Source organism: Sceloporus occidentalis, unplaced genomic scaffold (assembly GCF_023333645.1).
Source record: "Sceloporus occidentalis isolate IW3139 unplaced genomic scaffold, rSceOcc1.0.p SCAF_23, whole genome shotgun sequence".
NCBI classification, from domain to species: domain Eukaryota; kingdom Metazoa; phylum Chordata; class Lepidosauria; order Squamata; family Phrynosomatidae; genus Sceloporus; species Sceloporus occidentalis.
This window is the reverse complement of record NW_028317003.1, coordinates 1586405-1730583: the sequence shown is the minus strand read 5'-3', so window position 1 is coordinate 1730583 and position 144179 is coordinate 1586405. Positions and strand designations below refer to the sequence as shown.

The 144179-nt window shown below is 38.5% G+C and overlaps 1 protein-coding gene across 4 annotated transcripts; it reads right to left on the bottom strand.

Annotated features, from left to right (window-relative positions):
• Positions 1-34016: 34016 nt before the first annotated feature.
• LOC149300676 (transcription activator GLI3-like) lies at positions 34017-130277 on the bottom strand. 4 transcript variants are annotated; one of them, XM_089484775.1, is made up of 17 exons: positions 130154-130277; positions 99034-99276; positions 93219-93245; positions 84009-84014; positions 81809-81914; positions 77455-77456; positions 70930-71121; positions 70285-70437; positions 64033-64234; positions 58969-59185; positions 58402-58515; positions 56256-56396; positions 41306-41455; positions 41013-41177; positions 37905-38195; positions 36342-36669; positions 34017-36247 (listed from the first exon to the last, which is right to left on the bottom strand). In XM_089484775.1, exons 1-17 carry the CDS (start codon positions 130275-130277, stop codon positions 34017-34019), a joined length of 4692 nt encoding a protein of 1563 aa, XP_089340901.1. The 4 variants fall into 4 exon arrangements, with proteins under 4 accessions (XP_089340901.1, XP_089340903.1, XP_089340904.1 ...); XM_089484777.1 differs by lacking the exon at positions 77455-77456 and having other exon boundaries at positions 34017-35240; positions 35277-36247; positions 70930-71135; XM_089484778.1 differs by lacking the exon at positions 77455-77456 and having other exon boundaries at positions 34017-35236; positions 35285-36247; positions 70930-71135.
• Between the last annotated feature and the right edge of the window lie 13902 nt (positions 130278-144179).

Genomic DNA, 144179 nt, shown 5'->3' with positions numbered 1-144179 from the left:
ATCCTACAGTCCAGTATGTGCCCGAATTTGCCACACAGTTTTTCTAATTCACGTGTGACAGGCTAGGTAATATTTAGCTTTTCTGCATAATAACCATTCTTCATTTCTCATGTGTATGTCTCCATTTGCATAGTGTTCATCCATTTCCCGCTGCGAAAGTTTAATAGCCTCTGAAGAGTAGTGTTCTATGTAAGTCCGGAACATTACTTGTTATAAAACAAACACAATACAAACTGTTCTTTTAAATACTGAAAATTAAACTTTTTCTGGGGAATAAGATAATGTTGATGTCCATAGCAATACTTTTGCAATATGTTCAATCAGTATAAATCATACTAACGTTGTAAATTGATTTTAAATGTATGTTTTAACAAAAGTGAGTTTTCTTATAGCATGTGGTGGTAGATGCTAGTGAGAAAGGCTGAGAGCTAAAGAGAAATTAGAGAAAAATTGTGAGGCGAAATAAAAAGAAAGGCGAGTGACAGTGAGAATAGAAGGATATAATGAGATATATATATATATAATGAGATATAATGAGAAACAAGAGCGTTGAGGATAAAGGGTGATGATAATAAGAAAGGGGAGATAGAGTATGTTTGTGTGTCTAAGCGCAAGTATGTGTATGTGTTTTGTCTTGGTATGTTATTGTGTTTTGGGGTATGTGTGTTTGGGGTATGTGTGTTTGGGTATGTTATTGTGTGTGTGTGTGTGTGTGTTTGGCTATGTTATTGCAAGTATTTAAGTGTATGGGTATGTCATTGTGTTTGGGTATGAAAGTGTATGTGTCCCAGTTCCAGTTCATCTCAAAGGTGTTGAATGGGGTGGAGGTCAGGACTCTGTGTGGGTCGGTCAAGTTCTTCCATACCAAACTCATCCAACCATGTCTTTATGGACCTTGCTTTGTACACTGGGGCACAGTCATGCTGGAATAAAAAAAAGTGCCTTCCCAGGTCCTGCAAGTGTCGTAGCAAGTTCTATGTTCAGATTTTCAAGTAAGTATTTACATATATATGTTTGTAAATCTCAATTCTCCCTATACTCCCAAGCAGGAGAGGAGGCATGAGGGGGGGTATACTTGGGGTCTATACCCCCCAAGTGATTATTACCCCCACCCCACAGTGCACAAGTTGAGAGAAGATTCTGCAGATCCCCTTTTTATTCTGTTTATAATTATTTTATTGCATTTATTCAGGGAGATGGGGGACTCACAGATATTAGGTTGAATTACAGGGTAATGAATCTACAAGTTGCTTGCTTTTTTTACAACAAGATTCTCCTGAAGTGGAGCGTATGCGGCTTGAGATTGTTTGAGAAAGGGAATGCAAGTTAACTTTAATGATTCAAATCTGGCCTTTAGTACATCTTGTGCAAGTTAGGTGCTCCAACTGAACATATAAGAAGATTTACTACAATTTAAATACGTATTGTTGTAAGTTTTAAGCTTGTAGAACACCTTAGTATATTCATACACTCTGTATGCCTAAAAAAGAGGGACATTAAGGTCAGAAAGGAGGTTCTTAAAGATTGTCTGTCTCTAACATCAGGACACTTGTATGTTCACAAAACACATATGCCAAATACTCCTCCTCAGTTAATAGCTGTTACACAACAATAATCACACTAAACAGCTGCACAGCCAGTAATGACTGGAATAGGAAAAGGCTTTGAATGATGAATGACATTTTTTTTAGGCATGTATGTACATGAGCTGATTGAAGTTCAGTTTTCCATTTTATGTCAAGGTGGACATAACCCCCTGAATAAAAAACCTATTGAAATGTTATTTTCTATACAAATAAAATTGTGCTGGAACATACGGTTGCCCCCAGTCCTGATTTTACCCTGATATGGGGGAAGATCTCACATCAGTCAGGTTGCCCCTGCGTCCAATACTTTCCCTCCGGGGATGTTCTTGAATGACCCTAGGCACAGACTTATAATCTATTTCCTTGCTGAGAAGAAAACCCCAATTTATTGTACTGCTTTATTGTAAACAAGGCGTGTGAAATAGTCTATATGTATAATAAAAGTATTTATTCTACCCCATTATTACAACATCCCCAAGGGTACACAATATACACCCTTCCAGCTCACTTTAGACTCTTTTTTTTTCATTGAAGCCAATTTGCCACTTGCATTGGAGCTGTAGCCAGACCACAGTGGACTGCTAACACTCTCAAGCATGTATTTACACAGATATTCGCAGCTTCGTGTTAAATCCTCTTGCTTCAGCTGATGCTTTGGCAAGATGTTCTTTGGCGGTAACCCTGTAAGAATATTTCTAACTTTGACAAAAGAACAGCTGAACACTTCACAGATTTTATATGTCTATCCCAACATAATTTTCCCATTCCCTTGTCATGCAGGAAGCAATTGATCAACAGCTTCAGGCAGTGTGCAAAATATGGTATGCACATGTGAGCAAAGTTACAACCTTTTCCAGCAGGTGCTGTGGCCTGACACCAGATCTGTGTTCTAGATTCGATTTGATACATGGTTTCTCTGGGTTAACTTTGAGGGGAAAAAAGGCTTTTTAATGCTTGATTAAGTTTAATTATCTTCTAAATGTACACAGTTGTATCTGCTCCGTCACTAGATTTGTTTTGACATTTGATACCAGACACCCAGGGCTATCCCAAATGTTTTTGTCATGGTGAGAACTTATACCGTGGTTAAATAGATGGAAACGCTGGTTGTTACTCATAAAATATAAAACAAATATTTAGTAATAAGCTATCCAGATGGACAAGGCTTTGCCAGTGTCCTGAAATGGTATTCTCCTCAGATCTTGGACTCCAAGGATTTGTGAAACTTTAAAAAATAACTTTTAGTTTAGATATTTATTGGATGAAAGTGTCGAAAGCAGTGCATGAAAAAATGCCCCAAAGAGGTGACATGAGGAGAAAACCATGTCCCATCTGCTCTTTACGATACAGCAGCTGCATGGATTCACTGTTTTCTGAATACCCCATCTGGCTGTCTCAGTAATAAGCTAGCATTGGTTGCATGTGGCTTTAACAGGGAGTGGTGAATTCTAATATATCATCTAATGTGAACAATAACTCCCATCATGCTCAGTCAGATAAAAGATTGTTGTGAACACTGGCCTTGGGCAAGCATAAGGATCTGAAAAGATCAAGGGTCAAGTTGTGATGGCTACACAACTGGGTCAGAGCATCTCCAAAACTGCAGCTCTTGTGGGGTGTTCCTAGTCTGCAGTGGTGAGTACCTATCAAAAGTATTCCAAGGAAGAAAAAGCGGTAAACTAACGACAGGGTCAGGGGCAGCCAATCAAACAGATGAGCTACTGTAGATCAAATTGCTGAAAAAAGTTAATGCTGGGTCTGATAGAAAGGTGTCAGAACACACAGTGCATCACAGTTTGTTACATATGGTTCCGCGTAGCTGCAGACCAATCATGATGCACATGCTGACCCCTGTCCGCTGCCAAAACTGCCTTCGATGGGCATGTGAGCATTGGAACTGGACCACAAAGTAATGAAAGAAGCTGGCCTGGTCTGATGAATCACATTTTCTTTTACATTACATGAATGGTCTGGTGCGTATGCGTTGCTTACCTGGAGAACACATGGAACCAAAACGCATTCATGGAGGCCCATCCTCGCAACTTACAGTACTTAAAGGATCTGATGCTAACAGATACCACAGCACACCTTCAGAGGTCTAGTGGAGTCCATGCCTCGATGGGTCAGGGCTGTTTTGGTGGCAAAAGGGGGACCTACACAATATTAGGCAGGTGGTAATAATGTTATGGCTGATCGGTGTATGCAACTTAACGTTTTGTGAGTTTCAGGTGAGGGAATGTGAGCTACATGAAACTTGCATATCATTCTCTAAAACCTGCAAAAATATAAAACTCCCTGATGATATATATATATATATATATATATATATTGTCACGGACTGGGTCCAAACAGATGACTGTAATGACCCAGCGCGCCCAAAGATGGAGTTCAGGAGTTCAGTATGCAGTAGCGGAGTCTCAGGACAGGGCCTGGTGCGGGACGACTGCACTCACACGGGTGATGAGCATCTAGGGTTGGGCAGCCACACACCAGCACCCAGATATAGCAGCGGATGTAGTCCAGAACGAAGTTAAATCCTGCAGGCTCCCTGGAACAGGCTCGAGACATTACACAAGACTCATGTGCAGGATGCTGCAGGCTGGGAGTGTGGAAGCTAAGCAGAGGTTATAGAAGAAACATAACAAGCAAGGGATAGGGAGACCAGGCAAGAAACATAATAGGCAAGATATACATGATACAGGGCACTACATGGAACAAGACATGAACAGGACAGGACACCCCTCTACCGGGGATAAGGGACAGACTGATACACAAAAATACAGAAACTAGCCTAGGACTGGTTGATAACTATTGGAGATTCCGTCACATCTAATGGCCATAGTATGCTTAGCCCACCACTACGCCAAAGTACTCCAATGACGGTGGGTCCTAACGCTAATCCCTGCTGACAGAGGTACGAAACAAACTAAACATGTAACCCAAACACATAGCACTGAGACATACCTTTAGACTGCAGACTGAGACAAACAGAACACACGGGAGGGGCACACCTTATAAAGGAAACAAAGCAAAAGCAGAAGCAAGGAATGGGAGATCAGAACAGTGCAAAAGGAAATCCAGGAATGGATTCAAGCAAAACAGGGAAACTGAAACAAGAGTGAGATATGCAGCTCCGCAGCCTGGGTAGGATCATGACATATATATTCATTTATGAAAGAAAAATACATTGAAATAAAATAAATGGTGTACCCAGGACCTCCTATCAACCAAGGAGTGGGCTGACAGGCACCCCTATGTTCTTCGCCCTCTGTACAATGGGATGGATGGTACTAAATCAACCTAAAGAGCCTACTTATACCCCCACCCTCTTTCAAATGCACAGTGGGATAAGACTTAAAATTAAGAAAAATAGACCCCACGCCCCATTTTCTTGTGATTGGGATGGGGAGGAATACAAATAACATTAACCATTTAAAGAGGCATGGACCCCACCTGTGCCTCTTCCATATCCACAGGACAGGATAGAGGTGGTAATGTTCAGATAGATTAATTTTTAAAAAATGGATCGCTGTTACACGGAAGCGTGCAAATACTGTATATTCCTGTGTAGCAATTAGAGGATGTGCTGTATCCTCCATTTACCTAATTTGCCCATTTAAGTAAATTTATATTCCAGTCAATAGATGGATGTGCTTCCAGCCCACATTTAAGTGGGCTGGTGAACAGAGTATCTACCTCACAGGGCCCCTTGGGTTGTGCGAACCCCAGTGCCTTGCATCAGCTGCACCTCCTATTGTTGCCCTCTGCTATTTACTTACCTATGTATATTAGATTATTATCTAAATTGTCTGTCACATGAGCATCTGTGGCAAGGTTGTAGGGGTCTGCTAGGTAGGCACCTTCCCTATTGGTCGCTACACCCCCAGATATCCATATATGGTAGGGAGGGTAGCACCCCTTTTGATTGGTCCCTAACTTAATGGGGAGTGGGCTTCCCCTGACCACACCCCCTGTAACAGACGGTCATTTATGTTATAATTTGTTGTATGCATGTTCTGAGTTATTGCAATTTTTAAATGTGGATAGGGTTTACAGTGTCCATGTTGCAGTGGGGAGGTGTTTGGGGTAGGGCTGAAGGAAATGGTCTTGGATATGCTGGTCATAACAGTCATACTGGTCATAACAGTAATACTGGTCATAACAGTAATACAAGGGAGCCAGCATATTAACAAGAGTTATCAGAGTCCATCCTCATATACAAGGTTGTTTAGCAAACCCCCTGAAAAGGGCATAAGGTCTGTATATTTTCACTTTGTATTAGTAATATGCAAAAGATAGATCATTTATGGATAAGTCATTAATGCATATTATTTGTATTTTGTTAAGCTCTTACGGTAAAGTTTTGGCCATCATTCAGACGGGGTCTGCTACAGTAAGAGCTTCACCTTCGCTGGTTCAAATACCTGCTGTACATGCTTGCTCAAGGTGGCAATAGTTAAGGGACTGCAGCATATTGGAATCAGCATGATGGTCTAAGGAGCTGAGACATTGTAAAATAGTTCACTATGGAGATGGACACTGAATATCAAGAATCTGAAAACCTCAGACAGAAACAAAAGGTAAAAGGGAAAATAATATGAAGGGAGCAGTGAAACTTAAAGATAAAAATATATCTAAACTACAGTGTTATGCACAAGACAGGGAAGACCTCCCTAGACGGTCAGAACGTCCACATATTACTACAGAAAAAATGCTTGCTTACCAGAAAGATGAATGTTGTAAGAAAGAAAAAAGGCTAAATACTGTGTATGAACAATGGAAAATAGATGTTCGTAAAGCGAGACATGAGTTAAAATCAAACATATCTGATAAGCAGCTCAGTGAAATTGCTGATTCTCTGGAAAATAAAATGAACTGTATTATGAAAATCTTTAGTGAAATAAGGGAACATATAACACCTGTGTCTGATTTAAGACGTAAAGTTGATGCATGTGAAGCTGTGACCAATGACATTGTCAAAATTGAAAGATTAACCATGTCAAATGATGAGTTTGATGCAGAAAGGGAAAGGAGCCGTATACGTGAACTTTCAGCTCATAGCTATGTTTGCTCTATGTATGATTCCAATGCTTCACAAGCAAGTGTCAGCAGCTATTCTAAATCTTCTGGTGCAACAAGCAAACGAGCAGATGCTGTGGCAGAGCTTGCTGCAAAAGAGGCTGCATACAAGATGATGCATTCAGAAAGACAACAAAAGGAGAAAATAAGAACTCTAGAAGAGCAACTCAAAATAGAGCTAGAAATTCAAAAGTTTGAATTAGAACGGCTGCAGTTAGAAAAGGACTTAGAAGTTGCACGTGCCAGAGTAAAATCCTATGATGAAGAAATGAAAGGTCAGTTTAACTTGATACAAAATGAACATGAAAGTGAGAGAAATGAAATCTCTCCCACAACACGTCCACAATACAATGTTGCTCAGTCAACAAATCTCAGTGAAGTAGCTCACCTTGCTCAAGCAGTTCAGGACAGCATTGCCATCAACAGGTTACCCACACCTGAACCTACAGTCTTTAACAGAGACCCAATTCAGTTTGTGAACTGGAAAGCCTCATTTATGTCACTTATAGATAGAAAGGGCATCTCTGCAGCTGACAAACTTTATTATTTGAAAAGGTACGTGAGTGGCTCAGCACATAGATGTCTTGAAGGCACCTTTTATCGTAATGATGAGGAATCCTACAAAGATGCTTGGAACAAGCTTAACCAAAGATACGGTCAACCCTTTATCATTCAAAGAGCATTCCGGGAGAAGCTGTCAAAGTGGCCTAGAATACAGTCCAAAGATGCAGAAGGTCTGAGAGCATTTTCAGACTTCTTAAATGCGTGCTTGCAAGCCGTACCTCATGTTAAAGGCCTGGAAATATTAAACGACTGTGAAGAGAACCAAAAGCTGGTACAGAAACTTCCTGACTGGGCAGCCTCCAGGTGGAACCGCCAGGTCACAATATCGCTTTTGGATGGCAAAGAATTTCCAACCTTTAAAGACGTTGTAAAATTCATGTCAACGGAAGCAGAGATTATGTGTAATCCTATTACTTCCTTTCATGCTCTGCATTTACGTGAGTCACAAAAGGAAACCAAAAGAAACAAAGCAATTGTCTTTAAAACGCAAACAGCTTTAAACAATGATAAACAGACAAAAGCAAAGGGACAGTCAAAAACACCATGCATGTTGTGTCAAGATGACAATCATCCACTTTGTAAGTGCCCAGAATTCATGCAAAAGTCTCTGAAAGACAGAAGAGCATATGTCAAAGATAATAAACTTTGTTATGGCTGTATAAACCAGGTCACTGCGCCAAAGAATGTCGTCGCCGCCACACATGTGACGTATGCAAGTTACGTCATCCCACATGTCTTCACGATTACAGCTATGAGACTAACGGAGATAGGAAACAATCACTGTCCATGGTAAGCAATGCGCATGTACAGGATGGTGAAACTACTAATGCCATGTCACTTAACATCACAAGCACAGGTCATTCAGTCATGACATCTATGATAGTACCTGTATGGGTGTCGTCTGTTAAAAATCCATCCAATGAACAGCTTGTCTATGCTTTGTTAGACACTCAGAGTGACTAACAACAGAGAACTTGTTAAAGTCAGACTCAATCATTTACACAAGAAGTTCTGTAAAAATTAAAAATACAAGACAGACTATATTACTTACTTGAAGGAGATCATTGAAAGAGGTGCTGTAGAAACAGTGAATGAGGATGAAAGCCCAGCAGACAATGCTTCTAGAGGAAGAACAATAAATGAGTTACTCTCATCTAACTGGTTCTCTGGTCCCTCATTCTTATGGAAAAAGGAAATACCAACCTCAAATGTTGTATTGGACCTCACAGTAGGAGACCCAGAAGTAAGAAAAATTCAGACATTACAAACAAAGACAACAGAAAGTAAAGATCTTGTAGACCATTTGTCCAAATTTTCATCTTGGTCTAAGGCTGTCAAGGCCATTGCACGCCTTCTGAGACGGATTAAGAAAGATAAAACCCATTCACCTGCATCCGTAAGTGAACAAGATGATGCAAAACGCTTGATTTTGAAGGGTGTGCAGAAGCAAATATATCAGAAAGAAATAGATGTTCTGAGTCAAGGAAAACAACTTCCAGGTCACAATAAACTTCATCACCTGGACTCCTTCTTAGATACAGATGGTATAATCAAGGTGGGAGGGAGATTAAACCACTCGTTGTGCATTCACTCATTCAAGCACCCACTGATTCTTCCTAAAGATCATCATATAACAAGGTTGATAATTGCACACTATCACGAAAGTGTAAAGCATCAAGGAAAAGGTTTCACAATTAATGAAATCAGATCTAGCGGATATTGGATACCTGGAATAAACAGAGCTGTCACATCTTACATTCGCAACTGTGTAACCTGTAGAAGACTGTGATCTCCCCAAAGAACGTGTGGAGCCTTCTCCACCGTTTGTGTATTGCGGTATGGATTGCTTTGGTCCTTTCATAACTAAAGAAGGAAGGAAACAGCACAAAAATCATGCAGGTGGTGTATGGGAGCGTCAAATCAAAACTGTACGGAGTGTTCTTAATGCTACAGTTTCCCTCTCATCAGGCAGACTCAATGATACTTCACTACGCACTTTGTTTTATGAAGCCATGGCTATAGTCAATAGTCGCCCCCTTACAGTGGACAACCTGAATGACCCCAAAAGCTTAGAACCACTTACACCTAACCATCTGATTACCATGAAATCCACCAAAGCCCTGCCACCACCAGGAGAGCTCACAAGAGAAGATGTGTATGGGAAAAAGAGATGGAGACGTGTACAATACCTTACGGAACAATTTTGGAGTAGATGGAAAAAAGAATATCTTCTCAACATCGCTGCTAGGCAGTGTTGGCATACTCCCAAGAGGAATTTTCAAATTGGTGATGTGGTCATGAATGCTGATGATAATTTGCCAAGAAATGAATGGAGACTTGGAAGGATTATAGACACCATAATCAGCCCAGATGGACTAGTAAATACGGCCACAATAGCACTTGGTGATAAAACACTAAGCAAGAAAGAACGGATAAACAAGATCTCAGTAGTAGAGAGACCAGCGCAGAAGTTGATCTTATTATTGGAAGCTATTGAATGATAGAATGTTCAAAAGGACTTCACTATAGTTTATTATAGTTATTAATGTGTTATTAAGTGGAAATTACTCATGTTTGGAAAACATGTATAATTTGGTGGGAGTGTATAATTTGTTGTATGCATGTTCTGAGTTATTGCAAGTTTTAAATGTGGATAGGGTTTACACTGTCCATGTTGCAGTGGGAAGGTGTTTGGGGTAGGACTGAAGGAAATGGTCTTGGATATGCTGGTCATAACAGTCATACTGGTCATAACAGTAATACTGGTCATAACAGTAATACAAGGGAGCCAGCATATTAACAAGAGTTATCAGAGTCCATCCTCATATACAAGGTTGTTTAGCAAACCCCCTGAAAAGGGCATAAGGTCTGTATATTTTCACTTTGTATTAGTAATATGCAAAAGATAGATAATTTATGGATAATTCATTAATGCATATTATTTGTATTTTGTTCAGCTCTTATGGTGAATTTTTGGAGTTAAAGAAAAGTGTACAATAAAGCTTCTTAAAAATCATCAGTAAAGTTTTGGCCATCATTCAGACGGGGACTGCTACACCCCGTGCACTGTGATTGGTTACTCCCAGTTCTAGCTCTCTCCTGATTGGTGCAAGTTAAAGTGTTTAAGCTAATGTATTTATGTATTGTTCTTTTCAAGATAGTCTCAGGTATGAAGTTGGTGTTTGGTGTACAATAAAGGAGATTCTTACTTGTTCAAGCCTAAGACCGTGTCTGTGATTTGGGGACAAGGAACACTTCATGGTGGAGTGTAACTTGGTTACTGGAAGTCTGGAGTATACCGAGGGGACCATAGGAGATCGCTGGAACTATTGACGGCAGAGACCATCCGTCTCTACTGGGTCCGTCACACTGTCCTATCCATAAAGCTACAGCAAATACCTTATTTGTACATACCAACACTGGGTGCCCGATGAGTTTGTTCATCTGTTGTTAGCTCAGTGCCTCTCATCCTTGAGTACTTTGTTATACAGTGCCTACTTGGCCACACCCCAGAGGATCTTGGTACAATTATGTGCCAATTAAGAGTCATTTTCATTTTGTGGTATAAATAAATATACAAGTATACAAAAACAAGACAAAATGAACATAAAACTATGTTTCTGAGCAACATTTGATATGACCCTGGTCATCTTAATGTAATTGCACATGCTCACACGTGCATCTTTATATTATTTCCTATAAGCCTATACAAGCTAGAAAAGGCTTCATGCACCTGTGGTCTCATGGCATCTATCACCTCAACACCCAGTGCTTGAAGTCATGTAATGTACAGCTGGGAATAGGTAATCATAGCTATTCACACTCTTTAAAATAAGTGAAAAAAAAGACTGTTAATCTGTCCTGAGCTTCTAGATGTAGGAAAAACACCACCAGGAGTTTAGCAAAAGCTTATAATTTTTTTGCAGATGTTCTGTTGTGTGATTCATAGCAAGTAGTTATTTTAGGGAGTGTGGGCCTAAATTCTGACAACTTGTACTATTCTGTTCAAGGAATATTTGTGCGACAGAAACATTTTCATGTGTGACAGAAACATTTTCACACATAAGTCATTTTAATAACCTTCTTCTCCATGCCCAACTGGTCAAATATATATGTATGAGCAACATTTGTCAGTTCTGGAGTTTCTGCTAGTTTAATAAGAAGAGATACAAATACACATTTAATGCAACCACTTCTTTGATTATTACAGGAAAGCATATAGCCTGGCATGGACAGTCCGTGTACGAAGCGTGTAATGTGATGGACAGATTCCAGGCGAGCACAGCAGGGGGATATTAACACAAATTGGCCATGCTTGTTAAATTTTGATTTGTATTGGTCAGAGTAAAGTATGTCCTGTAACAAACATTTCGTAATTGCAAGAACTTATAGAGTCCTTGTTAATTGGGTGAGGTGCACAAGTCCGCCAATAAACATGTTTTTCCTGTTGCAATACATAAGAGGACAGTTAAAGTACAAAAGGTCTACCTTGGGTAACAGGCAATAACTTGAAAATGTTCACAATTAATTGTGGTTATTATGGAAAGATGTCCTGTGTTCTAGAGACAGAAATGGTTTATATTTGTATTCTCATCATAAAACTGCCACATAGTCTACAATTAATTTTGGTGAGACAGGAAGATACTGTGCGCAACTAAAAAAGTCAATAAACAGTATGCATTAGCATATTTCACTATTCTTCTTCTGGAATAAGCCGGATAGCACATGCAGGGTGGCTTTGAGGATGCTTGGCATCTAATGTGCTATGTAAAGGATGCGTTATGGTTTGCCAGGAAACACCTGGTGTTGAGGAGCGAGTGGGTTTCAGTCCAAGACTGATGCAGGCTTATCCATAGCTTGCTAAGGGACTACTCTGTTATGGTTAGTTTTGAGGAGAAGTACCAGTCCCACTCCCCTCATGGCCCTCTCACATCTTCAGTTACCCCAACCTCGACCCAAGTTTACACATCAAGACCCACTCTTTTCCCCGGTCGGTTATTGAAATGCCAAACCATATTTGATGTACATTGTTTGGAAATGGAATTGGAATTGGAATTGTACACTGCTGTTACTGTAAATTTGATTTTGTTGTATAATTGGAGGGTTTTTTTTGTATGGTATCTAAATATTATGTTCTAATGTTATTATGTTTTCTTTCTAATACTGTATTAAAATTCTCAAATCAAACATTGGTTTACAACTCCATAGCTTCAGAACTACAAACAGGCCAGGATACTTGTCTGAAAACAATGAATTCACAAAGTTTGGCAGTTTACAGAATTATATGCAATATAAAATAATTGCATACATAAAATATATTTATTTAAGGGACTGGGTTAATGGAAAGTGTTCAAAAGAAAGTGTATGTATGTTACTAAATTTCCCAGTAATTAAAAAGTAAAAAAAAGAAATCCATATAGTTCACACACAGCTGCCAGACAATAAATACCAGATATCAGATATCAAGAGAACTGCAAAATAAAAGGAAGCATAGAGCGGAAATTATAACGTTATCATTTTTTTAATATAGAATATTTCTATGAAGGAAAAAGGACTTATAAAACAATATAAATAAATACAAATCCAAGTGATTATCAGGGTTGTGAAATACTGAATTTAACAGGTGGATCATTTTTTGTTAGTTATAAGATAAGATCCAAGGATCCAATGGCACAAACCACTCCTTCTTTACAGAATATCTAGGTAAATATTACAAAATAAGTTAAAGAACAAATGTATAAACTGTGTTTTCCATTTCATGGGACCAATGCAGCCACAGTCACTTACAAATTGCCACACTAGCCACATGATATGTGGTTTTGGTATATATATATACCAGGAACTGGTGATGTACCGGGATGTCCCTCATAGCGAAAGCCGGCTACAAAATGAGTTCCATTCCAGTTTTCTGTAAAGTTGCTTCTCTGGGAAAAAGGGATCTCTGAAAGAACTGCACCACCAGTGATGACACGACACATAAGTCAGAATGCAAGAAAACACACTTTATTGGGACAGGACATGGAAACAGGAGGGTGAAAACACATATTACAATTAAGCCCCTGAAAGTCAATATTGCAGTCCTAATATTCTTCCTAAAATAGGGGTCCAGCATCTGTTGCCATGTATAACAGCAGCCTAATCTACATTGTATTGCAATTTAAACATTATATAATCCAATTGGATAACAGACTCATACTTAAACAGTGGTGTCTGTCGGCAACTAGGCTGGTAGTTACATGCAGACAGAGTGGGCATAATTTGACAGCACTTTTAGTTGTGCTAGTTTATCTATGGAAGTCTAACCTAGAAACTTCTGAGATCCAGCTACCCTTCCCATGCCGGACCCTGCCAGGACTGCCCACCGACGTCGACGAAATACCCCAACTTAAAGGGAAAATGTGAGGGGAGCGGGGCGTGTCAAGACCAGGTCAGAAGGGCACCCTGCTAATCTATTTTGAACCAGCACAGGAATGTATCGGGTCACATGATGCCACGTGACCCCACGGTGAAACAGAGGCTGCTTGCACAGTGTGTGAGCAGCCAGAGGAAAAGCTGCAGGAGCAGTGAGAGGTAAATGGGGGCGGGAGGTGGGATATATGTATATGTGTTTGTGTGTGTATATATATGAGCATGGATGTGTACTTGTGTGTGTGAGCATGGAATGTGAGAATAGATGTGTAATTGTGTGTATGTGGGAGCATGGATGTGTAATTGTGTATGTGTGAGCATGGATGTGTAATTGTGTGTGTGAGCATGGATGTGTAATAGTGTGTGAGCATGGATGTGTAATTGTGTGGGAGCATGAATGTGTACTTTTATGTGTGTGAGCATGGATGTGTACTGTAATTGTGCATGTGTGAATATGGATTTGTAAGTGGGGTGAGATGGAGTGTGTGTTAGTGAGTATGAGTAAGCGTGTGTAATTTTTTGTTTTTAAAGGTGGGGGGTCATTTTTGGTTTCGGTCAAATGAATGCTGAATTTTTGGTCCAGAATTTTCATTTCGGTGCATCCCTACTATATACTAGGCCAGACACTGAATGTTTAGTATATAGTGATAGGGGTTATGCTGCATTATTGTCAATGACTGTCTGAATGTATAGTGATAGGTGTTATGCTGTACCACCGTCAGTGCGTGCCTTAGTATATAGTGATAGGTGTCATGCTGTACCACCGTCAATGTTTGCTTCAGTATATAATGATAGCAGTTATGCTGTACCACTGCCAATGCTTGCCTCAGTATATAATGATCGTTATGCTGTACCACTGTCAATGTTTGCCTCAGTATTTTATGATAGCAGTTATGCTGTACCACCGTCAGTGTTTGCTTCAATAAATAATGATAGCAGTTATGCTTTACCACCGTCAATGCTTGCCTCAGTATATAATGATAGCAGTTATGCTGTACCACCATCAATGTTTGCCTCAGTATATAATGATAGTTATGCTGTAACACCATCAATGTTTGCCTCAGTATATAATGATAGAAGTTGTGCTGTAACCCCGTCAATGTCTGCCTCAGTATACAGTGATAGGTGTTATGCTGTACCCCAGTCAATGTCTGCCTCAGTATATAATGATAACAGTTATGTTGTACCACCGTCAATGTCTGCCTTAGTATATAATGAAAACAGTTCTGCTGTATCCCTGTCAATGTTTGCCTAAAGATAGAAGCTATGCAGTTTTAAAGTGTGTGTGGGGGGGCGCCACATACAGGATCCGCCCCAGGTGCCATATATAGTATATAGTAATAGGGGTTATGCTGCATTATTGTCAGTGTCTGGCTCAATATATAGTGATAGGTGTTATGCTGTACCACTGTCAATGTGTGCCTCTGTATATAGTGATAGGTGTTATGCCAGGGGCGTCCAACATGCGGCCCGGAACCTCGAGGTGCGGCCCGCGTGAGATCGGCAGCCAGGATCATAAGAGCCCTGCTGCTTACTTGTGGGAGGGTCCATTCTCTGCTCCAGTCCTGCCTCCTCTGTGGGGAGAACGAGGGAGGCCGCGCCCCCTGCTGAAGTCTGTGAGCGGCATCGAGAGCTGTAGAGCAGGTAAGGGGATGGGGTAGGTTGTGTGAATGAGTATGTCTGATTGAGGGAATGAATCTGTGAATGAATGAATTTGTGTGTGTGTGATAGCATGGATGTGTAAGTGCTTGGACCTAGACATGATGGGACTATGATTGCTGTTAGCAATCACACTCCTATCATGCCAAGTCAGCCAGTACATGCTGAAACCTGGCTAGCTGCCCCCCTTGTGTATTGATGCTGCCAGTAGTATGGGGTCTGCACTTACAGCCACCCTGTACCAGCACGTATTGGCTGACTTGGGATGATAGGAGTGTGATTGCTAACAGCAATCTGCTAACAGCAATCACAGTCCCATCATGCCTAGGTTCCAGCATTTACTGGTTGCCTGGGTATAAAAAGAGTGTGTTTGCTGTTAGCAATCACACTGTTATCATGCCAAGGCAGCCTGTACATAATGAAACCTGGCTAGCTGCCCCCCTTGTGTATTGAGGCTGCCAGCAGTATGGGGTCTGCACTCACAGCCACCCTGTACCAGCATGTATTGGCTGACTTGGGATGATAGGAGTGTGATTGCTAACAGCAATCACAGTCTCATCATGCCTAGGTTCCAGCATTCACTGGTTGCCTGGGTATAAAAAGAGTGTGTTTGCTGTTAGCAATCACACTCCTATCATGCCAAGTCATATTGTTGATTTTTTTTGTCCAATTTTGGTGTGTTACTTTTAATAAAGGTGTGGTTACACACTAAAATTGGACAAAAAATACAATGCCCAGCCAACCAGTACATGCTGGAATCTGGGTATGCCTGAGATTGCTGTTAACAATCATAATATATAATTTTTTGTACAATTTTGGTGTGTAACTTTTATTAAAAGTGTGTGTGTGGGGGGGTCATTTTCAGTTTCGGCTAAGTGAACCCTGAATTTTTGGTTTTGGTCCAGAATTTTCATTTTAGTGCATCCCTAAAATAAATAGAACTATTTTATTTTTACTTATCCAGAATCCTGAATTTGTAGGCCCAGAAATCAGTGAGAGAAAAGTAAAGGTTTTGTGTCATTTACTTTATTTTAATCTTAATATCTTATTAAAGGCCATATTTTCACGCAGTGAAAAATGAGTGCGGCCCTCGCACGTATACAATTCTGATGAAGTGGCCCACTGCAGAAAAAACTTGGACGCCCCTGTGTTATGCTGTACCACCGTCAGTGCGTGCCTCAGTATATAGTGATAGGTGTTATGCTGTACCCCAGTCAATGTCTGCCTCACTATATAATGATAACTAGACTTGTGCATTCGTCTTCGGGCGAACATGGAAACGAACACGAAGAGTGCGTTTTCGTGTTCGTTCCGAAGACACGCCGAAGAGAAGACGGCGGCGGTAAAACGTAGGCGAAGACGAAGACACACACCACGAAGATCTTCGTGATTGTTTTCGTCTTCGTCTACCATTCCCCCCCTTCATCTTACCTTGTCTTGGCTTCTTGGCTTCGCGGCATCGCGGCAGTTCCCGGAAGTGGAAATCCGCAGGTTCGCCGTCACGCTACAGGGCAGTGCGAATGAGCCTATTGGTCGCCTACAGGGACCTCCTCTGGCATCAACCAATTGGTTGATGCCAGAGAAAGACCCTGCAGGTGACCAATAGGCTCACTCGCAGGGTCTTTGTAGCCCCTGACAGCGAACCTATGGATTTCCGCTCCCGTTAACCCCTTCGATGCTGCGTTATCTAACACAGCATCGAAGGGGTTAACGGGAGCGGAAATCCATAGGTTAAAGGGCCGTGCTAGCGAACAATAGGCTCACTTGCACGGCCCCTTAACCCTTTAAAAAAAAGTTAACCCCTAACTAATTGAACAGGGAGGGAGACCAGTGGCATCGGCAGTGCCGATGCCACTGGTCTCCCTTCCTGTTCAATTAGTTAAATGTCCGTACGAGCGACTTTATTGGTCGCTCGTACGGACATTTAACCCGGCACAGACTAACTAATTGAACAGGGAGGGAGACCAGTGGCATCGGTCTCCCTCCCTGTTCAATTAGTTAAAGACCAGTGGCATCGGCAGGGCAAGTTGCAGCATTGGGGTTTTAAAACCCCAATGCTGCAACTTACCCTGCCGATGCCACTGGTCTCCCTCCCGTACAGAGTTAAATGTCCGTACGAGCGACTTTATTGGTCGCTCGTACGGACATTTAACCCGGCACAGACTAACTAATTGAACAGGGAGGGAGACCAGTGGCATCGGTCTCCCTCCCTGTTCAATTAGTTAAAGACCAGTGGCATCGGCAGGGCAAGTTGCAGCATTGGGGTTTTAAAACCCCAATGCTGCAACTTACCCTGCCGATGCCACTCATCTCCCTCCCTGTACAGAGTTAAATGTCCGTACGAGCGACTTTATTGTTCGCTCGTACGGACATTTAATTAATTGAACAGGGAGGGAGACCAGTGGGATGTGCCGGGTAAGTTGCAGCATTGGGGTTTTAAAAGTCTGCACGAGCGACCAACAGAGTCGCTCGTGCAGACTTTTAAAACCCCAATGCTGTAACTTACCCGGCACATCCCACTGGTCTCCCTGTTCTATCAGTTAAATGTCCGTACGAGCGACTCTATTGGTCGCTCGTACGGACATTTAACTGATAGAACAGGGAGACCAGTGGGATGTGCCGGGTAAGTTACAGCACCAGGAGCCTAAAAGTCTGTACGAGCGACCAACAGAGTCGCTCGTACAGACTTTTAAAATCCCAATGCTGCAACTTACCCGGCAGATCCCACTGGTCTCCCTGTTCTATCAGTTAATAAATGATAGAACAGGGAGACCAGCGGGATCTGCCGAACAATTACGGCACCTGGAGTATAACAGTCTGTACGAGCGACCCTATTGGTCGCCCGCAGGGGGCTCGTCTGCCATCAACCAATGGCAGACGAGCCCCCTGCTGACGACCAATAGAGTTGCTCATACGGACATTTAAACTCCTGGCGCCAGAGCGGCTTTAACCCCGTTTTAACCCCTTAACCGGGGAAAACGAAGAAAACCCGAGCACGAAGAGTGTCCGCGAATATTCGCCCGAAGAGAAGACAGGACCAGGCGAATATTCGCGGAATACGAAGTTGTTTTTTTTTGCCGAAGACGAGCACGAAGACGAACACGAAGAGCCCCCTGGTGCCCAAGTCTAATGATAACAGTTATGTTGTACCACCGTCAATGTCTGCCTTAGTATATAATGATAACAGTTCTGCTGTACTCTTGTCTATGTTTGTCGCCCCAGGTGCCAAATACTCAAGGTACGCCCCTGTGCACAACAGTTTTTCCCAATTAAAAAAAAAAAATATATTTTTTTTTTATCGTTCATGCGACCCGGGCCTCCGCTCGTGATTCGCTCATAATTTACTTATGTAGTGAGAATTTCACCTTTAAAAAAAAAATTACAGTAAGTAATACTGTTGTGTAACTAATACTACATTATCACACTATAATGTAGTATTATTAACCATGAGCGAGCTGTACCAAAAATATAGAATAACAATTTAAATGTAACATTTGCAGAAGCATATTGTGCGCACAAAATTTTGGCATCTTTAGACCTGAAGGTTACTTTACTTTCCCTTTCAGAAAATATTAGATCGTACATGGAAATGTTAACCCTTTAAAAAAGAGTCACGCTGGCCCTTGGATGTAACCTTACATTAGGGTCAGTTTGCACCACCAGAACTAAATCCCTGATGGTGGACAGGATATTGGGCTGTGAAATGATAACCAGGTCTCCCTTCCGACAGCTGGGCCAAGATGTCAGCTTGAATGTAACAATACTCTAACCAAGTGTAATCATTTTCAAACAGGATTTAACTGCCCCTCCGGGGAGATCATTTCTAGTATCAGATCCTCTTCATGTGGCTGGGACATGCAGGGTCAATACAAGCCCCAATCGGCCCTTCTACCAAAATACTTGACTGACTGATTCCACAATGTGCACTCAGGAAGCATGCGTGCCAAGGAGATCAGCTTCCCCACAATATTGTGTATTGCATCCAGAATTACTGTTCCTAAAGCCATTTACAGTGTATTATTTTCATCACTCCATGTTTATAAGTGCCTGACATGAGTTTACCTGAGTAGATCCCTGCTTTATTAGGAAAGTTGTTTTTGTTCTTAGCACTCCTAGGTTTAATTTTTAGGTTAATATTGTTTGCTTGGATGTAATTCATTGACGATATGATTAGGATCCCATTCCTTTTTTGTCCAGTACTGTGCAGCATTAAAAAAAAAATCCTCAAAATATGCCAAACCTATACATGTGGGGCATCACTGTACCCAGGAATGTTGCTGAGTACGATATGTTACCACACACTTTAGAAGAGATTGGTGATTAAATGGCTGCCTAAAAGGAAACAAATTGGCCCCAGTGAAATACCCTGGATTGTCTTCTTTTTCAGTACATTGCCCATTGTAGAAGTCACACAAAATTTGAAAACAAAATAGTGCTTCAAAAAGTGATGCACACCTTTAATATTTGCCCTATAACTGCCCAAATACATGGGAAAAATCACCAGGACACGTACATAATGTAGCAGCTGTGTGCAATTTATGTACATATGTTTATAAAAATAATGTCCTACATATATGAATAGGGTTTAAAAAGAACTACTTGTCCTAACCCTCCCCCATATATAACTTATGTTGAACAGTAAAAACACAAAAACTACTCTGGTCCTGTGTAAAATAGCCCTGATCCTGAAAGTGTTAAAGAACAATTACTTGGATCTGATTTATTTCTAGCGATCAAACCACTGTATATTTTGTGATGCAACCTGGTAAAAGATTTTTCTTTTCATTTTTTCATTACACACCTAGTTAGCTTTCATTGATTAATAATTAACTACAAACCCCTTTACTCTATATTTTGAGCTACTTTATATTTGGTTTAATGATAACTAAATAAACTGTTTTTATAGCCATTTAATTCAATATGTGATTTTGTGTGCATAATGGGGTGTGATCAACATCACCCCAATATAATCTACATTAACCTCCCTTTATAATTTATATTTATGCCTAAAACCAAATGTGAAGAAAATAAATCAATCTTCTTAAAGAAATTCATAGAAATTCAATAAAGCATGACAAAGTTTGCTTAAATGTTACTTTGCTGCTCTCTACAGGTCCCTTCACTACTTACGGTTTAGGAGAATTCTCTCCTGTGCACTGTACATTTGTTGCATAGCATGTTATAATGTTTATCCTCTGAGAAGAGTGCAAAGTTTACAAAGCACCTTCGGAATTACATCAGGAAAAATGGGGAGACTAGATGGGACGAATAGTTCTTATATGCCGTCAAATTCTATGTAGAGGCGAGTGCACAGGGTGCACAGTGCCCAGGCAGCATGGAGCAGACGGGAGAGAGGCGCCCCAATCGGCCTCTGCAAACATTCTCATGAACGAGCAGCTTCATGAAAAAGGAGGAAAAAGAAAGGTGGCAGATCCCATGAGTGCAATCTGGGTGCTGGGCAAGTCCTATGAATGCAATCCTAGTGCTGCGTCATGTCCTGTGGATGCAATTTGCGCCATGCGGCAAGTCCTACAGTATATGAGAAATCTGAGCAAGTCCTGTGGATGCAATCTAGGTGCTGGGCAAATCCTTTGCATTTAACTCGGGTGCTGAGCAAGTCTTGCTGATACAATCTGGGTGCCGGGCAAGTCCTGTGGATGCAAACTGGGTGCTGGCCAAGTCCTGTGGATGCAATCTGGGTGCCAGGGCTGGCCTTTGGGGTGTGCAACCTGTGATCTATAACTGCTATGTTGGTCAATGAATACTAATGTGCATTTTTCACTTGACCGCACTTTTTATTCTAACTATGTTAACACCATACAAATTAAATTTGTTGATCTGTGATGAATCAGTGTCATATTCTTAATTATGCTTTGTATAGTTTCTTCTACCTGGTTCTTTTATATATTTAAACTGGCCCTTCATAATGTATAATTATTAGACACAGTTTACCTACAACTGCCTACACAGGTGTAAAAACTAGGAAAGTGTCAGGGTACCACAGAATCTGGACGGAGGCAAAAGGGTACTGGTAAAAATATTTATTGAAAAATAAAAAATAACAACAAGAAGCCAAAGAATAAGACAAGCGGGTGGTCATGGATCAAGTCAGGGTCGGGAGCCGTAACGGGTAGTCACACAAGCCGAGGTCAGGAGTCCAGAAATCCATGTAGTTCAAAATCAGGCAGGAGTTTAGAACCAGAATTGGAGTCAGGCAGGCCGGGTCTTACACAGGAAATAAACACAGGTGAAACGCACTTGCGGGTCTAGAACCACAAAAGGACAGAAACTGAACTAGTTAGGTAAATATAGTCACAGCTTGAAGGAAGAGAAGGGGTTAGCTTGGATTCAGAAGTCGCAAGAGGAAGTGGGTGCAGCTTAACAAACAAAAAGCCATGAGGAGGAAGGAAAAAACAGTGCAGGTAAGCCAAAGCCCTGACAGAAAGCTTACACCAATCGCGCATATAATTAAAAAGTGATATTAACATACTGATGTGACATTTGGAGTTATGCTGTACCACTGTCAGTATCTGTCTCAGTATATAGTGATGGAAGTTATGGTGTATTATCATCATTGTCTGCCGTACCACAATCTGTGTCTGTCTTTCTATAATGATGGGAGATACACTGTACCTTCCTCAGTGTCTGGATCACTATATGATGATAGAACTTATACTGTTGTGGTGATGGAAGTTGTGGTATACCACAGTCAGGCTCCATATATATTGGTGGGAGTTATGCTGTACCACCCTGGGTCACTGGGTTTGGAGAAATATTTTATTTGTTTTGATATCATAGATTTCCTTGGTATTTATCTACTTTCCTCAAAATAACCTCTGTAAATATATAGTGGGGAGGCATCATTTTCTGTTCTTGCCTCAGGCACAAGCAGCTAGCTATGGGTTTGCCCCGCTTGCTCACCTGCTTCCTTAAAGTCAGAGTGTCAGATATCACTGACACATTTAGTGTAATGCTGATTGAGGGGCAAAGATGTCACTGGCGACCTGTTTGGGCCCAAAATTGCACTGACAAGCTGTTTGTGGACAAATAGGACACTGACAAACTGTTTGGGACAAAGCTGGGAAGTGAGTGCTTGCCATCAAAAATGGGTGGGGTTAGAGGGGTTATGTTTGTTAAGGGGAGGAGTTAGTAATATTGCCGCACCCACCTGGGGGCATCAAACAATTTTTTGTACTCAAGCATCAGTGACCCTAGGCTCGGCCTTGGTGGTAGTGGCCAAAAGGTCAAGGCCCAAAACCACCCACTTAAAAACTCATATTTGGCATATGGTCTGAGACAAAAGAAAGAAAGATTGACATACAGATGTTTCATTCTTGTTAGAATTCATCAGTGCAAGACAGGAACAGTTCCTATCCATGCAAGTAAATCTGAAAACAGCTGCTACTGACATATTCAATATGCTAATAGAGAGTAAAAAAGAGGCAAAGGCCCTTCACCGTCGAGCCAGCAAATAAATTTCACTTATCGGCTTTGAATTTACAACAGTGCAAAGTTTCCAAAGAATTCTTGCGGGTCTATTCACTAAGAAGTTGAGTGGTCAGTTGGGTTTAAGGCAAACTGAGCAGGCCAGACTTGACTTAACCCCTGGCATGCTGACACTCTGGAAACAACCTTATTCATAAATACAAAGGTTGTTTGTGAGTATGTTTGAGTTGTTGTGTTAAGTAGCAAGCTAGCAAAAATTCTTTAACTTCTATGTTGATGCTGAGTTGTAGTGAAGTTATAAATATGAGATGGAACAGAAAAGAAACTCAGAATTCAAGATGATATGTGAAATGTGAATCCACCATGCTTAAATACAATTAGTAATAATAATAAATGAATTTAAAAACCATATTAACCTAAGGAGATATTGTGTCATTATGGGCTAAAACTAAAAAAACTGGGGGAAGACTTATGAGTGTGCTCCATTTTTCTTGCATGTTAAAAGTAGTCGCAGGACCCATGCACCAGTCCTCTATTTTTCACACATGAAAATGGTCCAGCCAAAAAAAGGTTTAAAAATCACTTTTATAATTTAATAAAATAGTCACAAAAATATTTCTATGAGTAGTAGAGGTGACAGAATTAGTAACATAATACCATAAATTATATGATCTGAGTGGTACCATGTCATGACATCACCTCCAATCTCAATCCTGTTGAAGTTTAAAGTTAAATTAGTAAGTATGGACGCTGATGTCATTGCATTTCAGTTTTTTTTAATGTGATCATCACATATCAAGTTAATCTTCTCAGTTTCAATTTGAAATTTGTGAATTACTTACCTTTCCTGGAGTACTTCATTTACTTTCAAAAGTATTACTACGTTTGATACATATACCTCAACAAAGGCGAATTTAGAAGAATTAGTCACCGAAAACAAGAAAACATCTCTATTAAAATCATTTTAACCAGGATATTTAATATTTTAGGGGTAAGATAATGTTCTATTTTACATTAACTCAAATATTTTTCCTTATATATTTCACTACACAAAATTAACCACTAGAGGGTGGAAATAGCTAAGAATATAGACCCCCTAAAAACAGGCTTCAGACTTTAGTCCAGATAAAGACCCAAAACGATTGCTCAAATGCATGTATCTATTTAGCATATGTCATAATCACAGGAGTAACCAGGCCTGGACTGGCCATCCGGCACACCAGGCAAATCCCTGGTCGGCTGGTGGTCAGTAGAGCCTTGTACTTATCAATACTGCAAGTGGCAAATAGTTTTCTGCAGTGTACAGCTGCTGTCTGGATACATGTGGCTGGACGCTGTAAAAGTATTAAAGCGTAACATGCCTTAACGTGCCAATGCTGCTTAGACATCACCAGTGAAACCTGGGGGTAGCAAATTTTATGTGTCGGCATTGGAAGGATTATTATTTGAGACAAAAGTTATCATGGTCTAAAATATACATGTAAAAAATGTATCAATTCAAGTAGCGTAAACATTATGTTTTCCACCACCATTAACACCAGTTTAGGTTTAAACTGGTCAACAAATCCAGGGCTGTACTGTACTGAACAAAAGAGGTCCTGGTACATTAGGGCACAGCCTGTGGCCGCATGTATCCAGCCTGTGGCCGCTCATAGAAGTGCTTTATTTGCTGCACAAGCATCAGCAGAGGTAAGAGAGCTGTGCCTAATCGAGCATGATATGGTAAAGATGTTTCGATATTAAAACAGAAGGCCATTCCGCAAGATATATATTGTATTTCCAGTGTTTCTGGATTTAACCTGTGACTTTAACCTGTAATATTTTTTTTACCATTTGACAAATAATCAATAAACAAGAAATGTATGCTTATATACTGTATAATGGTTTAATTAAGATCTACCTTTTGTGCTACTTTTTCATTTTTTATTTCATGTTTATTTGGGAAACGGTAGCATTCCTTATCATTTTAAGGATAATATAGGTATAGATACATTTAAATAAACATAAAATTACAAACTAAACAAATTTGCTTTGCCTTTTCATTTTGTTTGTGATATACTGTATGTTGGCAAATCTAGTTAACAAAAAACAGCAGTCAATACCATTTTGCATACTGATCTCAAGGGTTTATTTATTATGGAACCCTATTAGGAAGTTCCTGCGGTTATTTAGGATTTCAACAAAATATAAGAGCGAGGTACACTATATGATCAAAAGTATATGGACACCTAACCATATCACCCATTATGGACATCCCATTTCAAAACCATGGCCATTTATATGGAGTCCCCCCTACCTTTGCAGCTACAACTGCCTCCACTCTTCTGGGAAGGCTCTCTAGAAAATGTCTGTTGGCATTTGCCCATCAACCAAAAGAGAATTTGTGAGGTCAAGTACTTTGTGTTCTAATTTATCCCAAAGTTATCAAATGGAGTTAAGGTCAGGACCACTCAAGAACCTCCACACCAGACTCATCAAACCACGTCAATACAGACCTTGCTTTGTGTAACACAGAGACACGGTTATGCTGGAAAAGGAAAGGGGCTTCCCCAAACTGATTTATCACTCCAGAGAACACGTTTCCACTGCTCCAGAGTCCAGTGGCGGTGTGCTTTACACCACTTTAGCCGACACTTTGAATTTCGCATTGCTATCTTTGGCTTGTGTGCAACTGCTTGATGCACAGTGCTTGTGCTGTGCTTCCAGAGGCAGTTTGGAACTCTGTAGTGAGTGATGTTACAGTGAATATGCGATTTTTACATGAAACACTCTTCAGCGCTCGTCTACCACTTGTCTATGTCATTGTTACTTCTGGATGATTCCACTTCACAATAATTGCACTTATGATGGACCTGGGCAGATCTAGCAGGAAAGAAATTTAATGTACTGATTTGTGGCCAAGGTTTTATCCTCTGACAGTGCCATGTTAAAAGTCACTGAACTCCTCAGTATGCCCTATTCTACTGCCAATGTTTGTCTATGGAGAAGGCATGTTTATTGACTTTATACACCTGCTAGCAATGGAATTGGGTAAAACAACTAAACTCAATAATTAGGAGGGTTGTCCACATACTTTTGATCACAAAGTGTATATAAGTGAATCAATGTTTCAGCAAAGGTGGTAGAGGGTAAAGTAAAAAGCAAGTCCCAATATATATATATATATATATATATATATATATATATATATATATATATATACACACACACACCGTATTTGCTCGATTATAAGACGACCCCCCAAAATCTGAATATTAATTTATGAAAAAAAGAAAAAGCCTGAATATAAGACGACCCTATAGGAAAAAAGTTTTACCAGTAAATGTTAATTCATGTAACCTATGTGAACAATTGTTTGTTAATAAAAGCTAAGATTGAGAAAAATATTTTTATTTTTTTTTATTTCCTTTTTTTTAACCTGCCCCCCAGTTATGCACATCTGCCCCCAGGCTTGCCACTCTGCCCCAGAAATGCCTTATACCCTCTAAATGCCACTGTGCCCCATGATACGCCTTTTAACCCTCTATGTGCCACTCTGCCTCCAGAATTGCGAATCGCGTAGAGCTCTACACACTGCCCGGACTAAGCACTGGGGACTCAGAAGCACCGGTAAATTGGGGGGGGGCATAACACAGGAGAAAGATCCAGGTCCCCTGCATCGCTGCGGGGGATCTGGATCTTAGTCTCATAGTCAGACCTATTTGAGGTCTCATTATAAGATGCTCTGGAAAAAACCTTGTCTTATAATTGGGCAAATACGGTATATATATATATACATATATAATCGCAGATGAGCAACAACACATGACATATTAAACCGTGTCATGGTTTATTCAACGAAAATAAAGACAAAATGGAGAAGCCATGTGTGAAAAATTAAGTACACCGTTACGGCGTCCAAAGGATTTAAGATGCTAAGAAGCAGACAGGTGCTGCTAATCAAATGTCCTTGATTAATTGATCATTAGCAAGGGTGACCACCTCTATAAAGGCCAAAGTTTTAGCAGTTAGCTGGTCTTGAGCATTTAGGTGTGTGTTAACACAATCCAAAGAAGGAAAAACATCAGCAATGATCTCATAGAAGCCATTGTTGCTGCCCATCAATCTGGGAAGGGTTATAAGGCCATTTCCAAACAATTTAAAGTCCATCATTCTACAGCTAAAAAGATTATTCAAAAGTGTAAAACATTCTCCCCAGGAGTGGAAGTCCTAGCAAATTCACCCCATGGTCAGACCATGCAAAGGTCAGAGTAATTGCAAAAAACCCAGGAGTTACATCTCAGACTCTACAGGCCTCAGCATGTTAAATGTTAAGGTTCATGGCAGTACAATAAAAAAAAATTGGTTTGTTTGGAAGGGTTGCTATGAGGAAGCCATAAAATGAACATGGCAGCACAGCTTAGGTTTGCAAAGTTGCATCTGAACAAACTGCACGACTGTCCTCTGGAGATGTTTGGTCATAGTCATGGACAATTATCCCGAGCACACCAGCAAATCTACAACAAAGTGGCTAAAAAGGAAAAGAATCAAGGTGTTGCAATGGCCTTGTGAAAGTTCAGACCTCAACCTGATTGAAATGCTGTGGCGGGACCTTAGTAGAGCTGTGCATGAGCAAATGCACGCAAATCTCAATGATCTGAAGCAATGTTGTAAGGAAGAGTGGGCTAAAAAATTCCTCCACAACGATGTGAGAGACAGAAAATGATTACTTCAAGTTGGTTTTACAAGCTATTGAATCATAAGGTGTACCTAGTTTTTCACATGGCTTCAACATTTTGGCTTGATTTTTGTTGAATAAATCATGAAATGGTTTAATTTACTTAATTGTTAGACCTGCTAAGGAGCAGACGATTATGTCCTGATATGTGAAACCACAGCATTAAAAAAGGGTGTAATTTTTTTTTTCACACGACTGTACACGGGTTGAGTAGCCGGAATGCTTGGGACCAGAAGTATTTCGGATATGGGATGCTTTTGGAAAACTGGTCTGTCTTCTCCCCTGTTTCCACTCCATTGCTCAGGCTTCTCCCTGCAGTCCCAGAGCGCTTCTGGTCCATTGTAAAGGCTTCCCAGATCACTTTGGGTTGAGAAAAGAGAGCAGAAGTACTCTGGGGAAGCCTGAACAACGGAGTAGAAGTGCTCTGGGAACGTGGGCAGATTGGTGGAAGGTTCCTGGCTGGGTGTGATGGTGCGAACCTCTGGTTGGGGTATGCCCTCCCATAAGGTGGTGGTTGGTGTGACTCCAGCATGCCCTGGCAAGTTGCAAAATAAATATGCTATGGCCTTTTCAACCCATCTAGTGCTTTTGTGTATTTATTTATTTGGTTGTTGGGCAAGGCATAGCCTGGGAGTAGAGGCGTGCCATAGCATATTTATTTCGCAACTTGCCAGGGCATCCTGGAGTCACACCAACCACCACCTTATGGGAGGGCATACCCCAACCAGAGGTTCTGTCAGGATCCATTCTCTGCTGCCTGAACCATGGCTGAATTGTACTTCAGGTTAATACATCTGCTACCACTAGTGGCCACCCTCCACCCTCTGGAGTGATCTGAACCTGATTATCAGGTACAGCTGCGCCTTATGAATTGAGTAAAGCCCTGCCTTTAAAAGACCTGCCCTGCCCTTCAGTCAGGGCCTTGGCATTGATGTTAAAGGACTGCCTTTGCTCTGAGCCGCTACCTGTACCTGAGCTTGCTCCTTTGCCTGAACCTGAACCCGTGCCCGTGCCTGAGCCTGAGCCTGAACCCGTGCCTGAGCCTGAACCCGTGCCTGAGCCCGTTCCTGTACCCGTGCCTGAGCCGGTACTCGTGCATGATCCAGTACCCGAGCGTAAGTCCGTACCCGTGCATGAACCTGTACACGTGCCTGGCCCGGTAGTACTCCGTTCCCGTCCGCCCTGCCAGTGGGCCTCCGTTCCCGTCCGCCCTGCCAGTGGGCCTCCGTTCCCGTCCGCCCTGCCAGTGGGCCTCCGTTCCCGTCCGCCCTGCCAGTGGGCCTCCGTTCCCGTCCGCCCTGCCAGTGGGCCTCTGTTCCCGTCCGCCCTGCCAGTGGGCCTCCGTTCCCGTCCGCCCTGCCAGTGGGCCTCCGTTCCCGTCCGCCCTGCCAGTGGGCCTCCCCTGTACCTGTACCTGTGCCTGAACCTGCCTGTGGGCTTACCTGCCAGTGGGCCCGCACCCGAGCCTGCGCCTGCACCTGCACCTGCACCCGAACCTGTGCCTGCACCTGCACCTGCACCCGCACCCGAACCTGTGCCTGCACCTGCACCTGCACCCGAACCTGTGCCTGCACCTGCACCCGAGCCGGTGCCTGCACCTGCACCCGAGCCGGTACCTGCCTCGGCTCCCGTCTCTCTGCCTCAACTCCCGAGCCTGCACCTGCCTCAGCTCCCGTCTCTCTGCCTCAACTCCCGAGCCGGTACCTGCCTCAGCTCCCGTCTCTCTGCCTCAGCTCCCGAGCCTGTACCTGCCTCAGCTCCTGTCTCTCGTCCTATCCAGTCCTGCTACTCTGTCTGTACCTATCTCAGTGTCACCATGCATAAAGGAGTACAGACAGAGTTCCCCATATCCCCTGCACATGGACTCCTACCCGACCTGCTCGCCCTGGTCCTGACAGGTTCGCACCATCACACCCAGCCAGGAACCTTCCACCAATCTGTCAAGTAACAGAAGTCTTCTTTTTTTTTTTTTTACGGCAATAACTAAAATACACATACACCTCTTTACAAGCAGTAAAAAAGCATTGGTGTCCATGTAAAATGCATTTATCGTGAAAATTGGGCAGGAGTGAACCCATAATACAGAAAGACAGATAATTTAACTCCTTAAGGACCAAGACTATTTTACAATGCAGGAACAGAGCAATTTTTTTTTATTTTGTTTAATCGCAAATTATATAGTTTTTTGGTTTTGTAAAAATGTTATGCATATATGTAATACATTACTTTTTATGAACACATTTTTATTTTTTTTTAAAACCCTGTGTTCACAGTTTTACACACACATTATATATATATATATATATATATATATATATATTAATTATACACAACCGGTATAAATGGGAAAAAATATATAAATATTCATTAACTTTCCTTGATTTGGAAAAAAAATATTTGATTAATTTTGTTTAGATTTTATTAAAAAAAAAACATGTTTAATCCCTACATAACCCTTAACCTAACCCTGTCTAATTCTTCACAAACTAACATCTACGACACTAACTACACAATATAAACTAAAATATAAAAAAACAACCCTTAAGGGGCAAGTTTAAAAATATACAACAAATGTAAAAACAATAACCTGGGGCTTAGTAAACAGGAGAACACTATTTCATACTGTTCACTGTCTCTTTCCAGCTCATGATCCCAGTGAGAAGGACAAAAAGGAGGCACAGATGCTTACAAGGCAGTGTGAGAGTGTTTTTAACTAATGAGGTACCAGAAGCTGGGACATTTTTTCCTGACATAACTGGTACGTCATTGGTCATGAATGTTTAAGAGAATTCAAAGAATGGGTATGCTTTTAAATTAGAGGGTGAAAGACTGAGGAGCAGGTCTGCCATCAAAGAGGTACAACCAGTATCTGTGTATGGGCTTTACTTTCCATCCTCATTAACACATTCTATGGACAATAACATTTTTCTGCTTTAAACTAGCCCTACCTCATTCATTATTGGAGTGAAATATACTGAAATAATTCTGATAACCAGATAATTGCGGTAAGTGGGTTCACTAAACAGGCGGGAGATTTAAGTACATTTCAAAAGGAATTACTCAAGTCATTTCCATAGTTAAGAGATTTTTGCGCACTCAAAAAAGCTTCAGCAATATTTTAGATAATCTTTAATTAAAATTCTAATGATTGAGTAATGCATAAAGTATAAACTATAATTCAAAACTTAATGTGACTGCACAAAAATCAAATTAATCATATAAATTGGGTCATCTGGTCCAATGTGCATTGAAAAGTAAAAGGATAGACACGTTATAATTTGAGGGATTAGTAAGTATAATAACAGATAACGAACATATATATTTTTCTATTTATACAAAGATAATGTGTTACTAATGTATCTTGGTATCTGATGTTACCTTTAATTGCAATTGAGAGTAAGGTGAACTGCTTTCTTTTATCCAATTTTTTATTATAATTTTAGTTAAGCTTTGAGCCAATGGATGAGCATATTGGGAGATGTAGTTCTGTATTTTCTAGATGTATCTATTCAGATCTGTGTGTGATTGGTGAAATATGCTATTTCCACCATGATTGATATACAAGCACAATATAATAATCTGTTTCATACACCGGGCTATTCTAAAGAAATACTTACCTAAAACTGGGACACAGCAACACTTGGGTTTTTCTATTGGGATCTCCATCCCATTAATAGCTCCTTGGAGGTCTTCATACATGTAAAAGTAGTGTTAATGAATGGAAAATAACTGTTGATACAAGAGTCAGAGTTGCAAATACTAAATAGCCAGGCCTAGGCAATCCACCTAGGAGGAGTTGGTCTCATGTTAACCTCTAGCCTTTCTTTCCATCTTACAAATAAACTTGGTACGATCTTGTAAGGTGCGTTGGCCCTTTATTTCATAACACACCTGTTTCATTTATTATTATCTTTTATTTATATAGCGCCAACAGTTTACGCAGCGCTTAATACAATACATATATTCAAGGGGTATGACAAGACAAGAATTGACAGACTAAGACAACCCGATTCATTAGGTAGAGAGAGCCATGTGCCATGTGTTTATCTTCAAGGGAGGTGAAACTCTACAGTCAATCTATCTATCTACTAGATTGTTAATTGCTTGACCAGGGCCCCCTGTTGTTCTGTAAGTCAAATTGTTATGTTATATACTACTTCTTATGTCCTGTCTATGCATTGCTCTGCGGAATGATGGAACTATATAAAACAATACATAATAATAATAATTATCAATATATCTATCTATTATGATATATATATAAAGAGAGAGAATTCTATATGGTTCCAAGTGAATTATGTGGTATATATATATATATATATATATATATATATATATATATATATATATATATATATATATATGTATATGGATGGATGTATGTAGAGGTACATTTAAGAACCTTGGATGGTGAGGTGGGCCAGTCCACACCAGATACTACAGTGAGAACCAACAGAGGCTACATTAGCCATCGAGTACACACTGTGTTCCTTCTTTTTAAGGTTTCAACAAGCTGCAGGATGCTGGGGGGAGGGGGTGAGTTATTGATAACTACACCAGACAAGGACGCTGTTACAAGATCAAGCCACGTTGCTATGATGATATAGTTGATTTTTGACATAGCTTTCCAATTAAAGGAATATGTCACCCTTATGGTCCTAACAATGTTTGGGACCAACATGTCCAAAGGGTCCTCCCTTGATTTAAGGGGATGTTTCCAGATTTAGAATTCTGTCTCTGCACACATCCTTTTTCCCCATAAATGCTTGTTAATAAAAGACTGATGTTACTGTGCTGTTAGCTTAAACAGATAGTTATTTTAAAAATAATAATTATATTTTGCTTTATAATAAGTTGGTATGAAATAATCACTTTTGGGCATCACATACCTAGTTCCTATTAAAGCACTTGTGCGTGATATCACAAAGGGGCACAACAAACACATAAAAATAACACAACCATTACCCATAAAATAAAAATACATCAAACAGACCAGAAAATACAAAATAATTTTATTGATGTAAGAATTTTTTTTTTGTCTTTCTTTTTTTGTTACAAAAAAACTAAGTGGTTCTGACAGCAAAAGGTACATTGAATGTGTACATAGTGCCACAGATCCTTTGGGCTGGTCAAAAGCTCAAAACCATCATTCCACAGTTGTAGTGTGTTCGTATGGAGCTTTGACTAACAGGCCTACAACTTCATAGTTCTATCCCTAACATACATGAAGGTATTTACACAATAAAAAAAATGAGTATACTTTTCAGTACAAAAAAGTTGTAAAAAAAAAAAGTGTCAAAATGTTTAATTTACATGGGCATTCTGTCACTTAACAAAAGAAACATTTGTGGATAGAACAAGAGCACACACCTTAAACTCTTGTAACAGTGGTGTGCTAGCTGAATTTGAAACACAAGCAGGTCTACAATTTGGCAATTTATTCTTGGTCCATATTTTAAGATTGAACAGAAAGTAAGGCACATACATTTCAAGAATGTACGACAACGCTGGTGTATATCGGGGCAACATACTGATTTACGTATATATGTCAACAAGCTATGCAGACCAAACTGAAATGACACATTGGCGGTGATGTACCGTAATTTTTTGTTAAGTTTGTCTCAATTAATTGGGAAATGATTTCCACAGTGCTATTCAAAATCATGTACCTTTCATACCTATACACAAATTGTACACCACGATTTTATAAAGAATTATTACAAAAAAGACATAAGTGGATAGTTGCTTTTCTACAATATTTTTTTTTCATTAGGAAACTGGAAGTTTGTGGTCTGTAGGAAGCCTGTTGACCAAAGGGATAAATCTCCATAACGTTTTACTGTGGGTAGTAGCAGCCTCTATACAAGAGCACATTCTTAAAAGTAAGGTTTGCCTATTTATTGCCAGACTGAAATACAAGTTGAAATATAGTTATACATAAAAATGAATACAAAAAAACACATGAAAACCAAGACCTTATACATTTTGTACACATAACATATTTCTGTACCGGACAATGGTTGCACGCAACCCTTAAAAAGTACATGGTGGACACCATAAAGGTCTAAAAACACAGAGGGCTATTTGTGTGTCATAACAGACTGCTACATACTCTATTTCCTCCATAATATCACTAAAACTATGAGTAGGGCAGTAAGAAATTGTCACACTCCATTCCAAAGGAATAATAAAGGAAGACAACTGTGTTCTGATTTTTTGCATTAGAATACATTTACATGACAATGGTCTTTTAATTGATTAAACGGGACATTTAAACATGAGTGAGACCATTTTTTAAAGTTTCAAGCATGCACATATATGACACATATTACACTGAACTTGGAGTAAAAAAAACAAAAAACAAAACATGGATTCTGGGCTGACAATACTGATGCAGCACTAAACATGGAAGACTATTTCTCCCTACAACACTTTAGGGTTTTGAGTCTTTATTCCATAAATGGAATGTACTCTGATTGCATCCCGTGCAGTTGGGATGAAATTGCTAAAATACGTACATAGACAAAAAATTAGTTGCTTTAGTGTTATCCTCCAATCTATTGTATAACAGCAAGGAACTTGCTTTCCTCTGCAAGCGAGGTCAGTAAAGAACTCATGTCCCCAATAGCCATGTTAGTTGTGCTAACAGGCATGGCAGGGAATGTAAGAGACGCTCGAGGAGTGGTAAGCCGTGAAGAGTTACGTGACAGATTCTGAATGATACTTGGACTCAGTGCTCCAGAAATCAAACTGGCATGATCACCATCATCAATAATTGCATCAAAATCAATTTGTACGCCATCTAAACTGCTGCCATCACTGTTATCCACTGTGCTTGTCACCTGATTAGCTCCTGGAGACAGAAGCTCATTAGAATTTGCATTATTAGTTTCCTCTAAAAGACAGTTTGCTTCTGCGACAGAGACAGAGCCTGATTTCGTATTTTGTTCATTATAGATCATTGTTTGGTCATAGAACTGACCTGAAAAAATGTGTGTATTTGCACAGTGTTGTTGAGGCTGACTTTGCATTTCCACTTTGATATTGGTTACTTTATATATTGGCTGGCTGGTATCACATGTCTGTTCTTGTAGATATAACGTGTTGGTTCTTTGCGTGTTTTGTCTGCCAATCAAGCCGAGGTTTGAACAGGACTGGTAATTTCTTCCTGTATTTGGCTGGTGGTTACTCATATGCTGCGGAACTGTAGGGTAAACCTGTGCTGTCTCTGTGTTGAAGGCACTTTGGCCTGAACTTGCCTGGTTGGGTCGATTTACTCCTAGGAAATGCATACCATAGATCATGTGCTCAGTCGCAATTTGTTGCATATATTCCTGGTTCATAACATTTTGATTTTGCATTGGATCAGCTGGATTTGATGAGTGATCACTAAACTGCATGGACGGTACAAAGTTCGGTTGCCCTGTAGTCATTTGCAAATTGCTGCTTGTAAACTTCTCCCGAGATGTTGGACTGCAGGGGTTTCCTGATACAGAGGAACCCAAAGATGACTTGTTTGAAGGATTATTGTTATTATGGTAAAGATTAAGGTTGTTCTGTAACATTTCATTACTATTTTGTGAAAGATGGTGATAACCCCTTTGTTGCGGAGGGCCAGTTTTTGGCATAATCTGCTGCTGAACCATCATATTACTGTACAATCCAAAAGCTCGATTCTGCTGGACAGTATAGCGCTGCCCATATTTTTGTTGAGAAGGTGAATGTTCTGCGCTGCCAGAGGTAACTTCATTCCACTGAATGGGAAGGTCATTTTTATCTCCCTGGTCGAGTTCCAAATTATGGAACATCTGGTTTACTGAATTACTAGTTATTTGGGATGAAGGATCAAAGTTGTTACCATTCCTAAGTGCTACATTATGCTGCAGCTTTTCTGTTGCATTGTTCTGAGGATTTTCAAACAAACTTTGGTTCTGCGAATTAAGGTACTGGACCATGTCATCAGGCAGAAAGTCCTCATCATCCAGATTTCTTTCCGCCTCCATGATCATGGCTTCCAGGGCCACATTCTCACTGATACTAGGAGGACAAGGAGAATACATACTTCGAGTGTAGTTCTGAAGACTTAAATTACGCCTCTCTGTGGGTGGTGCAACATCAAGGGGGTTGATGTTGTTAAGACTGTTGAACCTCTGTACTCTGACATTAGATAGGTTCTCAGACACCATTTTAACAGGGTCACTGGCTCTTCTCAAGCCATTTGCTTGCAGTTCATTTGGCAATAAATGTCTTCTCCCATACGTTCCACCGCCACCATCACTACATCTTCGAGGAACATTAATTGAAGGAAGAGGAGATAACCTGCAGTCTCTTGAATCACCCATCAGTGCTATCCTTGTCCTTAGACTCATCCTTTCCATATTAGGCAGAGGGGTTGGTGGCGGTCCACCAGTGGCAGCAGCATATTTAGCTTTTAACCTGTACTGCTGTGCTGGAGTAAGACTAAGGAGACTCGGCAGCCCATCACACTGACTTGCTTCACTTGAACGCCTTGAAGCGTCTGTGGAAATGGGATCATACGAATCTGCAACACTTATATTCTGAACCCTTCCCTCCACTTGGGAAGCCTCACTGGATCTTCGACTGGAAAAGCAAGGGGAAATTCCAGAAGACCTACGGCTTAAATATGCCGAGCTTATTGTGCTGGTATTACTGTCCCTCCTGTTGTTCAACATGTTCAAGACTGTAATGTCGACGCTTGAAAGCTCATTCCGGTTCGGAAGTAAAGACATTGATCCTCCACAATTAGTGTTGTTATTCAACTGTAAACCTAGGGAAAACGAAATAAAATAAGTATAATTAAAGATCCTTCATGCTCCAAGTTTTCCATAAAACAAATATATGTTACAAATGTTTTGTCTTACCATTTCCAGTGATCGGTGGAAGAGACTGTAGTTTGGCTGGTGGAACTGGGTTCAGTCTTGGAAGCATTCCATTAACCTGTTTGACTCTTTCTACTTTGACTTGTTCTATCCATTTAGTTCCATTCATAAATCTCCTGCCTTGTAAACCAACTCCTGCAGTTGCTGTGGAAATGGTTGAGTCCATGATAGGGGTGTCATCCAGGGCGCTGAGGTCTCCTAAACTGCCTCCACTGTTCAAAGCAAACTCGATCCCACTGTTGGTATAGTGGCTGCTGGGGGACTGTTCGCTGCTGCATGAAGACTTACCACCAGGGCTTGGCTGAGATGTCTGTTTAGAAAGAGAAATGCAGACTTTGTTATTTACACATGTTAAATACTCATTTATTACAATGCAAAACAGGAAGCATAGCATGTGTTTCAATTGATAAATCACTCAAGTGCTCTGCAAGACTTAACAGAATAATTGACAATATTTTGATATTATCAGTATATATATTTACCCTACAAACAGAGATAGACAACTGCCAGAAGCTGGGTAGCCATGACTCGGTAGCTGGAACATGTTTTTCGGCTATGTTATATTGTCTCCTGGTTTCTAGAAATTCCTGTCCTAACTTGATTTTAATTTTACACAAATGTGACCAACTCTGTCTCTAAGCCTGCACTTGTAGACTACATGCAGAAACCACATGCGGTGAAGAAACGAATGCAATAAATCATTGCATCAAAGAATATTAGAACACGCACACATATATTTGTATATAAAATAGACAACTGGCCTAGCTTTTTAATTGGTACTAACTATATATATATATATGTTTTCATGACAAAACAGACAAAATGGGAGATGCTGATGGTAAACACTACTTAAAACATTTAAAAATATGACACAAAATTTGGATTTCTCACCTTATTACCCACTGTCCTTAGGAAGGTTTTGCAAAACAGTTAAGATCACACAAAAAAAGACATTAAATTAGTACAGAGATGCAGTATTCTCAGATGTGCACAATAGTTGAGCAGTTCCGGAAAAATGTAACAACCTCTTCTACTTTGATTTGGAACTGGGTGTAAGAACCACATTTTTATTTGTATGTCAGGTGCTCTACACACACTCTGAAGCAAGCTCAGTGATGGAAAGTTTTCAGTTGCATTATTATACAAGTGCTTGAAATTACCAAGCTCACAAGGAACAGCGCTCAAATCAAAACCTCTGTCAGAGTTTATAGGTCCCTGCAGTGAAATGGAGTGCGTAAGCATAATATGAACATGTGTGCAAGTATTTTGAATAAGATGGTAAATTAAATATCAGAGTATTTTTATGAATTCATATGTTTTGTGTGTAGTTTAAAGCACTCTTCACCCACATGTTATGTGTTACTGATTTAAAACAAGTGGGGGTCAACTAACTGGTTGTGTGTTATATTTGTTAGCCCTTCCAATCACAACCAGGCAGCAGTGGAGGATTGAAGCGGTCAATTAAAAAAATAAAGTTTGCCATATATAACAGAAAAAAGATAACGAGATGTTAAAGTGTTAAATCTAAAGACGTACGCTACATACCATTGGTTTTTCAGTCTTCACAGTTTTCACTTGCAAGCATTCTTCATGCTTTGAGGTAGTGTTACTGAGGTCCTTGTGCTCTCCATGTGTACCATGCATCTGATGGCCAGGAGATCGGGACTGTGAATGGTTTCCTGGTTCCCTTGGTGGGGGTGGCCTCGGGTGAATGTCTCCTCTCTGCTTCTTGGTAACGTGTGCCTCTGGACCATGCACTGTCTTCACATGCTTTCTAAGTGAGCTTGGATCTGTGTAACGCTTAGTACAGCCGGGAATCTTACACACATAGGGTTTCTGTAGAATAGAAATTATATATAAATGGTAATGGAAAAGCTATTATGGTGGACACATTCTAAAGTTTCCTACTGTCATCTTGTATGATAGGAAGCAGCACCAACATACAAATATTCTTAAAGATTTTGGTAGAAGAGTCAGTCAGATCCTAGATGTTGACGCATGATGCTTTAGAAGCTCATTTCTTAAGCTGTGTGACTAAATGTAAAATAATAACACCTACTGGCCAGCCCAGCCTATGTCTCGTGGACAGATTACCGCAGGGCTCGACAAATCCCAGGCGCAAGGTCGCCATGGCGACAGAGAATTTCTTCGGCCACTTCGAGCCCGCCCCCAAGCCTGAGATCACTCCCACGGAGTGATCCTGTAGGCTGAAAACACGGTTTCAGGAAAACCAGCAATCGTGTTTTCAGCTGCCACAGGCAGCTTCAGGGAAGGGGGTTGTGTGTTGATTGGGTCCATGAGAGCGACAGTGCAGCGTTAACCCCTTCAATGCCACAACTGTGTATGACACATTCGTGGCATTGCAGGGGTTAACATTTGTCCCCAAAAGCTTGTGGGGACTAAATATCAGTCAATGCTGTGCTCCAATGGAACATCAGCATTGAAAGAGTTAAAAAAATAATAAAAAAATAATAATAATAAAAATATAAAATAAAACAGCACTGACCTGGAAGTCCAGCTGGGCTGGGCCGGATTGACTTAGGGGCTGATGGAGCTGCAGCTCCAGGCTCCTACCTTAAAATAGGCCCAGTCAGGACCGAACTGACAGGGCCTATGCGGCCTCTATGGCCGCATTAACGCAGGGCATAAGGGGCACCTGCCCCTTAAGCCCGCCGCAACTGCGACCGGGTCCGCCACTCTAAGGGGTTGGGAAGCCCCCACCAGGGCCAGCCTTACGGGTGTGCGGCCGCACAGGGTTTAAATTTAAACATCGGGGTTTTTGTTTTTTTACTTTATTTAACATCCTCCATGTTAAATAAAGTTTTTGTTAACTTTATTTAACATGGAGGATGTTAAATAAAGTTAACCCCCCCCCCCGATGTTTTAATGTAAGCCCTGTGCGGCCGCAGACCCCTAAGGTCGGCCCTGGTGGGGGCTTCCCGGCCCCTTAGAGTGGCGGACCCGGTCGCAGTTGCGGCGGGCTGAAGGCCCCTTATGCCCTGCGTTAATGCGGCCGTAGAGGCCGCATAGGCCCGGTCAGTCCGGTCCTGCTGCGGGCCCGGCCGCAGTTGCTGCTTGCTCCGGCAACAAGGTAAGTAGGGTGAGGGAGGGGGGGTGCAGTGAGAAGGGGCAGAGGGGGGTTAGATAGTGAGAAATGGGGAGAGGGGATAGATAGTGAGGGGGTACATAGTGAAAAGGGGGGACATAGTGAGAAGGGGCAGATAAGATGGGGAGAGGGGGTAGTGTGAATGCGTATGAGAATGAATGAATGAATAAATGTGTGGATGAATTGTGTGAATGCGTATGACAATTAATGAAGTCATGTGTGGATGAATTGCTTGAATGATTTGTGAGACTGCATTAATGAATGTGTTAATGATTTGTGTGAATGAGTAAATGCAAAGATGGTACATGAAGGGTGGGCTTTAACAATAAATAAATAAATAAATAAATATGGGCTGCTCGGGCTTAAATGCCCGGGCCTGTTTTTTGTCCCAGTCCGGGCCTGCTTCCAGGTCAAATGCTGTGAGTTTAGCAAGTGGGCTGATGATGATCAGATCACTCCTGACCAACTGTTAGTTTAAAAAAATCCTGGCTCCTAACTTTTTTAGCTGGCGCCTAGATTTGTCAAGCCCTGGATTACCGGGAGCTTTCCACACAAAGCATGAATATGGGCATAACTATTTCAGCTCTATCCTCTGTCTTACCTAAACTGGAGCAATTACAGTATAAACCTTCAGGTTACCTTTATTCATTAACTTGGCACCATGGCAAACAGGTATCTGTTACCATGTATGCGTCCCACCAGCCAAGACACAAGTCTACAGCATGAAATAATGGCAAATCATTGCTGAAAATCTACACTGAATTATATAGTCTAAAGTTCCCTGTCTATGAACATCTTAACAGCTTCTATGAACCAATCAGTATTCAGTTCCAAAAACTACCAAATAGAGGAAGAGCCACATTCTTTCCATAGCTTTGAGTCAGGATATTCCATAATTAAGAGATTAGCGTGATGAAAAGTTTTGAAGACAGCTGGCAACAATGATACATCTGGCAGCATAATAGGGCAGTTTCAATCAAGCTGGTATGTTAATAGGCATTAACTTATTATTACAAGGGGGTTAATGTAATGTTAAGTCAACAATATGTCAATGTATAAGATACATCAACAATATATCATGGGCTCTTTTAAAAGCAAAATAATTGTGCATTCTATAACATAGTTGGATATGGACAATCAAGTTTTTAAATAACTTCAAAATAGTGATGTGCATTGTTTGCACAAGGTTAAATGTTAAATAATCCCCTTAGTACAATTAAATAGGGCATGGTTAAAAACCTACCACAAAATGAAACAACAAATACAAAGCAAGCGACCCCATGTTTCCACTGCTCCAGTCTTCTAAAGCTGTTTATTTAACACAACAAAGAGAACATACCAATCGACTAACTTCTACACAGCTCCTACATGTGTATAGCCCTGGCTTTATATTTCTTTGGTGGTAAACACAGAAGAAGAACAGTATGATCACACAAAAAGTTCTTACAAATTAAAATAATCAAATTATTAACTTCAATATAAGTATACCATATTTTGGACAGAAGAAATGAGGAAGACAAATTTGTTTAGCCAGGAGTGGTTCTCACCTCATTGGAATGAGTTCTGTTCTGGTGCTTAGCACGGTCGGATGCGTTTGAGAAAGCCTTGTTGCAGCCTTCATGCTCACAGACATATGGTTTCTCTCCAGTGTGAGATCTTAAGTGGGTTTTCAAGTTTTCAAGTCTGGAGTAGGCTTTTGCACAGCCTTCAAACTGAAAGCAGGATGAATGCAGAAGTTATTATCAGGTCCACTTTTTAGTACAACAAAATGCTTATCAGTGTGCAGGTAGTCCGTAGGCTGAGTAAAGCACAAAACATGCTAGGCAGCGGTAAGACTTACAGTGCATTTATGTGGCTTTTCTCCTGTGTGCCGTCTCATGTGAACAACCAACATATACTGGGCCTTGAAGGGTTTCTGCTCCCGTGAACAATCCAGCCATCGACACACAAATTCTTTCTTCTCACCATGGATATGGTCATTGTTTATATGCTACAAATAAATAAATGAGCCACATTAATATTTTAATGGTATAATATGGTATTAGACAAAAATATAGACTTCTACTGCAGAATACATTGATTGCGGCTAAAATAAACATACATGCGCCATTCACATAATAGCTGGATGAGCTGGACTAGAAACCAAACATCTTGGACATAAAAAGTGGAAAAGTGTGACCAAGGATAATGCTGGCTCAAACTTCATCCCTGGTTCGGGATTTTGGCTCTCAGTCAGCATTAACTGGCAAGTGGTTAGAAGGCCAACAGAAATGTAAAATAAAAACAGTGAAAGAAAAACAAATATAATGACCCGTATGGGTCTTAGCATTTCAAATACTGTATTATGGGGAATGGAATCTATGTTGACCAGACACAAACCTTAAAAACTCTAATCAGAAAACTAATATTGACTGTTTTGTTTTCATAAAATGTACACTTTTTTTAGTCCAAAATCGTATGTTACATGACTGCAGTTATTTTCCAAACTCCTCACCTCATTGCCTGTATCTGTGAGTAATGGTTCCCGTTACATTGATGTGGTCACTTTATTATATGTGGCATCTATGTAACCTGATAAGTGCTCTACCGCTATACTGGTGTATGTATAATGGCTAGGTCACTTCTGGCAGTCCACAATGCTACAGGGACCAATCTCAGTAACTATTTCAGCTGCACTAGTTCCGGTGAAATGACAGCAGGATCCCTACATACAAGTGAACCTTAATCAAGTTTAGAGGAATGTGCAGGACAGGCAGTAATTAGAGTTGACGACATTTGAAGGGGTCCTTGAGGGACTACAGGTCTGTTACCCATTTTCAACAGGTCTCTTGAGCGCAAAGCTGAAGCTTAGCTGCTTTACATTAGAATAACATTTTACCTTCCAGGTTAACGTCATGGTGTTTGGTAAAACTGCAAAACATATTTTACTTTTCTGGCAAGAATGTTTGTCAAGCAGACTATCTATATAATGACTAAACCAGATGGTGTAGATTATTTTTTTAACTTTATATAGAGGTCTTAAAGCCAGCCTCCCCATTACACATTAGATACTTGACTACTGTGCCACTGGGTTAGGGGACCTGAATGCAAAGATGATGATACAATTATACTTAATAATAATATTGATCCCAAACTTTTTACCAAATTCCTCCCATTCCATCTCCACATATAACACATTTTATTCATTATGTAGAGTGTCGAGGGTGCACCAATGGCTTTAAATGGTTAAGTTTTGTATAATTAATTTTCCATTACCTTTTTTTTCTTCCACTCCTCCAGGCTACACAAAACATATAAGACAAAATCTTCAGACATAGAAACTATTCAAGTAGTAGCAATTCTTCCTTGCCACCAGTAGGTGGGGCAATATATTTAAAGAACTATATTGGCTTGCTGCGGAAACTAATGGATTCCAAATCCAGTTACTTAAGAACTGCAATTAACCCTTTCACCTCTGCGTCTTTACAGTTGTGGTTATACAATTTTTTCCCAGTGTTATCATCTTACTAATATTTGTCAGTCTCTAAGTAAAGCTTGCTGCTGAAAAATGGCAAGTTTACAGATTTGATTGCTGGAACATGCAATAAAACCAGAAAATAACATTACGTACTTTGTGATTCCCACACTACTCTGCTCCAAAGTACCGTAAACAGACTGTAAAATAATCTGTGGGATTTAGTATACAAGCAACAATCATTCAATGTAATATGTTTTGACCGTTATCTACATAGTTTAGCATTCGTTTTAAATTCTAAATATATATATTTGTTTAATTATGTTCACTAAGTATGCGGTTGCAATTATCTCTGCGGTGAAGAATAATATGTTCATTATCTGTGATGAATATATCACGTTAATGTTTCCAATTTTTGACAGAACTTAAAACATCTGACATCAGAGGATACTGGGGGAAGTAGTTTCCTTTGGCATTTGTTCACTTCCTGTTGTGTCATGCAGCAACTCAGTACATGCTGAAAAGGCTGGATGCTGTACGAATGGTTTTAATTTTGAATATAAGTAGCTAAATAGCAACTATCATTTTAGTAATTTTTACGGTATTTACATAACGTAAACATTTCTACTACATTGTTTAACTAACTGTATTGATTTTGGTAATATATTAGGTTGAAATCCTAAAAAACACATACTGAAAACAGTGAAACAGTGAATTATTCTTGCAACAAACTCTGTATGGCAGATAGGCAACATTTATTTGTTTCCTATGAGTATATTTAGTATATGATATGAGGAAAAGACGTGTGGTTCCGAAACATTGGCTTGTCATGATTTCATTAAAAGTGGAGCTAAAGAAGTAGGTCCTATGCTAGATCATCTATTCTCAACTGCTTACTATTCAAGTTAAATTTTTTTTTACTAGAAGCAAAATATATAAATACAACTAGTTAGAAATAAGTTCTATCCTTTTCTTTTGGCTTAATGTTGTACATATGTATGCATTTATTATCTGCATTATCTTATAGTTTAGCACAAGTGTTAAGAACATCACTTGCTTTAAATAAAAACCTATTTAAAGCATCAGTCAATGGGTTAAACATGTTCAGAGAATTCCCAAAAGAGAATCAAATCCTTGGCTCCCATACAAAGAAAACACTGTATTTTGCTCCAAAGAGCTTTCTGGGGCAATTTAAATGTTTAGAGACAGACACAATATCCTGGAGTAAAAGGGAAAAAACTACCTTATTACATTCCTGACCCCAAAGAGAAGATATTCCCTCAGGAGGTAGAGGGTAAAAAAAAAGTTTGTTTAAAAAAAGATTGTCATTAAGCAGAAGGATATTTTATTTAATCCAATATATGTTCTTGTATTTGTACTTGAATCAAGTTACAAATAGGGCAAAAAGAACACTTTTCAGTGTGGTGAAGAGAAAGAACATCAGTTCATAGCAGGTCTTGATGGATGAGGTTCTCTGCCCTGGAACATGTTGGAAAACGAAAGGCAGAGAACTGCCTGGTGAATATGGGTCATGATATCTTACACAGTGCATTTAATTGCCACAGCTGAGCAAATGAGGACAATGATACATTGTCTAAGGCCATGGTCTTCATATTCTCTTGTCCAGGGACCATTTTAGAAATACACTGGACCCTAGGGACCATGTTCCCAAACTAGCGACATACAGCTGGCAAACCGCATAATACACGGACAGCCAGCTTATGTTTAGACAATGACTGAATTCTAAGAACTGTTCTAACTGCTTTAAGAACGTTTTCTATTTGTACACATACATATTTCTTGATAGACATATATCAACTCTATTATAAGGATCCATGGACCACTGTTTGAGAACAAATGAAGAGACTAAGGCCCAGGGCCCACTATCAAAGTTTCTTCTGAACATTAAGCCTTTAAATTGTCTTTCTCTCTTCTTTGTTGGCCATTCATCAAGTAGAGCATTTGTGGGGTCAAGAACTGATGTTGGATAAGAAGGCTTGGCTCTAAATGTCTGTTCCAGTTCATTCTAAAGGTGTTTGATGGGCTTGAGGTCAGGCCTGTGCGGGCCAGTCAAGCAAGGCCCATAAACACATGCTTGGATGAGTTTGGTGTGGAAGAACCTGACTGGCCCACACAGAGCCTTGACCTCAACCCCATCGAACACATTTTTAATGAATTGGAACGGAGATTGCGAGCCAGAGCTTTTTGTCTGACCAAATACTCTACTGGATGAATGGCCATAAATTCCCACAGAAACACCCCAAAATCTTGTAGAAAACTTTCCCAGAAGAGTGGAAGCTGTTATAGCTGCAAAAGAGGGGACCAACTATGCAATAATGTGTATGTATTTAGAATGCGATGTCATCAAAGTCCCTTTTGGTGTATTGGTAAGGTGTCCCAAAACTGTTATTGATATAGTGTATGAAGGGACAGAAAACCCTATTTTTAACCTCTAAAGTAATAGTTTCAGAATGTAATTCAATGTAATTTTCATTTCATCATCAGAGGTAGGCACCAACATTGCTTATGGTGGATATTTACTGGTGTCTGTGGTGGACAACTGACTGATGTTCTACCTTCACAGACACTGATGTTGTTGTATGGGCACTTTTCCTGATCAGACTGTTTCAAACATGTATGTATGTGATGCTGCTACATACTAGAAACTTTTCATTTTATTTAAATTCCCATGAGTGGGCTTTATTTTAGTCAAGTCTTACAATTCAACTAGTTAAGAAGGTGGTATTTATGATGTAACCTTAAGCTCCTGGGACCTGTTCTCATTTGGCCTGTGTATTTCCAAAGACTAAAAACAGCCTCTTTTCAAGTCATTAAATCTTTTGAATACTGGACCAGTAAGTTGTATATTTCTTTGCAATACTTCTACTGTGTTGCTCAAAGCAGTTAAAAAGTGGGCAAGACTTACTTGCCAAATACAGTCCAAATACAGCCAAATACAGTCTATTAGGGAACTCTTTTTTTTTTTTTTTGCCTTGTCTAGGTGTTGGACCCATTTCTCTTTTAAATGACACATTTAAAAATAATCCTAGAATATAAAAATCCTGGTACTGATAGCTGGAATTTTAATAGATTGAACTGATTCAGTCTTGAGTTACGGAAAATAGACTTGTAACACCTCCGATCTGGCTCTAAGGCTGAGCCTTGCCAATCTCTTCCACACAGTGCTGACATTTTTATAAAGCATTTGCGCTGGTCCAAAGCAGGCATAATTATTTCCACACATCATGAAATACAACTGGCAGTTTAGTGCTTTCACGTACAGAAATGTAGAAATTAGCATACACATTTCACAGTAAAATATTTTTCCCGTAACCTTTACAGATTAATAGCAAGATTCTTGGAATACAAAATACATGGTTCACTTCACAACTTTTCCCCCATTATGGTATTTTTCTACATAATATAAATTTATATATTTCTCCTTGAGTTCAACAGTGTAATGTATCTAAGGGGGTTCCTGACATTTTGAACAGTGTTGATGTTTCTGCCTATTCTATATTACACTATAAATGTAACCATACCTTGTCTCTTTTAACCGACTAAAGAATGTACTCTCAAAAAAAGATACAAACAGAGGCTTTCTGTTAGTCAGAAAGGGGTTATCTCAGATCATTTTAGACCACCGGGAATACATATCTTTTTTACAAACTAATCTAACATTGAACAATAATCAGGTTTATCTTTAATGGAGAGAATACGTAAAGATGATTCTCTGGGGACACAAGTCATATTAAAAACCAACCTTTATTGTCCCATCTTCATACAATGCATAAAGCAGTAGAAAACAGAGACTAATGCCTCATCATCAGGTTCAAAACACATTAGGTGTTGTCTGTTTTCCACTCCTTCATGCATACCACACTGATAGAAAAAATAACACTTGGTTTCAGTATTACTTGCGTGATTAGAGCCATCAATGAGAGTGCCACCCTTTACCTTTCCTTCTCTGCCCTAGCTTCACTTTGTCAAAAGCAAGAAAGATTGCTTGGAAAGATTCCGTGTTGACATATATGCCCAACATAAAGAAGTATAACATATCTCTCCAACTTTTCATCTATTCAGGACTGTGCACAGAGAATTTAGGGATTTATATTTAATTTTACTTGATGTATCCAACATAGAAAAATTCCCCCGAAAAAATACATATTGCAGGAATAAACTGGCTTGTTCTAGAGATTCTTATCTCGCTGGCATGCTTTCATCTTGGCACAATATCTATGTACTTTTTGCACTGTGACGTCCAGGATAAAGAGTATAGTCGATGTAGATGCTGCATTTTGGTTATGTAGATACAGTAAAGTTTAGGGGCTAATGAAGACATAAGAGTTCGCGGGTCAATATAATTAATATTTTGGGTGCCATTTTATGGGAACCTAAGAAAAGGTAGGAATGACGAGCTGACTAATATTACTGAAAAATAGAAACAAAATGGGCTTTACAAAATTACACCAGCTGTCCAAACAGTTAAACGTCTTGGTAAAGCCAGCTAAAATGAGAAGGGAATGATGGACTGAACAAAGCTAACCTTGGCACGTAACGGGTTTAAGGAGAATGATTGAACTTTTATAACTTGATGCAGCATGAGAGATAGAATGGCTAGTAATGCTGAGTGTCCAAGCCTTTCTTGTGACAAAATGTACTTCTTACAATTTTTCAGGGAATGTTTGTCACACAGCACAATAAGCAAACACTCATTTAGGGATTCCTTTGCTGAACATTCTGGAAATCGCAATGTGCTCTCTAAATTAAAGTATAAAGGACAACAATAAGTATACGTATAGAGGAGAAATATATGGCTTATGAGTACAAAGGTAAATGGTACACACACGTATGTAAAGTGTACATAGTACAAGGTCTCACTTCGTCCTGCTTTATCTCCTGGATATCGTGAACGTTTCTACTGGTGCCAATTTATGTTCTTGCTCAATTTTCTCAAATCCTGTTCTACATAAGAAGAACAATTAAATAAAAATACATAAACAAGGTCTTTACTCATAATAAAAAGTTAAGTGATGTAAAAAAAAATAAAACAGTTTGACTACAAGACTATAACCCCCCCCCATGATGCCACTAGACAGTGCACAGGTACCTGTTGCACCACACCTCCGTATCCTGGCACTCTGTGTGTTTGGATTAGCACAACGGGAAATCAGTCTAATCTACGGTTCTCCCTTTCGAACCTAAAATTTCCTGCCAAAACCTTGTTTGGGATTAACATCCACAATACAGCTGAAGGGACAGCAGCCTGCAAAAAATGTAGTTTCCTTGATGATCGATAGCAGGCTTTTTAAGTGCGCAGTCCTAAAACAAATGACCGCCACCAACTGTCCCTCTTTCCAGACAGCGTTTTGTCAATGCTGCGGACTGCAACCTCTGCCTCCCCCTTGATGTTGTTCTTCTTCTGTGGGCACATATAGAAAATGGATATCCCTAATGGGTGTGCAAGTGTCGGATTTATATAAATGACTAAGACAGAAAGCTTGATTCATTGCTCAAGACCGCAGTGTCCGCCGCTGTTTTGCGATTATGGATCAACCTGCAATCTAATGGCAATTTTTATTTAATCAATAATTTCCATGCTGAGCAGACAGGCCTGTTACAGAAATCGACAAGACGCTACTGATAGCGACACGGCGCTGTCATTAATCTTTACTCTGCCAGCTTATCAGGCAAACGGGGAAAGCACCACCAAGATAGATTTGAAGAAACAGCTGCTGTCTTTCATAGCCAAAGAAGCTTTTGAATATTTCACGCTTTTCTGGTTTTACATTAAGGCTACGTGGCTATTATTATTTCCCCCAATCGCCCTCATTTTCAGAAACATTAGCTGTGAGTTTCATGTAAAATGCAATTCATTTTGAACAATTTTAGAAATCGACAAAGCCCACACGAAGACACTATAGGCTAATAAATCAGAGTTATGTTGGAGGTGTCAGTCGCTGCTGCGCCTTAAAACAATGTTGGCATCTGTAATTCAGCGGAGCCTTTTCATCTTCAAGTAAGATGCTTTCTAATGATAAGGGCGGTAATCCTCCCCTGATCAAAAAAAAAAAAGTAAAAATCTGCATTTTACCAATTAAAGCTTCTGCCAGAAGCAGCACCGAGACTTCACTGAAGTTTATCTCTACTAAACACAAGGAGGAATACGGTCGGGGCTTTGTTTCATTTTCAGCCGTAATACTTTATCTGTGTTTAAGAACTGTGGTATCTAGGCCCCGAGATACAGCAGAGAATACACTGCCAGTCCCATACCTACGATGTAGCACAGACCAGAGTTGATTCTTCTGGCAAAGTAGGCAGGCGTGCCACCCATTCATTTGGAAGATTAGATATGCAAGTTCCTCGCGTGAAAATAACTTGCTGTGTTCAATACAAACAATATAATAATAATGATAATAAATGCAGATGTAGCCCGAGATATTTCCTATGGAGCAATGTAAAAAAAAAAAAAAACAGAATAAAAGAGGTCTCTGCGACTGAACACATTGCTGCTGGCTTTACACAGGTTTTGGGCTGAGGGACACATTGGTGTTTCGCTGTAAATCAATATTCAAGATGAATGAACAACATCAAAAGGCTGATGGAACGTGACAAACAATGGGTTCTATTCACTAAAGCCCCACGTTTAGCAATGGACTTATACCTGTGAACTTCTGTACAAAATGGGGGTCAAATGAATCGTTAGGAGATTTACTTGATAATTCTGCCCAACCTCACCGAACTGACCAAAAATCATGCTAATATCCTCTGTCATTAGTTAAAAAAATTGTAAATGGCTGCTTTATTTAAAACACTATGAAAGGGTTCATGTAATAAGCCAGTGAAAAGCTGTAGATCTGCAATTCTTTTTTTGCCAAGCTTTCACACAAAAACTGTCCCCAACGAACATTATGCACAAGACAAAATTTTACACAATTTAAGAATTGTTTCAGGGAATTGGTTGGCCATTCAATAGTGCTAGGAATGGTGTTTTTAATTCTGCATTTAGTTACAAACATGTTCAGCAGAATAGATGGAACAGCACTTTCAATGGGGAGGAATTTCCATACAAATCCTGAGAACACTTATAGCTAATTTTTGTCTGTAACCTTCATCGATTGGTTTCATCAAGTATCTTAAACCGTAACGTTTACAATTTGGGAAGTGAGATCGTTTCTAAGAAACCCCTAACTGGGGGTACTCGATGATGCTAATAGAGCCTTGAAATATAAAATGTATATATTTTTAAATATGGATGCCCTACAGAAATGTTTGTTCTATTACACAGTGTCAGGTTCCTTTGACTAATGCTGGAAGTGATATATTTGTATGGTAATATTTAAAGTAAGTGGGATTTAATATATTAAGTTGCATATGAGTATAAACACAATTCCATAATTCCATAAAGCCGGAACAGACAGACCATTAGTGTGGCCACAAAAACGAGATTAGGATTAATTGACTCCAACTGTCTTTTTTTGAGGGCTGGGGGGGGGGGAGTATTCAAAGTGTGGCCAAAGCGCAATAAATTAAGCACCACAGGAATGGTAACAAGAATCTGGAGACTCCTGAGATATAAAGGCATAGGAGGCTGTGTGACAGGCTGTCTTTTTGAAGAGGAATTATTTACAACTCCCACATTCACTGAGTTGTCAGGAAATTTAACTAGATTAATAAAGTGTCGAGAAACGCTCTCCAGCACAACTCCAAATCCTAGGCTGCTCAATGGAGCTGATCTACTAAACCGAGAAACTTTGGTTTTTACAAACTCTGGATGGTGTTTATCAAATCTAGTTCAAATATGGTAAGTATGAAGGTTAACAGGGCTACAGTTCCTTAAGCTACAGAGCTGGGTTCAAGAGTTTTGTGTTTAATGCAGACAGATTTAAAGCGTAAATCTGTCACGTTTCCCAAACCCTGCAATTACAGTTTGCACTAAACAAACACAAATTACGCTACATAAAACTGTGTAAGGCTAGGTTTCCACTTGGGTTTTTGTCCTGCGTTATTTTCTTGATGAAAAACGCCAAGAAAACTGCCACTGCATTTACCTGCGTTTTGGCGTTTTTTCTGGAGTTTTTTCTGGCGTTTTAGCCTTTCTGTGGAAATTGCTTTTTTGACCTTAGGCAGTTTTTCCAGCCTTTACACGTTGGAATTTTCACCCAGCTAAACGGGATTAGGATAAATGGCAAGTATCTGCCCTCTGATGTCATTTACTTGGTAGAGTTCTACTTAAACGCCCCGGCGGACCCTTTTGTCTCTTTTCTGTGGTTTGTAAGGCATGCTTTATTCCGAATGTCTGCTCCTCTAGGAAGATTGGCCCCAAATGATGGTGCAAATTGTTTGCTGTTGCTTTTGGCAGGCAGGATCCAGTTCTGTATGTTTGTTTGTAATGGCATGTTTGTTCCAAATGGTGTAAAATTCAATATGAACTTTGTTTTGTGTGAAACTGTTTGTTTCCAGCCTATTTCTCGTAGGACACACAGATACTGGGTCCATCCTCTGCATTGTAACTGTGGAAAAAAAACGCCATAAAAAACGCCAAGGCAAAACCCACATGGCTTTTTTTCTCTCCCATAGACTTCTATTGGAGAAAAACGCCAAGATTTCCTTGCTAAAAACGCCAGAGCGTCAACATGCTGCGATTTTGAAAAACTGCCACAGAGCCCAAAAAAGCAGAAAAACGCCAAAGAGGACTGAAAAAACGTCAAACAGAAAAACGCCAAGTGGATATGGCATTGTGCGATTTCCTATTGAAGAACAGCTAACATCTGGCTGCAGCGTTTTTTCACTAATAAAACGCCGTGTGGCTGAATTGGCGTTATTATGGGCCTTTTTGCAAAAAAAAACCCAAGTGGAAACCTAGCCTTATGGTGTACCAGCTTTCACAATTTCCTATTCTTACGATTGCTTTGATTATTCCTTCCCATTCAGTTATCTCACCCCTATCTCTAAGCTGCTGATTGCTATCGATTGCTTCGGGCAGCCTTTTAAAGGGCCGGGAGCGAAAGAATGGACAGAACTTCAAAAAAGAAAACTTGCCACTTAATACAGGCATCTAAGTATTGGCCGCTGGTTAGAGGCTGACCGAAGAATTCGGACAAACGTTGAATTGCTATTTTTAAACCAAGCGCATTAAATAGAATGTGGGCTTTCATGTATTTTGGAAAGCTGTCACTGCAGAAGACTTCTTAGTTTTCATGTAATTGTTAGATACAAAGAGCTAATACATACGAGAATGTATGCAGTGAACTCATGCTCAGGCTGACCCTCAGTGATTAAAGGGGATTCCCACTTGGCTTTGATGACATCTGAGACATGGATTTGAGCCTGGGGGGTACAGCCAACTAAGCAGCTCCATGCAGATGCCAAGGCTACACAGCAAAGCAACCAGATTGGGGAAAAGGAAACAAAAAGCAAACACAAGTTTCTATTTTAAAAAGGAGCATATGCTTCTATCTATCTATCTATGTAAAAATGTCCACATTTAATAAATCTGTTTCAATGGAACTTGGTATACACAGAACCCGTCTCCAATGGCAAGATTTATCGTTGCAGCTGCATTAAGCTGAAAAGCAAATACAGTCCCATTGAGGCATAGTATGACAATTTTACTGAAAAAACAATAAACTCTGGGATCTAAGGGTCTATTAACTGGTTCAGTGCACACTGACACATCGAGAAACACATACAGAAGTTGCCGTATGGAAAAAGGTCACAGTGCAGTGTAGCTGAGTTGTTTGCTGGGCTGCCTCTGCTCTAAATCATCATGTAATCGAGTAATTACTGGCCTTTTACTATTCTACTCCAGATCATTTACAAATTCAGCTAGGTACTATAAAATAGTCTGTTGCAATGAAATAGGTTTATTTCCTCAGGATCCAAGAAGCAGCTGGCAACATTATGCTTTGATTATCATAGCCCAGAAGACAGATTATATGTATATATATATATATATATATATATATATATATATAGTGCCCTTCTTACCTCTTGTTGAATTGTTATGATATATATATATATATATATATGTGCTATGTCTGTTTACCCATTGTACAGCACTGTGGAATAGGATGGCACTATATTAAACAATAAATAATAATATACTTGTATTTAATTAATAAAGAAGCGATGTGTTTTATTGACTTTTCTTCTCTTAGTAACAATGTCACATATAATGTATCCTACAGTTTGTAAAGCTAATAAAATCCTATGTGTTATCACTTCAGGCACGTGAGGCTACCTGACCGTCATTCACAAGCCACGTTTAACCACTGTCACTCAATGTATCCCCCTCTGCAAAAACAAATCATTTGCACCAAAAGAAAATTCCAGCATTGCACTCAATAACTAGACCAGAGGCAGGAGCAGGAGCTGTCTAGATTTAAAACCGCTCAGCAAAACTCTTAAACTGCCACTGGTCCCCTATTACATGGAAGGATATCAATTATAGATAGTGAAATGCGTTAGCAGGATGCCAGTGCTGTCACACACTAGATAGACAACCATGGAGAATCATGAATCCAGCTATTAGCTGCAAGTTGCCCTCAGAGCCGATCGGCGTTATAAATAAGGCAGGATGTCCGAATGGTTTAAAACACCTTGTCTACTGCTTAATGCATCAACAAAGCTTTACCGTGTCAACAACTTATTTATTTATTTGCGCGTCCTTTTAGGTATCCTGCTAAAGGTGATCTGTGGCAACAGATGCAGGAACGGCATTCTGTTTAAAAAAAGGCAAATTGGTTAATTATACTCTATAATTGAGCATTGGGAGATCAGGGATGGTACAATAAGCTCCTGGTGAACACACTCTGAGATCAAAAGAGAGGAGGCAGATTCCTACACGCTGTACTTACCACATAACTCAATGGGGTTACACAAAGCAATATGTCTAACGCTGCCCAGGCACTCAGTCGCCCTATGAGCTTTTGCCGAAGGGTAAGCTGCTACAGATTTAAAGATAAGGCTAGCTGGATAAAGGGAGAGTTCGGCTAGTTCAGAAATAGGTGCTGATTTAACACAGGACTAATTAGGAAATAGTTTCAGTTGCCTCCAAAAAAGCTTGTGGAGAACCTTTGCTGATTAACGAGAAACATGCTATGCCTCTATAGTAAATATGTGAGTTACAGAACAGATGTCTTCCATCTATCTTGCCCTGCCTACAGAAAAGGGGGTAGATCAAAGCACTTGTATCTATCTGCATCTAGAATAAATATCTTTTTTTTTTTTTCCAGAAACATATATTGCAATAATGCAGAGAAACATCTACAAATAATAAATCTAAATCTCACAAAATGGAACAGCTGCCATTTACTATGTCAAACACAGCAATGGCAGGGGTGTTTCAAGAGTTAAAACACATAATTTCACTTTACTATGCAATCTTAACTGGGTTAACGGTTTAACTCCATGTTCAACCTACAACTCTGTTTTTAGTATAGGACGCTCTGAAGTTTTACTAGATTTTGCAACAAGGATAATACGTTAAAACCAAAACATTTTAGAAACTAAATTTGCCAAGACTGACAGAAAATACCACAAAACAAATTGGTTGGGGACAACTGTTCAAAATAACCACTGACTGCATGTTTAATAGGCTTTTCTAAAAGATCTTTTTTTTTTTATTGTATTATAACATGCCTGGTGGAATTAAGCGAATTCTGGCAAACACTTTAAATTGCATCATTGGATGTCGTGACATCGAGCTGCAGCTGTCCTAAGCTCCAGTGAAGCTAAATCTGGGACAAGAGAGCCACAAAAGACATGACAAAACAATTAACAAGAACAAACAAAAGCATTTTGAGTAACTTATGAAACAATGAGAAGGCCTGGCCAAATGTACAAACCAGACTTTAAGTGACAGTTTATTTTAGGAGCCGTGATATGTGATACGTCCCTAGACTTTAACCTAAATAAAATCACATGACATTAGGCACCACTTTAGAACTTTTTAGTAGCCATGGTTCCCTGCCTTTTGGAATTTGTCCAACCCTTTTAGTAACCATGGATCCTTGAGCCCTGGAATTTGTTCAACCCTCTTAAAATGGGAAGGTCAGAGAATTTTATCCAGTTAAAAGTAATGGGTCATTCTATGAACTTGGATTACAAAGACCTCTCCAGATTTAAAGAGATAATCACGGAAATAATACTGGATGGGTAGCCTTCCTTTAAATTTCAAAGATGCCCGTTCAAGAGAGGGGTACACTTTGGCTTAGCGGCACCCACTACAAAAAATAAGTACTATAGTAAACAGTACGATAAAACGGTACTTTTTTAGTGTACACATTATAAACCTGTATGCAATTCACTAGGGGAGGAAATATGAGAGACAACGTTGCAGACCCCCAAAAGTGCTGTTGGGTTGATATCCAACATACGAAAATTATATGATTTGTACTATTGGTTTGAACATAACTGAAAAAACTATTACTTGATGTTGTTTTTGCATGTTCTTAAATGATTGCATTATGACTGGCATACGGCTGATGATAAGAAAAGGTTTAATTGAGGTCTGTGTGTTTACACCTGAAATGATGGGCAGAATAGAATGGTTCTCCTCTGGCGTCACATTGTATGGTTTTATATAAGGGTGTTCAACCCAATCCTTGAGGACCAGTACCCCATCAGAGCCTTAACAGTTCTCTGTTTAACACGAAATCAAACAACTAACTGTGCAATAAACGGACTTTTATGTATGAGTGAAAAAGACCTGCTGTAACCAAAAAAATCTGCAATAAAATCCTAGCATCAGTTGCTCCTTGTGTCTGTGTCAGTTATGGTTTATTATATTCTATGTTGATCTGATCTTAGAAGACACCAGTTTACACTACCTGTAAGGTTCCATTGTACAAATGGTTAAAAAGAAACACAAGGTCAAGGGTTTTTTTTGGCTGGAGGTAATAATCTTCTTTTAACAAAGCTAATAATATATTAAATTTGTAGGGAGAAACAAAAATAAAGTTTTGTTTTATAGAAATATGTTACTGGCTTGAGGTTAGTATTAATTCGTGTTCAGCTTCAGCTTACTTTTACTCAATAAATATCAAAGTCATCAACTGGGAAAAAAACAATGTTTGCTGGCTTACAAGATCAGAGCCATTACACTTTCTGTTGAAGACTTTATTGAATTTTGAACTAAGCTTTAGCTGACTGAACAGGTCAAGCTCTGCAGCTAAGAAGTCCCTTTATTCTCCACAATCTCATAAAGACCTCTCCAGCCTGCAGTGCTGCCGGCTAAGAAACTTGACACAGAACAGGGTCAAAGGACGTGACCTCTAAGGGAGGAGGTCACATAGCTTGAGAAAAGGCTGGATCCTGGATTCCATTAACTTACATGCACTAGCTGTTCCTGTGTGTCATACTCTCTGGAGCAGCCTTCCCAATGGCAGTTTGTCTCATAGACCACTTCAGGCTCTTGTTTGCTTTCATCTTTGTCCCCTTCCTCTTTCACTAGAGTCATTCCATCTGGCTGATCCTAAACATGCAGTAAAAAGATGAGATTGCCGGGTTAAGAAGGGAAACACACTTTGTTTTTAAGACTTCCTGATCAATTTATCACATAGTGTATCAGGACTAATGATCCTTTTATACTTTACAAAAGCAACAATATATACAACTAAAAAAAGATACAATAAACACAATGTCAAGTTTATTAAAAATAAAACCATTATTAGTATCTGTATAAAAAGACAAGCTCCTATTGCATAACAGGGCATAACGGATTAATGGTGGAGCAGAAAGCAATTGCTCCAAGGCCTCGGTGTTCAGACTGGTCCATACTTCTCACCGACAGATTGCCCCACTTCATGAGACCGAATTAGATCGCTACTCAGTAACACAAGTAACATACAGGAGGAAAGACTGGAATGTGGTAAGTACTGTGTATATATTTGTGTATGTATATGTATATATGTGTGTATGCATATATGTGTGTGTATACGTATATTGTTGTAGTATATGTGTATATGTATATTTGAGGATATGCGTGGATGTGTGTGGATATGTAGAAGTGTGGATGTGTATATGTATGTGTGGGCTGCAGAACAGACATAAGAAAGGATGAGAAATGTAAAAGGCAGGCAAGCAAGCTAAAAGAAAAAAGGGAAAGACGATAGAAAAAAGTGAGGAAAAGCTGTCAGCAAGTGAGGTGCAAATAAAGAGGTAGGGCAAAAGAAATTGCCATAGAGAGAGGAAGGAATAGAACAGATGGAAAAAAGACTGCAAAAGTCAGAAAGCAAACAAAAAAAGGGGGAAAAGTGCTTGCTAAAGACAGGAAAGCCAGCAAAGGGGCCCTTGCTGTGTAATTGCTTCAGGGCCCAAAGCTACTTAATGAGGGCTTGCTAACAAACATTATTTTTGTTATATATTTTAAATATTTGTCCTATTAATGTAGAATAAATCTAAAATGAACATAATGTATAATAATAAAGATTTTTATTTAGCATTTCCAACTGTTTTGGTTAGATGTTCCATCCTAAAATCAACTGCATAGGCAGCTGCTTATAATAACCTGAACACTGTTTCAAGAAAAGAAAAATTCTTGCGCAAATTAGATTTTTCCCCCTAAAACTTGTTCTACTGACACCATAAAGGTATTTCTTAAGCCTTTTCAATACATCAGGGCGGTTACTGAGGCCCATCTTGAGGGGGAAGCTAATATTATCCAGATTCTAAGTGATCTATTACATTGCAGCAGAAACTGAATTCGGAAACTAAAATGATTGGAGAGTGAGGTCTATTTTTTGATTTCCCATCTAATAAACAGGACCCTCACAACATTCTCCAATCATCTTAAATAAAATGTATGTGTATTTTTAGTACTTTTAGACAAAGTAAGAAAGTATAAACAGGAGACATCTAATTAAGAGAACCTTTGCATCAATAAGGCTGGTAACAACAGGCAGTAAAATAGAATTTTAGAGCAATATTTGTTTCATAAGCTGTCACGAGGGCATATGTGATATCAATATTGAAAACTTACAAAATACTGACTATTTTTATACTACAATTGAGATCCATAGGACGGGGTTTTTAAATTCAACCCATCAAGTTAGTTTGGAAATACCATTTTGTATATTTAAATGTGCTGTCTAAAGCTGCATCAGAAACGTCAGTCCTATTACTACTGAATGTCCGAACCCTAGCCTAGCATCTCACATTATACTGGGAAAAAAAGCAACTTAATGAAAATGTCGGTTTATGTGAGAAAATGCAATGCCGGATCTGTTAAAGTATACCTGTTTAGCAAACTAGAGACTGCAATCAGTGTTTTGTCTAAGTGGAACAGCATCTTTATTCATCTATGATTGTAAGTCATTTTTAATAGTTTCTGGATGAGTTCTCTTGATAAGAAGTCTACAAATTAACCATAATTAAACATAATCAAACAGGAATGAATACAAAATATTTAATACTGTATATAACCATAAAAGTGGAGTGCAACGGGAGGTCCTTCCTCCAAGTAAGCAGAGTTCTGTTACCTGAATGCTTCCAGCTCCCGGGCTTGGGAGATTCTCTTCAGGTTTAATTTTGGAGCGTTTATTGTGCATTAGGTCCCCCGTACTACTGACGGCTGACTCACTGGTGGGTTTGTTCTGTAAGGAAGAATGACATAAAGCAGACAAGTGAAAAACATGTATTTCAATTAAAACTTAAATAAAACGTATTATCCGAGACCTGCATGAAAACTTGTTGTATGAGTATGTTTCACTTCAAGGCTCAATTGCTATGGTTTCCCAAAGGTGGAATAAAAACGTATCATCGATGGATACTTGCGTTTGCCTTCCTGCCTAGTAAGTTTAACTCCAGCTGCCATTTTGTTTTTGTTTTTTTTAACTAATAGTAAGATTCGATTTGGTGTTCATTTAAATTGCAATTATTTACTCTGATTTTATTTGAGGTTGTATATGGTCCAAAATTGAGATTTGCAGGTCCTTGCAACTTACTTATTTACTATTTAATACGGATGTGAAAGTGATGTCTACTTTGGATTTTATTTTTGTTTCATTTGGCTATTGTTAGGCCAAAAAAGTTAAGGCCATTCTCACCTGTGAGACTTCAGATGGGCCAACACTGACTTGGACTGGATTCAGAACGCTTGGGATTCCTGGGATTGTCCTCTGAGTAGGAAACGTTGGTGCTGGGTGAAGAAGCGGAGGGCTATGTCCAAACGCCGAGCCTATACTGTGCTGGCGGTTTAAAATCTGCTGATGCATCTGTTGCAGGGATACAGGAGTTGGTGGGTACGTAAAACTCAGAGCTGGGCTGCAAATAGAGCAAAAAGATAAAACATTACAATGCAGAAAGGTTATGAAGACTGGTAGTTAGCATAGCGAACGAAAAAAATAAAAAATGCTTGCATATATAAACAATGAATGTAATAAACAATTAGACAAATAATGTGAGATTTAAAACCATATATTAATAACAAAATGCTTAAATAATAATTAACGGTGCTGGTCCACCAGTATTTGTAACTAAATGCTCCATTATAAACATTATGGCTGGTTCTGTTGAATTCCCAAACCCTTCGCATAAATAATTATTTTATCATAAAATTTTATCATTTAGCCTTCAGGTATCCAGTGTATAGCAGCACATTTTTTGGATGGCATTATAATTTTTTTAAAGCTTTGTGGAGATGGTGAAATAAATCCTGGAACATCAATTTTAATGCACTCGGGCATGCAATTTACAATGTGGAAACATAACTGAAACCTCAATGGGACATATGCAATAAGTGTAGCGAATGCCTTGTTTAAGGAGCACTTCTTTAAATACGAGGGAGTATAATCTCCGTCATACGTCTCCAGGCAGCATTAGTAGAGAGAAAATCAATTGTTTAATGTGTTTTGAACAGGATGGCTGTTCTATCACTCGTTGACTCATAACGACGCATGGTTGTGTTCATCCCAAATGTCACCAAAAAAATTTCCTCTAAAACCATACGGGTGATCAATGAGTTTCCAGGTAGGGATATTCTAATGGGAGAAGGCCCTTTCTCTCTCCTCCAGTTTAATATCATTAAATGTCTATTAAAGCCCATTATGCATGCTAATACCTGTCATCACTTCATTACTCCTCTGTGTTTCAGAGGCTACAGTTCAGTTCGAAGGCAAATTATATTACAGCATAAAGCCTTCACTCGGCAGGCAGCCATTGCCAAACCACTCTTTACAGCATGCTCCTCAAATAAATTGTTCCCAGTGAAGCACTTTAATAGCAAACGTAAGATAAGACAATGTAATGTTTTCTCTGCTGTTAACTTGTGTTCCCTTTTTGAATGCCCTACAGCATGAAATAAATCCACTTATACAATGATGCAAACTCAAAGTTTTTTATTTAAGCATATACCTAGTATAATTTTCTATTGACATATCTTATAGTGACTAACCATGAAAGCTTGGATTCTCTACAGATGCTACGCTATCGTTCAAAAGTTTGGGGTCACTTTAGGCTGTTTCCATGGCAAACATAATTGCGAAAGGGTTTTCTAATGATCGGTCTTTTAAACTTGAACTTGGATTAGCGAACACAATGTGCCATTGAAACACAGGAGTGATGGTTGCTGATAAAGGGCCTCTGTACGCCTATGAAGATATTCCAAGCTTTAAAGTATACATCCCAATCAAGTGCTGTGTTATAATGATTCTTCATAGTTTGCAAAAAGCATTACGTCATGTGTGCAGAATACTAGCCAAGTCCAAAATGATCTTGATAGATATTCTCAATGTGCCAGCAGGAACAAGTACCTGTGTTCATAATGCACTCATGTAATGAGAAAGAAGAGAGATGGTTTATGGTCCATTTTTGACCCCATAGTGGTAAATATTATAATCTTCCCCCTCCCCCTTAAGTTTTTAAATGGCCAAGGAGAAACACATTTGTTTACTCTTAATGTTTGGGTGACTTTGTAGTCAACTGATATTTATTCAACCTACCAAAACATTTTATTTATTATATTTTTATTTATACATTTATGTGTATATATATATATATATATATATATATATATATATATATAAAACAAGTCGTTATACTTTTGTCACTGTGTTATTTTCTGTTAATAAGGAAATATCACAGCTGCGGGCATTAGCTGTCCGGGGAGCTTTGTGTGTTTCTACAGAATATTCTTTTACATTAGTAGCCAATTTCATGCAAATGCAAAGCTGGCAGAATTAATACACCTCCTTTTAATACATTAGGTTAAAAATGCATGCTTTATAATTAAAGTGAAATTAAGCAATTAAAGCACGTGATTCCAATGATCTTCATTATTTCGGCTTCTTGATAAAGCACCTTCCAAAACAGGACTTATTTGCAGTAATTGCATTATTTTTTATTACCAGTTGCTCGTTTTTTTTTGCCGCTTAGGACAAATAGACAATTAGGAATACCTTCGGAGAATGTTGCCAGAAGAAAACTCTTTTCACTGTATAATGTAACGTTTTTTTTTTTAGAATGCAAAATGTAAACCATGAAAAATGCAGTAAGTGTCGTCGGTGAGATTCGGAAGGAAATCAGTAATAATGTTCAGTTATTACAAGCCTATAGACCCTGCCAGTGTTACTGAAAAGAGCCATGAATGATTATAGCCAGACTTTACTAAGGTAACCCTGTACGGATGATTGATAGGGCATTAATCAAAAGATGCATATCAGCCTCAGAAATTTGTTCACAAGCCTTCTTCTAACAGCTGATTTCATGTTCACTGAGTTCCATGCCAGTTTGTTCAATTTATTCTTCAATGTACGGTGCGGACCATTCATCACACCGCACAATGATTTAATGCTCCCTAGTCCTTTCAGTGAACATATATTACAAAGTATAACTAGCCTGTTCTGTTCATTAACAAACGCACAGAAACAATGTCATATGTTGATATACGGAATACAGTCCTGCGTTGCTAGCAAATAAGCCATTGCAGAGATACATCACGAAGGGCTTCTTTATATAAAGTCTATTAGGATCATATTTGGAAAAGGCAAATTTTTCACGGCAGAAATTAAAAAAGGGAAGAAAATAAAATAATAATCAAAAATAATAATAATAATTAAAAAAATAATATATATATATATATATGATACAAAACTAAATAAAATTGTGGAGGATAAAACAAAAACTTCGAAGTCTACCAAAATGCAGCAGTTGTTCCTCAGTTTTGACTAATTTAACAAGGATCTGATCTCACTGCCCTCAGAAAAAAATAATTAATCCAAAGATATATAGTGATATCTTGCTCTAGGTATATAACAGGTTAGCAAAATCACGGTGAATATGATTTGATGACTGGGCGATATACGACAGGCCGTTCCTCGGTGCATTGAGTAATCTGTTTAGTTAGCTAGACTGGAAATGAGGGGAAAAGATGGTTTGGTATGTGGATGAAAAAAAAAAGAGAAACTAAGGCTCTCAATCACCCTTTCATAAGAAGACAGGCAGCTCATTAAGGATTTACTGACAGCTGCTGATGGGAAGAATTTATCAAACTAATCTAATATTGGACCACATTTCCCCCAGTTGATAATAACACAGGATTTACACTTACACAGATTATTTTATATCACAAAAAAAAAAAACTACTGAATGCAATATGTGCTCTGTTAGTCAAACCCCGAATATATATATATATTTTCTTTACATAAATACAGTGATAGAATAATTTCAATGCCTAAAACAGTGTTAAATGTGTTTTGTACATTGCCACATGATACATACTTTTAAAGTTCAGAGTATATATATGATCTTATGATAAGAAACCATGCTGGGACAGTTAACAGTTAATATCTTGCTTCTTGAAAATTGCTCAGATAGTGAGGAGTTAATTTTCAATGGTTAGAATTGTCAGGTTAGAAACTACAGTGTCACAAAATTGTTAAATGTATTAATAATGATAATAAGGCACATTCCTATATTTAAGTCATTGTTCTTAATGAATAGCCCCAGTAGGAGCTGTGGTTGGATACATTTGGGAATAAGAAGCAATTCTCTTAGGAAGATGAGTGTTTGGTTTGGAGTTACTGTTGATGTTCTACTGAGCTGAGAAGTCACTATTATGAACTGATAAAGGTCAGCACCAACAGGTCTACAACACCAAAACATTAAGAGTAACCAGTCATCTTTGGCACGGTTCCCGTTCCACATGAAGCATGCTTAGCTGTACGAGGATCCTATGATTTCCCAGATTAGGTCAGTGTGCTAGCCGGCTGTACATCGCAAATATGAAACAGAGAAAACGCTCAAAAACAGCCTCTCTGCGTGTAAAAGCATCGTAGGGACTGAAACGCAGGCTTCTGAAGAACATCTAATGGGGCGTCACTGAACAGCATTGTAATTTCATTAGGATGTGGAGTTTCAAATAGCTAACCCAACTAATGTAAAAATAATAAAACAAAACATTACTGGATCTTAAATGAAAACCAAACTTTTGTGGCAGTTTTGTTAACAAGGCCATTCTGGTCCCAGCTGTGGAATTTATCCGGAAACAGCTGTATGCAGAAAAAACCCTCACATAATACACAAAACCTATACCTTATATTTATTTCCATGTTTGCTCACATTTTTTATACAATCAGGAGCTACAGTGATCTCAAAAACGAGTTTATTTGATTATTATCCTGTGCCTTTCTAAAAGTATTAAGCATTCTGTCTGGTTTTCTACTTCTTTGTGTATAAAAGTCAAAGCCATGTAAAGTGACATCATAATGATAACAAAATAATTATATAAATACAATGTCTATGTTTTCTTATATTCCTTCATTTTTCTTTCTTCCTAAGTAATAAGTTACAAGAGACTACTCTCCCTGCTTAAAGAAATAGCACATTTTATAATATTGTTTCTGCTATCACTAATTATTTGAACGACTTATGAAGATGTCATATGAAGATGATATCACAGATGCATCAATTTCACAGCATTGCTATCACAACAATTTTATGTATTATTACTGTTAAGTGTGGTTTTATCGAGTGCAAGTATAAATGATCTTTTTAGATCTAATATGAATAAAAAAATAATATGTATGACTTAACTAAAGGGAAAATACGGCTTTACACTAATTAAAACTATGAATATGGGCACTGGTGTATCACCTCAGCAGGATCATACATACCTTAGTGCACTTGCTGATAAATGTCCATAGGACCCACTGGCTGAGGAGCTGCTTCGGGAATTATTTAGAATTGTGACCAAAGAGTTTGGAGATGTTCGGATCATGGTCTGTAGGTCAAAGCTATGATCGGAGAGAGGTGATATAGACAATGTCCTCTTTCGACTTGGCCGGGCTGAAAGCCGGGGACTGGGGAACCTGGAGCCTGGGAAGAAATAAAAAAATGAACGCGTTATATGGAATTCTACAGGTTTTTAGCAAATTATGGACATTTTGGAATCAGAGTGGGTTTTAATGAATGTTCTTCGCGCCTCACGATAATGGCATCCTGGAGAATCCCGGAGTCCAATCTGTTGTACACCTGTAGCCATGACATGCTGGTCTACAGGACACCAAAAATAATCCAAATTTTGCTTTGCACATTGCAATTCAGTATTATGAACATTAGGCACTCTAACTTTCAAAAGAACCTACGTTGATTAGAGATTTGTTTTCAATGCTTTTGTGTGAACGATGCTTACGTCAATGTTTTTAGATATAATAAATGCAAAAAGTTATTTTTAATATTTTTCCTACAAAACAGCTCTACAAGGAGTGGTTATGACAAGTACCTTCACTTTCCACCTGTGATCTACTGGCTACAATTGAGGAGAATTAGGAAGAAAAATGGATCTTCACAAAGCTTTTCCTCAGGGGAGCTCTGTTTATTAATGTGCAAGCAACATGATAAATTGCTAAACAAAAGGATAAGACTCCTATGTATTAGCCCTCTCATTTCTGGTGATTTATGAATGTGACGGCTGCTGAAACATTCCCATCATTAATTCACCACAAGTGATGAGACGGTGCTCGGGCCCCAAACTACCAACAAGCCCATGCCTTCCCTAGCAAATGAGTAGAGCTGAAAATAAACTAAGGTTCAGATTGAGATACATGCCACCCTATATTAATCACAGCCCCATTGTTTTGGGGGTTTTCTTGTAGTGTGGTTATTCTGACACAATGCAGAAGAATGTTTAACCCTTCCGTGACGGAGGACAGAATCATGGGTTATGGAGCCTAGAGGCAATTGAAAAGTTAAAAACAAAAGCCTCAAACGAATAAACCGATTAACTTTTTTTTAACTTACTAAAAAGAAGTGACTAAGAGACTGCGGCGAAAAGCCTACACTGAAAAAAGCAAATACTTAATCTACCAATAGATATCAACTTTCAGAAATTGTCCCAAAACAGCATTCTAGTAGATAGCAGAACAGACTAAAATTATACGTTTTCTGTTGGAAAAAACACTTTATGTACATGAAGGACTCGTGTTATAACATTGTTTCATAACATTTTAATATACATTATTTTGGCAAGTGTGTAAGAAATATAAAGCATGAAAGCAGTACAGTTCTGCAAACATAAAATGATATCATTTGGTATTCCTGGAGTCAAATTAATTCTGCTAATGTTAACAGAGAAGTGTTTTCCTATCTCCAATTTAAGAGAGGGAGATACAATGACATGGAGCTGGTGCCTTTCAACCACTCATGGCATGTAACCCAATGAAAGTCTTCCTGCTGTCGAAGAGGAGATTAGCATTAGTTTTCCATAGTGGATACCATTTATCTGATGTTTAAATAAACACTTTGGTGCTCACTACAAACACAAACACTCTAGGATTTATTTTATGGGCAGTGATGATTATCTGCTTGAAATGTTTTGTTTTTTTTAGCTAGGCAGATGCTGCTTGTAAAGAATAAAAGGGACTTCTCCTATTCCTATAAATTCCACAGGATCTGAATTACCAATGAAAAATGCCCACTCATTGAACAAGCATTAATTACATAACGAACTGGTTTCACAAGTGGAGGATTCCGGGCAGCTTCTGGAAGCGGCCATTGTGAAAAAAAAAATATATATAAATGTTCTCATAAGAATGTTACTTTAATTTTCTACAAATTATAGAATTTTTTGTTATGTTTCTTTCTTATTTGTACTGGTTTATAGTTCTGTCACAAACTTAACTTCTTGTTATGGTTTATTATTATTCATTTGACGCAGGCAATATTCACACTTTTAAGGGGGAGAAAACTGTGTATGTAGATATGTTCTTCTGATAAGAAAAACCCAAATACCTTCTGCAATCCTAACATAGCATTAGCACAAAATCATGGTTAGCATTAAGTACTCTCTGTATAATCCAAGGGAGAACTTTTAGTAAGTAACTTAAATTCTGTCAAAAGATCAAGAGATCATAATCGTGGGGCTAATGTATAAAGACCAATTCTTGTGCAAAGTGCTAAAAGGGGTGCAGTCACCAATTAACTATTTGGTAAGACTGGATGTTATACAGTATGTTAAGTGAAACTGACAAGAAAAAAAAGAAATCAGCCCAAAACAAACAATTAAACAGGGTTTACATAAGGTACATTTTTACTGGCGCCATTCAGAAACTACACTAGATTCCATGTCTATTTACACAAGACATAATAATCTGCTTGTCCTTTTTTATGTAAAAGCCCATAATGAGCCTAACAACCACAGGCACTTCATTATTAACGTGTCTAATTTTTGGCTTTATGCCAACTAGTTTGCGGTCAGTGGGAAAAGGGCTCCTATACTCTACGTATGGGCATGGGCATGCTATAGGAGTCAACCCACTACAGGATAAGGTCCTTCCCAAGATAAATGTGTGTACAGGTCAGCAGATTTTAGTATTATTTATTATTTCACAACAAAAAAATATGCTGCTGCTGACAAGAGAGATCATTTCTCAAATTGTTATAGTTGTAAGATGCTCCAGAGCAGCTGCATGGAGTCAGCTTACCTTGGAGTTTTGTTGATGATCAAACTGTTAAACAACCCGGAATAACACAGTAAATAAGTAATGTCTCACTCTCTCAACAGTCTGTTATTTCAGGACATTTGGAGTTCAGAAATGAGTTTGTAGCTGGCTGGTCTCACATGTTCTCCTACTTTAAATGAGCGTATGGACTCAAGTCCAGAAAAGGTCTTCCTCAGCTGATCAGAATCAGGTGCACTGGGCACTTCTTTAATACTTTCATCGGGCAGGGCTTCACCTGGTTGTCCTTAAGAGTCATGAAGGAAACCCTTTCCTTTCTTAGCAAACTGATTGAATACCTTAGGATGGGGTTGCATTCATTTTCAATGAAGGCAATGTGGTGAAGAAACTTGGCCTCCATGTACTTAGGGCGCTTTTTCATCATCATTTTCTAACTATGGTCATCCTGGGAATCATCGTTATATATGATAATCTCTGCACCAGATTATTTTTGTAACTGGCTGGATTTATAATTATTGGCTTCATGTAAATGTATATGTATCCACTTTCTCACCAAATATCGTGAAACATGTTTCTACTATGTGATTTTCTGCTTTACTTCGCAACTTGATCCTCTGTGTACCTAAATGTATTGCTTAGTTTCAGAGCCATGAAAGATGTACTCGAGCAAACCTTACTTGTATCACAGAGCCTTTCTAAATAAAAAGTCTGACAGAATGTAAGAGGGTTTTCATCTGCAGTGTGATAAATGATGGCGCACTTAGAATATATCATGAAGAAAATTAATTTATTTTCCTGCCCTCTGACCGGTTAGGATGGTTTTAATTGATTTTTACACTGAAAGCGTAAAATTATCCTGCGTGCAGACAAAAACATTCATTATTTGCCTAAACACATTATTATCAAAAGAAGAATGAGAGATTGTCCTACCTGTCTTTTTTATTCTCTATTTTGAAAATGCCATTGAGAGCTTAAAATTACTCATTAGCCAAACTTCACCAGATAATGGGTAACATTTGAATGCTAGCTAAATTATGCTAAATGTCTCAATGTCTGATTTCCTTCAGTATCAAAAGACGATCGCACTGATGCAGAATCTAAACTAAAAAGGAAAAAAAAAGTAAACCCAGAATGTGTTCTTCCCACCAAAAGGTATGGTGGGAAGAAAATAAAGACCGATCGAAGGGGGCATTGCAAAATTACATATATCACTTCATGTTAATGATGCTATAGAATACAAATCGGTAAAGAAGATGGGATTTATGCATCAATGTGTCATGTACATATGACTGCAGGAGCAACTCTGTTTTAGTAAGAATCTTTTTGGGTTTGACCCTGAGTTTCAAGCTGAGATTCAACTCTCAGGGTGAATGGGCAGATCTTGAAAGCTTACCCATTAATATGTGTACATCATGATTGAAATCCAATGTTAAATATAGATGGCTAGATTATAGATATTTGTTTTGTTTAGTTAAAGTTAGTCCAAAAGACAAGAAATTGTACTTAACTACAAAGCATACTTATGAAGAGCTATTAACAGACTAGTTCTAAAAATCTAAGGGTAAGCAAATGTAGAATGTTTGCAGGTATCATGCCACTGCAAGTCTAACTTTTAATCACATAGCTCTGCTGTGCTATAAGCTCTGATTTTGGTCACAGTTCAAATTCTGTTTCCATTCCGTTACTGAAAACCTTGTAGGGGTCTCCAATTTGAATGTTGCAACATTTTTGGTGGAATCCTATATCCTAAGAGTCCATGCCGCTTTTATAAAATCATTTCTTTCATATGTGTATTGTGCAAGCAGTAGTTAAATCCGGTGGCCATGTATAGTCAAAATCTGGTTGGGATGCCGTTAAGTAATCGAGTGAAGTGCCAGAGGTTGTTTGTCCCTGCCAGCTACACACACTGTCTACATGAATGGGCAGGCAAAAGCATTTCAACGAAAATACAATCTCCAATGTGGCCAGTTCATTTTGTAACTGATTTCTTGATACCATTTAGACTATTATTTCTATTTTTGTAGTCGTTTCCTTTTAAATGCCTTAATAATTAGCAACGATTCCCATTATAGTTAATGCCGAAGCTATTGGATTTCCTTAATTTGTAGTTTCTGAAAATATGCACTTATATTCAAAAAGAGCATAATGAAGAAAAAGGGGGAAAGCGTTTTTGGCTGGACATTTGATTCCTGTCTGCTCCGGTCTGGCATTCTTTGTCTGCTTTGTAGAATAGTTTAGTCTAACATTTATTCGATAATCCCTTTTTTAATGAGCTTCCTAGGAAGTTGACCCTTTAAGAATAGTATTTAGTAAAGAGAACACACTAAAGTGGATCTTTTCCTAAATCCAATGTTTTACAGCTCTGTAAACTAAGCAGGTCTATGTACTGATGTTTAACCCCTTAATGACAAAGCCCGTACATGTACGGGCTCAAAATGCATTGTTTTCAATGGGGTTAGGCACCGCCCATTGTGCTTAAGGGGTTAAAGCTGCTGATTGTTATTGGTTAGTTTACAAAACTTTTGTAAGAATAAGTTAGACCGAAGACAGCTGCCAATATCACTCAATGGCACCAAAACAGTTTTGAATGCATTATGTAACATGAATTGTGCTATAATCTGTTGACGCTGTGGATTTGATAACCGTGTAGTACTCGTGAGCTTAAAACATGAGCTGTTTTATACAAAAACAGGAAAATAAAGAAATATTTCCAACTGAAGAACATATCTATAGCTATGCCAGACTTGCCATGACTCGGGCCAAAAGAATTTATGATTAAACATTGCATTTCCCAAGGCTTCTCTCATGCAACTCAGAAGCATGATAAATGTCTTAGATGGAAATGTCTAATACAGAGAGGACAAGCATATTTGAACATTTCCCCAGTTTTTCTTTGATGTTCTTACAAAGTCCGCTCGTGAAGCTGTTAGATGTTGGAATCACTCCCAGAAAACAACCAGGAAAACGGATCGTACAACATTTAAGATTTCCACACAGGTAAAAGAAAACATGTACGAGAAAATGAAACATGCCTATCATTTAACTAACCGAGTTTAACTGAAAAACACGGCAATTGCTAGGATTCCTAGGATTGTTTGTTTAATAATAGGCAGCAAAAAGGGAACTGACTTGGTAGAGAGTACTGTGATAAATATATAAGACTTGGCAAAGAGAAGCGGGACTCTTAACTGGGAAGTTACCTTAGCTTTATATTGACAGAAGAGGTGCAGCTGAGCTAGGAGGGGATAGGCGATTTTAATGAAGATATATGGGGTACGGGAATGCTGTGACTAGGTAGAGATAAACACCATTGAACCTGGAAACCTGTACACTTCAGCAGAGCAAGAGAGCACTTGTAATACAGTATTTCTAAATACACCTACTGCATTTTACATTAAAAAAAGATAATGTTTTACTCCCATGGTATTTTCTGATGAGTTTCTGATGAGTGAGGATTGCGTTACTTACTTTCTATGGCATGAAGATATTCCATATGAAGGGCACTGGCCCCAGGGCCAGCAGTGGCTGGCGAAGGAATGATGTCAGCATACGGGCTGCGCTGGCCTGTGAGCAGGGCCATCTGGTGGTAATATTCAGCAGGGCTAACACCAGCATGAGGGACTGAAAAACACAGCATTCCAGAAATAAACTTCAAAACTTTTAACGTGAAACACAGTATATGCTACGTCCTAGGCAATGCATGCACATAACCCTTATGTGTCCAATGTCCAAACCACCTTATTTGATGCAACAGGAAAGCTAATATGACAAAAAAAGACCAAGCTCTAGAAAGGATGGTTAGCATTCCAGAATAATCCCGGCGCCCAGATCTGGGAAAAATATGTATTTTGACAATATTGTAGTGACTAAAGGCTAAATCTAAATTAATATTTTGCTATTCTCAAGTATGCCAACAATAATATTTCCAACATCATTAAGAAAAAAGAACAGCAATGATAATATTGCTGGGAACATGGGAACTTTAATTCGGGAACAGCTGGTGGGCTACTGGTTGGCTGCCCCCAAAGTAGATTAAGAAGAAATAGATGTTTCATTGATCCCTAAAAAAAACTGGCTGTTAAGAAAGAACTCAATATCTGGCAAATATCTTACCATCAGTAGGACTGAGTCCACGTGCGGCTGAGATCATGGAAAGGGAAGGACTGCTGTGCAGGGATCTGATGTAATCCATGTATGGGTTGATGTATGGATGCGGAGGGCTGAAGGGGGATTCTGATGCGGTGGCAGGGTTTCTATGCGGAGATATACGGATGAATGGAAGGTCTGAATAAGTTGGGCTGCTTGCTAGTGCAGAGGACCTAAAAAAGGAAGAAAATGTCTAAATGTAACAAAGACAACCATGTAATAAATCTGCATGATAATTTCAGCATATTATTATTTTAAGAATAAAGTATAAAGCATGAATACATTTTTACAAGATTTTAAAGATAAAACGTGCTGTTTGCTTTACTAATTCTGGCGAGGAATACATCCAGTGGTAGCTGTTAAGACACTATAAACGCAAGCATCAATCAAAACAACTGGGAAAAAAATCTGCCTAATTTATGTGAAGTACAAAAAAGCGCTGAAATTCCCACAAAATGTTATAGTTTTAATTAGCTCTGTTTCTGTCTGTTGAAAATGACTTCAGGTGGAGAGCAAAATCCACAAACAGGAAACAAAATAGCAAACCTTCTGGAATAACAAATCTTCTGAAACATTTATAGAGAAAATCCACTGGCTAGACATGACCTGTGCTAAGTCTGATAAAGGGTTCCGTTCGGCACGGCTAAGGTTAATAGCTCGGCCTTACTATAAAAACATGCCATCTCTCTGCCCTGTGTGTGTGAAATGGAATGGTATCAATATAGCTAAAAGGCATGGGACAGAAAGAAAGAAAGAAAAAAAGTCCAACATGTACGAGGAAGACAGAGGGCTTTCTCGCTACGGAACGCAGTAGATGTTTTGATAATTGCGAGGGTTACAACTGGCAGATGTCACCACGGCAGACCAGAATCCAATGTTAGAGTCTGTTCTTCCATGTCTCCCAGGCTAGACAGAAAGATATCTTAATCAAACATCAAAGCTATTCCTGGGAGAACTCTATCTCTTAAGAAGCGAATGTATGGTGGATGTGATATGTGTCTTTAGTCTCCCTCATTCCTTCTCTATCTAGTTGATCTGAAACTCATATAAACTTGTTGATATTCTCTGCACAAATTAAGAACAGCTACAGATCAGAATATTCAGCATGTTAAATAGATAGTTCATCAAAGCAGAGGGAGCGTCCGAGGTTGCACGCTTTTTAACAGTTGATTCAGTTTGTTCTGCTGCATTATAAATAAAAAAAAACATTTATTATCTTACACTACGCACCTGTCCAAATGTCTACGACTAGAACTTTATTATTTCTTTAAACAGGGTTGCTGCCCAGACAACATTTCACTGGGCTATAAAGTTACTTGATCTCATATTTATACTTCTATACCAAGGAGTTATTTTTTTGCATCGACCTCGTGGAGGACAAAAGTGAGACAGCCTTATTTTCGAACTCCTATAAAATACAAATTTTAAAATGCACTGAAACCCATGCATTGAATACGGGCTAACAGTAAAAATATACCACACATAACATAGTTTCTGAGCTTTCCCTACTGGTTGTATCGGAACATTTTAAGCACTATTAAAGACCCATTATAATCTTAATTAATCAATGAATGCATTTATAATCAGTTAATTCAAAAGATACTTAACAAAAAATGAAGAACTCCATAATTATTTTAATGATTATTTTTATTACATTTTATTTATACATCACCAGCAGATTACCCAGGGCCTAAAGCATATTATTACGGAAGAAGAATGTCTTCTCCTATACACAGTTTTAATTATATCATTATAAAACAGCAAAGACGCTAAAAGGAACACTTTTATATATCTAGTAAAAAGAAAACCACTCTAAATTATACTTGGGCAAACTGGACAGAAAATGGGATTTTTGTGAAACCAAATGCGCCAGGAAGCAATTAATTTGTCAAACAGCCTCAGGGAATCTCACACCTGCAATTCTCTTATAAATGTACACTAGTGAAATTGGTATAGTGTTTTATGTGGAGGCCCATGGTTGAGCCTCTCTGAGGATCTTTTAACCTAGTTTCTGTTTCACTTGAACTGCTCCTTTGTGTAGTTCAGCTTGTGTGGAGCTGTGGGACAATTATTTAGACCATTGCGTCGGTGGAGACAAGTCTACAGAATCGACAGTGGTGGAGAGTCTCACCATGACCACTGCTGAGCCACTTGGTGGCTAGGAAGCCATGCTGCAGCACTTTGTCCACAGCTATGTATAAAATACCCGGTATATTGGGCGCATGGAACAGGTAGCGAATCGAAAAACGGCATACCCAGTGTCCTGATTTGCATATTGCCACATAGAATTCTTAAAGAGACTTTTGAATTCAAAGCAAGACTGTTTTCACCATGCCCGTGTTGGTATAAGTGTACTTTATTTTGGTGGCTGTACTGTGTGCGGTGTAGGGCCTCTCAATTTTTGCCCGCCATAATCACGCTGAATCTTTTATGAATTAATTTATTATGGTACATTTAGGTGTAAACTTTTGATGCAGTTTTCTGGAGTGTCAAGAAGCAACTTGAAGAGTCTCAGTGTTTCCTAATTACTTATGTGGTTAATGACATGTTTTAGGCAACACTGTGATTTTTCACTTAACTTTCTAGGACTAAAAAGGTCTTGTGGCATCTTAAATAAGTAGGCTTGGTTTGTGCCTTGTCCTTAGGGACACACTAGACCACATGTTCATTCAGTAGACTTTTGAGTGGGGTATCCATTTGGTTTGGACGGCAATTATGTCTGCTGGATAATTAAGCCCCCGTGTGACTTGGTGTACAATGAAAATATTGTGCTGCTTAATTCATCTTTTTTTTAAATAGCACCTAAAGATCCACACAGATGTTGCAATGCATTGTACAACTGTAGTAGCCAGTCTAATCAATATATAAATGATAAATTAGGCTCCGGCAATAGATTGTTTTAAGCCATTGCTCTTCCTACTCCAGCACCAAAATACACACAGCTACTCAATATCACTATACATGTGGCAAAGTCGTCCAGTGAGAACTGTCATATCTATGCTACCCATGATATACAACAGAGCTAAAAGCTCAGACAGATGTCACCGACTGACAGAAAACAGTTTGCATACAGCTATTTAATTAAGCAATTTTAACCAGCACTCGCGACCAAAAATAGTTTTTCCAAACCATTTTTGCAGGGGGTAATTCCCATTTAAGAACACCAGGGGTAATTCTTCTTGCCTCAAATCGACTGTTTTCGGGAATAAGGCTCCATTGTTTCAGCAAGTCAAAGCCCTGATATAAGGATGCTGAGGTAAGTGCAAAAGTATGCAGAATTCCCAACCAGCAAAATGATTTATCATCTGCAAGCGGGAGGCATGCGGTCACTCCAGGTGTGCGCTAACACAAGCCTGTCTGAGAAAAATAATTAAACAAACAACCAAAAAATGAAACTGCTTACCCTAAATGTCAACCGTGTGAAAATGTGTGTAACGGGAAAGCATTTAATATAAAAAAGTAGCGTGAATTATTGTTGTTAACCTCATTAATGAGCATTTGAATCTGAACTGCTTTGGGAAAAATAACTTACGTCGTAGATTATTTTAGAATTGTGCATATTTTATGCATTTATCACATTAACTTAATAATAAAAGAATACCAACTAAACTGTCTGTATGGCTATAATCATGAAATGTATGTCCTGTGCATTTACTTACCAATTTATATTGGAAAATAGATGTTAATATCACCACCTGAAAACCAGAATGATTCAAATGATGGATTCATGTGGCTGGAGATTCTTGTTTAGGATTCTCTTTTTAAGGCACAATCTAGATGCCTTAAAGAGCCAAATACGGTAAATATAGATATTTCAAATCTCAAATATCAGTTAACTTAATAGTGTTCTGGTACAGCTGCTACTACAATGTATTTAAATATGTTGATTAACATAAACCATCGTTTGGAAGAACAAAATGAAAATGTGTGACGCCTCGCGAATGACTTGGCACGCTCCATGGCTATGCCTTTTTTTACATTTGTTGCCAGAATGAGAACCGATCTAAAGTTTTCATCCTCCTCAGTTGTACGATGGGGAGCAAATATGGTTTTTTTCATTGATTTGTTGGGGTTTATATAGCCGTTAATGCTCCACTGAATGATGAAGGATAAAGCTTTGACTGAGACCAGACCAGGATCATGATTGATTAGAACAAACTGAGGGCTACGTATCGCGCGGCAAAACGCTTTAAAGCCAGCCTCAAAGTTATAATACTGAAGGACCTTTTCACAAGTCACTTTACAGCTATTAGACATTTCCACATTTACATCGACGCGTCCCATCCAGCTCTCTGCTTCTTTATCTGTATTCTTTCAAATCCTGAAATTGCTTGGATAAGAGGAAGGTAGTTTTTTTTTTCTTTTGCATTTCTAAGAGCAAGCTGAACTTTCAGTGGAAATTGAAGAGGCTTTGTGTCAAGTACAGCTAAATCCAGTCTTTCCGTATCAAGCCACCGCAAGAAAATTACTGTGGGGATGATAAGGCTGTGAGATATAATAAAAAGTGACTCTACTCAATTTACACTGCAATATTGGTATGACTGAATATTTCCCATTCAGGTGACTGATAAAATCGCTAAACTGTATTGCAGATAAATAGAGGAGGCTTCTGTCAAGAATAAACACCATTAATCATGAAGTCTTAGCTGCGGAGTGGATGTGCTTGGTGTCGCTGTACGACGCCAGAAAGAAATCGGCGTATGTAACCTGCACTTATTCCCTTCCTCATCCCTTTGCTTAACCTTTTCACCTCTGATACTTTTTCTTTGTCTTCTATTTTTTTTTAGAGAATATATTGAAGAGCTGCACTGCAATTTGATAACCTCCTAATGGCTTATCAAACTCTGCCCAAGAGTCGCTCGCTGCATCTATAACAGTGGGTGTCAAGTGGTCATTACTGAATACATATAGGGAGCTAGCTTTATTCTCTTGTGGTTCTGTGATCTTGGCAACCTTGGTAGGTTGTAATTGACCTTGGCAGGAGGCTGTATCATTTATAACTTTCACCTCAAATTAACAAAATCATCACATGCTATAACCTATTATTCAATAAACCTTGAAATGTCTTCCAAATGACACAAAAAAAGAGTGTCAAAAAAGAGCTCCACTGTGTATTAAAGGTAGTCTTTGCATGAAAGTCCTTTGGAGTTGCAGGCTGTCAACTGTATGGTATAGAGCAATGCCATTACCTTCTCCTCATACAGCAGAATGACGGTTTAGTCTCTGCCAAGAGGTGAAATAGTCTAATATCACAGTCATATATTCAGTTGTTCAGTCTATGTTGCGCCCCAAGGAAGATAATGTTGTAGTCATGGGCTTATTTTGAAATCCCCTCATTAAATAAATCAATTATAGCGCATTGGGCTGTGTGCATAAGAACATGTGCTGGATGAGCCAAATAAGATCTGGTTAAAAGAGATTGGGTTTATTTTTATTGGCATGTTATGCATTTGTAGGAATCTTTTTTTAGCATCATCCAATTATCTGTATCTGGTTTCATTTAGGTAAAAAATTGGTGTTGTAGTGTTTTGGAGTTATGTGAATCTACAAGGTTAATGGCCATTGAATCCAGCTGACAGAAAGCAAGAAATCTAGCTGTCTATAGAGTGTAAGGAGAACTTAGAAAGCATTTTACTGGTCCGGGACAGTTGTAAGTGGAAAGGAATATAATAGGCAGGAATCAATCCCTCTACAAGAATGAAGGGGTTGGCGCCCCAAGGAATGTCATTCATGCAGAAAAAAGCTGGCTGTTAGGAGAACGAGGGAAGAGAACGGAATCAGGCATCCCTATGGGAAGGGAGGAAAAAAAATAAACAGCCCAACAAAGAAAACCAAAGTCTGAATAACAATGGCCTTCCCAAACACTTGAGTAGCTGGAACTTTATTGGGAGAGCTGATTACAAAAGCCTCATAAAAGGACACCGTTCATGCAAGTAAATATTCAGGGAGAGTAGAGAGCAAGTCTTAGGAATAATAATTGTAAGAAGCTGTCGACTCCAGGAAAACATAGAATTACCACAGGGGCTCTTGCAAGTAACCAAGAGATACAGACATCTGAATAGGAAGACTGCCACAGTTCTCAAGTGTGGCATGGAATGGCTGAATCAAAAGTGTTTATTACACTGCAATGATAGAATAATGCCAAGGTTACGTGTGATAGAGCCAACAAGATGACTGCATTATGGCATTTGGAGTGTAAAGCTATCCAGTCACATACCCCCCAAAACATGCCAACTCTCAATTGGCAGCAACATAATTAACAATGTATACTGAAAGTCTATGTTTTCTTCAATAACGCTGCGTTTGTGTGTTCCGAAATTAGGTGACTGTAGTGGGCACCAGGTAACTAAGTGCAATAACCCACATAAAAAAAAAAAGATAAAATGCATATTTGAGAGAGATCAGATAGTTTTCATAGAGCAGACCATTATACCAAGAAAATAATGAAATCATATGAATCCCATACCACATGGACGATTGTCTAATGGGAACGGCTTACAGACTTAAGGAGCTGACACTCCTGCTTCAAACTGCATTTTTCTACTTCAAAGAACGCTACAATATTATTAACTTACTCTCTTTTGATTTTACTCCTTTTTTTCTACAATTTTTAAAATATGTTACATTTTTTTAAAAAAATTATTACAGGATATGTGTTCTGACTAATACCTCTATGATCTCTTGCCATGATATATTTGCACTGATTTTTAAAGTGCATTCCGGAGTTTGACATGAAGTAGAATGTCTGGCTTTGGTTCACATTAAATAAAAAACATTGGATGTTTTCAAGGAAGAGGACCGGAAACTACCTGTTTTTTTGTTGTATTTGCCGCTTACATTTAAGGTACTATCAAATAAAACCCATTTTAAACATAAGAAAAAAGGACATTATTTAATATAGATATAGTAGTTATTTAACACAGGTGGTAGATGGCCCAAAATAGACATAGAATTATCAACCACACTTTCTATGCGGTGAACATCACTTGTCTTTCTTAAACAGAATAAAGATATTTCAACATGGCTGACTTTCACCCGTAGCCTTGACCAAGTATATAAAGACACTCTTTCTTCTGGCTGAGAGCTGGAGTTAAGAAGGCTCTTGCATTTCCCACAATGTGCCCTCTTTTCAAAGAGTTCCTTTTGTTTGCCATGCCTCAAATCTCCAACAGGTTCTTCTATGCTGAAACACTGAGGTTCTGAAAACTCTGCTCTTGGTAAGTTCAAAATAAATGGGGCATATTTGCATTTGTATTGGATGCATTGTTGGCTTCATTTCATGGACTTAGACCATGGTAGCCACGTACCATTTCACTTCAATTTGTAAGAAAGTCATACCTTCCGTCATAACGAAAGTGCCCTTAATATTATTCCCATATTTGTAGTACGTGGCAGGAGAAAGCCAAATCTTCCTATTGTATTTAACAGAGTAGTTAAACCTAAGAAGGGTTCTGGTACATGAATGAATGGTGTCCATTTTCCTCACGGTAAAAATAGGAAAGTTGCCTGCCAGCTACAACAATTTAGAGACTTTGTAAATAAAAATCACTTTAACAATTATGGCTGCAAATTCTATACTTTTCCTTTGGGGGAATAAGGACTCAGCAGTCACCAATGCCGCTCTAGTCATGAGAGGTAGCTTTGTGCGCGGGAGAAAGTCTGTTGCAGTTCAGTGCCTCACCGGCCACAGCAACAGGTCTGACAGCAGTCTTTATAGAAGCAGCTTGCTTCTGGTTCACTGATTGTGAATACATTGGTTAATATCTAATACTGCTGACTGAAGCACAAAGAACACAGGGGTTTTGTCCAAGGAGTTCAGGGCAGGCCTCTAGACGTATACTATATTTACAGCGCACATTTCTTGACGCTTAAGATCCAACAACACATCTTGATCTCTAAAATCGTAAGCCCTGTCATGCATTTATCCGTATACGTACAGATAGACTTTTCTTTTTAGGAATGCCTTTAGAATGCTCTTTATCAATCTCATCTTAGAACACAAAAAAAGATTTGTTTCAAGTATCAGATTACATTAATGGACAGGCTGTAATTACTGAATAGACAAAGGACGGTAAACATGAAAAAGAACCAGTGAACTTTTTTTAAAGAAAATATTACCTTTAAAATATTCTCACATTATATGGCATCTGGAATGACCATACTAGAGAACTTCCCAGGAGAGTCCCTGGAAGCAGGGCTTTACCCAGAGACTCTGGGCTAACTCCAGGGAGCTCCCATGTATGAAAATGAAAGCTATATGTTGTACATACACACAGAGAAAGCCATGTAGAAATATCTTTTTTTTTATTTTATTTTGTTATTTTTTTAGAAATTACACTACTGTCTTTATTCTTATCCTAAAAACAAAACTTTACTGCATGTAATTCTAAAAATATAAAAATATGAATATAACCAATATGGTACATGGATCGTGGATTAAGGGTTATTGCCATCTGTAATTGCAATTCTTCTAACAATGTGTATGCTGCTAGAAAAAAAGGCAGGTTCATTTGTTCATTCAAAAGCAAATTAGGCGTCAGCCAGCTAACACCAAACATATTTCACTGTATGAGATTTTAATTTAATCTTAATGTGGGTTTGTTGGTCTAAGGAAAGCAGCGATTTGAACACTACTAGTGTTTCGCCTGTAACTAGAAACACAGGACGCTCTGCAATAAGCGACGTACCTGGTCACATTTAATGATCTCTTGTGTAAAAATAATTAAAGATAACCTGATCGTTAGCTGATTTATCCGAAGGTTTGTTATTGTCCAAGCGTTAAATACAGAGTGTGCGTGAAAAAAAAAAAAAAGCATTGACTTTTAAAGGTGCTGTTCCACTTCTACAACACAATAATTAGACGTATGTTGAGTAAATAAACCATAGCAGATCGGTCGCTTTATTCTTTTCTATGAATGTTCAATGACATAAATACAACACAGACTCTTTTAATAAGCATTATTAGGTTCTGTGACTTCAACTGATCAGTAGCTAATTTTGTGTCATGTGACAATTAATCACGATTAAATGATTATTTCTTTAAAAGTGTTTGGGCATGCATTTGAAATGTAGTTACAACTAGGACTCTTGCATTTCATAAACCGTATTCATCTTGGGCAACTATTAAGTACCATCAAAACCACACAAGTGTCTGCGCACCCAAATAATAAGTGAGTAAATTATATGTGCAACACAAAAATAATATGTACAAAGACACCCTTCCAGCGAGAGTTCCCACACCAGATGAAGCGATAAGCGAAACCCGTACACCGTGTTGACGACATTGGGAGGAGGAGTAGCGTTACGGAAGTGGATCAGAGGACTAAGACGGCGTCTCTTTGTGGTAGCGCTGCTACGAAGTTTGCCTGGACTCTGTAACATCCGAAACGGAGGACAACAAGTTTGCCTTTCTTTTATACATTAAAATTATCGTTTTTACCTACTCCCCTCCGCTGCCTACCTTCTTTATCTACAAGTACCAGTGTGAGATAAAGAAACTCCTAAGGAGACCATTACGCTCTATGTATGGGCATATTTATGCCCTTTAAATTGTAAGGGTCCGATTTGCTTAATAGCGTTTTTTTAAGACGAACTTTGATATACTACACCATAATTTTTTTTCTTTCTTTTTTCTCTTCCTTTTATATATGAACCTTTTGGATACTGTGTGTGGGAACTCTCGCTGGAAGGGTGTCTTTGTACATATTATTTTTGTGTTGCACGTATAATTTACTCACTTATTATTTGGGTGCGCAGACACTTGTGTGGTTTTGATTGTATTTAATTTGGAACATTTTGGGGAGTTTGTTCCTGTGTTTTTGCAGCACCACTTCACCAGAAGGTGTAATACTTATATTTAATTAGAATATTGCGCTTCACTTTTTTGTATTTTGAGAATTATTAAGTACCTTCCGGTAAATTCTCCCGGCAATTGCAGCCTGGTAATGGCAGGCTAGTGCAAACATCATTATGTGTGTTAAACAGAATGCAGTTAGCAGTGCTAATATCAATTAATTCTGCTCACAGAGGAGGACTTGTTTAAGAAAAGGACCTCATTTTTCTTCTACTACGACATCATTATAGAGTTGTAAGTAATGACAAAAAGATGGAATACGCAAACAAGAGCCTGGCAAAATTTTAAAGCAGCTATTTATATAGTATTTCAGTGCAGCATGGGGTTGCTGGCATTATGTAATGTACTGTGTGCGAAGGGAACTATAGATAAGGTAAACTTAACCCATCACAGCTATGATCCACTGAGATGGAATTTACCAGGACCTAGTCTGAAACGGAACATGAGTTAATGAACTGGAATTAAAAACGGGATATTGTTTAGACATGCATCCGTAAGTAGTAAAGCTGGAAACGTTTAGTGAATATCTGTAAATTCACCATTGCTTCAGTCCAGTGCTTAGTGTCAGAGCTGTGTGACCTGTGAGACAGCTACATGACAATAATTACTATCACCATTACAGTAAACATTGCAATGGACCTCAAACTACATGAGTGTGTAACGCAACAAACAATGGCACAAACAATCGTACTAGGCCAATCCCTAGACGAAGGTGATCTGGTACCTTTTTGTTAAAAAAATAATCAGGAGCCGCATTGTTGGTAAATAAATTCAATTACATGTCAGGATAGCAAGTAGGAAACATCAGAAATCACCAATGAATTTTAACATCTCACTTAAAGACAAATAAATGTGCTAGTTTAAAGTAAATGACAGTATACTCTATTTGTACAATTTAATCTCATTTATATGTCTCTGATAATGCCACCGCCTGCTTTCCATTTATTTATTTTTTTCATACGTGCTATAAGCCGTAAAAGAGCTATCACTTACATGTGCAGTGGAGGAATGGGGGTCGGCTCGTAATGGTAACGTCCTTCGTGATGCCGCGCGTCTATTGGCACAGGGGGATGAAAAGCAGGAAACAGGTGAGGGGGATCTGCAATAAAAATGAATGGGTTAAAGCCAACTTCAAAACCCGTTTCTAAACACAGAGGAACCTCCTAAGACATCCAGCTGATTCATTGCAATGATTTCACACGGTGCACTTCAGAGACAGCCAAATAACACTTGCGGTAAATCTCTGGGATACTCCAACATAGACATTAATCAGAGAATTCTGACAATTTCAGATTTTTGGTAAACGGAATGAGAGGTTATCGCTTGGAAAGAGCACATCAAGGTCTGCATAGGTTACATAACAATATCCTACACGCAGTTCCAATGAAACATGAGCTTTCTTAAGTAATGTATGAATGTTTCCTTATAACTTGCCTTTCTAACATTACTCATTGGAAGACGTGACAACATTATGATTACTTAAGACAATCACCAATTCATTGTAACTCCTCTAACTGGAAAAGGCTGCATCTCAGGGTGATAAAAATACATCTGAACTGGATACCCCCGTGTACAAGGTCACCAGCCAATGCCTTATGATCAGGCTGGACCAACGTTATCTAGCAACCAACAATGAACCAGACAGGAAAATCAAATAAAGCTCTTACATTTGTGTTATTCTATAACGACTATGTTTACACCATATATAACCATAATAGAACAATCTTCTTCAGATCTCACCGATACTTTTTGATCAAAACTATGTACAGAAGAGACAGTGGCCTACCTATTCTACACATTAATGCTCAATGCTCAAAGGAAAGAAAGAAACAAAAATGTAACTGAATGAACTGGCACATTCTAGCTATATTATTATTATTATTTTTAGCTAGTTTATTATTAATAGTATTATTAATATTATCAATTATTAATTTTGGTGAAAAGATCACAATTCGCTTTTTTGGGGGGACATGTGCTCTCAATACAGTCAATAGCCGCACTCTTCCAAATGGCATACATCATTTTTTCTTCCTAGGCCCTTGTAGGAAAGAGGAACAGTAGCTCATTCACAAGGAACTGTCTATTAGCACATCACCACATAAAACATTGGGCACCCGATACAATTATCCGCCTCATGGTCTACTATTTACACATGAGAACAGCAGCTGGCGCTTGTCATATTTTAAATATATGTGAAAAATATTACTGTATGTGATCCATCACCTGATGTTACCCCTGGACAGAGTATCACGACAGCTTCTCCAAGCTCAGGCAAGCTCTCGAAATACAGAAAAGTGCAAGCAGACTCCAATTTATCATACAATTTTGTGACTGACGTTCCGAACGCCAGCTGCTAAGCGCTCACTAACTAAAGGGGTATCACGACAGTGGTGTAGCATAGAATGGTGCAGAACATGTATCGTCCAAACGCAGCACAAATCCAGAGGCTCTCTTCTGATGTATCCACGTTTTGCTGTGCTCTTCTAATACATTGCAGAAGGGAAATGATAACGTTAAGACTGCAATAGCACACACTTCTCTCACTGTACTTGTACACAACAACATGAAAACACACATCTACACATGTGTAATTCAGATTGTCCCACCATAAGCTGTTAGCACATTGTTGCGAGACACTGTGGCTTTTATACACAAAAGGCTTGGCTAAAAGTCACATTTAGAGTGGACTAGATGATGCCAAGTTTGATCTGGAGAGTTGCCTCTGTTACTTGAAAAAGTAGATTTTTGGTGAATCAGCAATTATTTTGTAAATACTTCCATGACATAAATTAAAAAAAATTAATATTGATTTTGAATACCATAGCTAAAACAAAACATTATGCTATCAGTGCCTTTCTCACAGCTATAAAAGAATTGCAGACTTCTTGAGAAGACCAGAACATCCTCATAGAGGTACCGAGCGAGTTAACATTGTTCAGACATTTGATTCTATTTCCATCTTTCTCACACAACTTTCCTCTTGGCAGCTGCAGCTCAAACTCCCGCTATTCTTTCAGGATGAATTCCTTACTTCGTATTCTTAATCCCCCTATCTGACAAGACATTAAGCAGATCCCAGTCTCTGCATTCTTTATACATTTTTTTTTTTGGTTCAAAGTAAATACTTTTAGGAGTTCTACTTAAAAGGGAAATCACACAAGTTAAATATTAATACCCTGCTTAATTGGAGGACAATATTCTAAAATGGCCAAGTGTCTTATTATTACTTGATAATATCTACACAGTCACCTTACCAAGTGAGCACTATTCACAGTTATTTTGTTTTATTGTTAGATTAAATGTACTAGTAAAATTCAATATCCCTATTGCAAAACCTTGTGATAATTATCTTCAAATGTGTATTATATGCATCCCGAGTCGAGTGTTTAAACTTGTTGTTTAAAGGCACCCAATGGCATACTTCAAACAGAAGCCATGATGGAGCTCCAAGGTTTGAGAAGATGGTGTAGGTCGCTGGGACAAGGCGTCCCATGTCGGACGAAAATTCAGAGCTTTTTGCTTCGTTTTTGTCCGATTCGGTAAAATTGCAATTCGTCCAAATCCAAATGCACAAGTCTACTTAGCACCATACTGCATACCCCTGGTACAAGGTGTAAATGAATTCAATGTACTGCAAGCAATGCAAAATTGACTTTTAATAGTTAAACTTGCTGGGAATTCCATTAGGTGAATGTTACGATAGATTTAGAACACATTTCTGTTTGCATCTCATTTTTAAACGGGAACTCTAAGAGGAACCTCAAATTTTCTGATTTACTTAAGAAACTTCCAGCAATAACAGAGCTTTTATTAAAAGGAAAAAAACTCTCGTATATATGCGTGATTTTTTTTAAAAGGAAGCAAAAATGTTAAGGTGATTTTTTTTATGAGTGTCAGAGCTTTGTGATGAACCTCTTTTATCTGACTCTCCTCTGCCATCTCTGATGCAAAATCTCTTCTGGATCCATCCCTCCAGCTGGCATTCTAATAGTGGCAGTGACTATCGATGCTTTAATGTATGACTTGTAAAAGGAGAGCTTCCCTCTGACAAGAAGTCACTGAAATGAATATTGAAGCACAAAATGTTAAGTTCCCAAAGCTCTGCTTCTAGTCTCATACTTATCCCTTTGATACATGCGCAGATTTACTGCAGTTCCAACTCAAAGTGGAATGCTTGTGGCATACAGGGACATTTGAAACGCAAACAAGGATCAAGTCTTGTTATGGAATCAAAGTTTCGTCTTGTTCAAATGACTTGAGGTCTGGTCTCGAGATTGAGTGGAACGAATGATGTTACCAGCTTCAAGCTGCCAGGATTCATTAGCAGTCAATGATCTCAGAGCTCATACATGCTCGTTTACAGTACAGTTTAAATTTACACCGTTAATGTGTGTCTGGAGCAATTGGCCGCAGTGTGCTTTTCGTGTGAAGAACAATTGGAGCGTCTCGTCCAACAACTGGACACAAACGCTAAAGCTCCTGCAAGTGCAAGAACAGACCGTTTTTGAGGCTTTATAACTTGTTATGATAAGTAATCTAAGGAATTAACATAAAGGGGATTAGAACAAGATCTGTTCAATCCACTAAATAAACCTATGCACTGGTTTTTACAGATGCGCAAAAATTACAAAGTGTTCTAGAAAGCCAGTTTGTAAGTATACAATTTTCAGAGTTTGCATAATAAGTTCTCCTCCTTAATCCATATCTCCACTATAGTTAAGTTGCTGGCTGTTTTTGATTGGGTCAGGCAGCCTTTGGATGGTTGATGGCGAAAAAGTTAAGGGCAGGAAATAGTTTACAATATACTAGTTTTGCCACCTTCTGCCAAAGCTATCAGCATCTCCCCTTCTTTTTAACCAAAATATATAGTTGAAAGAATTAACTGGCTGAAAAATAAAAAGCACAAGCTGGCTGTTTGTTAATCCTAATATCCAATTAGTTATATAGTTTAGAACACCGGATGTGTGAATAATAATCCTCCCACCCCAGTCTCATAGAAAACATCATGTGCCATTTTTAATATGCTTTTTCATATTTCAAAGATATTAAACACCTTCTTCATTCTCTTTTTATGAGAACAATGGGCCTCGCTTGCTACCATGTAACAATACCCCTTTTCCATCAGACTTTATAAGTTTAATGGAAAAACACTACCAAACCATCAAAGGGTATTCCAAGGCATTAAAACAGCACATGCTTCAGTTTCCATATTGTCGAGGAAATGAAGGGGGCAGTTCAGAGAAGCGACGGAGAATTAGATATCCGAACCTTTTAGTAAGGGAGTTGGCTTGCTACAAATACCATATGAAGCTCCATAAAGATTAAAGTGATTTGAGAAAAAATAACATAATATGCTTATTTGGCTTGGCCAGAGCTAGTGAAAACACAAGTTATGAAAATATTGGAGTTTCAAATTCTAAAGTGCATTAACTGCCTTAATAACTATCTGATTAAGTACCAGTTTTGTGCAAGAAACATGCTTGTGTATTGTAGCTTTTTAACGCTCACTAATGCATGTGACAGCACAGTGTTGCCTTTAAGTTAATGGGCTTTTTTTACTCCCCATGTGAGTTTGCTCTTTCCCTGAGAAGTTATCACCCCACTCTTACAAAAGCAAATAACTTAATGAGGAGGAATACCAATCCAACACAAGGGACGTTAACATGTCCCTATGATATACACATAAAGTATAATATGTACATATTGGAGGTCATTTGTAAAAGGTTTCATAGATACATACATGAGAGCTATGTCAATGTTTAGTAAAACAAAAATAGATCTATGAAGGAAATGGTACAAAATCACTCTATAGTGATGAGTTATATAAGTGTGTTAATATTTGTATTACTTTTGCCCCAGAACTCACATAAATTGCCACACTGAGTGGCAGTTTAGCACACACATCAAAAATATGTATGAAAGAAGATCATTCCACTTTTATATCATATATATTATATATATATCATATTATATGTGTCATTTTTCAGCGCTCCTCCATTCATGGGCTTGAGGTTCTTTTATATTTGGTTTGGGTTTTAATCTGTAATTGGATTTGGTGTAATACTTGGAAAAAGTGGCAGTTCTGCTTTAAAGAGTCTATGGCGGCACCGACCAGAACCATGCAGATACTTCATAGGGATTATAGGCATATAGTGAACTCAGAGACTGGATACGTAAAAGAAAGTGTATTTCTGCATAAAGATGGATGAACGATCTTTTGTCTCGTGGCAATATGCTGCCGGTCTGTGTCTGTATTTGTCAACAGGCAAAAAAGTATTCTCCACTATTGTGCATTACCATCGTGTTGGCATACGGATAGTCGACCTTAGTCAGCTATCAACGTAAAGCTTCTGAAAGGGTTTCTTAAACTTGTTGCTGCTGCCTACAACTGAATCGCGAAGCACAAATATTAAAAAAGGGGAGGCCAGCCATAAAAGTAATGCCGTTTTCATTGCCTTTATATGCCGGATATGAAACAGGCTGCAATGTAAACTGACAATGCTATTTCCTGTATGTGTTACAGCTGTTACGTTACTTTAATATACATCATGTGTGCGCAGAAGAGGAAAAAAAAATCTTACAGAGCGAGAGTAAATGTAAGTTGAGTGTCCTGCGGCCATTAGAGAAGGGAGTACTTATCAAGGCAATTTTAAATGAAAACAGTTTGCCGCAGCTAATTACACAGCCGGGCTGTACGCTGAAGGCATTTGCAGTCCTGCTGCAGTGATTAAAACTATCAGCCATTACATCTCCAAAGAAATGTATAAAGTGGGCTCTTTACAAATTGTTACGGAGCCGCTTGTGCACAGTCACTCCTTTGTTGAATCGAGAGATCTGCCCAAACACTTGATTGTGCGGATATTTCCCTACGGCCGGGAGTGAAGGTTATTTCATTATGCCTTTTGGGAGCAGCAATCTATCTAATATGTTGCTGAATTATTGCCGGCTGAGCTGAACACGAGAAACAAAGCCCCAAAGTGTAGCGGCGCACCAAACTCCCATTTGGCAAAGGCTTTTAAACACAGACAAAAGTAATTGCAGGCATTTCCATGCTCTTCTTAAAATGCAGTAAAGTTATTGAAACATATCGACGAGTTATGTCTCTCCCGTGTCCTATGGTTCTAATGATGGCCATATATAACAAATACAGGTCTCCATCACAGCCTTTAGCAGAAATACCGGTACTATTTATTTGTCAGATTCCACACCTACAGCAATTGCTTTCTGTTTGCCAATCGCTGTGATTCTGTTCAGAGTGATTTTTTGTTGCAAGTGCACAGAACTCAAATCACTGTCATATTTTACTGGACCGATCAGAGGAGATCCTCTGATTTTCCCAATCAGTCCATGGTTGTCCCCAAAGGACAGTGTCTGAAAACCAGGACTGCCTTTCATAAAACGAGACGATTGAGAGGTATGTATGTGCAGGACAAGGAGTTGCCACTAATTCAAATGAAAGCAAGACTCCTGTGACAGCATGTTTGTGAAATTCCACATACTAAACATAATCAGAGTATAATATTGTTCTCGATAGAAAGAGGGCTTATTTTATAGGTGACCTCTGGGAAAGTTATACAAAACATACAGGTGTGAGGAAAAACATATAGGCCAACAGATTGCTAGATAGATTGATAGATAGATAGATAGATAGATAGATAGATAAAGTTTTCCCTAAAAAGTTATGCATTATATATTATGTCATATATAAAAAGACCTCTTATACACTTTTGATGCCCATCTTTGTTTCACAGGAAGTAAAACATAAAACTGAATCTAACTTTCACTAAAATTAGGTAAAATAACCCGGATACTATTCATTTGTGATATGGAGGTTTCAGAGCAGGCATCCAGACACGCCCTCCGTGTGTAAACCACAAAAAAGGGATTAATCCCGAAGGACCATTGCAATAAGACCTGAAAAAGTAGAACAGCAGCATCCTATCACTTACGGAGACTCTAACCTTCTCCCAGACGTCTTGCCTAGCAGACTGCACATCAAAGCAAACTGGGACCAGATAGCAGGATTGTGCACGAATCCCTTATCTCAGTGCAAACGGATGCTTCTCCTCTGATTGTCTTGAACTGCCACCTGTCCCAGCCATCTTTGAAGGCAACGCTAAGCCTGTGATGGATCTGACCTCCTTGAGCTTGAATCCTTTTATGTCTTTCTTCATTTTCGTTTCAGTTACATTTTTGTACCCTTGCAATGCACTGTGCATCAAACAAAGAGAGTCCTCCCTCTAGACTGTCACCAGCTATTTAGGGGGAAAAAAGAAAAAAAAAACAATGCAAAGGATTATACGCCACCCCGCAATACAAGGGGATGTCCTCCCAAGACAAGCCTCTTATTTTCAAGTTATAACTTGACGCCTATATCTGGAAGAGGCTTTGCAAGCAGGACTCCTATTAACTGAAAGCCAGAATGTGAAAGCTGCACATCAGAGATAGCTTAGAAGCATAAAACCTTATAATAAGCACATATCACATTGGAACGCGCTAAACGATCTGTATGAAAAATAGAAAAGCCGGGGCAAAAAAATAGTATTTACTTTTGTAAGCAGTAACCTTGCTTACTAACCTAGAAAGTGATGCCGAGCCAAATGTTGGGCTCAGAATGCGGGCATGAAAGCAGAGATCTAAGTCGCTTAGGGACGTCTGAAGAGGGTTTAACCAGTCAGGGGCTCTGTTACTTTGGTGCGGAGACAAGAATTACTCTATGAAAGTGTATTTTTATATTTGTTAGAGTTGTTATATTGCTGTCACATCGCCAGTATAAAATAAATACTTTTGAATAATCATATTTCTTGTCATGTGACACAAAAGCAGGCACTGATAGGCCCTCTTAAAGGTTTCTGTGTTGTTTTAGTGATTAAACCTTTGGAGGAATAATCCAACGATCTTCTGGGTTTCATATTATGAACAATCTAGTAAGTGTGAAATAGAACATCTATTTAGGAAGGAATATTTCATTTATTTAGGAAATCTTTTTGGGAGGGGGGATATAAGTTGGTTGAAAACTACATTTCCTTACCTAGATATTTACATGGGGCTTATCCCAGCAGTAAGACTGACAGTGTCTATGGGAAAGAGATCTGTGCCATGAAGAGACGGTTGACCTGCTCCTTCTGCCCCATGCCTATAGGGATTCTACCCAATGGGTTATCTTGGTAATTGGCCATTATTACTTAGCTAGAGCACCATGCTATATCAATATATATCGCGTAATGCGTTACAAAAGAAATTCTAGGACAGAGGAAATCTGTCTGCTGTAACCCACGTGGCTAATTAAATGCAGAAAATCAGGAGAGTCTGCCTGACTATTGCATTTCCCAGCTATGCATTAGGATGGTCAGCTTCTTTCATGTGTCCGTCAATGTATTACATTAGGCATTAAGAAACTATTAGCAAAAAAGAACCATCTTTGTGAAACTGTAGGGTGGCTCGTAAACTAAACTTGAACCCGTCTTTAGAAACAATGACGGATGAACCCAAAAAATTCCCATGCATTAAAATGCAGAACACATGCAGTAATTTGTCAGGTATCCAAAAAAAGGCCATAACTGATCTTCTTTCCCATTTCTTTGGGTCTATACATTATACAACTTCTGTTTCTGCACGTCGGCAAGCCTTACAAAGTGTAGAATACATAAATAACCTGCAGACCTCCAGTAGGAGGCTACATTTTTATTTATTTTTTTATTTTGAACATTGCCATGCAGATACTACACTTTTTTTGGTATGAAGTGTGCAAAGGTCGCCTCCAAATGCTAAATGCCCTTTTAACCTAATACAGGGAACAAAAGAAGAAAAAAGGAAGTGAAAGTGAAAAGATGCAGTCAGACAATATATATCTGAGATAGAAACAGAGGTGCGGGGGGAGAGTGGGGTAAATATGGGACTAGCCGAAGACAGGTGACCCATAAAAAGTACATTATATACTGTAAATACAGTATACCAATATGCAGCCATTCACCGGTACTGCACTCTATATGATGAGGAGACTTCTTTCTAATCTTAGACATTTACATGATGTATTTAAGGGACTGCGGGGAAATGTTCATACGGTACAGTACAGTGTTCGAAGTATAACCTCCCACTTTGAATGGCAGAGCATGACACACAATCTTTATTTCCATTCTTGTGGCGCGACCACTGGAGAAATGTCCTCTTTAACCTTTTCTCAATGTGAACATCACAACGCACTGATTTGTAAAGCCCTTTGTGTAATGATGGGTTAAGCGTGTTAAGCTGAAATAAACTGCAGCTCAGGAATCCATCTTAGCCCAAACCTGTTGTGTACCACAGGAAGTCGGCAACCTTTCCAAGTAATTAAAGGGTTAATGTGAGATATGGGAAAAAACATCAGAATGTTGCATTATTGCTGGGACATTGTGGGTATTCCTGATCATTCCTAGTTGTAAGCACGTTTCTATTCAAGCCGTATTCATCATACCACAACACCCATTCACTGGTGCCCTGATTGTGTCCCTAACGATGCCCATGTGCCCCTTATTACACTCCCAGCGAAGGTGTCACATTTGGGGCACTTGAAATGTTGGAGAGTATATATGTGATAGTTCTTGGACCCCCCACTTTTAAAATGAAACATTAAAGGTAATCAGCTGTGTTCCCCTTAATCTAGTCCCTGAACCAGATCTGCTGCTTTAACGTCCCAACATTTCCACGCTGAATAAGAATTTTGTGGTAAAGCATGTTTTGAGAATAGCTAGAAACTACCTGTTGCCACCCTTTTAAGCACCAGTGCGGGACTCCAGACCCTTTACAATCCATTGTCCATCCTTCTGGCACAAAAAAAGGGTTAACGCCTAAATGGTGCACACATTTCTGGAATATCTGTGTGAGAAAACACTTTGACTTATCTGGCCAATAATGTGCAGAAAGACATGTGAGAACGCATGCATTCTTCTGTGTTTATTGCTTTATATGGTAGAGATTTTATGGGTGATTTCTTTCTACACAGAAGTGTTTCTGTTAATATTGATGATTGATATCCCTCTGTAATAAGGCTCACAAAGGTCTGGATGCATTAGGATGAGGTGCCCTGGCCCCGTCCTGCGGGTGATGGGGAAATGTAATATTTTATGATGAAAGCCAAGACATATGCAATGCAGTTAAAGAGTTAACTTACCGGTCATTAGCAAGCCCCCAAGACTAAAAACATGTGGGATTATTTATCAAAATAAAAACACATGTTTCGAGCATTTTATATACAGCATTTTGTCCTGAGGGCTATTTACTAAAGCGGCTACAGCTGCTCAGTTAATAGCCATGGCATGCAATTCTTTCTACACAGGTGCTGGGCCTCTAAGCAAACATTGTTCTATTCACTAAACTGCTGGGTTGACAGGGCTGGCTTTCTGCTATATATGCCCAAATTCACCTACTGCGAGAAAGATCCTTCAAGATGATTCTTGTGATGGCCAACAGACATCTACGCACAGGGCCGGCCCGACAATGGAGCCAAGTGGGGCAACCGCTCCAGGCGGCACTTTTGAAGGGGTGGCACTTTGCCGCCCCAAGCCCTTTTTTTTAAAAAAAAAGCGAAAGAGAGAAAGGGGCGCCGAGTGGTTTTCCCTTACCAAGCTGTCAGTACCCGCTCGGCGCCCCTCTCTCTCTCCTCTGCGGCGAGTCTTCCTGTTCGGTCTCGGTGCCGGCTTGTAATGCTGAGTGCTGAAAGATTTCCGGCGCTCAGCATTACAAGCCGGCACCGAGACCGAACAGGGAGACTCGCCGCAGGACTGCTGAAAGGTAAGTACAAGGGGGGGGGGGAGGGAGAGGAAGGGTAGATAATGGAGGGGGGGCGACAGGGACGGAGGGAGAGGAAGGCATTTTGCCTTGGGCCTTGGGCCGGCCCTGTCTACGCAATCAAGTCACTGAAATATAAATTATATACATACATATATATAGTGTGTATTATTAAGTATCTTCATAGCTAAATGCTTGATGGAGCTATAATCTAAGCAGTTTATTCACTGAAGGGAGAGTTGACTAGAAAGTTATGGTTTTAATTATCTCGCTTTACTATTCATTATGAGAGACCAATACCGTCAAGTTTCTCCACTGTGAAGGGCTGAGCTGGCCCTGTGTAATGCATAGATCAATATGTAAGGAGAGATCTCACTGAATTAACTATGCATTATGCAGGGCCAGCCAAGTTCTTCGTGCAGCGGAAGCTCACTTGGGCTGGTGATTCATTATATATATATATATATAGTGACCTCAAGGAGCTGAAACACAACTCTCCTGTTAACATCAACAGTGCACAAAGAATATAAGAGAAGCCGTTCCAATACTGAGCGGCCCTGATATTCTAAATCTATAAAGCATAACATATGATAATATATTATATATAATGTGTAAATCTTTAGACATGGAGCACCACTGGTACTAGAGAGGGTGACAGCAACGTCTTTGTCTATTTCCGCTACACAAAAATGGTAACAATGTCACAGATCAAAGGGCACAGCCTCGTCTTATACCTCATAGCACTTTCTACTCAGTAACTGCCTCCCTGTCCTGTGGCTTTCTTATTCACATCAAGGATGTAGTCTGGTATCCGTCTCAGAATACAAACATTCATTTAGGAATCTCTGGAGACCGGCTGAGATGTGAATTATCCCAAAAAGATCTTCTAAGTATCAGGTTAGAAATAAAACACATAAAGTGTCAGGACTACTGGCTGTAACTTTGCGTTGCCTGGATAAATAGATTCCAAGGTGGTTTGACGGATTAATAATCTCTCCCTCATCATCTCCCCAGAATCCCTCAGTCCCTTGGAAAATCATAGGTTGAAACATCTGTTTATATCAGTCCAACTCCCTGTTGATAACATAATGCCCACTATGGGCAAATTAGGAAAAGCCGTTACTTATCTTTATAAATACAGAAATGTTATAACACAATTTGGGGGGGGGGCTTTAAAACTAAGATTACATCTTCATTATTCTGGCCTCCTGGAGTACTCCCGCAAAAGGGAGGGGCCCCGAAAACAGCCAATCCCTTATTCCTCCAATCAAAGGAGACGGTGTGCCCAGAGCAGGCGAAGAAATAAGATAGAAGAACAAGAGGCAAGAGAAGAAGCGGAGCTTCAGGAAAGGAGGCCGGTGAAACGGAAGTGGACAAGGTAGGGAGACATTCAGAGGGGGTGTGGGAGAGCTAGTGTGAGAGGGACCACGAGGGAGCGTAAGAGTGCGAGAGAGAGTAAGTAAAAGTGAGTGAATGTGAAGAAGAAAAAAAATGAAAAGAAAACGAAAATTCAGAGCTCTCTGCTTCTTTTTCATTGGGTCTCTCTCCTTGTTTTCAGAAGATTTAGATTTGTCTATAGCTAGTTTACATAGCCTCCCTAGAGGATGCTGCTTCCAGTAGGTTAATATACCACTTCAGATATCAGTACATCTTTTCAACTCATATTACAATAATTAAAAACATAAAAGCGGAAATCACAAAGTTAAAATGAATCGTGCACTTCCAATCCTGACAAGCCTGCAAGAAATACAAGTGTACCCACGGCAGTTTAGACCTGCCCCGATTAACATTCTCACATGGCAGTGCATGGTGACACTCGATCATGCTATATTTCTCGCAAGTCTTTAGTAGTGTTGTCATGGGATCTAAGTGATGTTTATTTAGAAATCCAGACAGCGCTTGACAGGGCCCATCCTCCAGCTCTATGCAGCAAGGAACAGATTCCCCCCTGCAATGTTTTTTATTCCCCACATATGTTATGGATGTTTGAAGTAATGGGTACCATCCGTCTGCAATGAAAGCCTTTCAGTTCTGCCTGATAAGTGGAACTTCCCAAGAGAACACGGAATCCCACATGCACACATTTAGAAAAAGAAGCATTTACAAGAGGAGCAAAAATAAACATATTTTTATGCAAGGTTTGTGCTTATTGCTTCCGTAAGCAGGTCTGTTTAAAACATTAAACACTTACAAATAAAATGACTTGAGTGCGCATTTTCCTGACTCGACAATTGAAGTATTACGACAATAAATGAGTGTAGAGAGTGTTTGGAATGACGTGTACAGGACAGAATTATCTTTGGGACAAATGTCACTCAACTAAACCTACAGGACTTAGGGAGCGCAAGACAAGAAGATGATAGAAAAACACAGTCCAGGTGAATTAGGATGAGGAATGTATGCATGTATTTATAAAGTCTGCTTGGTTTGACACTTTTTGCCATGCCTGTCAGCTAAGGTAAAATAACCCCCGTATTTAAACCCAATTATACTGACTGAAAGACTAAGGCTTACTTATGGTGAGCGGCAGTGCCGTTACTTCCACGGGTGACGTGAAGCACACAATGCACTATTTATTCACAAGTATCCCAGTATACTTTCTATATAATCTATCAATTCATTAAAAGCAGCAGCAACCTTCCAAATTAATAAGGAGAGGTGTGCCCATATTTATGGGCCTTATTGATTCTCAAAGCACCAGTTCCTACTTGCTGTATTTTCTAGACATTGCTAAATAATTTGTATTTAAAATATATTGTATAGCTAGAGGATGGTAGTTTTTGGGGTTATTTTTACCTGATATGGCACATAAAATTATGGAAGACTTAACATCTTAAACAGAGTTCTTTGAGGCAATATGCAACCATTGTGTAACTGACTTTGGGGGTTATGTATGAAGAACTACATAATGTAAGAAGAACAGAACAGCCACCATTCTATTGGTTGCCATGGTGATTACCCCACTTTTTCCACTTTGCCTTAGAACCTGACCTTTTTACGTAACCCCATTTTTCTCCAACTACTTATGGTTTCATGTAGTTCATGAAGTTCTGTGCCCGCAGTACACCTACCAACTGAAAGCCATCTAACCCTGCAGGAGGTATTTCACTACCCGCTCCATTTCTAAAGGGAAGCACACAAACATATTATTGTTCTGCTTGCATCAGATACCGTGACGAATGCCAGCAAAGTTATTAACTTGCCTGTTTAAGCAAGTATCCCCATTAAGCAAATTGCAGGAGACCTGCAAAGTCAAATTGTTACTTTTTATCGTAAAAGTGCCCACGATGAGGACGGCAATCATGCCACAAACTATATTAAAGCTCCCAGGTGCGGGGGATGCCAGCTGCTGGCGCTCTTAGCTGCGTTTAGCAGTGACAGCAGTAAAAGCAGACGCCGGGCCCTATGGGGATCTGTGGAGCGTTCTCTGCCTACTCTGCACTATGCCAAATGGCATCACCAGCACCTGTGACACATTTAAGAGGTGACATTGAGAGCTCAGGGGGGTCAAAGTGGCATTTGTCATCACCAATGTTTTCTTTCCACATTCAGCTGCAAGCCTCTGAAATTAGATCATTTGCTTACACAAACCCCCGTGGCTCTCTGGAAATACAGTGTGTACCCTTCATTCTTGTGTTTTATAGGTTAATGAAAAGCAGCAAAAAATGATCTCATCTGTTTAAATGAACCCACATAACACCTTCGCATGCAGCTCTGGCACTTTAACACAAAAATGCCCAATGGTTTTTGTCTGGAAACAGATCCAGATGTATGAGTAACTTACGCGCTAAGATCCATTTCAGACTAAAGCTAAATTCCCTCAATATAACGTATAGTTCTCCCTGGCTGATATAGCGCTGCTATGCAGAAAATAAATGTCGTCTGCCACTAGTGGTTGCATGGGACAATAAACCGTCTGTCTAACAGTGACCCAATGTAGACGAGGCTAGAAAAGGGAATTACAAAGTAACTGACATGATGACTTGTTGCCTAATGTTCACAAGGCATATATAATTTCCTAGTTAATCAACCAAGTTGACCTCCTGCAGTTTTTATATGAGAAGTCAGAATAAATATATATATATATATATATGGTATATATATATATATATATATATATATATATATATATCAGGGTCTAAAATTGTAACATGTTTTTATGTTTAGAGGTCTCTGTGTTTGGTCTCCTAAAACCAAACAAGTTTACAAGCATGGTCTTATTTTATGGCACAAAAAATGGGTCAGATTAACTTCCACCAGTGCCTTTTAAACGTAAAACTTAACACATGTTGCATGGTTTTCGCCTACATCTCCCTCTCTTGGGCTTTCTGTTTCATTGACTGCATCATAGTTTTCTTTAACTAATAGAAAATGTGTGAAGATGGAAACCCTCGTGGCAAACCAAAAAAAAGCATTAAAAACATTAACCTTCCTGTAATAATTCATTGCTTCTGAAACACTTGTTATAAATTTCCTTTTTTTAACACAACTGGCAGTCAACAGCTTTAACCAATAAAACCAACCGGATCCTTCAAACAATAATTAGGAGGCCTGCGGCCAATAAATATTGTGTTTTCTCTCATTTTTGTAAGCGCACTGTCTCATTATTTAAACTACAGGATAAAATAGCCTCACTCGGGAAAATTGTTTAAATTGTAGAACGCTTTGATCTGCTGATGACTACTCATTCTTTGCTTTATGCTCCTTACCAACTAATGAAGACTTAAGACTTGCTTTTTATCCCTATGACTTTTCTCCTTACAAATACCTGTGCATTAATCAGCTGTCCTTGCTAATCCGTCATATGGCCAATGACCTTTTAACATACCCTTTGTGAATAATATAGAGAGGGGGCAGGAAAAACAAAACAGAGCCTATCTAGGTCACCAAGTGTCATCAGGAATTGGTGACCAAAAGGTTAAATGTCACTGCCAAATCCTGCCTGGGTGATAAATCTCTAGTCTGAAGGTGCAAACTTTGACACCTCAAGATGTATTCCATTTTGAAAGGTTTTTTTTCCCGTTTCTAAATAGAAACATATTTTTGGCTACCTACAAGCTAAATGGTTTGTACAAAGAATTGGATTATATGAGTGATAAAACATTAAAGAAACATTAAAAAAATGAAGAAGAAAAAAAAAATCTTTATTTTAACTGCTTCAAACCTAGATCTATATGACTACTGTATAGTACTGGTTGCTGGCCTCCTAACTTTCCACCCAAATTCATTGTCTTGGCCGACTGATCTTGGCTAACTTGCTGGCACTTCTGCTAGTTTCACTGTAAGTATCTCCAGATGTCAGTATAAATGTCATCCATTGCAAATCTTAAGGTCCACCAACCAACAGACTTTGAAACCAGTCTCCACCTTTTTGTAGCAATTAAGCAGAAAATATGGCATTTAATTACCATTTAAATAAATGACCACCAAATCAAGTACTATATTTCTTTCATCTTGGAAACCAAAGTTCTTTCAAAAACCCTATATCTGTCACTCGCTTCCCCTGATTATAAAACATAATGATTCCAGGCACTGCATTGGGGGAACGTGGAAACATTTCCCTCGGCAACATGTTACTATCTTTGTTTTCTTCGTTATTCATTTTCTACCCCACACAAAATCCCTTTCAAAGGGCTTTTGAAACAGATCTGTAACAAAACCTGTAGTTCACAAAACCAGTGTGCAATGCATTTCCAAGGAGTTCTCTGGGATTCAAAAGGTTAAATGAACACCCTTTTAAGATACAATATTTGCAATTTGTATTTATTTTAAACAAAGAAGATTAGTTACAGAAAACCCCCAAAAAAGTGAAAACATCAAAACATCAGCTGGATACCAATTATCCCTAGTAGTATGCTGCATATCCACTGGTATAAAATGGGTTAACCCAATGGCTATATAAACTAAGGAATGCTACAAAATGTAGTCACCGGCCACTACAATCCACAGTTGTAAAATAATACAAGGAATGTTGTATTTTGGGAAAACACCACACAGTAAAACTCTAAGGGTGTGTGACTAATTCTGTGGGCTCTGAAGTTGGGATTTATGTGCCGCGTCCTTGTAGGGGTCCATATGTCACCCTACGCTACATTTTATAGGCTGAAGATGCCTATTTATTGAGAAGCAAAAGTGGTCATGCTGGGAGATGCACACATACAGTATACCATGTCAAGAACACTCATGGTCTATCGTACCAAATAATGCAGGAAACAATATTTTCTTCCTTGATATAAATACATATCCATATATACCCACATAAGACTTTTATGATATGTGTGTTATGTGACACAGAATAACTTGTTAATAGTAAGTTTATATAAAGTATGTGTGTGTGTTACACAATGTCAGTCGTCAATTTTAAAAATCAAGTTGACTGCAATCTCACGTGGACAGTGATTTAAAAATAAAACTACTATAAGCTACCATTGTATTATATGCGCATTACTTACGGTAATGTGGATCTATGTAACCATTCCTGGGATCCATCGCAAATACGGTGCCACGGTAAGGAACAGAAGGCTCAGGCAGATGTGTTATAGATCCATGGATCTCCTTCTTTATTAATGAGGTCCTTTCCTCACTAGATGTAGAAGGCTCTTCACTGATTTTTGAAAGGCCTTGCCCTCCTTGTGGTTGCATTGTAATTGCGTTTCTTCTTTCTCTATGATATGGCTGTCCAGGACTTTCATCCTCTGTGAAGGGAAAAATAAACAAATAAATAAAAGAATGAATATTTTACGAAAGCTGGCAATACATGTAAAACACAAGGCATTTTCTCTGACTTTAGTTTGCTCTAAATTAGAGAGACGGTGCTTCTATTATATTTAAAGAATACTATTTTGTTTGCATGCAAGAACCAACTTAATTAAAAAATGTAATAAGAAAATTGCCTACTGCCTACAGACACGATTACAAACTCATAACTGCTCGGCCTACTCTTAGAACCAAAGGAGGCTTTGGCTGGTTTGGTCTATGCGATCCAAACAGGGCTAGAACCTAAACTAATCATAATTGGGATACCATTTCACCCCTCACTTTTATTGCTCTGCGTATACTCAAGAAGAATGAAAGGTGTGTAACGTCACCTCCATAAATTCAAAATGTGTGAAGCTGCCCGCTCCAAAGTTATTTACCAGTTATACAAATCTTTTTGTTGTCGCATAATTCTCATGCCAAGAAACATGTATTACATACCCGCTAACCTCTCAGCGTTTCTATTACTTTAACTGTTTTGACTGTTAGATGATGCAGAATACTGTTCTGGGTATAGCCAAGTTTACGTAAACCATTACAGTGTTAAGTAAAAGTGTTTAAACATGCCCAGTAATGACTCGCTTTAGGTGCTGTAATAATTCAGTCTTACAACTTCCTGTTTGTTTAACAAACTTCCTGTTCTTGAACCAGCTCAAGTGGCCTCGATGTTACATTCGGGGGGAGTTACAATTTCTTGCACTACACTAATGATTACCCGTCTACGCAGGTAAGCAAAGGAAACGGAATGAAAATACATTGACTGATGGATGTGAGAAAAGACTTTGCAAGAGTATTTGTTGAAATTCAGGGGGCAGGAGCTCCTCGAATGGGAAAACAAAATCCTTGATTTTGGCATGCTGCTAATTACAGGATCCCTCAGCTAACTTCTGTTAAAATTCTCACTCGGGCTCCTGCAAAAGCTGACAACTCCGGATATCTGACCTGGCATTTTGTTAATTGCTGCGGTGTGATAAATAAAACCACTGCACTAAATGATAACAAATGGTTTGAATGAGAATGTAATTATTTGGATAAACGATCTTTGTCAGAAATTATAACGGAAGGAAATAAAAATACATTTATTTTGGAAAATATTTTGCTCTAGAGTAGATGAAATTATGAATGTATGTGGACTTTTTGTTATTATTATTTGGGCTTTTTGTAACCTGCATTTCTTGGTATCTAATGGGATTACTTCTTTAACTAAGACACTGTGCATAAGCTTGTCAGATCTAGATGATAGAGGACTTTCCTGGCCAGGGGTGGGTTCTGACCAATAATTTAACATTGTGATACACTCGTATCCTTGAAACATTCTGAGCTCCTGGAAATCAGGAAAGAAAGAAAGGTGCACAAAGGAATTTATGTCCCAAAGTAGGACTGTCCTTCCTACAGAGTTTTAAGTTTCATGCTATGAAAAGGTGGGCAAAAATGAAAACACGGATACACAAACTTTTCTACATCATAGTAATTACATTAAAAACATAAACATGTCCTTAATTGATTCTGTCCTGCAAAAAATACTTTAAACTCACAGCAGGATTTTATAGATTTAAAATCTCACACTTCATATCCTGTTTATTATCATATCTTGCTGTTGTTTTGGGATGACAACCCGGTTATTGTTTTGTTGTCGAAGAAGGACACAATAAACTACTGTCCTACAACCTGAATGAAGAACACGGAAGTTAACATCCAGAGCCTATACTGAGCACTTCTAGTGAGCTCTGAGGACACATCTGCACTTCAGTGCTCGGCCTTATGTAAATAGTTTATACCTCTTGCAGAAAAAGAACAGACTATTCCTAATAGCTTTCCTTGCAAACAGTGAGCATTAGCAGCCGTGACATCATAGTGTAGAGAAAGCGATAAATTATATGGAACATTTACACATGGACGCAGCCTTAACATTTCTTGCCATTCTATAAAAGTCAGTAGATATATACATCTCAAATATGGAAGCAGTGAGTAAGAGCAGACATCCCCTTTAAACCTGGGAAAGTCTCATTTCCTTGTATCCTAACTGCCAAACCCTAGCATGATACGTTCAATATGCTTTTACAATATATGAGCTCATCTAATACTTCATTCCATTGAGGTAGGGACTATTGGGGGATATATATCAAGTGGTTCTGGCGCAAAAAAAATGTTGATGGACCATTTCATAAGTTGCTATGGTGATAAGACCACTTTTAACTCCCACTGGCCTCTAAGAATGGTTTAGTGTAGACACCGTGAGCTTTATCATTAAAAAGTGTGAGGAAAAAACTAGGCTACTTGAGCTTTAGTAAAGGAATTCATTTTATGCAAGGGGCAAAATGTGGAAAAATATATGGGCTGATTGTTACGTTGCTGTTCTAAACCGTTGTTCTATATTCTTTTTTTTCCGGAAACCCCTACTGCAGTTTAGCTTACTGAGCTTGGTCTGGCCAAATCATAAATTTGGCCTCACTGTCTATCCAGGAAAGATGGTCTAGCCTGTTAAATGTGCTGGAATGGCATTAAGGAACCAGTGTATGTCAGAACGATGAGTCACAGGACTGTGATTAATTATTTCTGAGAGCTATGATTGAAAGCCATAATTCAGTCTTCCTTTGGTTTATCATAACATCACAAATACCATCCCATAATTACGGATGAAGTCATGGAAATTCCAAGATCCTTCCCAACTCAATAGCCTAATTGTAGCAGGTTGGACCAATAAATTGATATATTGGTTAAAAAAAAAAGCTTTGTTAACATTCCCCAAAGTGAAATAACTTTAATAAAACTTGTGATGGCAGAACATAGCCCAGAATAGTAGAAATATTTAATATCCCCTAAAGGTTCCATTTATGTGTCTGTAATGAGTCAGTGGAAAAACACTAAAGCATTTGCACCATGATAATTCTGACCCTACAGATCCATTGTGCGCAGCCACAACAACCTCACACAAGGTGCTCCCCCAACTTTCCTAAAATAACTAGTCCGGTGTTATGTAGAGAAGAATAAATGCAATGATGTTTGCTGGACTCATTTATTTTACTGCAAAATATTTATTGTAAATATAAACCAGATTGTGGACCAAGTGTCACACCTTATGTAATTTTTTAAATTATATTTAAAACATAAATCCTTTTTTTACAATCTTAGGGAAAAAGGGGACAGACAAAATAGTGCATATATTTTTTCACTTATCAGTTCTGAGAATTTTTTTTTCCATTTTACGCGAATCCCAAAAGAATCTACAATAACTGTTTCTAATACACCAAGAAACATTAATTCTTTACGTCCACAGAAAATTATGAATCAAAATGTGATACAGGGCCTGTATACTACCATGAAAATGCATGTTAAATGGTTTTTCAAAATTCATTAGAAAAATGAACAATGTAAAAAAAAAATATTTCAAAAATGAATGATCGGGATTGAACAAAACATAAAACAACCAATAAGGATAATCAAACAGTTTCATATAAACCCATGGTAGTAAAAAATTGTTTTTAAAAAAATATTCTAAAAATTTTTTTACATAATCAAGCAAAACAACTGGTTAATTATTCTTCCCTTATGTCTGAAACCATACAAACATGTTTCAAATAAACAAAAAAGGAAAAACTAGTGTCTGTTTGCAAGGTAAGCAATGATGACAAACAGTAAAAACAAAACTGGAGGTGTCACTTTCAGTCAAGCGGATCTCTGGAGAGAAAGGATTGTAACCTGAATGTGTTTAAGGTCATTTAACTAGTGCTGAAAAAGCATTTGCAGATGACGGGAAAGAAATATAGATTTACCTAAATTCATTATTTTGTCTGAATCATTTAAAAATAAATTGCCATGTAACATTGCCAAGTCTTAGCACCAAAGAGTATGTATTCTAGAACTATATAGCAAATCTTACAATATCTTATTGTCAAACACAAACCTAGTGCTATAGATCTTAATATTAAAATCCAGGAAACAAATCTTCTTTAATTGCAAATTACATAGTATGCAAATCCTTGTCCTTTTTTGGCTCATCTGCATAATTTAGTTGAGAAAACAATCACTTCTCGGTGGTATAGACGCAGATTCCCCTAGGTGTTGGATTCCGCCAGACAAACATTATGTTCAGAGTTTACCGCGTGCGCTGCATCACGCAGCTGCCTTTGAAAGAGGCAGATATAAACTTGACAGTGCACGCACTTCAGAATACAAATAGCTAAGGGATTTGCAAGACCTTTCTCTGTGCAAGCAGAGAGGAGAGACTTTGCTGTAATAATTCTGCCTGCTCTGAGTGCAGCAACCACTTCAGCTGGCCAAAGACGAAAGCTGCCTAATCTTGTTCTGTTCAACTGAATTGTTCAATAAGGTTTTAAGAGGATGTGAAGACAGGCTGCGCTAAGCCAAATTATTGACAGAAACATACTTTCCGCCATGGCAACAAGTAGGAGTCTATTGCAAAAATGTAAGCAAACAGCCCACTTCTCCGGTTGCATCTGCCAAAGGATTTCAGCCAAACACAAGACAACTGTTACTGCTTGTCGAGGTTTTTCAGCAGACAGCTTTAGAGGCAAAAGAAACATCCGATCTGTAAAATGGTCTACCAGATGAATGGCTTACAGTTTCTATAAAATATTTTGTTCTGGACATTTTTTTTTCATATTTATATTTTCTTTTTTTTAAACCCAGAAACACAAACACAGCTGTGATAGCTTCTTAAACGAAAACATTAACGTGTCTACAAAAAAAAAAGCAGCAACAGAACAACTTAAAAGAATGTAAGTTCACACTACATTTGACCGTAATGATTTCCTGCAAGATTAAGAAACACGGACCCCTAAGACAGACAATTATTTTTTTTTCATGGCACTTTTAACTTTCTAAGTGTACTCACAAAAGAGATAGAAACTTACAAATTACAAGTTCAGCTAAATAATAAAAAAATAATAATGATAGAAAATAATGATTTAAAAAAGTAATTTATGTGTCTTGACTATTAATTAATACCACTGGTAAAGTGATAAAGTTACACACATATATATATATATATATATATATATATATATATATATATTACTACCATTCAAAATCATAAATAGCATGTAGACATTGTTAATGGCTATTTTTGTATTTTTCCATGTTTTTTGTAACCCCAAACTTCAGAATGCTATAGCAGTGCTATATATATATATATATTTATACATATATATATTGCCGAATTAAAAACTACTCACATGAAACAGAAGGGAAGCATGTTGAAAAAGTTTTTGATGCACTCTGAAAAAAATGAGTTTCACCGTACTAATTTGCCATGCCCTTCAAAGGACGGCCATCTAAAGAAGTATTAAAGAGACCCCCGGCAGTGAAAGTATTGTGTGAAATGAAGGGTGTATCCGCCCCCAATCTGGTGAAGTGCTAACGCACCAGGTTCTGCTGTTGTTATCTGTTGTTATGCCACAGGTATGCCTCAACTCACTGGGCTAAAAAATAACATTATTGTTTATTGCATCAGTGTAGGGGGTAGATGTCTATAAAAAAAAAAAAGTAGGTACTCACGGCAATGTCCAAAACCAACGTGGCTCACTGTATGAGAGTTAATTCCATCAATAACATTTTCTAGCTGAGCAGAACTGTACTTTCTCACACACTCTCCCCCTCTTGTATGTTCTTCCTGGCTTTCTCAGGAGCAATGCTTTCCCCATTAGCAGCACCAAAAGTGGTTGGTGCCATGCTAAATTTAACAATCTCATTAGTATTCTTCCTGAGTTCCTGCCAGTGAACTCCATTCAACAGTCTCTCCAGTTTAGGGGTCAGTCGGCTAATCATTAAATCAAACTAGTGTCACCCTTTCACAACAGCCCCCCAAGCCCCCCCCAGCCCATGAGGTATTTATTATGAGTATTAAGACCAAAAATTTTTTTTTGATTTTTGTTTTGTTCTTGAGGTTATTGAGATTCTTCAACAATCAGTACTCAAAACAGTTTACTAGTAACTTCAACAAAGACTAAAGTTTATGAGTTTGTTTGACCCTAGTTGTAGATAATGACTTTGGCTGAGGTTGTCCCGTGTATACTGGCAGTCGAGGGTCTGTACAGGAATGCATATTGCTGTAGAAAGGAAGGGGATCTTTTCTTTTGCCATATTTGCGACTGCACAGTGATTGCTCGTTCACCTCTCCTCAGCCAGAGAGCTGCTCTGCTCAATTCACCCCACACAAAGGCTGAAGACCAGACCTCAATGGACCGAGTGAAACATGTTCAAAACTAGGCTCTCTATTGTGACTGAATTTCTTAACATCTTTTCAAAAAGCGGAGAATGCCTTGAGGCTAAAGGAAGAAACAGGCTAATGGTGAATTGGGAATACTGAGCAAATTTCAGAGCCCTTTCCTCCTAGCTTTTGAGGTTGAAAGCAAGCTCTTTCCTTTCAAGTTTCAAAGTCCTTTTTCCTCCCGCAGTGTCACAGAAGGATTTGAAAAGAAGGTAATTGTGCTCACACTCTCCCTGATCAGAGCTTACGTCCTATTTCTGCTATTTCGAAATACTTCTTGCAATAATGGTGCGTGGAGCTCAATCCCTCAGCCGTCCTGTACTCTGCAATTGCTCATTAAATGAACAATTGATGGTATAAAATGCCTTTTATGTTCAAGGTCTGGATATAAGATAAGCATTCCAGTACTCTAAATTTGGTTTACTAAGGAAACTTGGCTCCATCATTAGATCACAAGGGCTGAAGTTGGTGTATGAGGCTAACCCAGGGAAAGGAGCCACGTTTCCCCTAGACCAGAATTGGTTGACTTGGCATCTCTCTAGCTCTTTCTGGACTATAACTCCCATCGCAACTGGACTTCTTTGACTAGCTGTGTCAAAGATTTAGCACAATGGTAAATCGGAGAGGTACTCCTTGTAACATGAAATGTACCTACATGATCCTAATTACTTGTAAAGGTTCCATTGTATGCTTTATTGAAAAAAAATTGATTTAATATGCAATAGAATAAGATGTTAAAAAAAAAAAGTGTGTCCAATGAAACTACTCCTAAAAGCCTGTGTTTGTAGAATACAAGAGTGGCGTTACAAGATGTCTCAAGTATGTGCTATTTATACCTGATCGGACACACAAATTCTGGTAAAGAATATTTACTCATACTTTTTTTATAAAAAAAAAACAGCAGATGATGAAAGGTATCTTCTTTATAAGGTTTTAACGCCTTCTACAACTTATATCTCCATTTGCTTGTTTTTTATTTATTCATATTGTACAAAATATAATAATAGTAATTATAATAGACTAATTAAGTCTATAACCCTTTGTGTGTAAGACGGGCGTAGAAACATTCCATGAAGCGAATAAAACATATATCACAACTACTTATGGGATACCTAGAATTATTATTATATTATATTCTTAGTAAATATCCTTTGAGCCAGGCATGTTCTAACACAAGTAACATATGAAAAGTTTCTACTAAGTAAACAGTGTGTGTGTTATAAATCTTTGTGAAATCTTACTTATGATGCTGACAGCCCCGCTTATATCATTCTTCACATTCTAGCTCTAGACTATGCATATGCCGCTGACGCGACCTATATAAAATATTAATAATAAATTCACAAGGCCTTGTTTTTATGTTATCATTTAGCATAGCTTTGAAAGTGCCGGGAAGCAGTATCTCCAATTGATTAAAGAGGTAACACAATTTATTACACTGTAGCTGATAGCAAATGATATAAGAAGCTCTTATCCTTGTCTTGTTGTGAATTTAATTATAAGACATTTGCTGTAACTGCTGGGGAAACCAGCAGTATCAGTACTTCGGGATTACTGTACAGAAACATTTATGACGACCTTCACGTTTCCCATGAGTTTAATCGTGCCACTAACTACCGGTCTGTATACAACTAAAACAGGCTCAGCTGCTGAAGAACCTTTAAGACAAAGAGTCTATTATCCTTTATTTTATTCTAAATTTTATATTTCAAGAGAATTGCAACTGAAAAAAACATGGTTTCAGATTATATATATATATATCAAAGACTAAACAGCTGTCCATGAGTAGTGATCTGGCTATTGCATTTCTTACCCGAGTTTTGTCTAAAGGCTGTCTTGTACAGCGGGCAATTACTTTCAAGGGATCCATGTAGAAAGTGAATATAGAGACAAAAGGTGATCATTGTTGACCTTATTTGCATGCGTCTACCCAGAATCCCTTGTGGTTGTGGCAGCACCATGAGATTTCTGAGGGAAAAAACAGCCTTCTGGCTTGTCTGGTCTGTAGATGAGTGTTTAATAATACTTCTACTACGCTATATATATATATATATATTTATATACATTTTTTTTATTTATTTTTTTTGTACAGTGCATACCTTTTAGTTAACAGAACTATATGCACTGAACTATATGACAATGGCATAAGCATCTTTTCTTATAGACAAGGATCTTCATCAGTTCACTAATTTAAAACCTTAATGCAGGTATAGAAGCAAACAAAAGGAGACTGTAAAAACCTCAAAAAATCACTCTACTTGCATGAGATTTCCAGGGGGTCTACAAAGTAAAATACTTACAAAGTACTTTGATATTATTCCCTGTGGAGTCTATAAGAGACATTCTACAGGAAAAACAAAAACCGTGCATGCGGACATAGGATGGAGGAAGGAGTTCTTTATTAAAGTGCCAGTGTATAGGACAGAAAACCTGTAAAAATAAAACTGGCGCTTACTTATGAGTTTATGAATAAGCACCAGTTGGGGCGCAAAACACGTGAAGCCTTTTTCACAGGTTCTCTGTCCTACGCACTTGCACTTTAACTCCTTAACGACCTTTGCCGGTTCAGGACCGTCACAGTAACGCCGAGATCGGCATCGGGGGCCATGTCTGGCCCCTCCCCGGGGGGCAACAGCCGCCATACATTGTATGGCGGCGGACGCCCGTTTTAAAAGTGTTTAGGAGGCGATCAACGATCACCTCCTAAACTTAAATGGTGTCGCTGGAATGCCTCGATCAGGAGGCATCCAGCGACACCAAACACTTACCTCTGTTCCATCAGCAAGATGGCGGCCGCCCTGTAAAAAAACAATCAAGTTTTAAAAGTTCGCTAGAAGGTCTCCAGACCCTCTAGAGAACTCTGGCTCCACTTGCAGGTTGTAATACAGGTACTGCATTCAACCATGCAAGTCAATGGAGCCCAGCTTTCTAATCACAATGTGATTAGTAAAATATTCAAAAAATAATTAAAAAAAATAAAAAAATGGAAAAAAAAATAAAAAAATATGTGCTAACATTTAAAATTAATTATGCAGTGATGTCACTAGAGGAACCATCCAGTACCAGCAAAATGTGTAAAAAAAATATATAAAAAAGTATAAAAAAAAATAATAAAATAAAAAAATAAAGTTTATTATTTTGAGCAAGTGCTAAAATTTCTCAAAAATCTCAACAAAGAGTTAAAATAAAAGCACTTCAAATACCCAAGGGGTGTCTAATATAAAAAAAATGGTTCAACGTTGCCGTGGACCCCAGGTTGGATGTTTCCGTGGGCCGTTTCAGTGCTTCTCCGTCTGTTCTGAATAGGATAAAGTTGCTTCTCAGGGACTTTCAGTTGGTGGACTGCTGGAGGGCCCTTTATCCATATGACAGGGATTACAGTTTCTACTCATCTCCCCGCCAATTACACACGCGGATTGATTATATTTTTTTGCCCTATTATCATCTTTCTCGCCTGACTGGCGCTCACTATGGCTCGATAACATTGTCGGATCATGCTCCTCTGGTTTTGTCCATCTCTTCCTCCTTGACTCGCCCTGCTTTTACGACGTGGAGGCTCAACGAGTTGCTTTTGACCGATGCTGTGAATTTCTCCAAAATTAAAGAGACTTTAACCGACTTTTTCAGAGATAATTTGACCTCTGGGATGTCGCCATTGACTGTTTGGGAGACGCACAAATGCGTGATCCGTGGCCACTTCATTGCTATGGGTGCGGAACGGAAAAGGGCAAACTCGCTTGTGCTTCGTTCCCTCTATGAGAGGATTGCTGAACTCGAGCGGCGCCACATGGATTGCGCTTCAGCTGAGGACTACCAGTTGTTGTTGCAATGCCGGAGAGAACTCTCTTCCATCCTCAACGCTCGTGCCCGTAAGTCGTTTCTGCATATGAAAGCCCTGTTTTACGAACATGGTGATAAGCCTGGAAAGTACCTGGCGCGGGCACTGCGTCAGAGACGCACGCTCTCTTATATTCCTCGCATCAAGTCCTCTCTGGGCACGCCTCATTGTCTCCCTCGGGAAATTATGAAAGAATTTGTGTCGTACTACACTTTACAATTTATCTTCGGCCCTCTCCCTGGATGCCAAGCTCCGCAAATCGGAGCAAATCAAGACTTACCTCCAAAAGTTCCTGCGTCGGCGTCTTACCTCCGAGGTTGCTGACCAGCTGGAGGCCCCCATCTCCCTGCCTGAGCTTGTAGCGGCGATGAAACATTCCAAGTCCGGTAAATGCCCTGATCCAGATGGCCTCCCACTACTTTATTATAAAAAATTGATGGATGTCCTGGGCCCTCAGTTAGTGAAGACCTTTAATGCCCTTGTGGATGGCTTAGATTTTCACCCCTCTACCCTGATGGCCAACATCTCTTTGATCCCGAAGGATGGGAAAGATCCCGAACTCTGTAGTAGTTATAGGCCCATTTCTCTGCTTAATGCGGATATTAAGTTATTTTCCAAGATCTTAGCCACCAGATTGCAACCCTTGGTTCCGCGCCTGGTCCACCCTGACCAGTCCGGGTTTGTTAGGGGGCGGGAATCCCGGGACAATACGATGCGTGCTATGACTATCATGCACGCAGCTGGGCACCTTCGGTCCCCTCTCCTGCTCCTGTCGACGGATGCCGAGAAGGCGTTCGACAGGCTGGATTGGTCTTTCCTGTCTGCTGTCTTACAGCACTTAAATTTTGGTCCTCATATGCGTCGGTGGGTTCTCTCGCTATATACTGCCCCCTCAGCTAGGATTAGGGTTAATGGGGCCCTGACAGATCCTTTCCCTATCACTAATGGCACTAGACAGGGTTGCCCCCTCTCCCCTCTCCTGTTTATCTTGTCCCTCGAACCATTTTTGGAGGCCATTCAACAGAATCCGGATATCAGGGGTCTGTTGCTGGGGGGTACGCATCATAAGGTGCTTGGTTATGCTGACGACTTGCTTTTTGCCGTGACTGCTCCGAGGGTTTCTCTTCCTAACATCATTAAGGAGTTTCGACTATATAGGGAACTCTCGAACTTTAAGATTAATTCTACCAAGTCGGAGATACTCAATGTTTCTCTGCCGCAGACTGAGGTCAGCTGGTTGATGTCTACTTTTCCCTTCAAGTGGGCTGCCAGCTTGTCTCGTATGTACGCCTGCAACTTTCCTCCACTCTTGGCTACCCTGCAACGTGATCTGTCCCGCTGGTCCCCGCAGTATTTGTCCTGGTTTGGGCGGATTGGTGCCCTGAAGATGAATGTGCTGCCTAGGATTCTTTACCTGCTTCAGACGATTCCCATTCAGCTACCTCGTCCTTTTTTGCTTCTCTCAAGACCATGTTCCTTCGATTTGTGTGGGCTAACAGGAGGCCCAGGAATAGATTCTCTAAGTTAGTCCTCCCCAAGTCCTGTGGGGGGATGGGCCTGCCGTGTCCCCGTACTTACTATCATGCTTGCTATCTTTTGAGGGTCATGGAGTGGGCACATAGTCCCTTGCACAAATTGTGGATAGCTACAGAATCGTCGCTCCTGGGCATCCCTGTTGGTCACCTCCCGTGGCTGCAGCGGCATCACTCACGGGACCTTGCTCGGGCTCACCCCTTGATCTCCGCGTCGTTACGAGTCCTGCATTCTCTCCATGTTAAATTGGGTCTGACGTCCTACCCATCACCATTGCTGCCACTGCGGAACAACCCTGATTTTCCCCCGGGACAGGCCCCTTACTTGCGGACGGCCTTGACGGATTACGTCCCGCTCTCTCAGTTTCTTGCTGGACATCGTCTGCGCTCCCTTACCAACATATGTGGCGACTCGGGGCCTTCCCTCCTGGAACGCTTTCAGTACTGTCAACTCTCTGCTGCACGGTCGCTTATCCCTCTCCATTGGAAGGACGCTTCTCCGCCCTCCTTTTGCGAATGAATCGAACGGGTCGAGTCAATCAGGGTGTTTGAAGAGCTGGTGCTGCAATCCGAGGACCGTCAGGCGCAATATCTCCGGACGTGGTTTCACTGGCTCTAGTTTTTGGCGGACCCTCTTACTAAATCTCTCCTGCTGCAGTCATACCGCTACTTTGTGTTGTGAGCTGCTGGGAGCCGGGTGGGTCCTCCGTCCCTGTGTGTGTGTGTGTGTGTTTTTTTGTTTGTTTTTTCCTTTCTCTCTCTCTCTGGTGTCTTGTCTGTGTGTTTGTCTCCTTCTTTTCCCTCTTGCTGTTCCCTCTGGTTCCTTCCCTTGATTACTTTTTCCCTCCCAGGTGGGTGGTGGAGAGGTCTCCTTGTCCTGTGTACTATGCCTTATCACGCCATCTTTATTTACTTGGACGCCGCCGTTTTTTGTTTGCTCATGTCTGGTAAGACTGCTTGTTATTCTCACTCTGTAAGGACCGCTGTGCCTACATGGCTGCCCAGATGCCGGTGTTACATTGGATTCTGTACTGCCTTTGCCGCCGTTTCTTGTTTGCTCCTGTCTGATAAGACGGATTGTTATTCCCACTCTGTAAGGTCCGCTGTGTATACATGGCTGTCCAGATGCCGGTGTTACATTTGATTCTGTACTGCCTTTGCCCGCTGCGTCGGGTATTTGTGCCCAGTTTTATCTCCTTGTGCCCTCCTCCCGCCCGTCCTATCCACCTTTTTTTTCTGTCCTTATGTTGTTGTATGTTGATAAAAATTATATTTACAAAATAAAAAAAAAATGGCTGATGGGGTAAATTGGAGTGGCCGAGCTCAAAGATAGGGCATAGGTACAGACTGACCAAAATGGAGAAAAAAAGCGCACTTCCCAAATGTGGCATTTTAAATCTCAAACAACACGACAAACCCATGCATGTGGGGTATCACTGCACTCATGAGATGTTCCTGAACACACATTGGGGTGTTGTTTGACAGTGACATATACCAGCACCTGTATATCTATAACTAAAGTACAATTTGTGTGAAAAAAAAATAAAAAATTACTATTACAAAGTTTGAAAGGGTTAAAATAACAGCATTTGAAATACCCTGGGGTGTCTAGTTTTCAAAAATATATGGTTTGACGGGGTTAAATTGAGTTAACCGGCTTCAAAGATGTTCCAAAGAGGAGATGGAGGCAGACTGACCAGATTTGTTAAAAAAGGTTTGGAAATCATAAAACGCTGCTTGTACTTATTGCCCTATAACTTACAAAAAAACAGAAAAAAAACATAAAAGCATTGGGTATTTCTAAACTCATGACAAGTAGTAGAATCTATTTAGCTAGTTTTTTACTTGCTTTTTTAGGTGAGTAAAAGATTTTTCAAATAAAAGTCATAAAATGTGTTTTTTAATTTTTCACCATGTTTTTTTTTATTTTTTTTATAGTAAATAAGATGATATGAAGACCCAAAAGTTTGCTGTACGTGCAGATAGAGAGACATTCCCTTGAACTTTTATTAACTTATATAGCTATATATATATATATATAACATTCCCACCTAAAAAGAAAAAATAGGAAAGTGAGACATATGTATTTTATATAAAAGGTAACAAGAATTCTACATAGTAGTGATCACCTCTAGCTCACAGTCTCAGAAAGGATGAGCATTGACAGCAATTCAAAACAGCTCTATCAAAGAAATAGAGTTGGGAGTTTAAAATATAAATTAGTGAGTTTTCCCATTTTTCATATTTCCATTGTAGTGCAGTTATTTCAATAAAATCTCATAGTTGCCTGCAATAAATCTCTCAGATGCATTTCCTAACTTCCTGCTGTAAACAACAGTGAGCTGTGATCACTTTCATCACCCTGATAAGGGGGCTTTGGAGAACACTAACATACATTCACACACATTTGCTAAAAGCCAACAGAATGATGATGTCCTTGAAAGGAAATGTGCAATCATAAACTATGTTAACAAAAATAATCTAATTAGTTTTTTTTGACTTGCATATTCTATTGCTACCAAAATAAGGACGCTTCTCTCTAGAGTTGGCTAAAGTTTTATCAGTAAAAACTAGCTTACTGTTAAAAATAATTACATGGAAGAAATAGTACATCCAGGATTTCTTTGCAGTAGCCAAGCTTGCCACAGTATGATTTTGGAGGACTCGAAAAGAAGTATATTTTGCTATGTTAGAATACGTTTTGTTGCAACATTTGTATAATGTATAAGGTAAGCAATAAACATTTGATTTAAGTTACCTCAGAACTTACTAAAATATCTAATGCAAGTTGTAGGAGATGTGAAAGAGTAGCTTTGGTGGGAGAGAAGTATGAGCATGTTAGCTACTGACTCTGAGAAATGAACAAAAGACTGTGAAAATCCACAACATGTGGATTTAACAACGCGTGCATTGTTTTTTTAATGTTTAAGAACACAAGAAGAAGGATTTGGGTCCAGATCTGGACAGTCCTACAAAGCTGGGGACAACTGGGAGGTGTATAAGATGAGCTCTCAGTCTGCTGGGTGGGTACGAGGGTGGTGAATTTGCTGAGAATGTGTCCTGCCCTAAAAGAAAAAGATTAAATCAAGAGCAGCCACTATGCCTGGACGGTGGTTAATTCTCAGTTCTCCTGGGAAACTATGTAGCTCCAAAGTGTTGGAATCGTGATCAAACATAACATTATGTTTCAGGAAAATATCTTTAGTTCCTAAACTATATGAATGTATTGCACTACCCTTGTAGTGCAATCCTAGTTATGCAAAATCAACCTTGAACAGACAGTTTTCCCTGATTTAGTGGAAAAAAGAAGAGAAAGTATTAAAACCAAATTACACGTGTTAAAAAACACCTACCAAGTGTTTGTTCACACCCAGTATCAAAGCTCATCCTGGGTTAGTCTCAAGAAGCACTTGAGATATGTTAGAAAATGTACTTTAATTCACAGAATCATTATTCATGGACCAACAGCCTTTGAAATAGAACACACGGCCTTTATGTCTTACTCAAGAGCTGTAAAGCATTCTCTCTCTTTTTAATGAATTTGCATACTGGTTTTTGTGTGAGAATTTCACAAAGCTCCCATTATGGCTGCTAGTCATCCTTTCCTGAGTGGCTAATTAGTCACATCAAAAGAGGTTACCCCTGGAAAATAAATAAATAATGCAGGGAGAACAGATATGTATCCCAGAGGGGATGCAAGCCATATTAAATTTCCCTGCATTTGTTCTTATCGGTAGGTAACAGTTTGTGTTAACTTATGGGGTATTTAAAACCTACAGGGAAAATGGATGAGTGACTAAGCCCTTCTGGGTCGACACTCTGAAATACACTTCGTGGCGGGGAGGTAATAAGCACTCTGGTGCAGAAGAGGTTAACACACGGTAGGCTCTTGGATTTACCTATGTATAAAACCTACTCAAGCTGCTTAACCCAGATAATTAGCTCTGCAATAAGCAGTTTAACCACAACAGTCAAGCGTGAAAAGCCTTTTAAACACAGTATACTCGGCTGGTTCTGCATGCTGCAGAATTGTTTTTTGTGGGTTGACCGCTAAAATCCCCTTTGCTAGATAAACATGCGCTCGTTGTAATCAAAACAGTCACGATTAGTTTTGATTTTGTTATAGTCACACTGGCAAAGGTTCACTTGCCTGGAAAAGGGTCTAATGATCTAATCACAAAAGGGTAAGTTTAACAGGCCGGTAAGTGATGTAGCAAAACTGTCAGGGTATCATCCTCTCAGATGGCAAATCTTCATACAAATCTTGATCATCTAAGAAGCTTGGAAGCCTGTTAGAGATTGGAACACCGCCACATGGTACGACATTTGCTATAATAACATAACTAATGATTCTGAAAGTATAACCACATCTAAATAATTAGCCGCATACAGCATCAAACATCCTCATGCAAGCCGTGCATTTTTGTAGCAAAAATAACGAAATATTGCTGTCCATTAATATCCTAAGACCAGCTACGACACACAATTGCAGAAAACACTAGATTTATTGCATATAAATCACACTGGGAAACAGGAAGTGAAGGACATCCATGCAAAATGTGTAAGGGTTCCTGCTCTTGACCTCCAAGCTCTTACTTGCACAAGTGTCAGAGAGCGTGAGAGAGTGAGTGTGTAAGAGCTGAGTATGAGTGAGTGAGATTGTGAGAGTGAGAAAATACTGTTTTATTCTACTAATGGGTAGTTTTTTCTTTGTAATTTAGTTACTTGGCACCAAACTATAAGGGACAATACGGTAAATATGGTACATACAGGCTCCACAGAGTCTTATGATCATACATGTACAGGTTGATGTGGTATTTACTATGGAATTTTAGAGGGATCAGGGCATCGGCATATTAATGAGAGTCTTTTCATTCAATGGATAGTAAATGCCTTGGCTGTAACTTCATCCATTCTCCTGTCACCAATTATGGTAACATTTCACCAATTTACACAATTACACACAGAATATGTTTTTGCTTTTCATTGTTGTACTATATATGAGTGACATGTTTGCCTATTTAATAGATCTGCTGAAAGGTTATTGCAAGCAAAAACCTGTCTTAACACCCCTCGTCTGCCAAATAAGGACCACAAGAGGACAAGGTGTAGATCTCCGGCTGAAGCTTAACCACAGGTAACACTCGTCTTACTTTATCCCACCTTAATAGAGCTGTTATGATTATACAGACTGAAGGCACCAAGAATGACATCTGTGGTTCCTAATATCTAATGTTGGGTTCTCTGTTAATAAGATTTTTTTTTAGCAGTGACCTGAGTACTTTCAAGGAGAGCTTGTGAGATTAAGTAAATACTCAGTTCCACGTGAGAGGAGTCAATGCCAAGAAGTCCTCAAAAAAGGAGTTAGGAAGTTATATGGCCACCATTGGTTGTACCAAACATATTTTCTTGAAAATCATAGTCCTAAAGTATGTGCCCCCGCTGTACTATAGTCAGATGTTTTTTTCTTTTAGTGATAGACAAGCATCTGGCTAGTACTTGTACTCTGGCATTAAGTTTCTTCCCCATCACGCCCAGGTATGCCAGTATCTGAGGCATGTGAAGCTGGAAACACTTTGCAGCTTAAGCAGGATACAACATGTTGTTCCTGCTTAAGTTCTTATAAGGGAAAAAAATGAAATGTTCCATCAGGTATCCCGAATGGAGTCTGTCCTGGTTCATAAAACACCTATGCTTCGTAGAATGTAATGTAATCTCCATTCTAATTTCACCAGTGTCCCTTCAAGGCTCTTATAGACTTGAGGAACTCAAGTCAATTAAAACTCTTTCAATTAAAGTGTTGCCTAAAAGAGCAGATATCCCCCAGAATGTTCATGACCGGATTGTGTAAATCCAATGCATTTATGTTCAACAGGTATATCCTGAACTGCTTAAGTCCTGTCAATATCAGCCGGGTTTTAACAATAAAATGGTTGAAATAGGATAATCGGAATTGTAGTTAAACTGATGAGGATTATTGGCTACTACTCCTGTAGTGTTTTGAGATCAGTCTGTTAAAATAAGGGTTTCCACGAGTTTACAGTTTTTATTTCAGCAACCAGCATGAACATGTTTTGTAGAGTAATCTGAGATTAAATACAATAAAAATGATGGAGCAGAAGGCTAAAAGACCCAACTACACACATTCCCTTTGCTGCCCCAGTTTTTATGCAATCCCATCAGTGTCTTACCTGAAACCGTGATAAAACTTTGGAAACAGCAGACTTAAAAAATATAAAAATAAAAATTCTAAAGCTTTGCAATTTTTAGCACTAACAAACAGCATCCCCGTCTTTCCAGCATCTGTAAGCGAACGTCCTATCAGAGAACAGCTGTAACATATGTGTGTGCGTTGGCACTGAGGCTTGGCATGTGCCAGCAGGCAGCAAGTTTATTAAATATTTGTGCATGAAGACAGTTTTTGTTCCTGTATTTCCGCCGGAAGAGCCTGAAGCATCTGTGGGCTAATGCCGTGACACCTGTTAAGCCTCGGCTACGGTTAATGCCAAAAATAAGGTTAATGTTCAGATCGCTGAATTCATCTATGACTGGAAGCTGCTAGTATGGCCAATGCCCTCTTCTTTTAAAGAGGAACTATACATATCCAGGCTCTAGATTGTAAGCTTATGAGCAGGGCTCTCTTTACGTAATGTATGTTTGTCTTAGTAAGTCAATTCTAGTTTGGTCATACCCTTTGAATGTTTGTATTGCAAGAAGCACTGTGTAAGTTGCTGGAGCTATATAGCTAAAAGAAAATGATAATATTTAAACATATTTATAACACTTTTTCTAGGTATTAATAAAATGAATATGAGAGTTCCCTTCTTGAATACATATGTAGCGTTTTTCTTTAGTGTAGTTCTAGTTATAACAATAACCAAAGCTGGGAGCTTTGTACAAAATAAAGCTCACATTTTAACTCATTAATAGCCCATCACAAAGTTTCCATTGTAGTAACTCACTAATGGTGCCTCCCAAACTGCCCTAATAAAAGTATTTTTGAAAACAAAAAGGAGGTAAACAAAAAGGAGGTAAAGATTTTACACTTTTACGGGGCCATCATATTCCGCAGGCCAGTACAACGGTTTAAAAATAGTGTATCAGATCATTTGAATTTTAAGAAATGATGGAATCTGACTCAATATACAAACTGCCCAAATAATGAACACCTAGATCGGATTGAATCAGAGTAAGATACGTAGGGATCACTTCCAGGCGGCGTGAATATTCACACTAAGATCAGTGTAAAAACACTAGGATTTAGGTTTAAATCCGGAGGTATAAGAGTAACTGCAAAAGTGTAAGGGATCTCTTTCTGTCAAAGTATAGTCATCTAAAACAACACTCAACCTTCTGCTCAGGCTGATCTGACGATTCCAATGCATTGTTTATTTAGGAACTATAGGTAAGAGGGATAAAGTTTGCGTGGAATGCTCGGTTTATATTGCCAAAGCCATATCTTAAGAACCTTTAAAGTAACATGATTATTGTCTTATATGCCATAGTCTCCTACATCTAAAGAAAAAGAACAGCAGTGCATAAATGTAGAGCTGCTATTAAAAGGGACAGAAATTGTTCAACTACAAAACAGATAGCAGTTTAGGAAGTGTTTTAATGAAACTTTGCAGGTTTTTAAAATAATCACTGGCAACAAGATTCCTTGACTAAGAGTAGAAATAAAGATTAACTCTACATATGTGTGTGTGTGTGAATATGCTGCAAGTTGTAAAGGAAAAAGTACATCATTATGAAGGCAACGGCATCAGGTTCACTACAGATACCGCGTTACCGGCATGGGGCATTAGTATTGTTCACTTCCTTTTTTCGTCCTAGGTCTGCAAAGGCTCACCAATCCAGCTTTCTATTGAAATACCGCTTGCCTGCTTGATGAAAATAATAACTTAGGGAGTCTTCTATGGACAGCACCTACCCACCCATTACCAAGACACAAAATAAATATTTTATCTCACAAGCCCGCTGCTACAAAAGGCAGCTGATTAACATATCACGCTGAAAGATGCGCTACAAGAAAATAAATAAATAAAATGGAAAATCTACATTTAAATGGGAAAAAAAATACAACACGTTTTTGCACAAAGGCCTCCTCAATAAAAAAAATAAATCAAAAAGCCTTGATTTATGTAAGAGTGGAGAAGACTTTGTTCAAGCCGATGTTACATTGTGTGGTTTCTCATACTTTGTGTGCGTGAGGTGGACGAGATTTGTCTGATTCGTGAATCCAGAAGGCTTGGCGTCTCTTAAAGTGGCTCTGGCGTCTTAAAAACCAAATATCAGTTCTAGACATTGCCTGCATGCTGTGCTAAAAACAGTCTTTTAACAGACTCTTAAAAGATTATATAGTATTATATAGTATAGTAGGGTAAAAAAAGACTTTAGTCCATCAAGTTAAACCTTTCGCAAATACCTACTTCTAAAGTTCTAGATTAAAAGCATAAGAAACATAGGTTCCTTTGGAAGGTGCTTGATTTTCCAAAGAACTGTCTGCAACTGAACATTCTTTTAATTCAGAGCTGTTAAAAATAGTGAAGAGATGTGAATAATTGTCTTGATAAGGACTGAAGATAATAAGAGCAGCAAGTCATGACACATTGCACTAGAACCCCCAAATAACGATTCCTCCAAACATATACATACTATGCAGAGATCTGCTTACATATAGTGGTCTATTCACTGGGCTCACACTTTAGCAACAAAGTTTAGATGCTATAATATAAGCAATTTGGGCAACGATTATAGAGGAACGACTGGTTTAAGCAAATGAAGCTGAATTGTCTGGGTAATCGCATTTCTACGATTAAACATGAAGCAGGACATTCCAAACAAGTCAAAGAGAGGCAATCGTACACGTAGTTTCAGGATTTTATCAATATAGAAGAACTACTATTAATAATGCCCCATGTATTTACTAATAACACATATTACTTATTCCTATACTCTGCGCATCAGTAGCACAGACTGCTATGGATATGTTTGCCTTTGGCAAAATAATTCAACTATAAGATTGTGAAATTGTGTAAAGCCTGGGCTCCTCTAAAGAGATTCAGTAATTATAGTAATTAAAACAATGCTTCCAGCGACTGGTTGGTGATTTACCAAACACTTGCTTCCTATAATTATTGTAGAATTATTGGCAAAATATCACATGTCCGCGAATCGAGAAAATACAGGTTCTGTTTGAATATCATTAATAACATTAATTTCAATGGGAGTGCTTTCTGGATAGTGATTTGCTTGACACAGCCAACTGTGACACTAAACATGGACGGCAGAGGGGCAATATGCCTCGGGTTTTTTTATTTTTGGGGTAAGAAAATAACGCATATTAAATTTAACCCCTTCAATCCCCTATAGACGTACCTGGATGTCCAAAAAACGCCCACAAAGAAACCCCTATGGACGTCCCGGTACGTCCAGCCCTTCGTGCAGCGTCAGGGACACATCGTTTGACAGCCTGGACTCCCCCCTGGCAGCAGAAGCCGGCATCGCCGGCTTTCTGCTAACCCGATCTCCCGTAACAGCTTCCGGCATGAAAGCCGGTAAGCTGTTACGGTTGAAAGTGCCCATAAATTCCCTTCCGGGTTACGTCACTTCCGGGTTACGTCCCCTGCGGGGATATCCTGCCCTCCGATGAGGCACAAAGACGCTGCGATCTCTATGCAGGTCTGTGAGGACCTGCATAGAGATCACAGTGGGATCGGTGCAGGGGGATCGCGGGGAGGGGAGTGAGAAACCATCTCTCTCACTCCCCCTCCCGTCATTAAAATAATAATATATATAATACAAAAAAAAATTATAATGTGAGCTGTGATGTCATTGTGACTTCACTGGCATGTTCAGGAGGTCCCTAGGAGGACCTCTAACCATTTCTGTGTAAAAATAATATATAAAAAAAATAAAAATGTAAAAAAATTAAAATAAAAAAAATATATAAAAAAAGATAATAAAAAAATTATTAAAAAACCTTACTTCCCATTGCCCTAGCATAACATCTAGCCAGTATAACCCTTCTGCCCCCGTTCACAACCCCCAAACCCGTTAAGCCATAGGCATAAAAATTATACAAAATTGTACACCTTATAGTATGCTCCCTGGTGCTGGGAAAGTCTGGAAAATCTATATAAATTAGTTATTTCTGAAATCAGGACACCTGAATTGATAAACTTGGAGGGGATTTTCCATCACTTTACCTAATTTTGTGAGGATTCAGAGGGAAAATGTAAAAAAAAATTAATTAAATTTTCTAATCTTTGCTAGTTTTTACTAAATTTCTCATTCTAAATTTTCAGCTAATCATCCAACTATGGTATCAAACGAAAGCTCTATCTCTCCTTGAAAAAACAATATATAGTTTATATGGGTACACTATTCACAGGAAAAGAGAATCATCGCTAAACCGACATACCCCAAAAATGGCAAAATTGCTCTGGGCTTTGAGGTACCAAAAACCCCTGGGATTGAAGGGGTTAAGATGTATTTTTTGTTTTCTGGGATACATGAAACATTAGCCCCCGCTTTAACATGTAGCAAAAAAGAAGAAGAAAAAAAACCAGTTCAGTTTTTAAAAGCTGATTTCAACATAACTGCTTAGGCTTAGTCTTACAGTTGCCCTATCAGCCATTTTTTCCATGGCTGATCACCACCTATAAAGCTTTCCTGCACTCGAGTGATATGTAAACTTGATTAAGTAATGGATTTTCTCCTGGTGGGGGTTATACATTCCATAAACAAGGAGGCTTTTTATAGATGTTGGTCAGTAACATGCAAAATGTAGATGTGTCCTTCAAAACATCGCCAATATGGCAATCTCCTCACCAGTTTTAAAAACTTTGAACATAATTTCTCGGGTAGAAGCCACAGTTAATAACTTTGATATAAAGAGGTGTATGTACATCATACTGCGTGTTCTCTAAATGCTAGCTGCAGACGTGATGATGTCAGAATGCATCTCATCAAATTAGCCAAGCAACTGCTCTCTGACTACTTCCTGATTGATGCAAACTATAAGCCAGTTGTTAAAGGAGGGCCAGATGTATGGTGGAAAATAGAATTTTCTCAATATATGAGACACGTAACATTAACATTAGTGCATATATGTTATTACCATTAGCATGAAGACTCCTGAACCTGTTTAAAACATGAAACCACAATCTATAAATCAGTTTCTGTTCAAATTGATTAACATAAACATATCAGATGAGATATGACAATATTATTAACACAGGATACCTTAGCTGCCTGCAACCTACATGTTTCCATACATTAATAGGCACACATAGCATGGATGCTAATGAAGATCATTTGGATAAACTCAATGGAAATTAACAGATTTAACTAACTTAATCTAGTTATTGAAGTTGAATTTAGGCACGCTATTAAAGTGACATCATTCACTTGAAAGGCGTACAAAAATATTTATCATACTAAACAATGATAATTAGTGTAATTTAAGGGAAATCAACACACGCATAGACAACACAGACTTGTCTAGAGTTAGCAATTTTCATTTGGGGGGGCACTGATTATTATTTCCAATGAACTAAAAGCTAGGCCCGACCCTAATACGCATTACAGGGCAATGTTGGTAAATGATGTGTTCCTTACAATAGCGAAAAAAGAACAAACACTCAGTTGAGAGCAGAAAGTTATTCTAAGATTAAACAGCAGGAACTACTATTCAAACACATTCCCAAAAGCTTGTCCAGGATACAAAAAAGTGAGAAACAAAGAAAAAAAACAGATGAAGAGGAGACTATTTATATGGATATTTCTCGAGACAGTAATGCAGTAGTCTTAAGACAATTCCTAGTTAGTTTTAGTTCTTCATTGGGGTGCTATTTGTGTGCATCTCAATGGGATAATTGAGACATGACACAAAGAAGTGTTTTTACACTGATGTCGCACAATAAAGGGTACTTTGTATAAGCTGTTACTATTAACATGCATTTGTAGTGTTCAAGATAAAGTTCAGTTGGGTAACGGTGCTAAATTAAACATAGCTAAGAAAAACTAAACACTGGATGGTACGTTGTAGACAGCACATTTTTCAAACATGGGGAACGCTATTTCTTATCTTTAATATCATTCTATAATTTAGCAAATTGACACATTTTGCAGGGGGTTTTTTTGCACCAAAACAAATAAAAGCTCATTATATTTAATCTCACTCAAGGCTGCTAAATACATTTATTTCTTTATATTCATGTGTGGCAACCTGCTATTCCATCTGATGTCATTTGTTGGGATACTAGGAGATTTATTCCAGGCTTTGCCAATCCCTGACTATTGGTTTTGAGTACAAAAAAATTATGTTTTTATACAACGTGATCTTTATACTACAATCTTCTTTATTGGCGAAGAGGAGGAATACGTGGTTATACTACATCATTATTTAACATAATATTTTATGTGACATCACCAATTTATTCCATGACCATCAGTAATAGGTGGAAAGATAAAATGATATCGGAAGCAGTTCATAAATTCATGTATTATTTCACATATTTTTAAAGAGGAAGTGTTGCTGTAATAGCATTTTGTCGTCAATCAGTGTAATTGCTTTGGAAATATTTAAAGGTTAACCTTGTGAAAACTGAGATTAGCGGCAGCCTGTGGCAAGGCCAGCATTGAGAAATTCCTACATTAACTTAAAAACAGAGCAGATATAACTTATTGGGAGGTCCCAACTCTACCTCTTCTATGTTGGCCCAATAAAAGGTATCGCCTTCAAATAGAGACTCCCAAACATGTCTGCTGGTGCTCTAAACTACACATATTTGTTGAATCCCTTATAAATGCAATACTGCTTTTTACATATTCAACAGCTTCTAAGGTACATACAAGGACATCTAAGACTGTATGCCATGCACAGAATATATTCGTACCTTGTGTCCTTTAGACCAAAGTTATGAACGATAATGTTATCAGCTAAAGCAATTTCACTTCTTCCTAAAGAAACTTTGCAAAACCCAAAAAAGGGCTTCAAAATCCTTCAATCAATCTTCGTCCATAATTGCTTTTCCGGGCTTATCATAAGGGGAGGCTCATTTGCATTATCTGTTATCTGTAGATACTCATCCCGGTCTATAAACAGAGTTATCAATCCCATTCAGAGGCCAGCCCACAAATTGAAGTTTTCTCAAGTGGGAATCAGCAATAAACAAGCCTGCGGCAATCTCATTTGACAGTCAGTGGCAGCCCTTAGGAAGTAACTCTGCTCATGATTAATAGTTCTGCTCTGGTTTGCATCAAACTTTTCCTCCTAGAGCTCCTGTTCCATCAAACAGGAATTCTGCAGATGTTCTAATTTTCCATTCAAGATGTAATCAGGCCCTAGACTTCTTAGGCCTATCTGATTCAATTTATATGGTGAATTCACGGTACGCATTAAAATAAGCCCTCCCTCTTCTCAATGCTATTCCGATTATTTTGTTGTGTGTGAGCGTGTATATATATATATATATATATACATATACAATCACATATTATATATATATATATATATATATATATATATATATTACAAGCAAGTATATATTAATGCTTACTGGAAATCATTATGGGCCATGTCTATAATAACCAGTGGGAAACCTGGGGAAAACCTCCATATGTGGAAGAATCGCTCTTCATGAAATTTGTGACGTTTCTGAAATTTGTTAAGTCTATTCACAAAGATGCAGCTGTTCATTAATGAATTACTGGACTGTTATTTTATTGAACTCTTCGTATAGCTTTTGTTGCGATCTGCCAGTGTGAAGTTTTTAAAACCTTTCCTTATACTTATATACGGTAGAACAAACTCCGGGAGTGTAACATCTGAATGGGGTTAAGTACCAGGCATATAAAGCAGAACATTTTAGTTATTACACAATAGACAAATAAATGCCAAACTATGATTATCATACCCAGAGAATGCAAATTCACTCTGAGCAGAGGCATGTTTATTAGAAACACATTTTAAATTTAAAGTAGCGGTTTGGGAGCGTTTTTTTTTTCTTCTTCTTTTCTCCGCCCAGCAAAAATGAGTGCACCCAAATTAAAACCACAAGTTTTGTGTTTTTCATAAACAGCTTGCACTTGGAAAATTAAGACAGCATTTTATATATATATATAGATATTATATATATTTGATGTGATAAGGTATGGCTACAAATGCTGCACCACTTCTGTTCCTAATCAATCACCGGAGATCAGTGACATCATTAAAGCCTTTGATCACAGATCTCCTTTCAAGCTGTGAATAGGGGATGAATTGACCCGTACTAACATAGAGAATGGAGAAACACCTACGAGACAATTCAAAGTGAAATATGAGAGACCTGAAACATTTCCCCTACGGAAAAACTATCCGTACCTAAAAAAAAAATAAAAAATTATAAAAACCTCAAACAGAGAAACACAAAAAACATAGTCTCTGGGGCTAATTATACAAGGGCAGGTTATAAAGATAATTGCTTCCTGGGGATCCTATATTGATAAGAACAATAATACTACTACTAATAATAATAATGATAGACATAATATCATCGAGAAAAAATACCAGTATCTTACACTGTAACTCACACTTCTTTTTTTTCTGTAGAAAATCTTAACTGTTAAACGGTGGCAGAATTTTGTGTATTACTGCCCTCATCAAATGATCAATGGGTTCATTAATAAGACCTGTAACAAAACTGCCGTGCCATTGACAGCCTTATGAAAGATGATCGCAGCTTCCTGCTCCAAATACCAAGGACTAAGACTCTCTGTGGCGGCTCGGAGCCCATTCAATATTTTTCCTCAGACAGAGAAAAGTGAAAATCCATTTTAAAACCAATTTCAATTAGGATCTGAGAGCTGTTATCACAGGTGTCGCAGCACAGGTCCGTTAGGGGAAATGTCGCCTATCCATTCTGGAATGAAACCTTATCGGGGCTACAAAATATGGCTATCTGTAAATTACTTTTCATCTGGGGTTAACCCAGCCTTAAGGTCTGTCATGTGTGATTCCTTCTATCCACTTGCAATAATCTAATGAGTAAGGAGTCACTGCATGTGAGCGGCTTTTATGCTGGCAAGGGACTTCCCTTCTTACGGTGTTAAAATGCAAATAACCGGAGGCCAGACAAGCCAACTTACTTTGCTACACCGCTGAAAGCCTTTATAGCTTATTACGGAGAATAAAAGACTTGCATTCTGAAGTCGGTCTCCTCCCTCCATTGCATTCATGGTGATTTTTCAATTGCAAACACCAGGACCCAAGTTATTTCATTAATTCAGCACCCAAGTAGTGAGGCTTTTCTCTCAAATCTTTCAGTGTCCTTCTTTTTTTTTTTTTTTTTTTTTAAATTATCCCATGACGGAGGATTTATTCAGTCAAAGACCCCCGGACTTTGAGAAGCAACAAAAGAATCAAGAGACTTTCTGGTCCACCTGCCTGGAGAATGATGAGGCAGGGAAAAGTCTCCCCCAGAGAAACCAATCAAACCATTGTGTGGCACAGTGAGAGCTTTTCAACTGTCAAGACAGGAGAGCAGGAAAAAAGATGAAAGAGCTCAGGATGAAGCTACCATTTACACAACCATGTGGGAATGGTCTCCAAAGGTTTAATAATTGGGATCGAACTTAACTTTCTGTGTCTTACAAAAAAAAAATTGGTATGAGTCAGTTGGCCATTGAAATCTGCCTGGCTGTATCTTCTATAGCAGAATCTAACATTCTAGAAGCAGAGAATGAAATCCCATGATAAGGGTTCGCAAAGCAGGTGCCTTTGTTTTGTGAAAATATCTGTAACTTCAGCAAAATAGCTCCGTCCACATACTATGAAAGTGTCCATTATAGGGCTTTCAGGGGCATTTGTTTCTTGTGAGGAGGGTTAAATACTAGTAGGTTTCAATTACACCTTGTTTTAGTGACACATTTAAAAGATTAATGAGAAGCGAAACCTTTTTTGGAATAATTCGCAAAAAGTACGTTAAAGAAAATTCACTATACAACAATTTGTACAGAGAGTTAAATAGAATTACTTTTAAGTAAAAACAAAGAAGTGTTGTGTACGATTTAGGCAACAGATGTGCGTGTTTTGCAAGTGCAATAAAAGTGGTAGATATGTAGAGAGATACAATCAAACTACTCCGATGTTATGTGTTTCGTATTATAGTTACATTTAAGCGCTCAGGCGCCCATGCAGAATCACTTGCAGATATCTAGTAAGAAAAGATACTTGCAATACCTTCCCGTAATTGACATAAGTTACTTTTTGGTTTTTACAAAGAATGAAATGCTGAGGCCCGTCTTTGACCAATTACCCAGCTAGCACCATTGCTAGACACAAGCTCCGAGTTATAACTGACATTAAACTGGAGCTGAGGTATCCAATTCTTCTTGGCGATATCCTATAACTCACGTACAGAACGGCTCTGTAAAATGACTTGTCAGCCTACTTCCTCTGAGCAGTCTGTGTTTAATTAATAAATATTCATTGGTGGTTTCCAAGAGGGGAAAAATATCTAAAACGAATGTTTCTCAAAGGCAACAACGTTTATAGATAACCACACAGGCTACATTTCAAGTTTAACCTTATGTCTCTAGGAAAAAGCAATTCCATGATTTTCAATCAAAAGAAGTCTTAAATAAGTTTAAGAAAACTGTTGCAACGTGTCCCCCCACAGGTACCTATAAGATACATTTCTCTAACGCTAGACCATCTTTAGGTTTCAGAAGGTTTCCAGTAAGCTGCAAGGTATGTTGCTTTTCCTCATACCTGATCATAATAAGGCTCTGCACCAAATTATCAGGAATCAGCGCCATGAAAATAGGATGGAGGGGGAATGCATTAAATCCCCTCCATTCATGTGTCATTCCCAGTATCCTGTTACATTATCATTAAGATAATCTTCTATAACTCCAAACTGCCTGCTTAGAACTGCCTCTCATTATACAAAAGAGCTGATGTCTGAAACTAGCATTCGTTTCTAATCAGTGCCTCTTAAATCAGTGAGTGGTATCCGGTTACAGTGGAAAGAAGGTAGCTTAAATGCAAATCATCACCTGGCTTTTATTTAAAAAAATATGTAAATATTTAATGGATTTAATGAACCAAATGAAAACAAATATATATATATATATAAACTCTGCTTAATGAGGGCTTTCATTACCTCCATTCCAAACATAAAAAATAAAAAAAGTGTATTTTATGCCTCAGCATCACTTGAAATATCTTTATAAAATGTAATTGTATTGCACTTTGCCTGCTTGTTCACATATAATACCGTATTTGCTCGATGACCCTGATTATAAGACGACCCCCCAAAATCAAAATATTAATTTAGGAAAAAACCAAAAAGCCTGAATATAAGACTACCCTATAGGAAAAAAGTTTTACTAGTAAATATTAATTAATGTAAACTAATTTTCATATTTAATAAAAGCTATGATTGAGAAAAATATATTTTTGCCAACCTGCCCCTCCCAGTTATGCACATCTGCCCCCCCAGGTTTGCCACTCTGCCCCCAGAAATACCTTATACCCCCCTAATTGCCACTCTGCCCCATGATGTGCCTTTTAACCCTCTATATGCCACTCTGCCTCCAGAAATGTCTTTTACCCTCCTATATGCCACTGTGCTCCATGATATACCTTTTAACCCCCTATATGCCCCTCTGCCCCATGATATGCCTTATACCCCTATATGCCACTCTGGCATATAGGGGGTTAAAAGGCATATCATGGGGCTGAGTGGCATATAGGGGGTTAAAATGCATTTCTGGAGGTATATATATTTATACAACTGCTAACAGCAATCACACTCCTATCAAGCCAAGGCAGCCAGTACATGCTGGAACCTGGGGATGATAGTAGTGTGATTACAGCCTCCCTATGCCATGCTACCACCCCCACTACACATCCATGCTATCACACACACACTCATTCACAAACATTTAAATACTCATTCATTCCATTAATCACACATTAATCACAAAAACCCTCCCCCACCCCCTTACCTGAACTGCAGATCTCTCACTCGCAGACTTCTGCAGGGGCCCGGCTGTGCGAGCAACTTCTCTGGCCCCGCCCCCAGAGGAAGGAGGGGGGAGGGAGAGTTATGTGAGGACTTTGCTAGCTTCCTGTTCTCCTGCTGCTAGTAGCAGCGACGCTGATCGCGACCAATGCCCGGTAAGCAGCACGGCCCCAGCAAAATGAGGTCTGATTAGAAGACGACCTCGATTATAAGACGAGGGGTATTTTTCAGAGCATTTGCTCTGGAAAAAACCTCGTCTTATAATCGAGCAAATACGGTATGTCAAATATGTGTATAAATACCCGATGATTCTATAAAAGTTGTTACCTAATGAGGAAATATGGTGTGCTAACAAAGCCAGCATTTTTGTTGAAACTATAAAGTCCTTCCGTTGGCTGTTGTGATAAGTTTACACTTCATGAGCGAAGGTAATGTCAAGTGTAGAAAGACTTTAGAAGCTGCTATGGCTCGTACATATGAATTCCTAAAAAATGCAAACCGAATGTGGTAGGTTCAAACGTAACATCTTTTAGCAGACGAAGAAGCACGCTACTTTCTTTTAAAGGATGTGAGAAGAAGGCAGAACCAGGATGTTTTGCTCATGAAGTGGCAGCTATACCACAGAATTGACACATAATTTTACCCTTATCCAAACGTGCGGTCAATGGAATGAGAAGGTCTAAGGTTATTATGATTATGGTAAAAAAAGTAATATACAATTTCATCTTCAACTAAGAGAATTTTGAGACATTCACAAACACATAAGCAAATGTGGTCATACCAAAAAGAACATAATAAATGAGAAAATGTGCATATTGTACGGCAAAAGAGCTGGCCACATGCTGCATGTGCCTGAACCAAAAGAGGACAGCAGCCCTTCAACATAAAACTGATCCAACCACACGTCTACTTCCCAACAAAGGGAACATTTAAAACATTTATGGAATAGAGAATTTCCTATCAGTTATTTATGAAATATCTTTACTCACTTCAAACCAAAAATGTATGTTGCATTTTGGGTTTTTTTAACAAAAGGTAAAAAAAATAATGTTGAGATAGTATACACGTAAACAGCTTTAGATGTAAAATCAGATTCTCCTTTTTGTGGAATGTATCGATGGCTGCTTGTTTAATAACAGCAACAAAATAGCAACATAAGTGAACGTTGAAAGGCAATTTCTAAAAAGTAATTGTACTTACCATTGGAAGTTGTACTGGATGCCACAGCTTTCTCGCTGACGTCTGCTCGAGTGTGGCCTTTTACTAAGGAGTTGTCTACTTTTTTCTTTTCACTTGCGGTAGTGTTGTGTGACTGTGCTTCCATGTTGACTTATCATTACTTCCAATGTTCATGTGCAAAAAGCTACAAAAATAACATTAAACTGTTAAAGTTAAATCAAGACAAGATAAAAAAAACTTTCATCTAGCGTTCTTTCATCTTTAAATTTATCAGTGGAAATTGAGATGGTCATATAATTATTCATGGTATATTTAGATGCTACCTCTACTACCAATTCATCCTGTTCTGATTGCTTTATATTAACTTATTTGTTATAGCCCTCCATTAGTTGGATGGTTCTGCTCAGACTTTAAGGTTAACATATTCAATTGTTCAATACAATAAGAACAACACATTTTTGGTATGTTTGTCTTGTTAGGAAAGAGACCAAATCGGAAAAAAGGTTTATTGAAACATTTCACTTAAACCCACAGATCCCTTACTGACCGAAAAGCATAGTATTGCTGGAAATGTTTAGACGATATAGATGAAAGCAACAGTTTGACAATGTCATTCTTTTCAATGGGCATCAAGGCATTTTATTGCATGCAAATCAGTGCACGTATTCTTTAGTTATTTTAATTTGCAGACTTTTGTCTCATTTAACTCCTCCCCATCTGCCTCTACTGTAACTAGAAAACATACTGAAGTATGCGCTCCTGCACATGCTCAGTAGGACTCCCATTGAAATCAATGGGAATAGTGGCAGCTGATCGAATGCATTGGAGTCCATGAAAAATGAACTCCAATACACACCTAAAAATAAAATAAAAAATGTAGACCTCACTATATTATTCTATAACATACTCTATAACATTCACTAAAAGCAATTGGTTTAAAATAGGTCTTCCCTTTTTATCACTTAAACGACCTAGTAACATACTTTGTGATTTTAATTCCGAACACTACTTATATGTACTTCACTAAAAGCTGTAATGTAAGGAAGCTTTGGAAAATAAGAAGAGCCGCATTCCAGAAGAAATGATAAATGCTAATACAATGAGGGAATTTAAGTATTCATGGGACTTACATATGGCTATCCTGAAACTAAGACAAAACCAAGGACTGTTTAAGGTGTGAGGCTTTACATCAGGGAAAAATGGGCGGCCTAGATAAGCCGTCAAATTCTATGTTTCTATGTTTCATATTTAGGAGTTATAAAAGTGTAACGTATTTTAAAAAAAAATGTACCATTAACATCATACAAAGTGATATTGGGAAATGTGCAATACAGTTTGTTTTTGCTACAGCAGTCATACTCTTCTTTTTAGTGAGTTCCCAGTGACAAACGTCATAATCTATAAGTGACTACAACTGTTAGTACAGTCAGTCACAGTCAAGAAATAGGAAAAAAAACATCCTTTAAACCTTTTAAAATCTGAACAGTTTGCAGGGGAATGATTGTTTTTTAACCCCTTAATGACAAAGCCGTACATGTACGGGCTCAAAATGCATTGTTTTCAATGGGTTTAGGGACCGCCCATTGTCCTTAAGGGGTTAATATAATGTTATACATAGCACCCTTGGTTTAAGTCAAGTATACATACAGCGTGAACACAAAAACAAATCCAAAACACACAGTTATATAATAACATGTTACAATCCAAGAGCATCCGGTATGTTGAGATTCATTGTCCGCAGAACGATCTCCAGTCATATAAATCAGAAATATATTCTATTGACTGAAAATACATTAAAGGACACTGGATGTATTTAATCTATAAAAATGTTTCCTTACTTCGGGAGAGAGACATCAGAGAGACATCAGGGGACCTTTATAGGGTTCCCGAACAGGTGCTTATTAGTGACTGTTATTACGCAGTCACCTCTCAAAAGGCAAGAAGGTTAACACTTTTTACCTTCTTTCTAGACCTGTTCATTAATGATAGCATTGCCTACTATAACTAGGACTCCCTGAGCCACAGTTACAATACCAGAAGTTTTCTCTATTTGTATTCTCCTTAGGTAATGTTTATCTCTGCTTATCCTTGAATAACACCATTTAGCTACAGTTTAGTTCTGATTGTCAGTGCTTAACATTATTCGTGAAATGCTCCATCTGCTTCTCCATGAACTACTATCCGTTGTTATAGAAGTCGAGCTCTACAAATGAAGTGCGGGTTATAGAACCTTTTTCTTGGGATGCTCACAAATTTGACAACACATAAGTAGCTAATCATGAGGCAGTCCGTACACTCAAAGAGCTTGTAAGCCCCTCTCCTTTTCTCACATTTCAGGTAGCATCAGGGGGCACGTTTCGAAAAGCAGTGATGCAAAGTTAGCTTGCCTCAGTGATTCCGGAAATAAATGGACAAGACTCCCGTTTTAAAGGTACAATCCGGCCATCATATGCATTTGCCCCCATCTCTTAGGCATGTAAGAGAGGTGGCTGCGCTCATGTCCTATTCTTACAGGCGCCTGCTCAGAATGTGCTCCCACTGGTTTCATTACCTTCCTGTAATTGATTAGCTGTTTTAAGATGCCAATTAGTTTCACAAAAGAGAGACATGGGTGAGGGGAGTATCTTCTAAGGTTTGGTGCTTTATTTTTAGTGTTCCTTTAATGAGTGCATACTAAAGTAACTACTTGACGAGTTCTGACTGGGACACTAGATTGTCTCTTTAAGAACACTAAGCTAGAGCAACAAATATCTGTAAAACTGTAATATTTACATGCAATAAAAGTATTTCTCCAAAGGAGGACTATTGTCATTGACAAAAAATGTGAGTTGTCAAATTCGTCTCTGTCTTAAAATGACTGATCTTGTCAAGGCCTATTATTACAGAGTATGGCTGGGTACTGCAAGTTCATATAGGATAAACATTCTTTTCTAAGAGCACATATCCCTGGGTTTCTCTCATCCAGCTAAGGCTGAGCCAAGTCTAATTCTCCTCCGGGCATGAATCTAGCGGACAATTCATTCCAGACCCCAACTCAAGCTTAATCCCCATCATTCCAGTAACTTGCCTACAGGTCTGTCTTTCTTTCGGGATCATATTTGTGTGATTAGTTTGTCAGGTTACCATTATGCTAATCCCCTCACTGATGAAAGTCACATGCAACTCCCTTAACTGCAATGTACAACAGCTCTACACAACGCTTATTTTACCCCCATTGTGTAAGCTTCTGGTGTTTTCCAGAATCCAAATTCAATGTCTCGTAAAACCAGTTCATAGACAATGTGGGACATATATATATACATGAATATTTTGCAATAAATAGCAAAGACCTATGTTGGCAGGCTATGGTGAATTTGGTCGGTTATAGTGTTTAGAATACAGAGAGGCGATATCAACAACCCCCTCCCACTGCATTCTTAAGATCATGGCAAATACATAATATACCTTTGTCACAGATCCCTTCATAAAATTAAGGTTCAACAATTTTACGTGCTTTTCAGAATTCAAATACAACATTCCACAAATGGTGTTGCTATGTATCTTACCACTTATAGAAGATGCCTTATGAAGCGCAAACAGATTTATGGTACAAGCTTACGTTTGGAAGAAAATTATATTTTTCGAAATGCCTTTAAAAGTCCACCTAACATTAAATATTGGGATGGAGAGGAGTATTTTGTAGCTATAACATATAAGAAAATTGATGGGGGTTCAAATATGTGCCAATGATGTGTAAGAAGGATCACTGAGAGGCACAGCTTTTCAAGACAGTCAGTCTCATCACTCCCACTAACCAAAAACATAAGATTTACATGAAATGATTGTGAGATGACGGATTCCTCCTGTTTTATGTCTGTGAGACTGTAAGGAGCAGTTAAGCTTTATGTCCATACGAGATGTGGGCCATGAGGCCTCACCAAACTGCAAGGGAACATTACTGACTAGTATTATATACACATTATAAACTAATGCATACAAATACTATTTAATATTTGCACATTTGACAATAAAACTAAAATATTAAGAGTAATTTTGTGAAGTAAAGTCTCAAACATTTCAAATGGTCAGTGAGTGACAATTTTCGGCCACTGTAGTTAAAGCTTTACTGAGACTTTAATGACAATGTGACCTGCTGATAGTTACTTATATAATTGAGGTAGGGTTTATTTAGAAATGTATTTTATGTACACAAATTGATTTTCTGCTGTTTACTGTTTTTTTTGGTGGGGCAGATCATATTTGATATTGTCATATCACCACCAATCAATGCTCCTAGAAAAGAAAGAAATGTGACATTGGGAGGTAAGATGTTTGTGATCAGTGTGAAAGATTTAGTCTTCTAAAGATATTCCACGTTAAGTCAAACAATGCATCCTCTTCAGCTACTTCCAATTTTCCACAAGAATGGGGAGAAACACTGTTTATGACTCCAACAGCAGCTGGATCAATCCCTGGATCACGCTCTGTTAAGAGTAAGAGTTAACCAAGCTTAACACAAAAGCCATACTTTACATTGCATAGTGCCAAATGTAGTTTGTAACAATTCTCTTGTTACATAGGAGTGTGCTGGAATCAGTATTATCAAAAAGGTATTGGGCTCACATGGGGTTTTATGGCAGGTCTGAAAATTCATTACACCTTACATTGTATTACATCACTGACATCATAGTGTTTGTAGAAAAGGGAAATGTGAGATTATGAGATTCCCCATAAAATTACCTTTTTATGGGTACCAAACTATTGAGTCACAAAACAAATATATATATTTCTCACTCGTTAAATGTACCGATGCACTTTAAATAGCCGAGTGTCACATTTTACTTATTTTTTTATCCATCTGCAAAGAGATTTATTGGTATACTCTCTTTATATTTGCCTTGTTTCCTTACCCCCTAGCTCTTTGCCTTATATGAGATGCATTCTATTAGACTACATTTGAACAGAAAAAAAAAACATTTATCAAGTTTCATGATTTAAATTGATCAATGTAAAAATCAATCAGAAAAAACTTGTGCGCTGTCTCTGTTTGGTTCCAATGTATATCATCTGCTATCCTATCCATCTGCTTAGGTCATGCAAAGTTATGTATGTAGATTTTGTCCAGGTTTACAACTTTTGACATAAATTCTATCAATGGTTCAGTAATAAGTGAACTTCACAGGAGTGAATAGCATGAGCTCATTCTGTTTTAGACTGAGAAACACATAGTGTAATGGTATTTCTGCCAGCACTCAAAGTGCCATCTTGGAAAATGTGAGGATCCCATTCATCAATCCCAGAGAATTTGCTATATACCAAGTTCATTGTACGGTTGGGCCACAGTCTCCAATGGTCTGATTGGCAATCTTTGTCAACATTGTTGTCATCAAAGTGCAAATTTCTTTTGAATTATCATTATTAGCCTCAGTTCCATTTATCATAGATTTTAAAACTATAAATGTATTATTGTCAAACACAGACATGCAGCTAATATTAGATCACAACTCCCATAAACATTTGGCAAGCTTTATCACAGCATGCAGCTCGCAAAGATGTATGGGAAATTTACCTGCAGCCCCAGAGGTTTATCGTAACCATTCCTGTCCTATTGCTGAAAATTGAGCACTTTCTTTTTACGTCTTGCCCTGATTATAGTTTAAAGTCTAAAATCAAAGAGATAACAAAGGACATACAAAAATATTCAGCAGGGCACTAAGAAACAATTACTAGAAAAATCTCCAACTGTGATTTTAGGCAAATGATCACCAGTTGCTTGTCAGAAAGTCATGCAGGGAATCAGGAAATGTAGGATTATCATATAAAGAATCCAGATAATGTTTTAAATTATAAAACAAGATATTTTTTTAATTATACAGTGTAATCTACACAACTAAAATTGTTGGATTTGTTAAATAAATATATATATATAGTTGGATTTGTTAAATATATATATATATATATATATATATAGTCAGGGAAATGATCATACAGTTCTTAAAATTGTGCCGAATAACCATTGCAGCGTTAAAAAAAAACAAAAAAAACCCACTAATATAACCAAAGGTAAACACGGCTCATCACCCAGTGCTTAAATGGTTAAATTAAAATGCACATGCAAAGAATGACATCCCACCAAAAAGACATTAATGAAAGTCTGTAATTATACGCCTTCAAAGAGACCTCTGTATGAAAATCCCCCAAAAATGAAAAACTAATTCACAAGTGCTTGCAAATGTGTGAATCCTTTTAATGCTTAAAGGGCTTACATTTATTCTGCTAATCAAACATGACACGATTTACTAAAGGGATGCATGCCTTTCATAGCTTATCCTTGCTCTGCATTATGTTACAAAATATTTTTTTTATTTCTCTCGGCTATGAAGAGGCTCTTTGCGTAAAGCGCTCCGTCCATCTGTGGCACACCGACATACAAACTGCTTTTGCAGGCATGTCCTTCCTCACCTATCATTCTACCCTTGTTTGTCTTTTCAGGAAGGGTTCAGGGGTTAAAGATGTTTCCTGCCCCCACCTTCAAGACAGCCCTGCTGGTCCCTCAAGCAGTGAAAGGATAAACAGAGGGAGCATGTGGGCATTATTCTGCTACTGATAGTGATCTCTAACAAGGCTCAGTAAATGGGGAGGGGGTAGCTCAGACTGTTGCTTCTTTAGGACTCCCACAATCTTTTCTCAGTCTGCTTCACTCTGAGCATAATAGGGGTTGTAGCGCAATGACAGAGTTGCAAACCAACCAAAACTGATCAATCCACTTGATGCCTCTCCTTGACGCATGTAGCTGCAGATTTGGGCAAATAGTACATGTAAAGCCCCACGGTCTTACCCATATCCTACACATGGCCAAGATAACCGGATTTAAGCGATGCAATTTCACCCTGGAACAGAACACTGGGATTCAAACAGTTTTGTATCCAAGGGTTTTGTTCTTATGAAGTTGTAGAAATTTGGCTCATGTAACAGGCAGTGAGTAAGCCTGCTTGGAATGAAATACACAGTGGGTGTGAGAAAAGGCATTTAATAAAACAAAGCACTGATTCCCTCATAGGGGAATTGAAAGACATGTATGCAGGAGACATTTCTCAAACCCAGCTAGCCGCTTATTAAAAGTTCCACAAAACTGGAATAATACTTAGAATGGGAAACCCTTGCCAGGCCAGTCATTTTGAGTTACCTATTTCAGTTATCAGCAATTATCTGGAATATTTCTCAGCCAGAATTTTGTTAACAAAAATGGGAAAACTACAAAGGTCGAACTAGAAGAACAAAAACTAACAGCATCAGAATTGACTACACAATAAAAATATGAGGATACGTAAGTGTTAGATTAAAACAAAAAAATCGTCTTTATAGAAAACAGGTTTTTTGTATCTTGTAAACTCTGGTAATCTTTCCAAAAGTCCTGAAAAGCTGTCAACAAATAACAAACATCCGCCAAGATCAAACTACATTAACAGTTTTGTTTTTATTATGTCTCACCTAGTAAAGATGCCACATGTCCCTATAAAATCACCAACAAAATCGTATACCTAATTTAGTATATAAAACTAATTAGACATATGCGAAAGCTGTAAATTACACTTTCCTGCATTTTACGGGGCATTACCGCTTTAAAGAAATATATAAAAATGTCTTTTTCTAACAATGCAGAACTGAAGTGATAAGTAAAGAAGTCGCAGATTGAATCATTATAAAAATAACAATAAAGCGTATTATTATTATTCTGCTATCCACGTCATGCTAAGTAATGCTGATGTGGATCAAAAAGAAAAAAGAAAATACACATGAAAAACAATAATAGTTGCCTAGACTTGGGCTGTAGAAAAAGAACGGAGGTTTTCGCAGGATGCTGATAAAATATAGCTTACGCAGGGCTAACGCTTTACATGCGAGGAGTACAGCTGTCCTCTTCTTTCCAAAGAACGTCATCTATAAACATTTGTGGTTAAAACTGCCAAATGTCTCAAACCATATGTTTTGCAAGTCACCTCTTTTCCTTGTAGGATTTCACTTAAAAACAAGAGCCCCCTAAGACAATTCCAGGTCATGCATGCTTTAACCCTGTGAGGGCCAGAGGGGCGTGAAAAAAAAAAATACAGCTAAGTAAGTAAAACATTTTCTATTTCTGGGTAAACCCAAACATATTTCCCCCTGCCTAAAACAAAATGTTTTCAGAGGTGAACTATTGCACTCACAATCCAGAATGTTTAACTCTTAAAGCACCACACAATATGCAATCAAGAAAAGGATTTAACAAGAAGAAAAACAATACGTTACACAATACGTTGTAGTTTTTAGAGCTACAAATTTGTAATTGCACAAAACAGTTTTATTATTTTGCGCCAGTGTATTTGTGTTATGCTTATTTAGCTGGAAGTGTATAGAAACTTTGTTTTTGGTTTTATAACTAGGTTTCCCCAATTGAGACAATTGCAGGTATACGTCATGTATAGTGGAGCAAGTTACTGTATGTAATATGATACAAGTAACATGTAATATGATACACCTAAACAGGCTGGAAATAAAAGTACATTAAAAAATATAGCATCTTAAAAACTGATATATATATATATATATATAGCAAAAAAATTACTGAAAAGGGGAGCCTTTTCAACCTAAACATCATAAAAGGCATACACATTCAGCTAGAATATATATGTATATATATATATATATATATAAATAATATATAATATATATATATATTATATATATATATGAGCATGTGCCTTGTGCCAGACAGTAGTTGAGAAGTCGGAAACTTACCTTGGGCCCAGTCAGACAGAAATAACACAGAGACTGAACATGCTGGTACTGTAGGCTGGTGTGAAGTAGTGCAAAGCAGGATTGCCTTAGGGTACTACTAATACACAGATGACTAATGACTAAGGCTGTGCAGACAATGAATTTGGGGGTTGAAAACTAACTGGGACCTTGTAGTACCTTGACAAATGGACTTTCACATTTCCATTCATTAAACAACCTTTGAGCACAATATTGGCTCGGGCCTCATGGGTAATGAGCTGACACATGTTATTGTTTAGGGATGGGATATGACTTTTTTCCACTTGTAATTAATGGAATCACTCCACATTTCTATATAGAAAGCTGCCGTGTCAAATATAAGTATGATTACCTTGTGATTAGACATGCTGTCTTTTCAAAGAATAATGAATGGAATAAGACTGAACATGCAAACAGGACATAGATGCTTGCATGCTACAAGCAAAGTTGATATATATATATATATATATATAACAAATATGTTGTAAAGTGTAACTAATGTAAAAAAATACCAATTACCTTAATTACAAACACCTCTATAGTCCAAGTAATTTTACTTTACTATCTTATAATACACAAGGTACACAATATCTTTTAGTAAAACATTCCTGACGCAGAAGTGGGAGCAAACATTTCAATGGGTATCTCGAGGGAAGACACATGTACCTGTGTGATGGATTTGGTTCAGAATATTAGCACTTAATTTGCCTGTGGAGTGCAGCCAAGAGACTTTGATAAATGATCCTCTAACTAGCTATTTCTTACCATTCTTCTGTGCCTGAAAAGTTTGCCATAACCCAGGGCAGTGGTTGGAAGGGGGAATAAAATATGTGCCGCAGATCTTCTATATCTATCGTCGATATTGTGCCTGTGTGCTAGTGACTGACAGATGCAAACAATGAGTGCAGAAAAGCAGCTCACCTCTGGCCAAAAAAAGGCTCACACAGGAGTTCCCTCCATCCACATTCTGAGCTACTGTTAAAAAGATTCAAGTGAACATAAAAACTGGTAGTATTACAAATGTAAATCTGGGGGGAAAAGACACTGTTGGTACTTGAGGTGTTACATCTGGGAGGGGGCAGAGACTCTTGGTACTTGAGGTGTTCCGCAATCTCCAGCAGAGGCCTACACAGTTGTGAAAGCCAGAGTTTTAGAAGAAAAAAAGATAATGTTTAGGCCACTCAAGATTTTCTTTCTCTAGTAACCGATGCAGAGGAGCATCCTGCTGAGATCTAGTCAGGGTAATCAAAAAATGTAAGATCCCTGGATGCTGGGAGTTCCCTGCATCTGCTTTAAATTGTATTGATGTTCTACCCATTTGCTCCAAGTGTATATTTATGTTTCCCTTCAAAGTGATTTAGTGCTAATCACATGTGAACCAAAGCAAATGTGACCACAGCATTCCTCCACACACTGGTAATAGAGGTATCAAATCCATGAGGACATTTTCTCCTATATTCCCTTAGCATAAAGGGACGTCCTATTTCAACAAAAATGCTCTTGTGTCCCTTTGTGTCAAGATTGAAATATCTAAAGCTTCTTGAAATTAACAGGGGTGCTGATGGGGTGGTGGAGAGCACTTAGTGAAGACGCTGTTGCCTATAGCAGCTTCTAAAATCTTCAGAAAGGGATCTTAAAGCAGGAAGCTTAGTGAACTCATAAAACTGTTGTTGGAGCCAGGAAGACAAAGCATATTTAATCTGCAAACTGTGCGAGTCTACAGTGATTTCAGAGAGATCTGAGGCATGCCCTGAAGGTTTTCTGGGACCTGGGATTAGAGAGCTGATAAGAACCTCTGCTGCCCACAGACACGCTATTTCTTCAGCACTTAAACACAAATGCATGGAGACATTTGACTGCTGCTTAGCACAGCCGCTTGGGCTATATAAAAGCTTCGAGATCTCCTTTTGCTGTCAATATATCAAAGTTATATGCAGGAGATGAAGAAGGGGAGGGGGGCTCATCAAAGTGTGAACATTTCCATGAAAGTCCTTGCTAAGTTGTGTATGGCTTTATTCACAGGCCTATCGAATACCTGTAAAATGCAAAAAAATGATAAGAGAAGTACTGGCAAGTTTATATTGGACACCCTATCAGTGTGTATTTTTACTCGGATTCATTGTGTTTGTTTTGAAGGTGCTGTTCCATTTAGACAAACCATTAATTGCGTTCCGTAGCATGTTCAGCAAAATAAACCTTAGCAAATCAGTTATATTCTTTCTTCTGAAGGATTAATCTCCTAAAAACAACATAGATGTGTTTAGGAAGCTTTTTATCTTCAATGGCCACAACCTAGCAGTGCCTGCTTTTGCATCAAACTGAATTAAAACTTTTGTATACTACTGGGAATGATGCTCTGCAATGCTGCATTTGGCTACAAAAGTTTAAAAGTCAGCAGAGTAGGTGGAACAGCACCTTCAAAGCACAGCAAACTCACAAACAGCAACTCATGCACAAATGGTAGTGTTTTGGATAGACACTACATTATTTTATTTAAAAAAAACTTGCGTTTAGCAACCCTGGCTACTGCATAAGAAGTGGTGTACAAAAAGATGTCTTCATCTGTCCTGTGATGGATTCCAGAGCTTTCAACATGCCAGGATACAAGTCAAGGGAATGCAAGCATCTATTTAACCCTTTCTCCATCTCAAGATTGAAGATTGACTACTATGAACAAAATCATTACTTGGTACCATATCATGTAATGATATAATGATATATAGTGAAAGAAAACCATATTATAGGTTTAATATATATATATATATATATATATATATATATATATATATATATATATAGTTGCACACATAGTACCGTGCCTGTTGGGGAAACAAAATCAAATACAATTAGATTGTCTTTATATATTCTTCCCTTTCTAGATAACATACTACTTTCCCATATTTCACCTGCCAATAAAATGCTAAACACTAAGAGTCACAAATCTTCTAAGATTTAATTTCCTTTAATAATTAGGTTGCATCTTCACACTAACAGCCAATTTTGTTTACCTCTTCCAAACAACTGATTTTGCGTCTTCTTGCGCCCGTTATCTCAGTGAACTAAAACTCGCATAAATACAAAAGGAACTGACCTAAGTAGTCATTGAAGCTTTTTTTTTTCTCAGCAGTTTGCCTCAGAGTTTGCCTTGATTTGAGTTTGAGTTTCCTTTGTATGTATCAAGCCATCAACTAAATACATTTTCCACTTTATATGCAGAAAATCTCCACTCAGGTGTGTATGCTGGGCACAAATGATGAAGAGGAAAGTGTTAAATTAACAAAAGCCATGCAGAAATATGAAGCTTCATGATTAGACTTAAAATTGTTGAATGACTCTTTGAAAACATCAATGAAAAGTGGCACAACCAGTATAATATTTATTATTAACACTATGAATGCCAAAAAAATCTCAAAGCCAAACTCCTTATAAATACCCACACAAATGATCATTGTAAGATTTTGCAGCAACAGTTAAAAAGAAATACATTTAGGTATTAGTGTATCAATCTATATTATAGTATAATAATTATAGCCTGTTTTAATATTTGAAATTTACAAAAATATTACCTAAATTTATTGAAAGTATTATTTCAATAACTAAGAATCTGTCTAATACGTTTAATGTGAACACCCTGACGCTCGGTTCTTTTATGCAATTTGCTTCATTTTTTATATTCATATAAAAAGCTTTGGGTTTTTTTTCTTTTTGCATTTTCCCTCGAAATAATTTTGGCAATGCTAATTTAGAAGTTATAAGGCCACTGTTAATTTTTAATAAAGCACCTAAATGAAATAATTATAAAATCAATCAGAGCGGCTCCTTTCGAAATTACAAAGCAATTAGGTAGGGGGAAAAAAACACATATTTGAAAATGAATACTTGGGAGCAAAATTCTTTTACATTCCAATTATTAATCCTCAAATAAGCAAACAAAAGCCATGAATTCTAGAAGATGAATGAATTCCACGTTTCCAATTACAAAGACTGCCCATGCAAAAAAAAAAGTTAGAAAGAAAAGAAAACTGAAGAGACTGGCGCCCTCTTTAAATTGTGTTTGTTAATTTTCATTAACCCTTCACTTCCATACTGTCTAACGCAACACAAGCATTCGCTCCTTGCAAGATTTTCCCAGAACCAGATCAGTTGCTAAAAAACAGTTATTAGGATAAAGCAAGTTTGCTGCAATTATGGAAATGGTGCAGGAATTTCTCCTGACTTGTTAAAGAGTAAAAGTGCATAATTCCAGCTGACTTTATGTGTTTTCTGTGCTATAAGAGAACCATGCTGAAAAAAAGATTATTTTTAATTTTAGCACAAAATGAATCAGTAAAACAGAATAAAATAGCAGAAATAGATGGCTTTTACCACACCCGGAAAAGCCCTAATATTACATCTTCTTTGAAGCATTGACTATTCAGATTTTACAAGTAAAGTATTAATTGTAAAATAAAACCCATTTACTGAACACTTTACTTTATGGACAAGTTATTTAGGGTACCATGTCTATCCCGAAATGATCTTCCCATTGTCTCTTTTTACATGCCTTGACTCTACTACACATCAAAATGCTTTTGATTGTTTGTTCTTTGTCTTAAATATTATATAGATGTTGCCTCTGTTTTGTTAACCCTGCTCGAGTTGCCTGCCTCCTCTGGCTCTTTAAGGGTTAAGGCTATGTTCTCAGCATGCTGCTGATTCTTCCCTGACAAAGGCTGCTAAAAGCCCTTGCCTAGGCTGGCGTGAACTTTTTCAAGAGCCCCACACTAAACTGCATTTGTTCTTCACTTCAGTTTGAAAAGAACATGTGGATAAACAGTATAAGTACATATACAACCGAAAAACCTCAGTATCCACTTTGCTCTCTTTCTGTCTCTCCCAAGTTATTTATTTAAAAGGTGTAGATCAGTTAATCCAGTCTGATTTGCGGTGTTAAGTATATATTTACATTGTCCCATTCTCTTCCTTGTCTCTCTCCTGTTAGAGAAAGTAAGTGTCTAGAGTGATTCATCTGGACCCGAGTCCTTGTTTGCCCCCTTTAGAAAAAGTCTTATCCTCCATGGGGAAACCAAGACGAGTTGGGTGGGTTTGAACTCTTACAATGCTGTTTGAACCCAAAAATCAAATTTAAAGACCCTGAATTTTCTCATTTGAGTCAATTAAAAAAACAAAAATTAAGCCTGGCATCAACATAAATGCATTAGTAAGAATTAATTGCAACCTGTGACTGCTTTTTCAAAACAATCCATGACACATTCTATAAAATTGCCCAATA

Coding starts and splice junctions, on each gene's coding strand:
- LOC149300676 (XM_089484775.1), bottom strand. CDS start 130,277: ATGGAAGCACAGTCACACAACACTACCGCAAGTGAAAAGAAAAAAGTA. Junction 58,516..58,968: donor GCCCATCTGAAGTCTCACAG/GTGAGAATGGCC, acceptor TCTTCCTTACAG/AACAAACCCACCAGTGAGTC. Junction 41,456..56,255: donor CACAGGAACAGCTAGTGCAT/GTAAGTTAATGG, acceptor ATTTATTTGTAG/CATATAAACAATGACCATAT.